The 143024-nt window shown below is 49.7% G+C and overlaps 2 protein-coding genes across 3 annotated transcripts; one reads left to right on the top strand and one right to left on the bottom strand.

The window, feature by feature from the left end:
- Nucleotides 1–26920: 26920 nt before the first annotated feature.
- LOC118623268 (translation machinery-associated protein 7-like) lies at nucleotides 26921–35454 on the top strand. The gene is made up of 2 exons (XM_036250766.1): nucleotides 26921–26953; nucleotides 35269–35454. Exons 1-2 carry the CDS (start codon nucleotides 26921–26923, stop codon nucleotides 35452–35454), a joined length of 219 nt encoding a protein of 72 aa, XP_036106659.1.
- A 25906-nt stretch (nucleotides 35455–61360) lies between these two features.
- SMAD6 (SMAD family member 6) lies at nucleotides 61361–139848 on the bottom strand. Of its 2 annotated transcripts, none has more exons than XM_036267422.1 (4): nucleotides 138122–139848; nucleotides 130279–130335; nucleotides 125793–125870; nucleotides 61361–62032 (listed from the first exon to the last, which is right to left on the bottom strand). In XM_036267422.1, exons 1-4 carry the CDS (start codon nucleotides 138933–138935, stop codon nucleotides 61491–61493), a joined length of 1491 nt encoding a protein of 496 aa, XP_036123315.1. In that variant the 5' UTR covers nucleotides 138936–139848; the 3' UTR covers nucleotides 61361–61490. The 2 variants fall into 2 exon arrangements, 1 of the variants encoding a protein (XP_036123315.1); XR_004960187.1 differs by lacking the exons at nucleotides 61361–62032; nucleotides 138122–139848 and adding exons at nucleotides 117566–117704; nucleotides 128149–128986 and having other exon boundaries at nucleotides 130279–130338.
- Between the last annotated feature and the right edge of the window lie 3176 nt (nucleotides 139849–143024).

The raw sequence follows: 143024 nt of genomic DNA, 5'->3' as shown, positions 1-143024 counted from the left end.
TGGGAGGCAACCAGTCGATGTGTCTCTCTCACATAGATCTCTCTCTCTCTCCCTCCCCCACTTTCACTCTATCTAAAAATCAATGGAAAAATATCCTTGGGTGAGGATTAATCAAAAAAAAGAAAATAATAATAATAATCAAGAAATGAAAAGAAAGTTGAATAAAGACACAACAAAATGGCCACAGTGGGTTATTTCTGTTTTCTTCTTTGTGCCTCTCTGTATTTTCCTCATTTTCTACAATAAGCAGACAGCCTTTTACTTTTTAATTTTTTTCCTTTCTTGATTTTAGAGAGAGAGGAAGGGAGAGGGAGAGAGAGATAGAAACATCGACGAGAGAGAACATCAACCGGCCGCCTCCTGCAGGCCCCCCACTGGGGATCCAGCCCACAACCTGGGCAAGTGTCCCAACCAGGAACCCAACCAGCGACCTCCCGGCGAATGGGTCAACGCTCAACCACTGAGCCACACCAGGCCGGACAGCAGACAGCCATTTAAACTGTGAAATAAAGACATCAAATATTGTCTGCAATCAATTTAAGAGGAGCAATTCTGACCCAGGTTAGGTCTAAAGAGAATGAGAGGGATAAAGAAACCTTGATCCCGAAGGTGCTTTTCCACACTCCCCTCTGACTTGCCTGCCCTGGCTAAGAGGCTGTGTTACCCCAACAAGATTCATTCATTCATTCATCCCTCACTCATTGGGTGCAAGGGAGGAAGATACAGAGATAACCAGACTTATTTCTGTCCTTCACTGCGCTGACACTGGGAGAAGGTCACTGCGTGGCAGGAGAGGGGTTAGGGGCAGAAAGGACAGCATGGGGCAGAGGGGGCGTGTCCATGATCTGTCCAAGGCAGTAGGAGCCTTGGGGCCACCCTGAGGGGCCACCTTGTTCATAGCTGTATCCCCAGCATCTGGCAGCTTGAGATGAATGAATGAATACATAAATGAACAAAGAAAGGAAGAAGGTAAATGATCAAGTGGGGGGAAATACCTGAAAGTTTATCATTGCGAAGGGGTTAATGCCCCTAATCTGTAAAGAGTTTCTAATAGTGGGGAAGGAAAAAAACCAACAACCTCCTAGAAAAATGGGCTAAAAATATTACCAGACAATTCACAGAAAAAGAAATGCAAATGGACCTTAACCATATGAAAGATGATCAACATTGCTCAAATAAAAGAAATGCAAATTGAAACTACCTGGGGATACCATTGCCCACCTATCAGATTGGCAAAAGTCCAAAAGTTGGGCAACAAGTTCTGCTGGGGATACTTTGGGGGAAACCAGTGCTCTTCTGTGTAGCTGATGGGAATGCAAAATAGTGCAATCCCTTTGCAGGAAAATTTGGGAAAAGCTAGCAAAATTGCTAGTATATTCAACCTGTGACTCAGGAATCCCATTACTGGAAGTCTACCCTAGCAGGGATACCAAAAGATGTAAGCACAGGATTTTTATTGCAACTCGATTTGTAATAGGAAAAGACTGAAAACAAGGAAAATGTCCATCCGCAGAGGAACTGTGGTTAGCAGCACAGTGGAGGATTCTGGCTGGAAAGGAGAACAAGGAAAAGTTTGATAGACTGCTGCTACAGGCAGAAATGTATCATGAATAAAGCAAGGTGGAGGAAAGCGAGATTGCGTGCTAACGTTTATCTAAGAAAAGGAGGGAGGATACGAATACGTATGCATATATGCAATGTCTGTAGTATATGTATATAAGTCAATAGAAGGATAAAGCATAATTTTTAAAAATAAAGTTATGGGGAGGGGGTTTGGGTGAGGGGTATGTGAATAAAAGTTAGATCTTTCTAAATATACTTTATTTTATGTAAGAGACTTTGAAACCATAAATAAAATTTACATGTTTAAATAAATTCATAAAACCCACATTATTTGCAAAATAAACGTTTGCATTAAGTTAATGCTAGAACCGCAAACAGAAGAACTGTTCCGAAAGACTGACTTCCAAGCAGTTACTGAAAGACACATAAACCAATCACAATGTGTGGACCTCAAACAAACAAGATGTAAAAAACAAAAAACAATGTTGTCATTCGTGAGACAATCAGGGAAATGTGAGCATTCTCTAGATACTTGATATTAGCTGTGATAATAGCATGAGTTTTAGGTGAGATAATATTGAATATTTATGAATGAAATGATATGACAGCCTGGATTTGCTTCCAAAAGAAAATCGGTCCTTGTTGGGGAGGAGCTAGTGAAACAAGATAAGCCACAGGGGGGTGGGCAGAGCCCAGAGCCACCTCTCAGCCCTCACTGCAGCAGGGCCTTGTCCTAGTGTGTGGAGACACAGTCCCTTTCCTGGAAGACCCTTAGTCTAATCTGATGGGGTAACATTGACCAGACCCCAAACATTCCCAGATTGGGGGAAACCAGACTCGTCCTTGTGGTGCTCAAGCTTGACAACCTGCCCAGTTTGTTGAGACTTAATAACATCAGTTTCGTGAAGATGACGTTACAGAAGTAAACGTGTTTTAACTATTCATAACTATGTGGAGCAAGAAGGGACAAAGTGGGTCCAGACTCATGAGGGGAAGGCCCAGAGGTGTCAACTGAGGGAGGTGTTAGAAGGGAAAGAACACTTTTCAAGAAAAACTTTCTCAATGACCCAGCAGAGTGATTCAATGTCGTTGAAGGGCTGTAGGGGGCACTAGAGGAACGTAAGTATAGGTGGGCCGCTCCAGAGAGGACTCAAGCCTTGGGGAAGTTTCAGGAAGTCTTCCCAGGGGCATGTGTGGCACCGCAGTTGTAAAGGGCTAAAGGATGTCACACCTGCGTCCCCTGGTTATTAGACAGATCAAGTGTTTCACCTGTTTCACATAGGTGAAGCAAGGCAGAAGAGTTATGTGCAAAAAAGGATGCTTGAAGCCAGGACAACCAAATGGCAGTGGGTTATTAGACATGTTACTGTCTAAGCCAATTTTTGCAGCGTAGTGAGAGGAGTACTTGGCATCAGAGGTCTCGGGTTTCAACCTCATTTTTCCCATCGCAGAGCTGTGTGGCATTAGGCAGGTCACTGCACCTCTCTGAGTGTAATTTTTCACATCTGTAAAATGGGCATAGCACTCTACTCAGCTGCTGTGATGATTAAATGAGAGAAATGCATTCGTGTGCTTGGTGCCCACTGAGCCCAGTCGCAGGAGGACCTCAATGAGTGAAAATGAACCAAATAGGAAGGTCAACCAGACCCCCCGAGCCGTGGGGAAGAGGCTGTGAGGAGCTCCAGACTTCGGGAGGCTCTGGGGGGCAGAGTGGCTGGAATCCAGCCTACATTGGCAGAACTGGGCCTGCTGAGGAGGCCTCTGCCCAGGAGCTGAGCCTCAAAACCCATGGAGACACCTGGGCACCAACACAGGATTTGGTCTTGCACTCAGGTCCTGCTTGCGCTGCCTACAAACTAGGGGACTCTAATGATGTGGCTTTACTTCTCTGTACCTTGCTTTCATCTTCTGTAACAGGGGGCTACTCTGGCAATCAGGGTGTTGGTGTAGCTGGGTCAGCACGTTCCCAGCAGCCTCTCCCCAGTCCAGCTTAGCCCCTCAGCTCCTCCCATCCCAGGATCTTTGGGGAGGCATATCTGAGAGGAGGGGGAGCAGGTAGAAGCCCTGCAGACCAGGCCCAGAGAGGGGAAGGGGCTTAGCCAAAGTCTCCCAGTAAGTCAGAGGCAAAGCCAGTCTGCTTCCCGAAGGAGATGGCCTTCTCGAAAGCAAAGACTCTGCCCGCACTTATTAGGGTTTTTATGTTTGAACCTGTGTCATTGCGCCTCAGTCTGACTTCCGGTGTGCTTCCCCCACATTCCCCAGGGTGCCTGCATTTTCTCAATGTGCAGGGAGCGGTGCTCTTCGAGGGGATAGGGAACCTCTGTGCCAGACACTGGGCAATCCTGTTATCAAGAGCCCAGAAAGAGGGGAGGTCGGGCTGCTGTGAGTTCTGGGGTGAAAGCAGGAGTGTCCAGCGGGGAGTCCACGCCAGCATCCCAAGGCCCAGCCTGAGGAGCATCACACTGGACGAAGATGCCCACAGAGGGGCGGGAGCGAGGAGGCCTCAGGAGGACACTAGAAAGCTTTAGGAGAGGTGGTCCTAAGACTGGGAAGCTAACAGCAATGGGTTTGGGAGCATGGTTCTTAATATCGCTTGAGGTCTTTGGGCAAAATCCTGGTGGCACCTGCTTCCACATTTTTTCCAGGCTTTATCTGTCAGTGACACATAGTGACATATTTATGGATGAAATAATACAATATCTGGATTCAAAATAATCCGGTTTCCAGGAGGGGTGAAAGGTTTCCATGAAACAATATTGGCTATGAGTGATGATGGTTGAAGTGGGTGTTGAGGACACGGGGGTTCCTTGTACATGTCTGACGTTTCCCATTATAAAAAGTTCGCATTCCAGAATCAGCTGTTTCTCTGCAGCTGCAGCTCCCTGCCCTGGATGGCTGCAGTAACTCCCAGGTCAGCCAGCTCGGGCCCTGACCTTCCAGCCTATTCTCAACACGGCCGCCAGAGGGAGCCTATTACAGCGTGAGTCCGGAGCTCCGACTCTCCAGAGGCCCCCACCCCACTGAAAGTACCTGGGCCTCCCAGTCCAGACTCCATCTTGCCCCTGTTACCTGTCAGGCTCCCCTCCGGCCACACTTCAGCTTTCCTCATCTCCTTCAAGTCCCTAGGGCCCTTTGTGCTGGGGGTGGCGGACAGCAAGGGGGTGGAAAGAGGTCTGATTTGACCAGACTTCATTGACCCCTCATGACATTAGGACACTGCAATATTACATGGGACATAATTATACATTTTTAATTGTCATTGTTGCCCTGGCCGGTTTGGCTCAGTGGTTAGAGCGTTGGCCTGTGGACCAAAGGGTCACAGGTTTGATTCCCAGTCAAGGGCATGTAACTGGATTGTAGGTTTGATCCCCGGCCCCAGTTGGGCTTGTGTGTGAGGCAACCAATGGATGTGTCTCTCACGTCGATGTTTCTCTCTCTCTCTCGCCCCCCCCCCCCCCTTCCACTTTCTCTAAAAATCAATGGGAAAATGTCCTTGGGTGAGGATTAACAACAACAAAAAAATTGTCATTGTTTATCTGATTCAAATCCAACCGGGCATCCTGTATTATATTTGGTGACCTACTCCAAACAGATTATGAGCATCTACCAAAATAATTTGTCATTTTAATGTCCCCAGTACCCACCACACAAAGATGTCCCTTCATAGCACACAGCTGCGAAAAACAACACCCTCTGGGTTGATGCAGCTCCTTGCCCAGTCACAAGGATTTCGGGCCCATTTGCTTCCATGGCAAGGTGCCTTTCATAGTGCCCAACCTGCCCGGCCATCCGTGGCAGCCCTGCAGGAAGCCAGAGAAGCAGGTGCTTCCCAAACGAGGCTGAGCCCGCCCTCCCAGCTCCTTCTCTCCCTGACAGTGGGCAGGGGCTGGGAGGGAGTGACCATGCCAAGGCCTTGGCTGGCAGTCCCGTCTGGGTGCTTTTGGACTTGTGCCCATCTGGGATGGGTCTGAATCCTTGCAGTGCCCCATGGTGGTGGGTAGAAAGGCCCCATGCCAGGCGCCAGCTGCCCCTGTGGCCTGAGGGTGCCCACTCAAACCATTCCAAGTAAACATTTGACCAGCCCAGCCCCAGCCCTCATCCCACACCAACACTTGGCCCTTGTTCCTGGACAGGCCCCTCTGTATCCGTCCTTTGTGGCTGACATTTCAGCGAGGCCCTGCAGGGGCTGCGGTGACCTGGTGCCCCATCCTCATTCTGCAGACAAGCCCCAGGGAGGTGGTCCCTGTGGCGGCGGGCACTCAGTGGGGGAGTCCCAGCAGACGGGCTGTCGCCAGGCTGGGCCAGTCACCCCCTGAACACCCCATGTGGGCCCTGAGGCTGCAGAGCCCACAGTCTGAACCATGGAACCATGGGGCTGCCAGCTGACTCGGCTGCTTTGTTCCAGGCCTGGAGTGGTCTGAGAGTGGTTGAGGACTGTGGCTCCTTCTTTGCTGAGAAGCCACAGATAACACTGGCGACAGGGCCTGATAAAGCGTCTGTTGGAGGCTCCCTCCCAGACACACCCTGCTGTTCTCACCAGCCCCAAGGGCCCAGCAGCCCAAGCCTGTCTCCAGAGGTCAGCTCCTCCCTGGGACCTCAGCCCTGCTCTCCCAGAGGCTGAGGAACAGGCTGGCAGACCCCTCTCAGACGTCTCTCAGGCCTCTGGGCCCAAGAGAAGAAACTAACACTCTGATTTAGTCCCAGGAAAAGAATGTCAAGGAATGTGCCTCTCGGTGGAATTCCGAACTGTGGCTCCTGGGGAAGGGGCGGCTGGAATCTCCTCCTAGAGCCCCTCACAGGACATCCCAAATCACCCCCTTCATGTCACAGAGACCATTGTATGCCAGGGTTCGGGTGGGCACAGGGAACACAGGAACAAAAAGACACGGTCTCTGACTGTAGGAACTTCCAAGAAGAGAGTGCTGACTTACCTGCCCTGACCTGACTCAGGCCTCCACCCCGGGTCCGCGGATAGCCTGGCCTGGCCTCGGTGCAGGAGGGAGCACCTAGCCACTGCGGGGGTCCTGGGGCTCAGTGCCAAAGGGAGGCGCCCACGAGCAGAGTCTCCAGTCTGATGGAGGAGGCACAGGCCCTGACCCAGGGAAGCTGGTGTCTGCTACGGGGGTCCGAAGACACCTTTGCCAAGGCCCAGAGCACAGGCACGATTACTGAAGTCAGGCCTCGCAGCGTTCTGAGCACAGTACGGGCTACGGGCCCTGCCAAGAGAAGATTCCCCCTGCGCTGAAGCAGCAGTCCTGCTCTCTGGGACTGCATGGGGACACTGGGCTCCCAGTGTAACCGCAGAGAGAGGGTGGGATCCAGGGTTAGGGCTGCCTTCCCTGTGCTGACCAACCTGAATAGGCCCTTACACAGGGTAGACTGCGGGAGGCGGGGGGGTGGGGTGGGGTGCGGTGCTGGAGGCCCAGGCCTGAAGTGAATCCCAGCCTGGACTGCATCTAGCTCTGCTTCTCCTTGCTGTGTGACCGAGGGCAGGCCTCTGGCCCTCTCTGAGGCCTCGGCCAGAGGCTCTCTCGGGCCTCCGGGGGATAGAAGCCACAGGGAGAGTCCCTGTCCCAGGGCCAGTGTGCCGGAGGGAGAAGGCCGGGGCTTCTCCCTCCCGCCCCAAGAGGAGGGATGTCTCTCCTGGCTCTGCTTGGAGAGCAGCGGGGACCCAGGTTTCCTTCATCTGTGGACTCAGGACCCCTTCACCAAAACAGGGACCCTACACAGGCAGGCCTCTAGCTCACAAAAAAACCTGAGTTTCCAGGGGTACAGGCTTCAAAAGAGTCCTCCTGCCCTCCACTGCCCTCCAGCCAGCAACCTCTGAAACCAATGCAAGCACACAGGCTCAGCCCAAGTGGTACACATACACACACGTACGTACGCACACACACGCACGCACGCACACACGCACGCACGCGTGCCAGAATTAACCCTTCCTGCCCTGGCACTCTTACCTGGTGTCTGCATCTCTGCCAGAGCAGTTCTCACTCATTCATTCTTCTCTCAAAGATCTACTATCCTTTGTGCCAGACACCAGGGGCCCATTGGTGAATAAAACAGACAGAGCTCCCATCCCCTGGAAGCTTACAGTCTTGTGGGAAAAGGCAGGCCGATAAGCAGACAAGTACAAGCGAGTGATGAGTGGTGGAGAAAGAACAGGCCATGCAGAGGATCTGGAGTGGGGTACATAAGGTTAGCCAGGGTAGGTCACATTGAAACTGACACCTGAAGGCAGGTGAAAAGGGAGAGATCAGTGTCTGTGCTGGTCCAGGGCTGGGTCCCATTCACCTCTGGAACCTCCCTCAGGCCCCTCCCATGTCACATCTAGCTCAGGCCAGGCGGGTACAAAGCCAGATCGCGCAGGCTGAAAGCAGAGACAGCCGTGATATTTCTGCAGAAGCAGGGGAAGGAGTGGCACTGAGGGGAGGTGGATCCCAGATTGTGACCCTGAGATAGGAGCTGAGGCGATGGGGTGCAGCCTGTACAGTTCCTGGCAGAGAAGCCCCGGCCTCCATGCCAAGTTAATAATAAAAGCGCCCCCCATTACTACCATGGATGCCCCCCTCTTCCGAGCAAGAGGGAACACACACCCTAGTCTTTGCTCGGGAGGGGTCTTGTCCCCCTGGGCATGTGGGGGAAGCTTGGCTGGCAGCCCGGGCCTGCAGCCTCTCACCCTGCCCTCTGCCCATGGTCTGGCCTGCTGCAGACTTCCCATGTGGCCTTTGGGAAGTCACTCCCCTCTGGACTTGGGACAGTGACTTCAGGACAGGGTGGAAAGGTGCAAGTGGTGCAGTTGTCGCCAGCCGGTTGATCCTGGGAGCATTTCGGATGTGGGCTAATGGGAGGTGGAGAGGTGGGGCTGTGCCGCTGGTTACTGAGGGAATCTGGGGTCCTCCAGCCTCCCTCTGGGGAATCTTGCCCATGTGCTAAGAGAGGTGTTGCTCCCAGTGCCATCTACTTAGGCCGCAGGCCAGGGAAGCTGAGCGCTCCCCGCTCCAGGGTCTTCACCACACTCCAGGCCTGGGGACCCGAGCACTGGCAAGTTGCCACATTTAATGATAAAAAACAATAACTTTCTCATCATAAAACAAAGCAACAGAAAAAATAAGCCTAAAACAAAAGGCGGGGGAAAAAAGACCCAGTCCTGTTTCACCCCTCAATTCCAACAGCTCAGCATCATCTGCCCCGGCTAATGTCTGGTCCACGGTTGTCCATGAAGGGACAGGCTAGGCAGGGGCCTGGGGGCCGGAGGGCCCTCCTTGTTCCTCAGAGCGGCTCTGGGGAAGCAGGGAATGTCCCCAAGCACCTATTCTGAGACAGACACAACTACAATCTCAATCTCACTCGTCACCAGCTGTGAAGGTAGTATACTTTTCCCCTTTTTACATTTTTATTGAAATATAACATACGTAGCACAACGCACACGACTCTCAAATTGTTCATGGAATTGAAGTTCAGCGAACTTTTACATGCAATATAAACCTGATCATGATATAAAATACTTCCAGCATGCTAGAAGGTTCCTTCGAGTCCCCTGCCAGCCAGCACCCCACAGGAGTAAACCCTTTCACCACAGATTAGCTTCACCTGAACTGCAAATGAATAGAATAATATACACCTAGGTTCTTTGTATACAGTGCTGAGTATCAGATCCCACCACATGCCAACGCCAGACCTAGCTTAGCCATTCTTCTGCTGATGGACATCAAAGATGATTCCATTTTAGGCCACTCTGACCAGCCCCCAGAAACACCTGGTCTGTGCCTTTGGACACGTGCATTTGATTTCCCTTGGTTACCTACCTAGGCACGCACCTGCTGGGGCAGAGGGTGGGCACACTCTGCTTTCAAAATTATTTAGGCAGTAAGTGTGTTTAGCCCTATTTTGCAGATAAGAAGGTGGAGGTTCAGAGAGTTTAAGTAGCTCATCCAAACTCCTGCAATTACTAAGCAGTGGAGCCCGGTCTGGAATCCAGAGACTTCTGACTCCAAATTCTTTTCGGGGGGTGGGGGGGGGCGGCTTCCTTGCCCTCTTTCTAATCCTGCTTTTGAGAACAGATGAAGGGTGCAAGGGTGGAGGGAGCCGAGGGGGGTGGCCGCCAGCCTGCTCTGTAATCACTTCTTCAGGATGCCCAGGCTCCTGCAGGAGGGCACAACTCCACCTGGGGCAGTCACAGAACAAGGGGGTGACTCAGAGCCATAAAGGGCTCTACAGTCCAGTCCCTCTACTCTCCGGTCCCATGTCCTCTCTCTCCCTCCCCACTCGCTCCAGCCACATTGTCTTCCCTGCTATCCCCTGAAAACGCCAACCACGCTCCTGCCTCATGGCCTCCCTACCTTCAGCCCCCTCTTTCAGAGCTCCCACAGACCCACATGGCACCCCTCCCACACCCCATGGCGGCCTTGCTCAATTACCCAATCTAAGAGAGCACCCCCGTCACACACAGTCCCCTCACCTTCCCACCTCCATCTGACCTGATATTTTGTGTATATTCGTGTACTGCCTGTCCCCCCTTCTTGAAGGTGAGCTCCAGAGGGCCAGGCCTCATCACCTTGTTTGCTCTCCACCTTCAACGTGTGAAGCAGCGCCTGGCACCTGCTCTCCAGACACTCTTGATGAGTGAGTGAGTGAGCGAAAAGCACCCCCTTGTTGCAAGCTGTGGCAATAAGGCCAGGAGGGGCTTTTTGGTGCCAGAATTGGTTGCTATGTTCAAATTCTGAGATAAATCTCCTGCCAGGGCATTGGTCTAGAGACCTTGGGCAGTGCGAGGTGGTGCCCAGCCTGACCACGGGGCCTCCAGGCACTGCTGCTACTCAGCCACCACAGCTGGCTCTCAATGGAGCCAGACGGACAAAGGGACCAATGTGCATCTGGGTACCTGCTGAGCTGGCCCTTGAGGATGGGAGAAATTTAGGGTTCTTGGAGTAAGAAGGGGGAGCCAAAGGCCACAGATCTCCCTAAATGACTTGCTCTTGAGGGTTCTCAGAGATCATCTTCAAAACAGATGGGCCTGGGAATGATTTGAGGAGTCCAGGAAAATTCCCGTCTCTCTTCACCCCTGCACAGAATACATTCTCCTTTCCCCGCTGCCACTTGGTAGCCTTTGCTGATTCACATTACTCCCCTGGGCTTCAGTTTCTTCTTTCGGTGAAATAGGTGGAACTTGGCCATGAAGTACAGTGAAGAAACAACCCTAGATCAAAGGTCTGCTGGCATTAATTATCATACCCTAGGACTGCTGTGTGTTCTCTGGAAAAGTTCTGCCTTCTCTGGGCTTCAGATTCCCCAATGTGTCAAATGAGGGAGTGTGGCAAAACTATCTCAAAGGATTGAAATTCTCCATCAGGTACGATTGAAGTGACCTCTAGTCCTTTGCCAAGGAAGGGCAAGTTTAACCAGGGAGGCAGGGAGAGAGAGTCCAGGGACAGGCATAGGGTGAGGACATGAAATATGGACTTAACCAATGTCAGAGCTTTGCCTGACCTGGGCTGGCTGGAGCTTTCGTCTCTGTGCCTGGCTGAGACTTGGACAGTCCAGGCGAATAGAGGGGGAGTGGAGGGAATTGTGTTCTACTTCTTCTGCCTACATAACCAGGGCTCTGAGTCCCAGAGGGTGACCAACACCAGATCACAACTGGGAACCATCTCCCAGAGGCTGTCCAAGCTGCTCAGAGCTCTGCCCCTTGTCTCTCTATCACCACCAAGATGGGGGAAGGGTAAATCCAATTTGCACTCCAAGTCATAGAAAGACCAATTTTCAGATGAGGAAAACCAAGGTCTTCCTAGGGATCCCACAGACCATTCATTGGAGCACACAAGTACACCCAAGTCGGGGCTTGCAACATGGCAGTGTCACCTTATCGAAGCCTCTCAGGAACCTATAAGGAACGTTCCACCATTCTCCTCACTTGACAGATGGAAGAACTACCATCAGAGGGATTAAGTGATTTGTGCAAGGTCACCCAGCTAATGAGTAGCAGGACCAGGATTTAAAACCACAGCTGACTCCAGATCTGCTCTTCCTGCTTCCTTCCTGTAGATTGGTGGAGAAAGGGGGTGATCTTATACTTCAGGAGCCCAGGACCTGAGAGATTAATTCTGCCAGCAGGGTGTAGGGAGGGAGAGCCAGGGTCTTTGCACCTGCCATTTGCTTTTTCCAAAAGGCCTTCCTTCCCCTAGAGAACTGCCTTGCTTACTGGTACTCTTCACTCGGGTCTCAGCTCAAAGGGCACTTCCCCGTGAAGACCTTCCTTCCCGGCCACTGAGACTAAAAGAGAACTTTTCCCGCTCCACAGGCCCTTCCCTAACCTTTTATTTTTCTCCCTAACAGCTATCACCATATGAAGCATTGTCTTCTCTGATGTGTGTATATATTGTATTTGTTTGCTGTTGGTCTCCCCTGACAATGTAGGGTTTTTGTTTGTTTGTTTGTTGTTGTTTATTCTCACCTGAGGACATCTTTCCATTTTTTGTTCAGACAGAGTGGAAGGGAGAGGAAGAGAGAGAGGGAGAGAGAGAGAGAAACATCGACGTGAAAGGGACACATCTACTGGCTGCCACCACAACCAGGGCCGGGGACAAACTGCAACCGAGGTACACGCCCTTAGTGGGAACCGAACCCGGGTCTGGACCGCAGGCCAACGCTCTAACCGCTGAGCCAAACTGGCCAGGGAGAGAATGTAGGATTTTATCTGTCTTATTCATCACTATAACCCAAGGCCTCACACAGTGCCTTGCAGTAGAAGGTATGCAACCAATATTTGTAGACAAACGGCATGAATGACGTAGTGCCCTTTTCCCTAGTAAGTGAAAGAACATGAGCACCTCTTACACGCTAAGCATGGAGAGGAGGGATGACCCGGGCACATCTCATTTCATCCATAGCTGCTGTTAACCCATGTCGCGGCTGGGGGCTGAGGCTCCCGCCAGCAGTAAGAGCCCGCGGATGGTGCAACTCCATCAGGGCTGGGGCAACTCAACCCCACGGCGGTCTGGCTCCCAGCCCAGTGCCCCTTCTAGCAGGGGGACAGGACCCGGAAAGGGGAAAGGGGTGCCGAAGGCCCCCAGCCCCGCGCAGCTCACGCTCCGCGGTGCTGCCGCGCCCTGGGCCGCGCTGGCTCCAAACGCCTCGGGCCCCACCCTGCGCCCGGCGCCGCCCGCCCCGCGGTCACACCCCCACCCCCCTCCCCTTCGAGCTCAGCCTCAGCAGCCAGGCTCATTCCCCGCAGGGCTGGCGGTGGTGATGACCAGCGAACTGGCCACGGGCCGCTCGTGACCCCCAGACTCAGGCGCCCGCAGGCCTCGCGGGTCAGCGGGAACCGGCAATTTCCCGGCCACCCGGCCGCGCCGCTCTGTACTTAGCCTGATGACGGGTTCGCGCGGCCCTAATGTTGGGGCGGGCGGCGGGCGAAGCCGGCCCAGCCGGTCCCGTGCTCGGCTCTCAGGCGGCCGCCGGGCCTGTGTCATCCACCAGGAATTTCTGTTTTCCCCTCCGCGGGGCTGGAAGAAAAAACAATAATTAGGTCACTGGGCAGGCGGCAGAGAGGGTGTGGGACAGCCCAGTGGCGCCCTGTTGGGCAGGGAAGGGGTCTGGGAGGATGATGGGGAAGGAAGGGCCCCTACCGTGCTCCCTGCCCCCTTCCTGCCCTCCCCACGATGCCAGCTAATGGAAACAAAAGCATCCCTGACCGTGCCCACCGTCCGCTCATGGGTCCATTCATTCCAAGCACTTACTGGGCCAAATTCTGTGCTGGGCGCTTGGGACTGAGCATTGAACAAAGGGAAGGAAGGACTTGGTAGAAAAGCTCACAGGCAGCCGTGCAATGATGTACAGTGGGGAACCCGCTGCGCGGGGCAGGGAGCTTCAGGGGAGCGGGTTGGGGACAGGAGTCAGGGAAGGCTTCCTCAAGGAAGTGCCACCTGCCTGAGGCCTGAAAACCAGTGAGGACTGGCCAGGCCAAGGGGAGGGGCGGTGAGTGCCCGGGCTACAGAAGGAGAAAGCAGCGTGCGCGAAGGCCTGTCGGAGGACAGCACATATTGTAAGAACTGAAACTGCAGTAGAGGAGCAGTCCATGAAGTTTTAATTCTGAATGTGGCTCCACTGATTAAAGACATGTTTTTGATCCCACGAGGCCCCTAAACACAAGCCAGCTACTTTATCTAGTGTTCAACTGAAGATACAGCCACCTGTTTCCACACTAGAGAAGAACTTGGACTTACTGAGAGGGCCTGGGTCTGGATACTGTACCTGTGGGCAGTTTAAGGAATTCTCAAGGTCCATTTGGACTTAGCCCGTTTCTCACCTTTCTTTTTCTAAAATAAACATTGCTTTTTTTTTTTTTTTATGTTTCTATTGATTTTCTAGAGAGAAAGGAAGGGAGAGAGAGAGATAAAAAACATCATGTGAGAGAAAAAACATTGATCAGCTGCCTCCTGCATGAGGAACCCACAACCCTGGCACGTGCCCTGACTGGGAATCAAACTGGGACCTCTTGGTCCATGGGACGATGCTCAATCCACTGAGCCACACTGGCTGGGCTACATTTCTCACCTTTCAGTCTGACCTTAGGACAACTCCTTGGGGAAGATGGGAAGCTGGAGAAACTCTATCTGGCTGTGTTGCTCAAGGTATGAGCTGTAAGACTAGGGAGGTGGGCAGGTTTGGAACATAAAGGATCTTTTGGGCCCTGGCATGGAGTTAAGACCTTATCTTAAGGGAATCAGGGAGCAGTGGTTTAAAGCTCCTATTATATGCCAGCACAGGGCTAAGTGTTTTACATACATCTCACTAAGCTTGATGACAATCTAATGAGAATGTTTCATAGTCCCATTTTATAGAAGAGGAAAAGGCCAGGGAAGTCATTTGCCCCAGGTCACCTGTTAATAAGGGGCAGAACCAGAACTGAACCATAGTAGGCCCTATTTGGGGAGCTGTAGTAAGAAAGAGGGAGGCTCTGTCCCTACTCTTAAGAAGTGTGTCTGCTGGGGACATATGTGTGTGTTGTATTGGTCAGGGTTTACTTCGTTGTCCTCTGACGACTCAGAAGTAGATTGCTCAGGACTGGAACAGTGATCCCACTTCACGAGGTTGTCCAGGCACCCAGGCCCCTTCCACCTCGTTGCTCTGCCATTTTTTTATGTCCAAATTTGCTCCCCTCTACAGCCACATTCTGGGCAGAAGAAAGGGAAGGGAGGGAACATGTTCATTCTCCTTAGGGAACATCACTTCTACATCTTTGTCAATATCTGTATCTCCAGCTGTACCTGTACCCAAATCCACATCCACATATGAATCTATGCCTATATAGCAGATCCACTAATCACCCAGGAGTTAAAGCATCAGCGTTAAGGATAGAAGCTTTAGTGCCCAAAGGGTAAAATACAATGCTTGATGAAACCAGACCCTACTGGTGCAGCCTGGAAACAGAAAACATGTGGCAGCCCTGGCCGGTTTGGCTCAGCGGTTAGAGCGTCGGCCTGCGGTCCAGAGAGACCCGGGTTCGGTTCCCGCTAAGGGCGCGTACCTCGGTTGCAGTTTGTCCCCGGCCCTGGTTGGTTGTGCGGGTGGCAGCCACTCGATGTGTCCTTTCACATCGATGTTTCTCTCTCTCTCTCTGTTCCTCTCTCTCCCTCCCACTCTTACCTGAACAAAAAATGGAAAAATGTCCTCAGGTGAGGATAAAAAAAAAACAAACAAAAAAAACCAGAAAACATGTGGCAGAGATAATCATTTCACTTCCTATTAACACCCTTTTGATAGTCTTCTTAACAAACCTAGTCCTGCATAGAATACTGAATTTACCCAAACAAAATAAAACACTTTCAGAATGGTTATGATAAAAAAAGAAATTAATTTTTTTCAAAAGTGTTTCCTTATAAAATTGAGGTGTGTCATTTATATTTGTGGGTTTTATGGGTCAGCAAATATGGGAGCTGCTGGGCAAATAGTTGCAAAGATGAACAAGACAGGGCACTGCCCTTCGTGGTTCTTTCAACCACGCCCCACTCCCTCAGCGGAGACCGTGCCTACACAGGCACTCGGGACACTACAAATTGCCCTCAGTCCATGCTTTGGGGACCATCAGGAGAGGGACTTGGGAGACAGATAATCCAGAGTATTGATTCTCAAACTGTGGTCCTACCCCTGCCACATCAGTATCACCTGGAGATTATTAGACATGCAAATCCTCGGGCCCCACCCAGGCCTGCAGAATCAGAAACTCCGGTGGTAGGGCCCAGCTACCTGGGTTTTCACAGCCCCCGAGATGGTTCCGATACAAGCTGCAGTCTAAGAAGTACTGGCCTAGAGCCCTGCACACTGGCAGAGAGTCGGAAAACCCCGGTTCTAATCCTGGATATGGCAATGCCAGGCTCTGTGACTTTGGGAAACTCAGGCCCCTTCCCTCCCTGGGCCTCTGAGTTTTTAGGTGGAAACTGGTGGGGTTGCCCCTGGGAGACCGAGCTCAGCCTCCATGGCTCAGTCTGTGATCTCTCGACTGACCAGCTAGGAGTGGGGTTTCCTTGAAACAGGAAACGGTGCCTTCTTTGGAAGGAGATGTTCTCACTCCAAAGGATTCCGGTGACAGAAATGTGAAATGTGGGATCACATCAGAGTCCCCTGGGTGTCCTGACCTGGGATGAGGCCCCAGTAGTCCTGCCCGTACATGGCCTCTCTGTAGTCTGAGAAGGATGAGGGTTCTCAGTGCACATCTGGACTAACCATGCACCTGAATCTAGATCAGGGGAGTGCTCTGTGACGTTGTTTATGTCACCCATCTTTCTGCCTGAGCCCAAGCCCCCAAAATCTGTTAGTCCCAGGTCCTAGCTAGAGGTGGAGACTGCTTAACCTCTGAGCTCAACTGGGAATGAATCTGTGTCCAAGCTCGCTTGCATGCTTGTTGGCAGGATTTGGTGCCTCGTGGATGCTGGACCACAGACGTGAGCATCTCACTAGCCTTGCTGGCCTCTCTGGCTATTGGCCAGAGGCCTCCCTCAGCTTCTTTCCACAGGGGCCTCTCCACTGGACAGTTTACAACATGGACGCTTGGCTTCACTCAGAGAGAGCAAAAGGGTACCCAAGATGAAATCCATTCTTTTTTTGTAACCTAATTTCAGAAGCGACATTCCATCATTTTTGCTGTATTCAATCTGTACGAAGTGGTCACTAGGCTAGCCCCACACTGAAGGAGAGGGGATTACACAAGGGCATTAATACCAGGAGGTAGGGATAACTGGGGGTCATCTTAGAAGCTCCCTACCTCACCTGCAAAGCCTAGATCCAAGCAAAGTCCCAAGGCAGAAGGAGTTCTAAACAGAGGGAGATCCCGAGAGAGGCCAGAAAAGTGTTGCCTTCTGGGGGAGCTCCTAAGATAGGGTCCCAGTGCCTGCCCACCCTGATTTTTATCTTTACTGCAGGGCCTGTGTGATGATGGGGGTTATTTGCAGCCAGCAGGAGCCGCATTCCAGGGCTAAGTACTTAACATTCCAGAGGAGCTCTCAGCTAATTATTGCCTTGCCCAGCCGGGCCTGGACCACCCGGCTCCCTGAGCTCCTTGGCTTGGCCAGAGGACGCTCACAGCTTTGCTCCTGGGTCACTTTGAAAGGCCCAGGTCACACAGCAAGGAGTCAGTGGCACCTGAGGGGCTGGAGCCCTCATCCCTTTACCCGAAGCTGTGGGCAAGGGGCAGATGTAGCAGGAAACTTGGGGCTGAGCCTCGGGGTGGTGGGGGTGAGGTGGACTAAAGCAGACCTCAAGCAAATCGCTATTTCTCTGAGCCTCCGTTTCCGCACCTGTAAAAAAGGGGGACTTTCTCAACATCCCGTAACATGTGGCATAGACTCTCTCCTTGGACAAACTTTACACAGGCTTCTCTGAGCCCAGTTTTGGGGCCTTGTCTTGGGCCTGCCTAGCTCTGTTTTAGCAAGAATCTTACATGAGCTTAGCGAGAATCCCCCTACCTTGGTATCTGATCACCCTGAACTGCCTTCAGTAAGAATCCTGTGAAGTTGGTGTAGTTAGAACCCCCCTTACCCTTCATGTCACGTCTTAGCAATTTTCCATCCACTGACCTCTCATTCTGCTTGTTGGCTATAAATCCCCAACTGTCTTTGCTGAACCCAGAGCCCAATCTCTACCCCTGTTGTGATACTCTTGACATCTATTGATGGCAATGAATTCTTCCTTATTTACTGTCTTAACAAGTGTCGGGATCATTTTTTTCTTTAACACATACGTCCTATTACATATGTTCCAGCCCCTTCCCCAGGCAAAGGAGTCGTAGGAGGGCGCAACGTCGCTCCGAATCCGTGGGAGGTGAAAGGGGAGTGGAGGCCTGGGGAAGCAGCCTTGTGTCCCAACACCAGGAACTGAGGCAGCAGGAGGCCTTGGCCTGAGAAAGGCCAGTGGGGCCCGAATTCTCTGGAAGTTCTTCCCGCCTTCTCCTACCCTCGTAGTTGGCCTGCTCAGCTCTGAGGTCTTTAGAGCAAGCCCTGAAGACTAAAGGAGCAAGATGGCCTGAGAGAGGCCTCTGAGGGGGCGGGGGAAGGGGAACACTGGGAAGAAGCAGGAATTGTCTGGGGCCTTGAAAGCCCAGCGGGACTCCGCATGTGAAAATGGAGGCAGGACATTTGCAGAGAAGGCCAAGCCTGGCAGAGGCAGGAAATGTGTGGCGTGAGGAGCTGCAGGACCCAGGGGATGGGACATCACATAAGTGGGAGACGCCTGTGGCGCTGAGGATTCTGGGAGGCTGCTGCACCCCTCTGCTGCCAGGGGCTCTTTGTCAGGGTCCTCCAGCAAGAACCATCGGCAGGCCAAGAACCATAGGTGTCTCCTCCACCCAGAAGCAATGCTCACCTGCTTCTCCCCTCTTTTCTCAGCACCCAACTCCTGGGGCTCCCTCAGCCTCCCCCAAACAGTAGGATTCTATTATAAATATAAATCATGTGCTTTATTAAAAAGCTTCACATACACATGGCACAAACTCAAAAACTCTCACTCCTTCCCCATGACCCTAGCACCCCCCTCCTGCCCCTACAGCAACATTTGCTGGTACAAGTATTCATGCTTTTTCTTCTTCCACAAATAGTAGCTATTGCATTCATGGTAGGACACCTTGCTTCTTTCACTTACTGTTATATCTTGGATTATCCCATACCAACCCATGTCATTCTTTTGACACCTGCATAGTATTTTATTATACCAACATTATTTAACTAATTTCCAAAATGGCAGCAGGCTCATATTGGCACCTAAGCTTTTGTTAATAATCTTATATAGAGTGTCAACTACAGCTCAGACGCTCAATACATCCTAGAGACACAGGAGTGGTTGTGTGAATTGGAGCTTCCAGACTCATGCAAGTAATAGCATGATTAGTGCATTGTTAAGAGCACAAGGGTCATTCCAGGGAAGGATGCTTCTTCCATGGGCTGGGAGAGAGGTAGGTCTTTGAGCACCGATGTGGGCTTTCTTTGAAGGATAAGTTGGCTTCATGACAGCAAAGAGAAGGATGGCATTCTAGGCCAACGAAACTACGTGAGCAAATTGGAGGAGAGGGACATGTGTGTTGTGTAATGAATGAGGGTCCAGGTGTGTTGTCGGAGGTAGGGATGAGGCTGTTTGGAGCATGAGTTTGGGGAAGTCTTGAATTTCAGGGAGGTGGTTATGGCTGATTCCTGCTGTTCTTCCAGAGCCTTCTCTGTGGCCACCTCCTCTGGGAAAGGGGGCTCAGGGGAAGGGTTGGAAGGAAAAGGGGTCCTCTAAGGAGGAGGCAGGGCAGAGACAGCTCTAGGCTGGATGGAGTAGTGGCTTGTGATTACTGAGGTCTGCCCTGTATTAGGCATTTAATTTTTATTACATTTACTTTATCCTGAACCATTGGAGAGTTCGTTGCAGACATCATAGTATTTCTCCCTACGTATTTCAGCAATTCTCTCTTAAGAATGAGGACATACCCTGGCCGGTTTGGCTCAGCGGTTAGGGCATCAGCCCTCAGACCAGAGAGTCCCGAGTTCAGTTCCTGCTAAGGGCATGTACCTCGGTTGCAGTTTGTCCCTGACGGGGTCGTGTGGGTAGCGACCACTTGATGTGTCTGCCTCACATCGATGTTTCTCTCTCTCTCTCTTCCTTCCTCTCTCCCTCCTGCTCTATCTGAAGATAAATGCAAAAATGTCTTTGGGTGAGGATAAAAAAATATATAAATAAATAAAGAAAGAATGAGGACATTTTCCCACAATCCCTGTACAGTGATGACAGCAGATTTAACATGGCCATACTATTATCTCATGTACTGACTATGCAAATTTGCCCAATTGTTTCAATAATATCCTTGGCAGCTTCCCCATCCTGCCCAGGATCCAGTCAAGAATCACCCTTTGCATCTCCTTTAATCTAGAATAGTTCTCCAAACTTGTTCTTTCTTTATTGCTTTCATACCATTGGCATTTTTTAAAAGTCCAGGCCAGATTCTTTGTATAACGTCACTGTTCGACCCGTTTCCTCGTGACTACATTCAGGTTCGGTGTTCTCAGCAGGAATCTTCATGCTGTGTGCTTCTCAGGTGGGTTTTCCCCATTATTAGTGACAATTAAATCGTGTGTGTAGGGAGGTCTACCATGGATTTCCATTGTAACGCATTAGGCTTTTAATGTTCACCTCCACTTCATTTTGCAGATGAATAGCCAGGTCCCCTGGTATTTTCCCTGGGACCCCATGGCTCCCATGGCTCAGCCAATGTGTTGGGTCTTCTCTCTCTATGTGACCCTCCAGTGACAAATGCCCACCCCCGGGAGGTGGGAGCCAAGCCTATCCCAGGTCTCCGCTTTGTCCTTCATGGTTATTCTGCAGGGAGTGTTAGGGAGAACAGAGAAAAGAAGGCCCCAGTCAGCTGGGCCCTAAAAGTCTCCTGGAAGGTGGCTTGGGTTTAGGATCTGGGGGAGAACTATTTCTGCCCCATGCTGTCTGGACTCATGATTCACAGGCAGGCTTCAAAGCTGTAGCAGGACATGGGGGCTCAGCCAGGCCCTGGCTGGGCTCCCCAAGGTCGCCACCTCCAGCACTTTAAAACCATAAAGTCAGACCAGCTTGGCTGTTTCTCACGATGTACAAACCTATTTAAGAATAGAGTCAAATAAGCCCGGAAAATCATGGACTCTGCACAAGGCCCAACAGAACCCCTAGACCATTGACTTTCAAAACAACCCCCACAGCAAGATGGGTAAGAGCACAGGAAGACTGCCACGTGGCCTCCAGAATCCACCAGCCCAGGCTCAATTTCCTGTCAGCTGTGTGACTCTAGGTGCATTGCTTCTCCTACCTGGGCCTCAGTTTCCTCATCTGTCAAATGGAAATACTAACGATACCTACCTCACAGAGTCATCATAAGGATTTAACGAAATAACGCTGGTGAAGCTGCTGACTCAAGGAGCAGCAGTCACACAAAACTAGATCTCACTAGGTTTTTCTTTATAGCAGGTGCCACTGTTTTAGTTGCAACAGAAACTCATCTAAACTGGCTATAGCAAATAAACGGAAATGGAGAGAAGGGCACTAGGAAGTCATAGAAAGGAGCCTGGGGTATCTCCTGGGATCCCAGACCAGACCCTGGCTGGCCTCAGGAGAGGGTGCGGCGAGGGCTGGCAGCCTGTGGGTGCCCCGCTGGGCTCCCTCCTTCTCTGCACCTGCCGCTCTCTGCTCTCCTCCTCCTCTCAGAGCCCGGGCTCTGTCCACCCCCGGCAGTGGTGGAAAGCATGGCTGGCACCAGCTCCTGAGTTGCATGGCCTATAGATGGGAAGACAGCCAGCCTTACCTGAAGTCTCTTGGTCCCCAGTTCAAATTCTCTGCAGAAGACACTGATTGGCTCGGCTTGGGTTAGGTGCTCACCATCTGGGGAGATTCAAGCTTACTGGAAGCCTGTGGCTGGGGATGGTGGGGAGCAGTTCCCACAAAGTGGGTAATGCTGGGCAAAGAAAACAATAGGCATCTCTGACATGCTTTGAATTCTACCCACCCAATCACACCTTGGGCACCCCACCCACCTTCCATCACAGAAGCAAAGCAGGCGGGCACTTCTCTCTTCCAGGCGGGCTGATTTTGTGGTTTGTAGAAAAACATATTCTCCCTCCCCCCAAAACATCCAGAGCAGACATTTGTGGTTAGGAAACCAAATCACAAAGCCTCCAAATTGCAGTCCTGCTTCTTAGACCGGGAGCTTTGAGTACAGTGTGTAAAAACACTTCATTTGAATCGGGCAGGCAGGCACTCGTGCAGAGGCTCCGCCCCCTTCGCCACTCTCCACGCTGGCTGCCTGCAAGGTCCCCGTGGGCACGTGGGGCCACGGGGCCAGAGGCTCTGAAAGGCTGGGAGGTGAGGGAAGGGGTTCACAAGTGGTCAAGAGCAGCTCCTTGAGAAACCAAGAGTCCAGCTGGGCCTCACGGGCCAGGCAGTCCTGCCTTGTCGAAAGCCCAGACCTGCGAGGATTCCGAAGAGATGCCGCCTGCGGAAGCCTTTCTTTCGGAGGTCTCAGAGTAACAGGCATGTGTGCACAGCCCCTGATCCTGCAGAGGCCTTTCCCATCCAGCGTCTGGAAGCCTCATCACACCCTTCGAGAAGCAGACCGCCACTTTGCAGATGGGAGACCTGAAACTTCGAGTCGCCCAGCGTTTCTAAGGCAGATCTGGAGTCTCCTGCTCTTCTGCCTCCACACCCAGAGTGGTGGCTCAGAGCGGAGCCTGTGCGTCCCATGCGCTCTCCAAGATCCCAGCCCCTGTGGTTCCCTTTCCTCTCCACCAGCATCGACTCCATGACGCCAGCCTGCCATAACCAGTCTAACTGTACGGTGCGGTCTGTAGGTGCGTGTGGGCCCACATCCCTTAAGCATCCGGCCCTGTCAGGCCTCTGGCCCCCAGAACTGACAGGACAGCTCTTCTCGAGGGTCCCCAAAGCACTCCATCTCCTGGCCTTTGTTACAGCATTGCCCTGGCCTGGGCCCCTCAGAGCCCTGCTCCAGCTGTCTAGACCTAGGTCAGAGTCCTGGCGAGAGCTCTGACTCTATCCTGTGGCCCCTCCGCCCCGCAGCCCCATCTCCTCTGGGACCGCCAGCTCCTCGCGGGTTCAACCAGCTGTGAGGACAGTGAGCTGCCCAGCATCTCCGTTTCTCCCCTGAGTGCCCAGGGTAGGAGGGAGCCTCCAGAGCAACAGGAGAGCTGGGAACGAGGGGAGTCTACCTGGCAAGAGGCTACTCTAAATGTAAGTCCACAGAAGTAGTCACGATGAACCTCAGGAGAGAAGAGGGAAGATCCTTGAAGGCTGTGTGGAGATGAACTGGCATCTTCAAATGCCTCAGTGCACAGGCTGTGCCTTCTACAAGGAATACCTTGCCTATCACCTGTCTTTAGTGTGCCAACTTGGCCTGTTGTGACCTCTTGTGTCTGCCCTTCAAATCTTCCCAGTTCTTAGCTAGCTGGTCATATGGCCACCAAAAATAAAGAATATATTTCTCAGTCTCCTTTGCCACAAATGAAGCCTTGACAATGGCTTATCAGTACTGTGTAAGTACTTACAAGCAACTTTCAGGAGTGTTCTTAAAGGGAGAGGGTTGCTGGAACTCTGGCACCTACCTTGCACCAGGAAGGAGCATGGGGTGGAGGCCATGCATCAAAATAGGAGGTCCCCCATCTCGGAGCAACAAGAGAGACCAGAAGGAGCCTGGGTGCCTGTCACTGCGGAGCATCCTGTGAGCTCTAGGCCTCCCACCACCAGATTTCTGCTTGAGTCAGAAATAAGCTTCTATCTTGTTTAAACTACTGTTATTTTTGTTTGTTGGTTTTGTGAGGATGGTGGTTGTTGCTTTTACTCAGAGTCAAATATAAACCTAACTGGAAAAGCCAGCAAACTCCTTGTCAGTCTAAAAAACCCAACTCAATTGTCACTTTTCTCAGGAAGCCTTCCTAATTCCCAGGTAAAATACACTTTTCCCAGACTTGATCATTCTGATTTTATTTTTGACCATACTTAGTCTTATTTATTTATTTTTTTATCCTCACCTGAGGACATTTTTGCATTTATCTTCAGATAGAGCAGGAGGGAGAGAGGGAGGAAGAGAGAGAGAAACATCGATGTGAGAGAGACACATCGGTGGTTGCCACCCACACGACCCCAACCAGGGCCGGAGACAAACCACAACCAAGGTACGTGCCCTTAGCAGGAACCGAACCCAGAACTCTCTGGTCCACAGGCCGACGCTCTAACCATTGAGCAAAACCGGCCAAGGCTCCTTAGTCTTATTTTTATCCCTCTGTATTATACTTTACCTATTTAGGTATCAGCTATACTGCTAGTTTGTGAAACTGTGAGCTCCTTCAGGTCAAGAAATAGCCATCTCAGAACTCCTGGGACACAGTGATAGTAGTGGTAGAGGGAGAGGAGGAGGGGAGAATTAGAACAATAAATAATATTTACTGAAGGCCTATGAGTTAGGCACTATTTTAAGAGTTTGCATATATTAACTCATTTAATCCTCATAAAAACTCTATGAGATAGGCATAAGCATTAATGTCATTTTACAGATAAGGAAACTAGGTACAGAAAGGTTAAGTAAATTGCCCAAGGTCACACAGCTAGAAATTGGCAGAACTGGAACTTAAATCCCAGGAATCTGACTCCAGAGTCTAAGCTTTTAGCTTGTCATTCTTTTTTTTTTTTTAAATCCGACATTTTTTTTTCATTTTTTGTTCAGATAGAGCAGGAGGGAGAGAGAGGAAGAGAGAGAAACATCGACGTGAAAGGGACACATCGACTGGCTGCCTCCTGCATGACCCAACCAGGGCCGGGGACAAACTGCCATCAAGGTACGTGCCCTTAGAGGGAACCGAACGCAGGTCTCTCTGGACCGCAGGCAGATGCTCTAACCGCTGAGCCAAACCAGCCAGGGCTAGCTTGTCATTCTTTTCATTGGGATTTTATTAGCTTGTCTTAGGAGTGCTTTCAAAATGGAATGTGGGGGAACCACGCAACTCCCTACTCCTTCCCCAGCAAGAATAAAATTGGAGCCCTGGCCGGTTTGGCTCAGCGGTTAGAGCGTCCGCCTGCGGTCCGGAGAGACCCGGGTTCGGTTCCCGCTAAGGGCATGTACCTCGGTTGCAGTTTGTCCCCGGCCCTGGTTGGTCGTGCGGGTGGCAGCCACTCGATGTGTCCCTTTCACATCGATGTTTCCCTCTCTCTCTCTTCCTGTCTCTCCCTCCTACTCTATCTGTACAAAAATGGAAAAATGTCCTCGGGTGAGGATAAAAAAAAAAAAAGAATAAAATTGGAGGAACATCTTTGCCAGTTGTCTGGCAACCATGGGCTCAGGGCCTGGCGGAGGTTAGAGGTCCCAGGGACTCAGAACCTAGGCATCTGCTAGGCCGCCTATTTGTTATCTGTGCTGTGTGACAAACGTGATTTACTACTTCTCACAGTTCTGTGGGTCCGCTGGGTGGAGCCTCTGCTCCATCTGGGATCAGGGTGCCTGGGTCCAGCCAGGAGCTCAGGGGGTGAACCATGGACAGAACCCCCACACGTGCCCGTGTGCGGCTCCTGAGCTCTCCCCGCCGGGCCAGTCCTCCATGTCCTCCTCAGCACTCTAGTCAGCTCCTCCTCCTTTCCTGGCAGTCGGCTTACAACAGAGAGAGAGGCAGCAGAAGGCCTGGGCCATGTAAGGTGAGACCTCGAACTGGCCGAGTCACTCCTGCCATATTCTCTTCATCAGAGGAAGTCCCAAGGCCAGTAGAGATTCAAGGGGAGGGAAACAGGTCCTCCTGCTGCATGATATAGGTTCAGGCAGGGAGAAATTGTTGGCAACCACCTTTGGAGAAAATGTGCCGTCCTACCTCACGGGGTTTTAGGAAGGAGTCCCCAAATGGCACCTGGACATATTGGTGCAGGACAAACAAGATTTCCTTGATTCAGACAGACTGGGTTCCGTCCTGCCTGGGCCACATTCTAGCTACGTGACCCTGGGAAGGTGGCCACCCCACCCTTGAACCTCTACGGCTCAGGGACACTGACGGACCTCTCACAGGTATCGTGAGGATTCGGGGGAGTGAGGATGGGACAGCTCTGGGAGGGGAAATGGCTCTCCCATCACACCCTCAGTACATGTTGACATGGTTTGGGAACCCCGGTAGTCAGGTTCCAAAGGTCATGACCCCGCAGAAGCTTCAGAAATGGGTTCCTGAGTGTAGTGCTAGGAATGGCTCTGGCACCCAAGTTCTAACTATCGTTACTCTGGGGAACACTGGTAAGGTAGGTCTGCGGGTCCACGTGAGGAGGAGCAAAAGCCCACTGAGCAGGTCAGAATAGGGCAGGGAGGTGGAGCTGGAGCACAGGGGATGGACTGAGCACGCAGGCTTGGCCCCTGAATAGATGGGCCAGATAAAAGAGTCAGGTTGACCTTCCCTGTCTCGGTTGGTCTGAGCTGCTATAAAAAAGTATCATAGACCGAGGAACTTAAAAACAACAGCAATTTATTTCTCACAGTTTTGGAGGCTGAAAGTCTGAGATCAGGGTACCAGCGTGGTGGGGCTCCGGTGAGGGCCTTCTTCTGGGCTGCAGACTGTCACCTTGTTGTATCCCCACGTGGCAGAAGGAGAGAGAGCTCTCTGGGCCTATTTCCGAAGGACACTAATCCCATTCATGGGCTCCACCTCCATGACACAATTACCCCCAAAGTCTCCGCCTCCTACTACTATCACAGTGTCACAGTGGGGGTGTGGGGGTGGATTTCAACCTATGAATTTTGAGGGGACGCGGACATTCAGCCCACTGCAATCCCTCACAGCTTTTCAAACATCAGTGGTCCCTGTTGCGCACTTAGAGGACCCAAGCTCTTGAGCCTGGCATTCAGGGTTTGCCACCATCAGACTCGATTCTCACACTGCTCTCCATGTACTGGCCACACTGGGTGACATTCCCCAAACACACTCTGTGGTAGTTCACCTCTGTGCCTGTGCCTGCTTCATCTGCCTGCGATGCCTTCTTACAGTCCTCAAGATTCAGCTCTGCATTACTCCGCTGTGATGCAGTCCCTGGCCTCTCAGCTCAAAATTCGTTTTCCTCCTCCACTTTGCGCAGACCTCCTGCAGAGCCCTTATCACCTACAATCTGCAGTCGATCAGCTGCATGCACGTCTGCACCTGCCATCAATTGCCACAATAATGCCACATATCAACCCGACCTCAGTGGCAAATTTTATTTAGCTTACAAGTTTGTGGGGTTCCGCTGATCGGGGCGGCAGCCTCTCACCAGGATGACAGGGGTGACTTGGCTCAGGCTCACATGCCTAGTCATTCAGCAAGCTGGCTGGCATGTTCTCATGACAATGGCAGAAGAAAAAGAGCAGAAAGGGAAACGTGTAAGTACTTTGTCAGGCTTCTGCTTGCTCGAGGTCTGCTAACATCCTATCAGCCAAAGTAAATCGTGGAGCTGAGCCCAGAGCCAAGGACTGGGCAGAACTTTCTACTCCAGGTAGGAGGGCATTACAGAGCTACTGAAAAAGAATGTGGATTCAGAAAGGGATGAAGAATGGTGGGGTCGTGATGCTGTTGATCTTCCACAACACGCATCTTCTTCACTAGGCCATGTGTTCATCCCTCAATGGCTGAATCATCTTCTCTGGGCTAAAAGTTCTGTCCCAGGATGGTTGGATTCGGGTAGGAGAAGAAGGGCCAGGGAACTCACCCAGTCCTATCTCTGTGACCTGGAGAAAAAAAACATGAATTTCCATCCAAAGTCTCAGTTTTCTAATTTGTGGAAAAAGGAAGAGGGAATCCTGCTCTCCTGTGATGCAGAACTAGGGGGAATAACGTATCTCTGAGCTCTGCCCAGTTTCCTTATCTGTAAGATGGAGACACTGTGGGTCCACCCTATAGGTCCCACAAGGATGGGGCAATGAGCCAGAGTCAACATCAAGGGCCTGAGGACACTGCTGAACACACAGCGAGTGCAGGCCTTCCGGAGGAGTCGGCCCCTGTTACGCACTCACAATGCCTCATTCTTTTCCTTGTGAGCACCTGTTGGTCGTTGTGATGCGATACTGCTGAGTGCGGCTGTTTGTTTAAGGTCTCTGTCCCTGCTGCGGGCTGGAAGCTCCAGGGGGCAGGCGCCGTGCTCAGCGCTGCGCCCCCAGTACTGGACACGAGGGTGCTCGTGAAGTATTTGTGACACAAGTGTTTGCATGAAAGGTCTGATGGATGAGAGGAAGGATGGGGGGCAGACACGGATGAGGCTCGGGTTGGAGTTTTGGCAGGGGTAAAAGAGGCTTCATTATCTTTGGCCAGCGCGGCCTATGTCAAGGCCCACTGCCAAGTCTAATTTTTTTCCATCCACAAATCCTAAATTGACAGGGAACCTGCTCCAGCCACTCCCAGATTCCGTTCCGGAATTGATCACGGAGGGCAGCAGCCCACTCTGCATTCCCAGTCCGTGGAGCCCTGAGGCCTCGGGTCTCCCCCAGTGGGAGTCGGTCGCCTAACCAAAACCACTGTACATTCCCCCTGCCTCTCACAATCGCCAGGGAGCTAACTTGGCTGCTATTCCCATTTCATAGAGGAGGAAATTGAGGTTGCTAAGTGACCAAGCAAATCAGTTCTGCACCCCACAGAAATAGCCAGTGAATAGACCGTGAGCAGAACCGAAGTGTGGAGACCCGCTGCCTCCTGAGCCTTCATTTCACGCTAGGAGGCCGGCAGAGATGGTCTCCGCCTCGGTATCTGCCCTTCAGAGTCATGTCAGCCACACAAAAATTAATTCAAAATGGATTAAAGACTTGAACATAATACCAGAAACCATAAAATAAGCAGCAAGCTCCTTGACATTGGTCTTAATGTTCCTGTGGATTTGACTCCAATGACAGTGGAAACAAAAGCAAAAATAAACAAATGGGACTACATCAAACTGAAAAGCTTCTGCACAGGCCCTGGCTGGTTTGGCTCAGTGGTTAGAGGGTCGGCCCGCAGACCTATGAGTCATGGGTTCGATTCCAGTCAAGGGCACGTACCTCGGTTGCAGTTCGTCCCCAGGCCTGGTCGTGCGAGAGGCAGCCAGTCGATGTGTCTCTCTCATATCAGTCTCTCTCTCTCTCTCTCTCTCTCTCTCCCCCCCTTCCCTCCCTCCTTCCCACACTATTTGAAGATAAATGGAAAAATATCCTCAGGTGAGGATAAAAATAAATAAATAATAAACAAATAAATAAAAAGCTTCTTCACAGAACAAGAAACCATCAGCAAAACAAGTATGTTCAATGCCCGGTTGGGGCATGTAGGAAAGCAACTGATCTGTGTTTCTCTCTCTCTAAAAATCAATAATCCTTGCATGAGGATTAAATTAATTAATTAATTAATTAATTAACGGCAAGCCACTGAATGAGAAAAGGTATTTGTAAATTATATATCTAATAAGGGGTTAATACCTAAAATATCTGAGAACTCATGCAACTCAACAACAACAAAACTACTGGATTAAAAAGTGGGCGGAGAATCCGAGCGGACATGTTTCCAGAGCAGACACGTTTCCAGAGCAGACCTGCAGATGGGCAACCGGCGCCTGAGAAGATGCTCAACATCACTAGTCATCTCGGAAATGCAAATAAAGCCACAGTGAGCTATCACCTCACACCTGTTAGAATGGCCATTATAAGAAAAACATGAAATAACAAGCATTGAAGAGTATGTGGAGAAAAGGGAAACCTGGTGGGAATGGAAATTGGTATAGTCATTATGGAAAATAGTATGGAGATTCCTCAGAAAATTAAGAATTGAACTACGATACGATCCAATAATTTCCCTTCTGGGTATGTATTTGAAGAAAATGAAAACACTTGAAAAGATACATGCACCCCTATGTTCACTGCAGCATTATTTACAATAGCCAAGATATGGAAACAACCAGGTGTCCATCAATATGGACAAAGAAAATGTGGTATATATACACAATGGAATATTACTCAGACATAAAAAAGATAAAATCTTGCCATTTGGGACAACATGGGTGGACCTTAAGGGAATTATGCTAAGTGAAATAAGTCAGATGGAGAAAGACAAGTACCATATGGCCTTACTCATGTGTGGACTCTAAAACAAAACAAAACAAAATGAAACTCATAGATGTAAACAACAGATTGATGGTTATCAGAAAGGAAGGAGTGTGGAGAGAGGGCAAAATGGGTAAAGGGGTCAATTATATGGCAATGAATGGAAACGATTTTTGGTGGTGAGCACAATGTAGTATATATTGTGGAATTAAAATGTTGTACACCTGAAACTTATATAATGTTATAAACCAATGTTACCTCAATTAAAAACAAAAAAGTCATGTAATCAACATTCAAAGTGCCTACCCCAGACCATCACTCAAGCCTAATGGTGCTATATTCATGAAGCTGGCTGACTAGTCATCCCCAGGGGGTACCTTGGGGTTTTTGGCCAACCACAGTGCTGATGGGCAGTTCTTATTTAGGTCTTGGATTATTTAGATATAGGATCGAGGATCTGATCAATGTCATTTGGGAATAACAATGGCTTGTCTCTGAGCCTCAGCCTGGCCCTTTTAGACATATCTTTGTCATCCCCACCCACCCACTTCCCGAGTGAGCCTCCTTGTTTCCATCAGGCAAGTGGGAATCCGAGGCTGGAGATATTAAATCGTTGGCTCAAAGTTACCCAGCGAGGCAGCGACAGAAGCTGGGGTATCTTAACTGGCAGTGACTTTGGGATCATTTTTCACCCATTTGTGCAAACTTAGTTGCTTGGTCTGCCCAAGAGAGGGGAAGGGCCCGTGGTCGTTCGAGTTCAATGGGATTATTCTTCTTCAAAGATTTGTCTGGCAGACATACAGTTTTCAAAGTCGTGGTCACATTAGGAGAAAGGTAGACTGGCTCCTTGGTGGACGGAAGTTCTCGTAGGAGCTCCAGTCTCCTCTCTAAAGGCCCCTGGCCTGTGCTCCCACGCTCTGAGGTCACTTTTCCATTCCGGCAGAGCGCACTGGACTTGGCCTCCCTGGGACCCCCAGACACTGTCCGGACCTGAGTGTTCTCCACAGAGCAGCGGCCTCCAACTTGCCTCTTGTTTTTTGAGGCCAGTTGCCTCTCTCCTCCCTGGGAGATCATATGTGTTCACGTAATGGAGCTGTGGTTTCCACTCGGGCTCTGAAGCCAAACTCCATTGAGTTTCAAATATCCCCAAGGCCTCCAAGGAGGAAGGCCATTGAGCATGTCTGGGGAAAGGGCTGCATCTGGTCTGCGTTAACCAGTAGCTGCCACTTGCCTCGAACCATGTCGAGGAGCAGGGCTGGATTGGGGGACCTCAAGGGAGGACCCTGTAGGAGAGGGCTCAGCTCCCTATAGCCTTCTTCCACCGGTCCCAGCCCTTCCCTTAGGAGCACAGGGTTGAGAAGGCCCTTCAGGATATTCAGGCCATATTTCTTATGGTGGAAGCTGAAGTGAGGTGGCACAGGCAGGACCAGGAGGCACCGGGGCCTCTGACTCCAGTCCAGACTTCTTTCCACTGCCCCGTGCCAGATGCTTAGAACCTGGCAAGTCCAGGGCAGGGCCTTCTCCCAGGAGGGGGACACTGTCCACGGCCTCCCTGTCTGTCCCTCATGCTGTCTCAAGATGGCACAGACAGACGGCTGCTGGCGGCCAGCCCAGGAGGAAGCAGACACTGGCACTAGAGGTTCACATGACTTCGAGATGAGGTGGGGAAAACACCAACATTGCAAGAAGAAATGATTCACAGAGGCACAAATTTCAAGCCAAGAACAGAAAGAGGGTTTCTCAAAACACATGCTTTTTGACCTGCAAAAGCTTCCTCCCACCACAGGCCCATCTTTGCACGTTGGGTTCAGCCCACACTGAGTGAGCTCCTGCCCCAAGCCTGGTCCTCCTCCCACCAGGCCTTGTGTCATGCCAGTGGACTCTCACCACAGTGCCAGTTCACAGAGGAGGGCACTGGGCCTGCCTTCTCTGAGCAAGGACCCTCTGCTGGGTTGGGGGGATCGAGCTACTTTTCTTCTCTTCTGAGCCTGAGCCAGGGCATCCGAGAGCCCCTCCTGGGGTGTGCTGGCCCTGCTGCCTATGCCCCTCCAGACCTGTGTCCTGGGGCTCCACCCGGGGTCCAGCTTGGTGAGGGACAGACAGCAGAACGGTTATGATCTGATTTTGTTTGTGTGCTTGTTCTTTGGCCCCGCAGAAGCCTTCACAGCAAAGTATTATATAAACAAGAAAGAAGGGGGGCATATTTTAAGAACAGAGTCTCCCATTTCCCCAAGTGCACCCCAAAAAGAAAGAAAGTGAGAGGAAGAAAGAAAGAGAAAGAGAGAATGAGAAAGGAAGAAAAGAAGGAAAGGAAGGGAGGAAAAGAATGAAGGAAGGAAAAATGAATGAAAACTTCCCCAAACTCGTGAAAAGCACAAAACAGAGACCAAGGGGATCAGTAAATCTTGACATTATGCAGTTTGCATGTTGGGAGTACAGAGTGAGTGAGCTCCCTGCTCCACCACGGGAAAGTTCTCAGGTCAGGTGACTCGTCCAACATTAGTTCTCTAAACTTTTGGGGTATGTATATGTTCCATTATGCTTCTAAAATTTTGAGAAAAGTGGGAAAGTAAATTGCCAATACTCTCACCATGATATTGCAATCAAATATGCACACACACACACATATACACACTCAGGCCTACACCACAATCATATATATGTACAGTATATTCCTTTTTCATTTGGCAACAGACCAACACACCAGTTATCGTTCTGTTATTGAATTCTAGTTTCATTTCTTTGTGATCTGAGAGCTTACTTTGTATGACTCCTATTCTTTCCAATGTGTTCAGGTAGTTTCTATGGCCCCGTATGTGGTCTAGGTTGGTGAATGTTCCATGTGAACTTGAGAAGAAAAGTGCATTTTGCTGTTGTTGGATGATGTATTCTATTGAAGTGTGTTTACTTCAGTTATGTTCTTACTGATTTCCTGCCTGGTGGATCTGTCAATTACGGGTAGAAGGGTATTGAAGTCTCCAAATAGTGGTTTTGTCTATTGCTCCCTGCAGTTCTATCAGAGTCTGGCCTTGGTGCTTGGCTGCTCTCTTGTTAACTGCACACACATTAAGGATTGATATAACTTCTTGGAGACTTCACCCCTTTATCATTATGTAATACCCCACTTCATCCCTGATAACTTCCCTTGTTTTGAAGTCTGCTTTTTCTTAAATTAGTGTAGCTTCTCCAGCTTTGTGATTAGTGTTAACATGGTTTATCTTTCTCCATCCCTTTAATCTATCTGTGTCTTTATTTTTACAGTAGGCTTCATATAGACAACAGATAGTTGAGTCTTGTTTTTTATTTCTCTGATAGTCTGTTTTTTAATTGGTGTATGTACACGATTCACATTTAAGGTGATTACTAATGTAGTTTGATTAATATCTATCATGTTTGTAACTATTTTTCATGTTACATTTTGTTCTGCCTTATCTGATTTTATGATCCCATTTTCTCCCCTCTGTTAGTATATCATTTACACTTCTTTTTAAAAAAATGTTAGTTGTTGCCCTGGAGTTTATAGTATATGTTTATAACTAATCTAAGTTTACTTTCAATAACACTATATTATTGTGGTACCTTATAGCAGAGTATTCCCAATGCCTCCTCCCCATGTCTTAAGACATTGCTGATATTCATTTCACTTATCCACATACTATAATCACCCAATACTTTATGTTATATTTTTGCTATAACTACTTTTAACAAACAGTTATCTATTAGATAAATTAAGAATAAGAAAAATTATTATTATTATTTTTTGTTAGTCCTCACCTAAAGATACCCTTTCTTTGATTTTTAGACAGAGTAAAAGGGAGGGAGGGAGATAGAAATATCAATGTGAGGAGAAACACATCAATTGGTTGCCTCCCACACAACCCCGACCAGGGCCAGGGATTGAACCTGCAACTCAGGCACATGCCCTTGACCAGAATTGAACCGCGACCCTTCAGTGCACAGACTGACACTAACTGCTGAGCCAAACCAGCCAGGGCAGAAAAATAAAATATTTTATTTTATCTTTATTATTCCTTCTCTGACACTTATCCTTTCTTTATATACATCCAAGTTCCTGACCTACATCATTTTCTTTCTCTCCAAAGAACTCCTTTTAACATTTCTTGGAAGGCAAGCCTACTGGTGACAAATTCTCTCAAATTTTGTCTGAGAAAGTCTTTATTTCTCTTTCACTTTTAAGTATGATTTTGCTGGACACAGAATTTTAGGTTGATGGTACTTTAATTTTAATACTTTAAAAATTTTATTCCAGCCCTAGCCAGTTTGCTCAGTGGTTAGAGCGTCGGCCCGCGGACCAGAGAGTCCCAGGTTCAGTTCCCGCTAAGGGCACATACCTCGGTTGTGGTTTGTCCCCAGCCCTGGTTGGGGTCATGTGGGTGGCAACCAGTTGATGTGTCTCTCTTACATCGATGTTTCTATCTCTCTCTTCCCCCCTCTCTTCCTCCCACTCTATCTGAAGATAAATACAAAAATGTTCTTGGGTGAAGATAAAAAAAAATTCATTTCACTCTCTTTGCATGGTTTCCGATGAGACATCTGATATAATTCTCAACCTTGTTGCTCGGTGGGTAAAATGTATTTTTCCTCTGGTTTCTTTCAAAATTTTCTTTGTCTTTGCTTTTCTGCAGTTTGAATATAATATGCGTAAGTATAGGTATTTTTCTATTTATTCTGCTCATTATTCTATGAGCTTCCTAGATCTATGGTTTGTCATCTGTCATTGATTTTGGAAAACTCCCAGCTGTTATTTCTTCTGCTTCTTTCTCTCTTTCTTCTTCCTCTAGTATTCCCACTAAACATGTGTTAAACTTTTTGTAATCGTCCCACACTTCTTGAATATTCTGTTCCTTTTTTTTTATTTTTCATTCTTTTTCTCTTTGTATTTCAGTTTAGGAAGTTTCTACTGATATATGTCTATGCTCGCTGATTCTTTACTTGGCCATGTCCAGTCTACTGATGAACCCATCAAAGGCATTCTTCATTTTTGTTACAGTGTTTTTTGTTTTGTTTTTATCCTCACCCGAGGACATTTTTTCCATTTTTTTGTTCAGGTAGAGTGAGAGGAAGAGAGAGAGAGAAACATCAACGTGAAAGGGACACATCGAGTGGCTGCCACCCACACGACCAACCAGGGCCAGGGACAAACTACAACCGAGGTACATGCCCTTAGCGGGAACCGAACCCGGGTCTCTCCGGACCGCAGGCCGACGCTCTAACCGCTGAGCCAAACCGGCCAGGGCTACAGTGTTTTTTGTTTTGTTTTTTATTTCTCACATTTTCTTTTGGTTGTTTCTTAGAGTTTCCATCTCTCTGTGTGTTTTTGCATGTTATCAATGGTGCCATAGGCTTCAGTTACCTAGAATTTCCCTGTTGGTTATTTTCCTCCCCTGTTATCTTTGGGTTTCCCTAAGAACTCGTTCTTAAAAAGGGTCTGTGTCTTGCAGCTCTTTTAGTTGTAATCCACTGTTATTATACTGAAGACCTGCTATTGGCGGTAAGATGTTGGGGAGGGGAGGTGTTCTACACTCAGCATTAAACCTCGGAGTTTTAGTTGGCCTGAGTCTCTGGAGTGTGACCTGAAGCACGTCTTAGCACTTTTATTCTTCCATCAAATGAGACAGGGAGGGGTGGCAGGCACCAGGTCCAGCTACGAAGGTGGCAAGAAGAAGCCCCTGAAGCAGGCCGAGCAGGTGGACGAGGAAGAGAAGACATTCGAGCAGAAGCAGAAGGAGGAGCCGAAGAAACCTGAGCCAAAAGCGAGGCGCCCCCGGGCCACAGGTGGAATGAAGAAATCTGGCAAAAAGTGAGCCATTCCTTATGCCTGGAGCGGTGGGGATCCTTAATTCCATTCCTGTTTTTAACATCTGGATTCCCTGGCGTAACATCTCTTGCCACCCATAGCTAGAATGAAGTGTTGTCTTGGAGCCTGTTGTACATTTAAGAATAAACTTTTGTAAAAAACTAATAGTAATAATAATAATCATGCAGTGGCTCATCTCTTCAGGTCTTCTCGCCCTGCCTTTCAACCTCAGCTGTGCGGCCGGAGCGCACCCAGCCCGCATCCTGCCCAGTGTGTCTTCTGTCCTTGTTCTATTCAGAATTCTGTACCACCTGGAATTAAACCAACTCATTTGAAATGGCAAAACAAACCAAAAAAAAGTGAGACAGGAAGCCTAGAGAGGGCTGGAGGTGCCTAATTGCACTGTCCCAGGTTGGACAAGTTTCCAAAGTAGTTTCTCCTGAAGGGTAGGCCGTGTCATGGAGAAAGCTCTGAGCATATTTCTAAATGCTTGAGTTTCCTCTCTTCCTACCAAAATAGAGGGGGTTTCTCTCCAATCTGCACCATGTGAACCTGGTGGGGTTCCTGGGGATAAAACACATGAAAGTATGGGGAGCTTGAGCCTGGGCCCCCAGAAGCTTTTAACTTTCAAGCTAGTCTACATTCAGCTTCCAGAAGTTTATCAAAATTGCCATGTTTATGGCATGGATCGTAATGATGGTTTCCCAGGTGTAAGCTTACATGCAACCTCATCAAGTTGTAAGCATTAAATATGTACAACTTTTTTGGTGTGTCAACCATACTTTAATAACGTAGTTTTTAAAAATCACCATTTCAGCCCTGGCTGATTTGGCTCAGCGGTTAGAGTGTCGGTCTGCGGATCAGAGAGACTGGGGTTCGGTTCCCGCTAAGGGCACGTACCTCGGTTGCAGTTTGTCCCCGGCCCCAGCTGGGGTTGTGTGGGTGGCAACCAGTCGATGTGTCTCTCTCACATCAATGTTTCTCTCTCTCTCTTCCTCCCTCTTTCCCTCCTGCTCTATCTGAAGATAAATGCAAAAACCTCCTTCGGTGAGGATAAAAATAAAAAATAAAAAATCGCCCTGGCCGGTTTGGCTCAGCGGTTAGAGCGTCGGCCTGCGGTCCTGAGAGACCCGGGTTCGGTTCCCGCTAAGGGCATGTACCTCGGTTGCAGTTTGTCCCCGACCCTGGTCGGTTGTGCGGGTGGCAGCCACTCGATGTGTCCCTTTCACGTCGATGTTTCTCTCCCTCTCTCTGTTCCTCTCTCTCCCTCCCACTCTACCTGAACAAAAAATGGAAAAATGTCCTCCGGTGAGGATAAAAAAAAAAAAATAAAAAATCACCCTTTATGTGTTCCTAACAATAGCTGATTCTGGAGGCTTCTGCTTCAGGTAAGATGATCTTGGCTATGATTCTCTGTATCTGCCCAATTCTCCAGATTTCAGAATGGATCTTTACCCTGTGACATTAATTGTCTGATGGATCTAACAAAAGGTATTGACTTTCAGTTTATTCAGTTTTTTCTTGTTGTTAGTGTGGGGTGACATCTTCCAAGATCTTTATGCACCAGAGCTGAAAACAGAGTCCTCCCTTATGGGTTTTTTGTTGTTGTTGTTGTTGTTGTTTTAATCCTCACTGGAGGATATTTTCACATTAATCTTCAGATAGAGATAGAGGGAGAGAAGGAGGAAGAGAGAGAGAGAGAGACACCGATGTGAGAGAGACACATCGACTGGCTGCCACCTGCACGACCCCACCAGGGCGTGGACGAACCATAACTGAGGTACGTGTCCTTGACCAAAATCGAACCCGGGACTCTTTGGTCCATGGGCGACACTCTTACCGCTGAGCCATACTGGCCAGGGCTCTTGCAGGGGGTTTTAACACATCTGACAAAGGCCTGCCTCCCAGTCATGTGACAGAGGGATGGGCAAACTTTGTTGGGGGATCAAGGCCAGGGGCAGCTAGACCCACTACAGCTCCACTCAGCAAACCTTCCCTCCAACCTGCAAGAAGGAAGCATCATCCAAAGGAAACCGAGGCCCTAGGGAAAGAGCCACGAACCATGTCCCTAGGAGCCTCCCCACGCCCCTGCCAGCTCTGGCCGTCTAGATCCCCCTGTCTCCTCAGGGACAGGGTTGGGTTGTAGCGGAGGCCAAAGCATGGGATCATGTGAAGTGGGTGTGGGACAGAGGTCAGGCTGGCCAGGCAGACCCACAAAAAACTTGCTCTACCCTTAAATAATTGTGTCCTTGGGCTGGTCAGAAAATACTAGTACTTTCTTGGCACACCTGTGGAGAGAAGGAAAATGCCTGGCACTGAGCCTGGCATGTCACAGGTATCATGCAGGTAACATTTCTTCTTTCCCCCACCGAAGCCCCCGTCACCTTGGGGATCCAATTCAGCCGCCCCGCCTTGACATCAAGGCTTCACAGGTCGAGACTACCTCTCTATCCTGCCCCGCCCCAGGGCTACCCGGAGGGGGAAAGAAGGGAGGCTAATGTGAATGAGTTATGTGCCAAACACTGTTTTAGGTACTTTATGTCTATTCACTGATTTAATCAGCCCCCCAAAATGTGTAATCTAGGACATATTACCTTATTTTACAGAAAAGGAAAATTGAGGCACCAAGAAGTTTACAAGAATCGGTCAATAAATGGCAGACCCTGAGTTTGAGCCCAGAGCCCACATTCTAGGAAGAGGGTGTAGAAAGCAATGATCCTTGAATCCTTGACCTTGGGGAAAGAGGACATGGCAAAGGGACAGTCCCTTCCACTCTATTAGTGTGGCTGTGAGTTTTAAGGACTAAAAGCTCCCTCCAGTGCCCTTGGGCTCCAGGGTTTACTGAGGGGATGTTTGTGCCAACGTGGGAGCCGGAGCCCCAGCCCCAAGGAAGCTGGGCTGAGGCTGGTGCAGATCTCAGATCTCATGACCTTCCCCTCGGGGGCAAGAAGAGGCTGGGGGATGTATGTGCTTGCGTGCCCCACCCCATGCTTCTCAAACTTGGAAGTGCACATGATCTTGTTAAAATCCATATTCGGTCTCAGTTGGCCTGGGTGGGGTCCACGATCCTGAATTTCTAATAGGCTCCTGAGTAATGTGGATGCTGCTGGTCCAGGGACTATGTTTGGAGAAACAAGTCTACAGGGCCCTGCATCTCTCAGGTCCAGCTTCTTTTGTTCTCTTCTTTTTTTTTTCTGACTCCAGCTGCCTGATTGCCTCTATACTCCCCACGTCTGGGGCGAGTCTTCCCCACCTCCACCTCTCAGCAGGCAGGGCAGCCTCTGAAGAGCATTTTTAAAAAGCTACCCAGGGAAAGGTCAGCTACGCACTCAGTAACCAGCGTGGGCCACATCTGAGTTGGGCCCACATTTCCCATCACCTCCAAGGTCTCGGAACGCTGGCTTCTGGCCAAAAAACAGCATTTACGTGACCTATGAAATGGAGAGATTATCACAGAACCTGCCCCCAGGGTGGGCGTGAGGATGTTAAGCAGAGAGCCTAGTACTCGGCACAGTAAGCACTACTCAAGCATTACCTCCCAGTTATTTCCGAATGGAGAACCAGCAGCTATGAGTTTGAAACTGACTTACAGATCTCTAAGTACAGGGGCCTCCAACTCGAATGTGCATCCAAATGGCCTGAGGGGCTTGTTAAAACACAGATCTCTGGACTCTTCCCCCAGGGTTTCTGATTTAGTAGGTCTGGGGTTGGAATCTGAGAATCTGCACTTATGACCAGTTCCCAGCTGATGCTAATGTTGATGCTACTGATCCAAGGACTGATTCTGAGAACTTCTGATGGAGGGAACTCTTCTTGCCTTTGCCCCACGCGGAGGAGCCTAGAGGTCAAGCGAGAGCCGCTAGTGCTAGGTCAGGGCACAGTGAGAGCCGGAGCCTTTCCAGCAGCCCAAGTTCCAAGGACACCAGAGAGGGGCCTCTGTAGGCCTCTCCTCCAGGCTTGCTCCCTCATGCCTGGCCCAGAGCCCCAGCCCTCAGAAGGCCCCTCCACCCAGCTTTGTTTGCATTCCTGGAGCCTGCGTCAGCCTGGGCAGCAGGCATGTCTATGCGGGCAGGCCTGGCGCGGTCCTGCTGGCGGGCCCTGCGCTCCAGGCCTCCTGGGCTCGGGGCCACAGTGGCCACGCAGAGCTCACTTAGCAGGCTGGTGACTCACACTTCCTCCAGGATTCCGGGAAATGCTTTCCTGCTGCTGTTGCTGCTGCTTTTTTCTTGTTTAATGAGAAGTTCTCTGCAGACTTCCATGGCAACCTCAGGATGAGGAGGCAGGAGGAGAAGGTGGACAAATCCATTCCCAAGAGGGGCCCCCTAAATTCCCATCTCTCACACATTCACACGCACACTTGCACACATACCTCCAACCTCTTGCCAGCCTCAGCCTGAGCCCCCAACCCACCACGGAGCTTTGGTCCAGGAGGGCCAGCCCCAGAAATGCTTGCTTTTATTAAAAAGGAATGGCCTCACAAAGGCACGACTGTAGGAAAGGTTGTAATTTGCCCAAATAAAACTTAATTTGATCCATGAAATAGCTGTGGTTTATTGTGTAATAGATGTGCTATGTGTTTCAATTTAATAGAAGCCAATATAATAGGGGGCCAGCTGGGGCCTCCAGAGGCCGGCCTCTTTCCCACCATGCATAGTAGGGCCACACAACCTGCCTTCTTGGTGGGACCCTCCGCCAGGACAGAACAGTGAAGGGCTGGCCACAGACTCCTGGCCCACACCATGGAGGCTCCTGGGAGAGAGAGCCCAGGCACAGACAAGTAAGAGTGCTTAAAGGGGGGAAAAGGAAAGAAATGAAAACCACCCTTTTTCCAAAGCAAGGCTGTGAGTGTGTGAGTCTGAGGAGGGGGCTGTGGGGGCTGAGTCACTTTCCTGTCCCCTGCTGGAGTGGGAGGGCCCCTACCAGGGGCTGTAGGAGAAAGAAGGATGGGTCTGTCACCTGAATGTGTTGGGAGGGACCCTCTGGAGAAGCCTTCAGGGACAATGCCTGGGGCAGTGGGCAGCGGCCTTGGCCCCCAGAGCTTCTGTGGGCAGGCTCAGGAGGAAGGGGTACAGTCTAAAAGAGAGAGAGAACTGGGGGTAGGGAGCTCAGCGGGGTACCGCAAAGCCCCAGAGATGGTCCAGTTGGCACCTCCTGCTCCCAGCCCACTCAGGCCGTCCAGACGGAGGCCTAGAAAAGGCAAGTGAGCTACACAAGGTCACATAGCCAGGGAGCAGATCAGCTGGCTCTCATTCCATAAACCCTATTGACACACCGGTGCTGGGTCAGTGAGGCACGGGAGGGCAACGGTGGAATGCCGGGCTGGTTCTACAACAGCCACCCCCCACCTCGAGTGCTGACTGACTGACAGAGACCAGTGGGAAAGGAACAGTCGGTGGGAGGAGAGGGACCTTGAGTTTGTCAGCCACCTCCTGTGAGCTCGGTATTGCTCTGAATATGTCGTGTGTGTCATCATGACAACCCTGAACAGTAGGTATTGGTTGCCCCATTTCTCAGATGAGGAAATTGAGGTTGAGATAGTGGCTTGTCCAAAATCATAGTTACGCCTGGACACTCTGCTGCTTCCTGTGGGTGGAGACAGTATCCACCCAGTCTCCGCCCCTTCCCTAGTCCTTTCTGGCTCTGGGGCTCAGATCCTGGGTCCAGGTTACTCCAGATTCATTCTCCCCATTAGTACTTCCCTAAAAAGGCCTTTATTTGGCTCAGTGTGACCTTGGACAAACCTCTGAGCCTCCATTTTCTCACTTGTAAAATGAGACTAATTATACATGCTCCACAAAGGCTGTTCTAAAAATTAAATGAGATACCATATATAGATCACCAAAGCCAGTACTTGGCATTCAGTATGTACTCATTAAATCCACCCATTTCACCCAGCCCGTGTGGCTCAGTGGTTGAGCATAAACCCATGCACCAAGAGGTCGCCAGTTCGATTCCCGGTCAGGGCACATACCCAGATTGTGGGCCAAATTCCCAGTGAGGGGCATATAGGAGGCAGCCAATTGATGTTCTCTCTCAGTGATGTTTCCATCTCTCTCTCTCCCTTCCTTTCTCTCTAAAATTAATAAAGAAAAAAAAATTTTTTTTTTATCCTCACCCGAGGACATTTCCATTTTTTGTTTAGATAGAGTGGGAGGGAGAGGGATCGAAAAAGAGAGAGAGAGAGAGAGAGAAACATCGATGTGAAAGGGACACATCGAGTGGCTGCCTCCCGCACGACCAACCAGGGCCGGGGACAAACTGCAACCGAGGTACATGCCCTTAGCAGGAACCGAACCTGGGTCTCTCTGGATCGCAGGCCGACGCTCTAACTGCTGAGCCAAACCGGCCAGGGCAAGAAAAAAAATTTTTTAGTAAATAAATCCATCCATTTCAAATACCTCCCACTGCCCCGCCGGTGTGGCTCAGTGGTTGGACATCAACCCATGCACCAAGAGGTTGTTGGTTCGATTCCCGGTCAGGGCACATGCCCAGGTTGTGGGTCTGATCCCCAGTGCGGGGCATGCAGGAGGCGGCCAATCGATGTTTTCTCTCATCGATGTTTCTCTCTCTGTCTCCCTCTCTGTTCCTCTCTCTCTGAAAATCAATAAAGAAAAGAAAAATAAAAATAAAAATAAAAAATAAAAAACCTCCCACTGAAAATGTTATATGCTGGCTAAGTTCTGGATATTTGTTTGGGAGGGAGAAACGTCCCTCCCATTTGAATTCCAACTCTGCCATTTACTTGCCAAGTATCTGGACAGGTGATTTCACCTCTTCGAGTCTCAGTTTCAAAATCTGTAAAATGGACATAACATTATCTACTTCACAGGAATGATGGGATAATTAAAGAAATAAGAGATGGCATATAATAGGTACTCAATAAATGATAGTTGTTATTTTATTACTGTTGATGTCGTTATTCTCTCTCTAAACTTTCTTCTATGGTCTGGCCTCTAGCGTGTATGACCAACATGTCCAGTGCAGTGCTGTCCCCATAATCTTACTTGTGCTGTCCCTGCTTTACCCAAGGATTAGTTGGTCTATCTGTGACCTGGGGTTTCTGCACTGAGGCTCAGAGAACGCTCTGTACCCCTAAACAAATCACACAAAAATCAATGACTGAAAGAACAGAAAGCAGTTAGCTTGGAAGCACCTGTAGAACATGGTTTTCTCTTTTGTTCTTCCAAGGAAAGATCACATCTTTGCCAAATTCACTTTTAGGATAAGAAGGGCAGATTAATGGAGTGGCAGGAACCTCACTAGTCAGTGTGGGGTCTTCCAGGGCCAGCTGCCAGGAAGCCTTTTCTGAAAGCCAAATGAGAGAGATGTGTACCCCATCACCTCTTGAGGACTGTGGAGATGCTCCTCTCTCCTCTCCTGTCCTCCTGCCCTGCCAACTCCCCCCTGTGCCTACCAGACCCTGGAGGGGCCAGGAAGCCCAGTTAGTCAGGAAGCCATGCTGTGTCCTGGTCACCTACATGTGAGATTGAAGCCCTTGAGGACTGTGACTTGCCCAAAGTCATAGCAGGTATGTGTGCTGGGTGTGTGTGTGTGTGTGTGTGTGTGTGTGTGTATACACTTTTCCATCATGTCTTGTTGAGTTCCATTATCTCAATACCTCACAGGGGTGATACAGGGGTCAAGGGAGGCAGCCAAATGCGGAAGTGCACTATTAAATGATACAAATGTGAGAATTCATTTATTGTCATTTAAAATAGTCAAATTTTAATTAACCAGAATCCTGGCAACTATAAATGTTTAATTGAGTTTCAATACCAAATCCCTTTTGGTTCAACATTTATTGTGGAGAATCTGGGTTTTTTAAAACTATAATATAATAAAGTTAATATAATAAGGATTTTACAGACTCATTGTAGAAAATTTTTTAAATGTGAGAAAGTTTTTTTTCCATTTTTTTTTTTTATCCTTACCCAAGGACATTTTTTTCATTTTTTGTTCGGACAGAGCAGGAGGGAGAGAGAGGAAGAGAGGGAGAGAAACATCGACATGAAAGGGACACATTGAGTGGCTGCCACCCACATGACCCAACCAGGGCCAGGGACAAACTGCAATCCAGGTACACGCCCTTAGCGGGAACCGAACCCAAGTGTCTCTGGACCTCAGGCCGATGCTCCAACTGCTAAGCCAAACTGGTCAGGGCGAGAAAGTTTTTTAAAAATGTGAAAATCATCCCTAACTCCACAACCCAGATATATTCACTGGTTATATTTTACATACATGTATATGCATTACTATCATAAAATAAATATGTATGTGTATATTCAGCACTTTATTTGTGCCAGGGACTGAATACACTGCTTACTCATTATCTATATACATGTAAATGAAGCATTATAGTATATATATGTAGGTTTATTACCTGCTTTTTCCCATGCAGCATTGTATCATAACTTTTCCATATGCATGTATCCCTTTGCTTTTCAAAAGTTTGTTTGACTTCCCTTCACTTTTCTGAAAGACATTACTACCTGTTTTTGCTAACCAAAAAAAATCTGGTCTGGCTGGTGTGGCTCAGTGGTTGAGCGCCGACCCATGCACCAAGAGGTCGCCAGTTCGATTCCCGGTCAGGGCACATGCCCAGGTTGTGGGCCCGATCCCCAGTGGGGGGCATGCAGGAGGCGGCCAGTCGGTGTTCTCTCTCATCAATGTTTCCATCTCTTTCTCTCTCTCTAAAATTAATAAAGGGAAAAAAAATAAAAAATAAAAAGACCTCTGAAGAAGATTTTCACTTTTATAAACAACAACAAAAAAAGCAAAAAGTGATCGGCACTGTTTTGCAGCGAGCATCACAGAAGCAGCGGCTTCCAGGGCAGGGCACATGGCCCGCCAGGCTCCTTCCCCGACGACACCCCGCATCTCAGCACACTCGAGAGGGTGTCACACTCCCAGTGAAACTGGATGTAATTAAGCATTTTGATCATGACGAACCAAATAAAGACATAGTGCGTGCCTTGAATTTTGGGCCTGGGAACACTCAAAAAATTTTCCATATAAATGAATGGTAATTGCTTCTTTGCTTTACGCCATTTTGGCGTATGCAAGGTTTCATAGGAACGCTCTACTTTCAGAAAGTGGGGGAAATCTGCAATTTAAAATATTCTAAAACATGGTATTTTTCTTTATAAAAATAGCACATGCTTATGGTAAGGTAAATAGTCCAGAAAAATAAAAAGTGAAAAAAAAACAACACAAAAACCCACACCCAATTGCCCCTTGATATCTTCTTCCATTCTCCAAGGACAATTATTATTAATAACGAAACATAATTTTTAAAGGCTGCATAATATTTTATTACACAGATGTGCCATCATTTCTGTAATTCCCTACTGTTGGATGTTTAGACTGTTTCAGAAGTTTGCTGTTATAAAAAAAATGAATATTTCTCAGAAAAGATTCCCCAGAGACAGAATTGTTGGTACAAAGGGCATAAGCATTTTTAAGGCCTTGGTCCATACTGAGAAACTGACTTCCTGAAAGTTGCCCTCGTTCATAGAGCCATCAGCATAGAAGGAGAACATAATCTTGCTCATTTCACTTTATCTCAGCCCCACTGAACATTACTTTTAAAAAAATAGATTGCTCAAAGTAGTAAGTGAGAAGTAACATCTCACTATTTTATTTTTTTAATCCTCACCCGAGGATATTTTCACATTTATCTTCAGACAGAGTGGGAGGGGGAGAGAAAGAGAGAGAGAGAGAAACATTGACATGAGAGAGACATATCGACTGGTTGCCACCTGCAAAACCTTAACCGGGGCCTGGGACAAACCGCAACCGAGGTACCTGCCCTTGGCCAGAATCGAACCTGGGACTCTTTGGTCCGCAGGCTGATGCTCTAACTGCTGAGCCAACCATCTCACTATTTTAATTAAACCTTTTGTTTCCTAATGAGGTTAAACATATTTTCATATACTTACAGTTTTATTAATTTTCTTTTCATGTCCACTGCCCATTTTTTTTCTATTGAGGTTTTGAGATATTTTTCTTTTTGATTTGAAAGTGCTCTTTACATATTTGTTTTATTGAAGTCTATTTATAGTATGTGTGTGTGTTTGTTTGTTTATTGTTAATCTTCACCCAAGGATATTTTTCCCATTGATTTTTACAGAGAGTGGAAGGGAAGGAGGGAACTGAGGAGAGAGAGGGAGAAACATCAATGCAAGAGAGACACACTGACTGGCTGCTTCCTGCACGTGCCCAGACCAGGGCTGGGAATTAAACCTGCAACTCAGGTACATGCCCTTGACCAGGAACCGAACTCGAGACCTTTCAGTGAATGGGCTGACGCTCTAGCCACTGAGCAACACCGACCAGAGCTATTTATGGTATGTTTGGATATACAGACGTTTCCACTTGTAAGTATACAAATACATACATCTTTCCTTTTATAATTTCTTTCATTACTGCTGTGCGTGGAGAGGCCCTTCCCATCCAGAGATCAAAAATCACGAACATTTTATTCTAGTTATTTCATGGTTTCATTGTTTTCACATTTTCAGTCTCATCCATCTGGAATTTATTCTGCTCTATAGTGTGAGGTGAAGATGTAGCTATTCGCTCCCCACCCCACCCCCACCCCCACCATCTCCTCGGTTTCCCCAGCACCACTCATTAAGCAAATCTTCCCTTCAAGGGAACTTTGTGACATGCAGCAGCCCCAGGTACTATACCATCACCACCTGAAGACCCCCCCAGTTCTCCAACAATACCTTTAATTTAAAAAAAAAATTTTTTATCCTCACCCAAGGATATTTTTGCATTCATCTTCAGATAGAGCAGGAGGGAGAGAGGGAGGGAGAGAGAGAGAGAGAAACATCAATGTGAGAGAGACACGTCAACTGGTTGCCACCCACACGACCCCAACCGGGGCCAGGGAGAAACTGTAACCAAGGTATGTGTCCTTAGCGGGAACCGAACCCGGGACTCTCTGGTCTGAGGGCCGACGTGGTAACCGTTGAGCCAAACCTGCCAGGGCTCTCCAGCAATATCTTTAACTTATTTTCACCATGCACTAGGGCCTTCTGTCTCCCAATGGCAACATAGAAATCAAGACAACAATGACCACCAAGCTAGACAGAAAATAGGCCAGTCAACAGACAATCCCAATAAATGTGCCAAAGGCTTGAACGTGGAGGGGCATCTGGTGCTATGAGAGACCCATCGGGCAGGGCTTATCTGGGCCAGATGAGAGGACAGCTGTTAGGGGATGGGTCCCAGAGAAAAGGACAGGTGAGCTAAAGCATTCAGAAGGGAACATATTAAAAGATACAAAAGCACCCAACACACAGGGAACCCAAGGAGGTCTGTGTGGCTGGGGCCTAGATGGGAGGAGACAATTGTCATTATAAGCCACTTTGGGCCCCATGCATATATCTTCTAATAAATACATTAAATATTTATAAGGATCACCACTTTAAATGAACAAAAGAAATTCGACAAGCAATGGAATGGGTGAAGGGCATCTAGAAAGAAGAAACAGCCTAAGTAAAGGCTTGGTGAAGTCACAAATAAGCTGGGCCCATTTAGGGAACATTGCTGGTCAGCCCAGGAGGACGAGGGGATGCAGGTTAAGGAGGCCTTACGTGTCCCATAGGGGCTGGGACTTGAGTGAGCAGCCAACCGGCTTACACGGGAATGGCTTGGCCAGGCTGCGGTTTAGGAACCGCATCTGGTTGCAGCCTAGAGAGAACAAAAGGAGCTCCTGAAAGCAGGTGGAGGGACCATTATGCGGCGGCCATGGCAATGTCACAGAAAGATTATTATGTACCCAGAGCCATGGTGGTCCGGGGCTGTCCCTTAGTCTAGAAGCCCCTCCTTGAGGAGGCTCAGCCTTTGGTCACTTTGAGATCCCACCCACGGGGAGGATTCTGGGGCCCCCCTGCCCAGGCCCCAGCTCCATCATGCTTGGCTTCTCTGGGGATAGAAAACCAAGGAGTCCAAAGGCAACTAGACCATGAAACAAGAGCAGTCCCAGTTGAAACCCTGGTTCTGCCCCTTGTCTCCCATGAGCCCCTAGGCGAATTGCTGAACTCCTCTGAGCCTCCTGTTTCCCTCTCTGTAAAGTGGGACCCAAAGGGTTAGCGTGAGTGTCCAGCATGAGTATTCTGTTGGATAAGGTGTGTAAGGTTCCTGGCACATGTGAGGGATGCAGTATAGGTGCAGTATAACACCACCACTCTAAAGAGGATAAGTGTTTTATTTTTTTATTCTCACCCGAGGACATTTTTACATTTATCTTTAGATAGAGCAGGAGGGAGAGGGGAGGAAGAGAGCGAGAGAAACTTCGATGTGAGAGAAACACATCAAGTGGTTACCACTCACATGACCCCAACCAGAGCCGGGGACAAACAGCAACCGAGGTACATGCCCTTAGCGGGAACTGAACCGGGCCTCTCTGATCTGCAGGCCAACGCTCTAACCACTTAGGAAACCGGCCAGGGCGAGTGTTTTATTTTTTATTTTATGTTTTTAAATATTTTTTCTTTATTGATTTTAGAGAAAGAAGAAGGGAGAGGAAGAGAGAGAGAGAAACATCAATGAAAGAGAACATCGACTGGCTGTCTCCTGCATGCCCCCCACGGGGAATTGTACCCACAACCTGGGCACGTGCCCTAACCAGGGATCGAACCAGTGACCTCATGGTGCATGGGTCAGTGCTCAACCAGTGAGCCACACTGGCCGGGCAAGCATGAGTGTTGCAAAAGGAGAGTCTAGAAAAGGCGCTGCTCAGCGGAAAGGAACGCACAGGATGGCATCACAGGAAGGCGACCAGCATTGCAGCTGACAAACAACTCATAAGGGAGCCCCGGCCCAGGCTCTGTGTTCGACTGGCCCTTTCTACTCGCTTGCTTTCCATCCCAGGCCCCCAGGAAGCCCTTCGTTCTCTCCTCGTAGGCCACGTCTCAGACCACATCACTGTTCACAGCAGTACCTCTAGTTTTCTAAAGCACTTTCCAGCTCCTCAGCTCACTTGTTCCTGCAGCCACTCTATTGAAGCAGGTCATCCCACTTCACAGATGAAGAAACCAAGACCTCCCAGAAGGTGGTAGGGAGCCCACTGGCTGCTTCATGCTCCTCCAGCCTTCTAAGCCGCCCAACCATCTGTCCAGAGCCAGGGCACAAGCTGAAAGGTGTGAAATGCTATGGGCGAGTCTCTGAGGCACAGGGAAGAACCTAGCACCTTAGGTGAAGGAAAGCTAGTGCGGTGGAACTGAGCACTGGAACAAGAGTCAGGCAAACCTGGTTGCCACTCAGCACCACCACTTGCCTGTGTGACCTTGGGCAAATGCTTGACTTCTCTGAACTTTTGCTGCCCATCTGTAAAGCAGGCAGCATCCCACTAATGCTGTAGCATGTGAGCATGAAACAAGAGAACTGATGATATATTAGTTTTCCATTGTTGTGCCACAGATTACCTGGTTTTTGGGGGGACGACCTTCAAAAACCAATCAGCTCGATCTGTCCTGTTTGCAGACCCTGCCATTCAGGTGGCATTCCTCAGCTCCCCAGGGCGCCTGAGCAACGGCAGCAGGCTGGGGTAGACATCCAGAGGTGCTGCTGACAGGTATTCTGCCTGGGAAATGTAGGAGTTGGGGTCATCTCATGCTGTTTCTCCTAAGTTCAGGTTTGTGGGGGAAGGTTAAGGAAAGTGACGGTCAAATCATGGTCAGAGCTGTCTGGCAGGGGATGACTAAGCCAGCAGACAGCTAAATATAAGGCACTTGCACCACTGTGGGAGGGCTGCCCAGGGCGCGGTCCCTAGTGAGGAAGGCCCTGACTTCTAAGGTGGTCCCTTCCCAGGTGTGGGTGCTTGTTCTCCCTAAACTGCCACAAAAGCAGTGTGCTCTGTTCCGGAGGCTGTAACTTTACCTTTCTCCCAATTAATCCCCACTCATACCCAGAACTTTCTCCCAGAATGGTTGGGTCCAAGAGTGATAGTATGTTTTTATAAAATGTAACCAGAATTCAGTTTGAATCCCCTTTGGGCCAGACTACCAAGCATAGTTTGCACGAACGAGGCTAGCCATTTGGGGAATGCCCAGGAATGTTAGGGAGGAATCTCAAAATTTCAAAATAGGTCGATATAAACCTCTAACCCTTTCATCCTGGTCATTGCATCCTTACAGGACATGGCCCAGAGTAGATGATCTCTTTCTGAGGACAGCCACAATCGATGACCAAACTGCCTCACTCAGGTGTTTGGACCAAGAGGGAGTGAGGGAGATGGAGCTGAGAACTTTGACTTGACAAGACCACCCCTGTCGATGGCAGGGAGCAAGGAAGGTCATCCAACACCTTGACTGTTAACCCACTGTGAAATGCCTTCTGCGATACATGGCACACCATGATCCGACTGTAAATGATCCAGAAAGCTGAAAACATGACCCACATGTCTCAAGGGCCACAATGTTGTGGCTTGAATTGGCTGAACAGACTGGAACAGCAACACCATAACCTGAAAATGTGTCAACAGCAGAGCGGCACCCACCCACAGCTACTCCGTGGAGAAGGGGTCGAAGGCAGTCGATCTGCTCCAAGCAGGCTGGGACCATGCCCACTGTGAGACAGCAGGTCAGCTTTTGGCAGGAGTCACAAGCAGTGTGGAAAGAGAGTCCTTTACTTTCACAGGCCTCCGAGGGTGGGGGTAGGGCTCTGTCTGTCAGGATGATAGGTCCAGGCAGCAATGCAGGGGTCAGTCTGGGCAGCACAGGCATGCCAGTTGGTCTCATCAGAGAATGAATTCCAACGATGAGTATCCACAGGAGTGACCCACCCAGTTCAGTCAGCAGCCTCAATTTATTCCCACAGTTTGTGACCCTAGAGAGGAGTGTTTTCAGTCTGCCAGCCTGTTTTCCAAATGGCAGACACGACAGCCCAGGCATTGGCCATACCCAACAAGCTGCGTCCAGGGGAGTGTTGGCTAGAGCTGTGTGAACAGTCTTGAGTTCTGTCCACTCAGAAAAATGACCATAACCACTTGCGGTTCTGCAGGACTGCCACTGAGGTGGAACAGTCACAGCAGCTCAGTGGACACCATCAGGACAGACCCAACCTGGAGCAGTAAGAGCCCAAACACTAGTCAATTTTCCACCTATGGTGTTTTCTGGGGTTTGTCGCAGGGAAATTTCTCCATGGTCAAAATCTCTGACAGCCGCCAGGACTCACAGTCCTTCCACCACCATCTCCAATGGATCGCAAGTTGGCATGATGGACTGCAAAAGGCGCTGAGTCATCATTCTTCCTGAATGATGTGCCCCACCCTCTTGTCTGCAAGTGAACCAGCCAAAAGTCTAGTGATCCCTCTGGTTCTGCCCACAGCAGTTGTAAAGTTCCCTTCTTTCACTCTCGGTGTGAATGTCCATCTTGGTAACTGCTGTCTGAAAAATAGCAGCATCTCTGCCTACTCAGGGCAAATCCTGGTTTGTTTCAGTGGTGAGGAATTGAGCCTGGCCACCACATTAGTGAGGAGGTCCTCCCACCCAGAGGTGAGTTAGCCACAACCAGGGTACCCTCTGGGCAGCTGTCCTTAAATGTACTTCCTAGTACTCAGCCTGTAACCACCTCTCCAATTCCTCCTCATGAAGAGACAATAGAACAGAGAGCCATTTACTGCCCACAATTGGCCATACAATTTGGTCAACATATTTGCTACTGATTTCCATGGACATCCTTCAAAATCTCATTATTTGGCCTGTGAGGTCCTCATTGTTCCTCTTGCAGAAAGCCATGTCTTCTCTGTCAGCATTTCATCTTCATCATTAAATCCGTCAAGAACTGTGAAGGACCCGAGATTTTACCCAATTGCAAGATAACAAGTTGGCTTGCCCTGTTTCCTGGGTGTTGGCAGAAGACACAGGACTCCTGGGTCAGAGACAACAGACTTCTATTACTCGGGCTACAGCAAGCAGCATGAGCAGCATGTTTGCATTTAGTGTCCTTGCAGTGCAAAGCGATGACACCTATACACTCAGTGGGATGCTTTATAGGAGAAGAAGCTTGAGTTTAGGGAACCCAAATCTTTTATAATAGGTAGTAAACACACCTGCCCTTTTACCAGAGGGAGACACTATCTCTGTCTTCTAAGGCTGTTGGCTATCATATTATCCTTGAAGAGGTAGCCCAGAACAAAGACAGTCAATATCTCTGCTTGCAAAACTTGCAGAGAGGCCCATGGAGAATTGTCTCGAAACACTATACGCTGTCTCATTTGGTTCCTCCACAGTACAGGATACCATCCCCATTTTACATCGGAGAACACCAAGGCCCAGAGGAAACACATAAAATGCACAAGTTCACACAGTGTGGAAAATAGTGGAGCCAGGATTCAATCTTTGTCCACAGGCTTTCACTTTTCTCCAGAGCCGATCCATTCCCCTTTGCCAGCAGCAGCTCAGGCATAAGGCTTGATGGGGGAGGTGGGAAAATGTCTGTTCAAAGATGGTTTTCAGTGGCTCTGTGGACTTTAGTTCCCCAGTGTCTCCTCTCTCCCCAACCACAGCAAATTCAAGAACAGACTCACCTCAATGGGCTTTGGCTTCTCATGGCCACTTGGGAGCCCACCCCTAAGGCCTAGAAATGATCACACAGGACTCTGCTGACATTACCCACTTGGGCTAAGGCCAGGCAGCCAGAACCCTCCACCCTTTGAGGAACACCCTGGGACTCTCCAGAGTCTGACTCAGAACAGGATCCCAAACACATGGACTGACACTCTCTCACTTTCAAACGCACGCGCTCAAGCTGGTTCTTCTTCCATGCAAACTGTGGAAGGAGCTCCCATGACCAGCTGGGGTGTGGCAGGGATCATGGCTGTGGGCCCAGATGGCACCAAGTGACCCCAGGGGTCGGCTGACAGCACCCCCACAGGACCCCCAGAGTGAAGAGCCCAGGAGCCAGCCAGTGCCTGGAAACGAGGCAGACCAGGTGCTGTTCGACTTTCTGGAGATCGAATGTGTTTTTTCTTATGTGGTTTTTGATGTTCGTTGATACTATATTTTGGGCAGCACAAAGCACGGGATTCTTAAAGAGTCAAAATAGTTGTTTTCAAGGCCAATAATAACAACCGTCCTAGCTCCATGGGTAGAGTAGGAAAGGAAAGGAGCGGGTGGGGTGGGGGTGGGGTGGGGGGGATAACAGTTTTCAAAGGGTCTGCTTCTAATACACATACTTAGAAAACATCAAAATGCTGCCCATTTTATACAACTTAAGGAATCTGGCCAACAGTGAATAGTTTATGAAGAGACTTTTTTTCTCACCTCTACAAAAATGTATTTTTTTGTTAAAATGTTAAGGAAAGCGCATCTTGGACTTGCCTGCGTGAATGTTGTTTATGTGCGTTTTTCTCTAGGCATTCCTGAAGCTCCATTGTGTTTATTGCTCAATGATAAGAAATAGAAAGCAAAAAAATTTTTTTTTTATCCTCACCCGAGGACATTTTTTGTGTGTTTATCTTCAGATAGAGCAGGAGGAAGAGAGGGAGAAAGAGAGAGAGAGAAACATCGATGTCAGAGAGACACATCAAGTGGTTGCCACCCACACGATCCCAACTTGGGCTGGGGACAAACTGCAACTGAGTTACGTGCCCTTAGAGGGAACAGAACCTGGGACTCTGGTCCACGGGCCAACGCTCTAATCGCTGAGCCAAACCGGCCAGGGCTTTAAAAAAAATTTCCAATTAATTTGCTGGTTCAAACAAAACTGACCAAAATAAAATAAAATCAAGCTGTTGACAAGGTAATATATTTTAAATTCAACAAATGCTAAATGTTACTACTAGCCAGGCCCTGTTCAAACTGCTTCATAAATATAAACTCATTTAATTTAATTTTCCTAACCACCTTATTCTTTTTTTTGTTTTGTTTAATCCTCACCCGAGGATATTTTTCCATTGATTTTTTACAGTGGAAGTGAGGGGGGTGGAGAGAGAGAAAGAAACATCAATGTGAGCGAGACACATGGATGGGTTTGCCTCCTCCACGTCGGGGATCGAACCTGCAACCCAGGTACATGCTCTTGACTGGGAATCGAACCCTCAACCCTTGGGTCTGCAGGCCGATGCTCTAACTGCTGAGCCAAGCAGGCCAGGGCTTAACCATCTTATTCTATGTTCATTCTAACAAATGAGGAAACTGAAGCTCAGACACTGAAAGGGTAACTTGCCCAGGGTCACTTAGCTGAAGGCAAAGCTGGGCCTAGAACACCTGGATTTGCCTCCAAACCCTGTGTGTTCAGTAGCCATGGAGAGTCAAGTTCAGAAGTGCTGCCATCAGCAGGGTGGAGGATAGGAAAACCAGCTCTGGAACCAGAGAGATCTGGGTGAGAATCCTAGTTCTGATACTTTGTAGCTGTGTGACCTTGGGCAACTTGCTTAACTTCTCTGAGCCTCATCTATTAAAAAGGGTGAGGATTAAATGAGATGATACAAAGTGCCTGGTACAGTAGTCCCCACTTATCCACAGCGATGAGACCCCCAATGAATGCCTGAAACTGCAGATAGTATGGAACCCTATATACGCAATATTTTTACCTATATAAACATACCTAAGATAAAGTTTAATTTATAAATTAGGCACAGTAAGAGGTTAACAACAATAATTAATAAGATAACAGACTAATTATAACAATATGTTATAAGAGTTAGGTGAATGTGGTCTCTCTGTCACACTGTACTCAGCCTTCATGGGATGATGGGAGATGATACAATGTCGCCCTGCGGAGATGAAGTGAGGTGAATGACACAGCCTTGTGACCTGACCTTAGGCCCTATCGAACTTCTGACAATACAAAATGAAACAAGCACTTTACAACTTCTCTTCGGCGCCTCCATATTGCCAACATCACTACCTTGCACTTTGGGGCCATTATTAAGTAAAATAAGGGTTACTTGAAGCCAAGCGCAGGGACACCGAGACAGTGAGCCGCTAACCAAGAGGGCAACTAAGCGCCTGACCAGCCGCCTGTGCAGCGTGGAGACACGGGACAAAGGGATGAGTCACGTCCCGGCGGGACAGAGCAGGACTCTGGAGATTTCAGCATGCTCCTCAAAACAGCTTGCATTTAAACCTATGAACTGTTTATTCTGGAATGTTCTATTTAGTATTTTCAGACCATGGTTGACCATGGGTAACTGAAACCAAAGTGAAACTGAATAAGGAGGGCTGCTGTATACAAGAAGTCCCTCTCTCAGTAAATAACTGTTATTATTTTTGCTAAACAAAGGAAGAGTTATATTACTAATGATTATCCCAGCTTCTCTCAGCAGGTCCAACATTAAAATCCACTCTAGCTGCGACTCTTGGTACAGATTTTTGGGTGAGGGGCAGGAGCTCCTAGGCTCCCCCAGAAGGCACTATCTAGACTTCTGGTGCCATTTAGACATTTTATTTTATTATTTTTTGAAATATGTTTTTATTGATTTTTTGTTTTGTTTTGTTTTTTAGAGAGAGAGAGAGAGAAACATCGATGTGAGAGGGAAGCATCGATCGGATCAGCTGCCTCTTGCACAGCCTACTGGGGATCAAGCCCACAATTCAGGCATGTACCCTGACCGGGAATCTAACTGGGACCTCTCAGTCCATGGGACCACACTCAATCCACTGAGCCACACTGGCCGGCTAGCCATCTGGTTTTAATCTTTCATTTTTCAGGGGAAATAGAGGCTCAGAGAGGAAGGGGCTTCCCATTTCACTCAGATCTCCCACGATGCCCCAGAGAGTCCAAGGAAGTCACATTAAAAACCATCTCTCTCCTGTGCTCAGCCCATGGCCTCCCTCCCAGTCTCACGTTCAGAAATGATGGGCATTTTATCTCGACTCCACTTGCCTCGCTGTGATCTGCTTTAAAAACAGTCAGCAAGGCTGCAAGGCTGTTTCAGCCTATATCTCTCGTGATGGTCAGCCTAAACGGACACCCCCTTCCTCAGCACCCTCTGCCAAACCCCCAACAGGGCCAAGATCACACACAGCTTACTCTGGGCTATCAGGGCTGCTGGAAGTCAGCAAAGGCCTCAAATTCCCAGGGTAAAGAATTTTCAAACTTTCTCTTCACGTGCCTTTTATTAAAAACCATAGGGAACACAACAATGAGAATGTGCTTAATGCCACGGAACTATACACTTAAAAATGGTTACAATGGCAAATTTTATATTGTGTATATTTTCATCACAATAACATAAAAAAGCACAGAGAAGATGAAAAGGTTCTGGATATGGATGGTGGCGATGGTTGCATAACAATGTGAACATACTTAGCACCGTTGAACTAGACACTTAAAATGGTTAAACCAGTCAATTTCATGTTATATGTATTTTACCAGAATTACAACGAAACACAACAAGGACCTGCACCCCTACCCTAATTGCCTCTCAGGTGCTCTGCTCAGGTCACTGCTGGCTTCACAGAAGCCTTTGCAGCATCACTGAGAGGCCAGCTCTGGAAGGAGCCAAGCCATGGGTTTGGCATCTGCCACCGCATTGCTGTGTGACCCTGGGTAGCACGCTGCCCTCTCCTAGGCCCTTGTTCTGTGAGTAGTGGAACTAGATACACTCTAAGAACCTTTCGCAGCTTAGATGTTCTCTGATTCTGTGTTCTAAACCATTGAAGGGACACCACCCCCAAACCAGGAATTCTTGTTACCACACTTTTGAGAGGGTAGAAGAAGGCTGAAGAACATGAGCCCCCAGAGCCCAGAGCCTGAGGCTAGGGGAGAGAGTGAGGGTTCTTAGGGCCAGTAAGGAGAAGCCAGCTGGGGATCGTCATGGAGACACAGGATACTAATAAACACACCCTGCTCTGGATGCCTGCTTAGTCCTTTAGCGTTTATAAAATACACACATCCATTACCTCCATGACCCTTTCATTCCACAGACATGCAGGGGCCGAGGACCACGAGGGGAAAATGGGTCATGAGACATCTCTGGCTTCCAGGAGCCACTCTGGGAGGAGAGGGGGCAGTGGTGTGGTCAGCGTCTGGCTTGTGTAGGTTGAGGCATGGTCTGGAGTAGGGGCAGCTTGGACAAAGACCTGGGAGAGAGAGAGACAGAGAGGTCTGGAGTGTGGTATTTGAAGGGGGTCGGCCAGGAAGAGATGGGGCAGGGCCAGATTCCCTTAGAACCTCACAGGCCACTCTAAGAGGTAGTTCCTATCCTGAAGGCACAAGGAGTCATCAGAGAGGACATGGTCCCATGGAAGAGGCACAGTGTCAGATTTGAGTGCAGATCATCTTTCTGGGTGGAGGAGAGTGAATTGGAGGAGGCAGGAGGGGGTCCAGAGGCCCAGTTAAGAAGCCACAGCAGCCGTTAGGTAGAGGCCCTGGTGTCCCAGACTGGAGACCTCCCAGTGGATCACAACTGTCCTTTCCCTGAGGAAACTGAGGTTTACACAGGTCAAGTGATTGTCCAAAGTCATCAGGGAGTTAAGGTATCTGGACTTGAGTCCTCATATTTGCTGAGTACCCAACCAAAGCTTTTTCCAGCTCCCTGAGCTGTCTTTCAGGCCCTGAAATAGTACTAGTGAGCACCTGCTGAATGCTTAATACATGCCAGTTCCGAGTAACATGCATTAATTCATGTAATCTTTCCAACCATCTTAGGAGGTAGATACCCTTATTATTATCCAGAGAGGAAACTGAGGCACAGAGAGATTAAGTAACTTGCCTAAGATCACATAGCTGGTAAGTGGCAGAGTCAGGATTATAATCAGGCAGCTGCACCCCGAGGCGGCTAGAACTTTTAAGCCCCCTGAAATGTGTGTGTGGGATGGGAGCTTTGAGGACAAGGAGAAGGGGAGCAGGGGAGCCCCCAGAGGTGAACAGAGGTACCATGTGCATGCCGTCCAGAGCACTGATGGAATCTGTGCCGACACAGAGGAAGCACCCAGATCAGAAGTCCTGAGACCTCAATTTTAGGTTCAGCTCTGCCCTAAACTTGCTGTGTGACCTTGGGCTACTCACACCCCTCTCTGGGCCTAGCGTTTTCTCACCTGAGGCATAAACACAAGATCTGCAGAGTCCCTCTCTCCCCCAGCCCTGCCTCTCTCACTCCTAGATTAACCCCTCCGCCCCCACGCCCCCCAGACTCTCCAGGAGACTAAGGCAGGAGGATGGGGCTGGAGATGGGGGTGGGCTGTGGAACCGAGAGGAGGAGGCAATGGACTAACCCTTCTCCAAAAACCTAGTCAGTCCCAGAGTATGCTGCCCCCACCCCCACCCCCACTCTAGGCCTGAGCTAGTGTTTGGGGGCAGTAAGCCCGGCCCGCCTCGCTTCCCAGAGCCTGCCGGTACCAGGCTCCCAGGACACTCTCCAGAGACCAGGCCTTGCTCAGAAAGTATCTCCCTTAGAGCCTGAGTCACTAGATCCCTGGGGGCTCTGGGGGAAACCGCAGTTACTGGGGCACCATGACTGGAAGAGGGGAAGGAGGGCAGTCCTGCCAACACTTATGACAGCCACTCAGCCTCTCCTGTCTGGGACTTGGTTTCCCCATCTGTAAACTGAGGGGCTGGAATTGGATTCTCAGATCCTCATGAAGAAAGGCAGCCACAGGCCTCTCCCTGACACTTGAGGCCACCCAAGGACCTCAGGGAGGTCCTCAGCCTCAAAACTGAGCAGGTCTAGGAGGCAAAATAGCTGTGAGGTTGATGGCCCTGAGACCCCAGAGTTCAGCCCTACAGGCTCACACTGTCCCCAAGGGACAGGCCACTCCAGCAGAGCCCATCACAGCTAGCACCAGGGAGCCCCCAGGGGCGTCTGAGACAGGGAGCTTGGGCAAATGACAGCATTTATGTGAACATCGGTCTCTCCATCTGAAAAGGGGGAACTGAGCACACTGCACAGAGGTTCGCGTGAAGACTAGATGCATAAAAGACACTTAGCACACAGGAAGGTTAGTGTTACTAGTTACCGACTTGGAAAGAGGAAAAATTCAGTGCCTTCCGGGCCATACTCACGTAGCACCCAGCTCTGCTCAGTGCTCCAGGACCAAGGCCTGGGAGGTGAACAGCAGAGGGAGTTGTGCCTCCCAGGGGGACCAGGCCCAAGGGTGGCCGAATGAAGGAGTGAAGGGAAGAGTCTGGGCTGGCAGAGAAACCAGGAGAGTTTTCCATGAAAAACAGTGTGGTCCGTGAGGCTTAGCTCTGGAGAGAATCAATGTCGTCGGCCTGAGCGCGCACCCTCTGAGAACTGGGAGATGGAAAGGAAGTCATGATCTAGTCCGCATGGAGTAGACCCTGTGGTGGGAGGCAGGAAACCTGGTCATATCCCGGCATCCATGATCACCTGGCTTGAGATAAGCACTTCCTTGCTCTAGGCCTCAGTTTCCTTGTCTATAAAATGGGAGCATCAATCTGTCCCTCTTGCTCCCTGAAGAAGGGGAATTATGATCTTCAATCACTTCCACACCCAGGCACAGTGGTGTGCCTGCCTGGCTGCTTCCTCTAAGGGCAAGGAGTTCCTGTCAGGAGACTGGCATTAGTGGACACTGCTCTAGGGAGCCTGGATGAGTTCAGGGCTCAGGTGACCCATTCCTGCCTGCAGCCTGGCCCTCCTCTGGGAAGCCCCTACAGGGAGCTTCTTAACTAGCTCTCATCAGCTCACGGGCCCACTCAGAAACCAGCCCAGCTCCTCGTCTAGGCATCTGAGGGCCCCCAGCCTCCCTTTCCAGCCCTGGCCCTCTATCAGTAACAGCTGATAGGGGCTGCTAATAAACCAGGTACTGTGTAAAATGCTGAATTCTCCCAATTCATAACTACTTCTCAGGTGAGAATAACTTATTCTCTTAACACTGAGGCACCCGAGGAAGTCTCTGAAGTCACTCTGTAAATGGCAGAGCTGAACCCAGGCATGACAAGTGTCTAAGGCCTCCCCTCTCCTGCCTCACCCACACAATGGAGGCCTCCTGGTTTCGGCATTCCTATGGCATTGCCCCTTTGCTCCTGCCCCTCTGCCACTCCTAGCCTGTCGACTTGCCACTCATTTCTCCTGTGAGGGTCAGAGTGGAAGCATGTCTCCCAGGGAGGCCTCCCCGTTCCTCTCCTCGGCACGCCCATGGTTGGCTTCTTATTCTGTCTTGTCTGGGGATCCTGCTGTTCGCCCCCGAGGCGCCCCCACACTCACCCCACACTGAGGAGACACCAGAGGCAGGGATCCCAGATGAGCCCCTTCAGGGTCGGGCTCAGTGGGAGGTGCCCTGGCATGTCCAGCAGTCAGCAGTGACCCCCGCCCAGAGGTACTAGTGTGCCTTGGAATGGGGACAGGATTAACAGGGGTGGGGTCTATTGGCAAATAACTTCAGGAAACAAAATAAATGATACATTTCTTGGACACGGTGGCTATGATCCTCACCTCCTGACAGTCACATTCTTGTGTCTTCCCTCCCGTGCTGTAGCAAGAATGGTTTGTGTGATCGACAGAATACGGCAGGAGCGATGGTATGTCACTTCGGAGGTAAGGTTATAAGAGGCGGCAGCTTCATTCTTGGTCTCTTTTGGAACATGTGCTCTGGGCGAAGCCATTTCATGAGTGGCCAAATGGAGAGGCTTCCATGGTGAGTAACTGAGGCCCCCAGGAGTGAGCTTGGAAATGAGTCCTGCAGCCCCCATGGTCTCAGATGACTGCAGTCAGTCCTGGCCGACAGCTTGACTGCAGCCTCATGAAACCCTGAACCAGAACCACCCAGCTAAGCTGCTCCTGCATTCCTGAAGGCAGAAACTGTGTGAGATGACAAATGTTAGCTGATTCAAGCTACTAAGTTTTAGGATAATTTATTATGCAGCAATAGATAATCCGCAGGACTTCCCAGAGCATTCACTATGCTGACAGAACTCTCCAAGAAAGACATACTATATACTGTAACATTCCCCTTCACTGTTTGGCCAAGGAGGCTTTCCTGTCTTCTTCAAGAGAGAAAACTGATTTAATATGGCTCTGGTCCTGCAATTAGATGTAACTTCTAACCTAGATCTGCCTCATGAGTTAGCCATTTACCCATCCAGATCTCAACTTTTCCCTTTTATGGAGTGAAAAGAAACCACCTGCCTTAGCCTAATTCATGAATGCAGCCTCAGATGCGCAGACTCAGTTATTTAGAGGTGGGTGGGAGGGTCGCTTGGTGATATCCTAAGAGGACCTTCACCCTGGCACTCAGGTGGGTTCTACATGGTGGTAAGTGAGCCTAAGGCTCACCACCTCCGATTTTCTTCCTCAGGCCATTTCCCCAGAGTGGTGAGATAGAGTGTTTTCTTCTAGCTTGTGCCCAGCTCAGAGACGGGAGGCATGGACCCGAGTCTCCACTATCAGACTGAGAGTTCCTCCAGGGCAGGGCATGGGCAGCCCCATCAGATGGGAGGGATGGCCCAGGCACCTCTCCCCCCCCCCCCCCCCCCCCGTCCTATGGACACACCACAGCCGTGGGCAAGAACAACAGAACCCCTGTGGCCTTGAGAGTAAATACATGTCCTTCCTCCCTTTTCAATCTATTCCCTCTACTTTTTATCTGGTAAAGAACTTTATCCAATTTCAGGATGTCTAATGGGTCAGAAACCCACTGAAGCCCTGCATGTCCCTCTTTGTTAAAAAGAAGACAGTTTAAAAAAAAACTATAATGCGAATACTTTATTATCAACGAGTGACTGGTATTAGCTTTTTGTCTGGGCATTAATATTTCAAAAACCATACACCAAACCCAGGCTTTTCCACCTAGCTCTGCTGTATTATTTTCTTAAAAAAAAAAAAAACATAAAGAAGAGGGAGGAGGAAAAGAAAGAAAATATATCTGTATTGAAAGAATTATAAGCCAAAGTGCGTCTTTCTTGTTTTGTCCATATACACACATTGCACCATACATAAATAATTACATTGTAAAAATGACTCCATAATTACAAGTATAATATATATTTCCATATAATATATAAAACTTTATATTAAATCTAGGTAGATGATATTTGGGGGGGTTGTCCATGGGGGCTGTGTCTCTCTGGGCACCGACCCTCCTGGTGGTGGGCAGATGGCGGGCCTTGCCTTGGCGGCCGCCGCTATCTGTGGTTGTTGAGCAGGATCTCCAGCCAGCAGGGACAGGAGGTGATGAACTGCCGGGAGTAGCAGGGCCCCCAGCCCTTGGCGAAGCTGATGCGGACGCTGTTGGGGTCGTAGGGGCCGTCGGCGGCGTCGGGCTCAGGCCCATGCTGGAGCAGGCCGGAGCGCTCGAAGTCGAACACCTTGATGGAGTAGCCAGGTGGCACCTTGCGCACGACGAGGGCACGGCCCCCGGGCGCATCCAGGGTCGGGGAGTTGACGAAGATGGGGTGCTCGCCCCGGTTGTAGGCCCACACGCCGTCAGGCTCCTTGCTGAGCACGATGCCGAAGCCAATCTTGCTGCGCGTCCGCCGCACCGACTCGCTGCGCTGTTCCAGGTTGAGCTGGCCCAGGCAGAAGCCGCTGCCCTGAGGTAGGTCGTAGAAGATGCTGACGGCCTGGTCATACACCGCGTAGAGGCGGCCCACACGCGTTCGGTGCTCCCAGTATGCCACGCTGCACCAGTGGCTCGGCTTGGTGGCATCCGGAGACATGCTGGCGTCTGCGGGGCAAGCAAAGGGCACAGGGTGTTATATTCAGGGTGGGGGTTGGATAGTGTTTCTAGAAGTCAACAGACATACCAGCACCTACTGTGTGCCAGGCTGTCCTCAGAGAATTTAATACCCAGCAGGACACCCCCCTCCCCCAGCACACGCGCGCACACACAAGGAAAAACAGAGGTTATGAATCTATAGAGAAGGCAAGGCACCTACTGTGTGCTGGGTGTTGCGGGAACATGAACCATACCTGGCTCCTGGCCATAGAATTTCTCCAGCGAGCAGGAGTTGGAAAAACACTTATGCACCCAAAGAAAGGACTGGACACGGAGTGCCTCCGGTGTGCCAGGTGCTGTACACTGCACTTCTTATTCTGCACATGACCTCACTGGTCCTCCCATCACTCTGTGAGGAGGCTGCATTCTCCTCCTTTTACAGGAGGATCCAAGACTTGGCACCAGCAGCCTGTCCAAGGCCACACAGGTATTGAGTGGCATGGCCAGGATTTGAACCTAGTCAGTCCAAGCCTCCACCGGAACAGAGCAGGCTAAGTATTACGGGGCATAATCACCACTCAAGGGGACTTAGGCATAGAAGGGTGGGAGAGTTGGTCTCCAGAATTGTCACTGCCCGACTGCTCCCGGCTTGGCCCTTGAGCATTATGCTGAGTTGCCTCAATGTCCCCTACACCCTGCCCCTGGAGTTGGCTCTCCTGGCAGAAAGTGCAGGTTTTCACCAGAACTGAAGTCAACTCTGTGAGACAGAGAAGTTGAAAGTCTCTGAAATGCTAAAGAAAATTGCTCCTTAAGGGTTTCAGAGTTTGCCAGCTCTCACAGTCGTGTGCTATGCCTCAGTTTCCCACAGACAACAAAGGGGTGCCCTGGAGGATGACTGTCATACTCTTCCACTCCAGCTTGGGACACTTCTGTGTGTCTGGATAAATTTAACAGTTTTCTGAAACCAGACCTAAGACCACGCACACAGGGTGTGGTCTGTCTATTGACTGTCCCATGGTTGCTGCTCTCCTGCATGAGCAGCTTCTTAGATTCTGAAGTCCTTTAACACCTGCTCTTTCCTTTGAGCTCACAGCTCGAGAAGCAGGTGGGGACCCATGACTTTGCAGAGGGAGAATTCTGCTGGAGGCCTGATGAGAACACGGCAAGGCACTGTACGGCTCCTATTCTCTAAGAGAAACTGATCAAAGTCCAACTAAACCCGAGGGGACAAAAACACTGCGAACAACTTCATTGAGGAGCCCGAGTGAGGTCAGCCCTGTCTGTCAGCTCAGCCCCACCTAGAAGCCCTTGAGCAGCAGGGTGACAAGGGCCCCTGACATCATCCTCTTATGTGCCAGGAGGCCTGCCTAGCTACCTGGCAGGAAACTGCCTGAGGGGTCTTCTGTAAGCCTGCCAGCTCGGCTGTGGGCTTGGGCTGGGCACAGCCCCAAAGGGTGTGCCCTTCACCCTATGTCTGGCTTCGGGTCCCAGTCATAGGTCCTCAGGCCAGCTCCTGAGGAGGTATTATTGTGCCTCACAATCTCCATCCAGGGCCCTCATGGTTCTAGCTGACTGTCAGGTGGGGAAAGAAGAGGCTCTACTCCCTGCCCTCACTGACCTGTCACTTAGTTAGGTCAGTGGTGGGTGACCAAGCACAAGCACTAGGTCAGTCCTAGCCACGGGGCAGCCAGAAACACCCTTTCCATCCACCCACCCACCCACCCACCCATCCGGCACTGGGATTCCTAAGCACCATCCCAGCCAGGTCATAAAAATCTAGCATCAACCTTCTCACCAAGCAAAGAGAATTCCCATGATGCTCTCGGCAGAGAGGGGAAGCAGCACAGACTCTATGCCTGGAGAACACTGGGGAACAGGACAGGCAGTAGGCATCCCTGAGTGCCTTCCGTGAGCTAGGCGCCTTCTCCATGCTGGCGAGTGCTGAGCCAGGCCACACTCCAGAACAGAGCACTTCACACTCCGGGCAAACTCCCCCTAAAGCCCACACACTGATCAGGTCCCTTCCCTTCCCCACGCCTCAGTTTCCCTATCTGCAACATGACTGCTCTCATGGTCTATGAGTCCTAGAGGTGCTTACCCACAAGCCTGTGAGTCACTCCCACCCCCTAAACAAAGGGTCTTCGTTCCCCAAGGACTCAATGCAGTGTCACCAAGTAACGGGTGTTAACTGCTGTCCCCCTTTCTTTCACAGATATAGCTCAGAAAAGGCCACCTAGTCAGAAATGGGAAGCCCTGTCCCAGGGTGTCCCCCCTCCCTTGTAAAAGGGAAAGACTCAGTTTCACAGTTAGAGTGTGGGGGAGGGAGGGGGGAGATAATGGGACTGGGAGGTGGGGATAATGTCTCTCTCCCAGCTCCCATAAGGTTTTCAATCCAAGACCAGATGGGACTTCCTGTCTCTCTCCTCCCACCAGCCAAGCCAAATGCCCCCTCATCATCTACCGCCCCCCCAATCAAGACCCGTGTCCCTGGCCTTACCCCGGTGCCCCTCATGGGGATAGTATCCTATGCTTGGGGACAAACATCACAGAGCTGCCCAGCCTGCCCCTGCCCCAACCTTCTGGCTCAGGGACACTGCCTGGGTCAGGCCTCACCTCCTGCAGCCTCTTTGGTTGAGCAGACTAACACCTCATCAGGCCTGGGCTCCTGGCCAAGTCTTCCAAATTCCAGGAGATGGACTGCAACCTCAGAAAAGCCCTCTCTGACCCCTCCCCTCTTGTGGATTACAGGCTTAAACGCAGCCCCTCCCTCGGCCTGAGCAGTGTCTGTGCTATTTATTGGTCAGTGCCCCTGGCTGGGCTAGACTCTCAAGTAGGAAGGGGTGGGTCTCAGTCCTCTCTGTGTCTGTCCCAAGGCTGCATGTATCCCTAGGGTGCTCTTGGAACACGCTAAAAGGAAAAGAGGAAGGAAATAAAATACATCTCAAGTGTTGGCACACTGTCATCACCCCACCCCCCATCAGAATCTGCTCAGCAAGTGGGCCCAAAGGCCTCAGGCAGAAGGGGATAGTGGGCAAGGACTTAGGTAGGTCTCAGGTCTGATCTGAGAGCAAGCCAACAGGTGTGCTAGTACCACGTTCTGGGGGCCTTCCTACCCCATCCTGCTCTTGGGGTCTCAGGGCTCCAGAGCTTAAGAGACCCCCTGACATTTCATCCAAGGAGCCCCAACACTTCGGGCTTTCACAAACCACTGTTTAACAGAAGGGTAGGAAAGTCACAGGGTTACCACTATTTTATTTTGTCATGACTTAAAATCCCCAAGACAACCTACTATCACTAGCACAAAGGAAAGTGCAATTTAATACTAACAAAATTACAAAAAAGTATAATTTGATATTAAAAGAAATCAGAAATTTTAAAGTTAATACATTTAGATCAGCAATTTTCAACAGGTGCGCTGTAAGAAATTTTAAAACATGCAGTTCCTGACTATTTAGTCAGGGGCACTCTGACCTCTTTTCCTTTAGATTGTCAAATACAAAAATGACAACAACTGTCCGACCAGTGCGGCTCAGTGGTTGACCCATGCACCACGAAGTCTCGGTTAGATTCCCGGTCAGGATACATGCCCAGGTTGTGGGCCCAATCCCCAGTGGGGGACATGCAGGAGGTGGCTAATCGATGTTCTCTCTCATCGATGTTTCTATCTCTCTCTCCCTCTAAAATCAATAGAGGAGAAAAAAATGACAACAGCCAACACATAGCCATCTAGTGTGAATGCCCTACCTTGAACCGTGTGCGCACACACACATACACATGTCTATATATATATGTCATATAATAGAACTGAATCTTATTGGTCATGTCACATAATAAGGTTGCGTCTGACTGGTTAATTCTTGGTACCAGAAATCCTTATATACAAGAATAGGCACCTGATTTTTTAAAAAAGTCACTTTGAAGCAAAAAGGATAGGTAATTAAATTACTATTGTTTTTTGTAAACCAATGAAAATTATACCTATTTTTTGATATGCCACAGAATTTTAGTAATTAAGTTTATGAGATGAAAAAGGTTGAAAATCACTGCATTTAGATTTTAAGAAATTTTCTTATTTCTTTCATTATGGACCAATGAAAACTAAGTCCCGAGACTGGCCTGTGTGAACCATGTGTTTAGTCTAATGTCCTTGTGCCCTAAAGGTGGTGCCCCTGGGTACAAGGTGACTCATCCAAGGACACACAGCAGTATGTGGCAGAATGGGAATCAGAACTGGGAACCCCAGAATTCTAATCTAATGCTTGTCACATGATCTAAACATTTCAGAATGGAGACAGACCAAGGCCCTCACTACTGACTAGATGTGTGGCTGTGGACAAGCTGCCGAATGTCTTACAAGCCTCAATCTCCCCATTTGGGAAACAGGCTTATTCATAAGTGACTGCCTCACTTACATAGAATATCTTTGGGTTTTCTGGAAACTCCCAGCAGCAGATCAACTGGGTACAGAGAGAAGCAGCTGTCTGTTTATTGGCCCCAGTGCTGGCCTGACCCGTCAGAGGCCAGGGCTCCCTAGGGGTGCCGGGGGTCATGACCCAGGGTCACCACCATGGGAGGTTACAACAGGACAGTGGACTGCAATACTCTTTGCAAACTGTAAAGCACTTTACAAATGTTAAGGTTTAGCTCCTAGCATGGTACCTGAGGCAAAAGACGTATTGAGAAGCGAAAGAATGAAGAATGAAGAATGAAGAATGAATAACTGAATGTTTAGGATGAAGACAGTACGGCTGTGGACTATCTCACTCCACACAAGTACATACATAAGTATGTGTACGAATCTCACGCAGTGTCTGACAGAAGCTGACAAGCTGTCTGTGAGAGAGAGGGCAGGCGCCCCCAAACCCTAGGTCCCCTCTGCACTTCCCACAGTGGCAGAGCCCCATTCCACCCGCCTCCCATCTGCAGCCGGCGCTGCCACTCAGGGTGCAGAGGGACAGTCAGTCTCTTGCAGAAGATCTTTTCCTCCTCATGGCTCCAAGGCTGTGTTCCCGACATCAGCCTAATTAGGAACCAGCTCCTTAATTGCAAATAAATGCTGGGGAGTCAGACCCAAGTGAACAACATCAAAGATGACCGCGCTCTGACCGAAACTCCTGCTCACTACCCACTGCTCAGGGCCTGGCCTAGTTCCCAGCCAGACTTTGGGGGCTGGCTGAAATGGTTCCGGAGGGAGGGGAGGAGAGGAGAGGGGCAATCTGGTGCCAGTCCTCCTGCAGGCAGGTGTTCTGCCTCGTCTCTGATCAGGCAGGTGGGCTCCCTTCTGCTGGCCTCAGTCTTCCCATCCAAACAATGAGCTCTGTGTTTCTGTGATTTAGTGAATGTTCCCAGTACTCATAATCACCCAAATCTTGGAAAACTGCCCAGATGTCCAACAGGAGAATGGATGCTATACACTGAATATTTGTGTCCCCTTCACATTCATATGTTGAAATCCTAGGCCCCGATGTGATGGCATTTGGAGAGGTAGGGCCTTTGGGAGGTCATGAGGGTAGAACCCTCATGAATGGGATTAATGCCCTTGCAGAGATGCCAGAGAGCTCTCTAACCCTTCCAGCATGTGAAGAACAGTAAGAAGACACCACCTATGACCTAGAAATGGGCTCTCACCAGACACCAAATCTGCTGGCACCATGACCTTGGCCTTCCCAGCCTCCAGAACTGTGAGAAATAAATGTGTCACGTAAGCCACCAGTCTATGATTTTTCATTATAGCAGCTCAAATGGACTAAGATAATGAATAAACAAAAATAAGGGAAATCTCTGGCATAAAAACAGACACATAGATCAATGCAACAGAATAGAGAGCCCAGAAATAAACCCACCCCTATATACAGGAGTGGGCAAAAGTAGGTCTAGTTACATACATAACAGTTTATTCTTGTATTTTTCCATATGAATAACTATAAACCTACTTTTGCCCACCCCTGTATATGGTCAATTAATATATGACAAAGGAGGCAAGAACACGCAATGGGGTAAAGACAGTCTATATTCAATAAATGGCGTTGGGAAAATTGGACAGATACATGCAAAAAATGAAACTTGACCACCTTCTTATATCTAATACAAGAAAAAACTCAAAATGGATTAGAGTTATATGTAAAAATAAGCAAATCGACTATATCAAACTAAAGAGTTTTTGCACAGCAAAGGAAACCATCAACAACATGAAAAGACAGTCTACTGAATGGAAGATATTTGCCAGTAACACATCAGATAAGGGGTTAATATTAAAAATTTGTAACGAACTCATACAAAACATTTAAAATCCATTTAAAATAAGCAGAGGCCCTGGCTAGTTTGGCTCAGGTTAAAGCATCGGCCGGCGGACTGGAGAGTCCCGGGTTCGATTCCTGCTAAGGGCATGTACCTTGGTTGCAGTTTGTCCCTGGCCCTGGTTGGAGTCGTGTAGGTGGCAACCACTCGATGTGTCTCTCTCACATCGATGTTTCTCTCTCTCTTCCTCCCTCTCTTCCTCCTGCTCTATCTGAAGATAAATGTAAAAATGTCCTCAGGTGAGGATTAAAAAAAATAATAGCCCTGGCCAGTTTTGGTCAGTGGTTGGAGCGTCAGTCTGAGGACCAGAGAGTCCTGAGTTCAGTTCCTGCTAGGGGCACGTACCAAAAAAAAAAAAAAAAAAGCAGAGGACCTGAACAGACACTTCTCTAAAGAAAATGTACAGGTGGCCAGTAGACATGTGAAAAGATACTCAATGTCACTAATCATCAGAGAAATGCAAATTAAAACCCAATGATATATCACCTCACACCTGTCAGAATGGCTATCATCAATGAATCAACAAACAACAAGTGTTGGAGAGAATGCAAAATGGTGCAGCCACTATGGAAAACAGTATGGAGGTTCCTCAAAAAATTAAAAATAGAGCTGCTGTATGACCCAGCAATTCTACTTCTGGGTATATATCTGAAGAAACCCAAAGCACTAATTCAAAAGAAGATATGCACCTATGCACCCCTATGTTCACTGCAGTGTTATTTATAATAGCCAAGATATGGAAGCAGCCCAAGTGCCCATCAATAGACAAGTGGATAAAAAAGTTGTGGTACATATATACAAATACAATATTGGTCATAAAAGAGAATGAAATCTGCCCAGCTGGAGTGGCTCAGTTGGCTGAGCATTGTCCTGTGAACCAAAAGGTTGCCAGTTCAATTCCCAGTCAGGGCATATCCCTGGGTTGCAGACTGCATGAATGGACCCAGAGTGTACTATGCTAAGTGAAATGAGTCAGAGAAGGACAAATACCACATGATTTCACTTATATATGGAATCTAAAGAACTAAATAAACAAAACAGAAACGGACTTAGATACAGAGATGAGATTAATGATTGTCAGAGAGAAGGATTGGTGGGCTGGGTGAAAAAGGTGAAGGAATTAAGAAGTACAAATAGGTAATTACAAAATAGTCATGGGGATGTATAGTACAGCATAGAAAAAATACAGTCAATAATATTGTAATAACTACCATGGTGCCAGGTGAGTACCTGAAATACCATGGGACCACTTTGTAAAGTATTTGATTGTGTAACCACTATTGCTGACACCTGAAACTAATACAAAATAATACTGACTATAAACTGTAATTGAAAAATGAAAGTTAAAAAGAAAAAAAAAAAAACAGTGAAATTAAAAAAAAGAAAAAAAAAAGATAACATCCATACAATGGGACACAACTCACCAATAAAAAGGAACAAACTAATGAAACATAACAACATGCGCTGGAAGCCCGGGCTGCCAAAAGGCTCACAGAAGTGCTGTTTGTTTCCATTTATATGAAATTCTCGAAGAGACAAACCTATGGGACGGAAATCAGAACAGGGATTCCCTCTGTGAGTGGGGATGGCCGAGAAGAAGCACAAGGGACCTGTGTGGGGTGACGGAAATGTCTGATATCCTGATTGGTACAATGGGAACTCGGGTGTACACACTGTCAAAAATCATGACCTATACACCTAGGAGCTGTGGATTTCATTCTAGGAATGAAGCCTTGAAAAAATTAAAATGAAAAAAGTAAAAATGTGCTGCCCAGGCCAGCTCCAGTTCTGGAGTGGCCTCAGCAGGACTCTGTGGTGGCCCAGGGGACAACCCCTGTGCTTCCAGGCCGGGCAGGGGTGGCCCAGCCTTCTGGTGGTGCCCACATTCCTGCCACCAGAGGGAGGTGAGCGCCTGCAGTGGGCTGGAGGAGACAGGCTCACAATAGGCCCTCTCCCCTAAACTGGAGCCAGCCCCTCCAATGGTTGGCATTCCTTCCTCTTGGCCTCTCTGCCCAGGGAGGGTGCTGCGAGCCCAACATGTAATTTTGTGGGGGTGCTGGAGCACCAAGGGGGCCAACTACAGTCTGGGGGAGGCGGGGAGAACTGAAATCCCAAGAAAAGCCTTTAGCTTCTTCGAATCAGCAGTTTTCTGTCAAAACAAAGGGCAGGAACGTTCCTGTGTGCTCCCCCGTGGGCTGCACGCTCCAAAAGCCTGAGCACACGCAATGCAGCTTGTTTTCCTCGTGATTCCCCTTTTCCATTTGGCCTGACTGCCTTGGACTCAGCCACCCAGTGAAGGGAACCTAAGATGTGCCCAGATTAAAAGTCTCTGACCCCTTTGACTCTAAGGGAGCTAGACATAAAGGCTCAGAGCATTTGAAGGAGGCCAGTCAGAATCCTCCTGGTCTCCAGGGTCTGGCCGTCCCCTTCACCCCATACTTCTCTGTGTTCAAAGCCTTTGCTGCTGCCTCTCAGCGACTGGGGGCTATCGCAGCCTCCCTGCCTCTCCCAGGGCTGGATGGAAAGGGTCAGCCCAGCCACTCCTCAATGAGCGGGAAGCACGGGCAAACAAACCCAGACCCCACTGAAAGCTGGGAAGGGAAACTCAGAGACAGAGGCCCAGAGAGGTTAAGTGGCTTGCCCTGAGTCACCCAGCAAGTTGGTGGCAGAGCAGGAGAGGAAACCAGGGCTGGCTTTTCCAATCTCCTTTTCACCAGCCACACTGGGGCCTCCAGCCCTCCTGGAAAACACCTTCTTCTGTCCCATGCCATGCCTGTGGCTTCAAGTTCCAGTCCAACCGGTAGCTTTTTCATCTGCGGCTCCTAGGCCTGGGAATAATTACGTGGCCCTGCATCTGGTTAACCTAACACCCCTTTAAAAGCCTTGTTTGCCCATTAGATAAGTAGTTTTTGTTATCAAACTTAAGGGGGAAAAAAAGGAGTTTCCACTTAACCTTCCTTTGTCATTTTAAGCTGCAGAAATGGCTTCAGGTTTTGCAGCAAGTCCAGAGATGCAACATTAATTAAAGGCTCTTTTTTTTTTTCTTTGTTAGGGAGGGGGCGACCAGCCCTTTATCCACTGGGCTCGGGCAGTAAAAGCAGAAAAGGAATGTGCATGGGCCCTGTTAATGGTCAACAGCTTAGACCAAGCCTCTCTGCTGAACTCTTTCCAAAAGCAGGGCCCAGCTGACAGGAGTTTCCTCTTATTCGCTCCCACCCACACCTCCCCACCCCCCACCCCAGCGCCAGCACCTTTGGCTCCTAGAGGAAGCCAGGCTTCCAAGAGGAAGTTCCTAATCGGTCATTACATCACGGGCGGTCTGGCCACCACAGCCGCCTGCACAGGGTCCACCATGGGGGCTCTTTCAGCCGCTGGTCACCTGGGGCCAAGGACTGTGCTTACCAGACAGATGAGACCAGCCGCAGATCTGGTTTACCGACAAGACAGAGTGTAAACAGAAATGCAAAAGGAGAATGACAGCAAGCAGAGGAGGGAGGCCCAGAATGGTGCCAACACTCACAATTTTGCAGATACAAAAACTGAGGCCCAAAGAGCAAAAGTGACTTCACAAAGTCACAGCAGAAATTAGCCACATAGCTAGGACTGGTCAGTTTTCTCCTGCACAGGGCTGGATTAAGAGCATGGGCCCAGGAATCAAACTGTCTGCATATGAGTCTCAGCTCCGCCACTCACCAGCTGTGAAATCATGGGCAAGTGACTTCACCCCCCTGAGCCTCAGTTTCCTAATCTGTAAAATGGGGACACAATCAGTGCTTACTTCACAGGGCTGTTGGGATTAATTTCAAGTGTGTCTAATAATGCGTGGTTCAAAATAAACACTCCATAAGTAAGTTACTATTATTATTTTTTTTTATCCTCACCTGAGGACATTTTTGCATTTATCTTCAGATAGAGCGGGAGGGAGAGAGGGAGGGAGAGAGAGAGAGAAACATCGACTGGTTACCACCCACATGACCCCAACCGGGGCTGGGGACAAACTGCAACTGAGGTCTGTGCCCATAGCAGAAACCAAACCTGGGACTCTCTGGTCCACGAGCCGATGCTCTAACCGCTGAGCAAACTGGCCAGGGTGTAACTTACTATTATTTTTACTAATGTTATTACCACTGTACAGTCTTACCTCTATATATTACTTCTATAAATTATTTACTAGATTGACTCAGCCAGTATAGTTTCATAGGGGTACTCATATCAGGTAACAATACCGGCGAAGATAAGATGTGCCAATAGAGCTAAGAACGAAGAGGAAATCATAATAGTAGTAGCTATAGTACTGATAATAATAAAACCAACCAGCCAATAATAATAATAATAATAATAACAACAAATCAGCTGACATTTAATAAACCTTTATCAAATACCAGGCAGAGTATGAAACACGTTAATGCACCATCTCGACATACTATGAATCCTCTCAGTCATTCCCATTTTAAGAAAGGAGCTGAGGCCTGAAAGTCGTGTAGCATGTCCACAATCCTCAGTGAGGAAGTTGCAAAGCTGGGATTCGAACTCATGCCTAGGCTCAGAGACAGGGGACTTTGCATGACTCCCGTGGGTTCAACCTGTGGGCTGCAAAACCCCTGAGCACTGCAGGGTAAGAGCACAGGGACTGTGCTATAATAAGCCAGTTATGCCCGCTCCACACTGGCACATGGAGGCTCTGTAAAAACTGCACTTTAAAAGGGGTCTTTGGATGTGGCAAGGTGGGGGCCACTGCCCCACCACATGCTGCCCACCTTCCCACGGGGGCAGTGGGGTTTTCAAATAGCATGGCTTATCACAGCTGTCTATGGCCCCCTATGCAGCCCTACAAACACTTCCCTTTTTGGTTTCTTAGTTTCTCCCATACACTCCACATTCCCACCACCCCTCCAAAACACACGATGAGCTGCAATAAAAATGGTGATCGTTGGACAGGGCTGCTAACCCTGGCTAAGTCGCTGGAGGGTGGGAGGTGCAGGATGCTCTGTGTTCATCGGTTCTCCCTTCTGAACTCCGCAAGCCCAGGAGGTGGATTCATCCGCATTCTGAGGACAGATCCCAAGTCCGAGGCCAGCGGCAGTGCAGCGTGGGAATCCCTACTGGCTGGCCTGACTCTGAGCCCCCCCTCCCCACTAGGCCCTTCATGCTGCCTCATCGGCTCCCTGTGCTATTTTGGGGAGTCCTCAGAGCCTCCGGGCCAGAGGAGTTTAGGAGGAATACAGGTATAAGGATGTCAGTGGCTACCCCAGCCTTGGTGCCCTGACTCCATCAGCTCCATGTCTCCAGTGGACAAAGTAGCAGCCTGAGCAGAGGTGGGTAAGGTTTCCATTCTTTTACCTTGTGCAGTATTCAAACAAATCTTGAAAACATGAACTCATCTTGCAACCTGACATAAAACAAGCTTTTTAGCCCAGGTCCTAATACACAAACCTGACTCAGCATCTTCTCCAGTTTCCTCAGGATCTACTGCTCTGGTGGGCAGGAGACCTGCAAGAGGAAGAAACCTGGGGCCCTGCTTCCATAACATCCATCTCACCCTGGTGCCCTGGCAAGATTGTTCCAGGTTCCCTGGGCCCAGGAAGTAGTGGCTTTTCTCCCCAGGCCTCGGTGCTTCTTTCTCAACACTCTGCAGGCAGCTATGGCTTCTGGAAGCCACACTGAGGCTGCCATCAGATGATCTCTCCCCTATCAGGGCTGATGGATCAGACTCCACACCAGAAGCACTGGGAAGAGCAGGGAAACCACTCAGATCTCTGGCAGGCTATGGAGTCAGGTGGAGAATTCTGGTCCCTGTGCCCTGGGAGGAACGGATGGTGACAAGTGTCTCTGAGGGAAGACACGGTGATAAACAGTGTATAAAATCAGCCCACATTTTTGAGAAAGAGCCAGTTTCAGCAACCAAAGGCTCTGAACTTTGCTCCCTCTCCAAGTTCTCTTCTGTTTTATCACAAAGTCAGACTCAGTATGTTTGTTTGTTTTCTTACCCAGAGACCCCCAGGACTGGGAAAGCCTGGCTTTTCATACTGGCCCTGGAAAGATTTAAAATAGCACACTTTGGCCCAGCCGGTATGGCTCAGTGGTTGAGCATTGACCCATGCACCAACAGGTCACCAGTTCAATCTCTGGTCAGGGCACATGCCCAGGTTGTGGGCCTGATCCCCAGAGGGGGGCATGCAGGAGGTGGCCAATTGATGTTCTCGCTCTAAAATCAATAAAGAAAAAATAATAATAAAATAGCACACTTTGTGCAAGATAATAAAGCTGGGTACCTTGGCCCCCAGATGTTTGCTACCCGTGGGTCTGCACTGCCGATGGCTGAATTCCTGAACTCACACACACACCAGGCTCCTTGCTGGTCTTCTGGGTTCTTAGCTGAGTCTGGGTTTTCATCTTTGGCTTTAAGTGCCAAAACTCACTGATTCAACCCAAGTTTGACTTCCCTGTTGACTCCAAGACCACAGAGAACAAAATCGGCCCTCTGGGGGGTTCAGATGGGGACAGCCGGGCATGTGTCAGAGGGGCAGGGATGCAGGTCTGTGGCAGACGGCAGTGCTGTGCTTCAAGGAACATTCCTGCCCTGCAGGTTCGTAGAGTTAGGAGAATTCGGGGCACCTCTATTTTTCTTTTATTTCCCAAATACAATTTGAGTTTTATTAGCAAACCTTCTGCCTCAGACTTCTACTAGAACCCAATATAAAGCCATAAAAGCAAAGTACCTCAAAGTTGCCCTCAACCAGCCTGTCTCAACTCTAAGGGAAAGGAACCCACCACACTAGTGCACAAACATCCCAGGGGATGACGAGATGAGGTCCCCACAGCCCGGGCCCCTCAAATCCCTGGCCTCACCATCTCTTGCTATAGGGGTCCCTTAGCAATCTGTGCCTTTAACACCCCACTCTGTGTGTACTTTGTCCTTCCCACCCTCTCTTGATCTGTAAGGCTCCCTGAGACCACAGGCAGCAGAGAGGTGAACTGGTGCAAATGCTAGCAGCTCTGTTCCTATGAACAGGCGACTGCATCTCTGAATGCCAGGACCAGCTACTAATTTGCAACAGGGCTCCTCGTTCAAAATCACCCAGAACTTCCATGGTGAAAGCAGGGCTTAAACTGAGCAGAGGCCCTCTGAGCACGGGCCTGAGTGAGCACGTGTTGCAGCCTGTGAAGCCGGCCTGCTCAGCTCTCACTTCGTACCTCACTCGGGGTGGAGGGGATTCATAAAGAGCCTCAAACAGTAACTGGCACTCGAGGAATATGAGCTTCCTTCCCTGCTCCACCAATGTTTTCAGAGTCTTGCTCAACCGGTAAGACTCTGATGTCACCTCCTTTGAAAAGCCTTCCCCAGTCCCTGGGTCCGAATCCCCTCTGTGATGCTTTCATGGATGCTGTTATCAAGAGAGCGTGTGCTCCACCCCACCCACTGTGAGCAGGCTGGCCAAGGAACAGGCTGCACTCATCGCTGCCCCTCCTCCCCTGGGACCTGGTGCTGTGCGCATGATAGGGTGCTCAACAGTGGGGTGCTGAGGGAATTTTACATTCGACAGCTGGGAGGGCAGTTGGGAAATCATCAAGTTTTCCCTGTGTTTGAAGAAGGCACAGCAGCAGTGCTGTTCCCATTCAATGGATGACACCTGTGATGCTCAGACGCCAACGCTGAGGCAGGGAGAGGCAACGTTCCTACTTGCTGGTCCTCAGGATGCGGCCCGGCCTGTGGAATACTAGAATAGCTCACTATGTGCAAGGTTTGTCTCAGTGGCTCAAAAAAAAATCACCTACAGTTTACTGTCACCATCTGGCAATGGCGGTGGATTTAATTTCTCTGGCTTGCTAAGTCTATGAGGGTGAAGGGCACAGGGAGCACGGCTCTGAATGGAAAAGTCAATGTGGGGGGCTGGCTTTCTTGTTTGCAAATCTCTCAAAAATACACCTCATCTACCATCAGCCTGCTGTTATTTACCAACAAGACAGTATCACATGACCTTTGCAAGTCAAATACATCTGCCTTATTTACATTAAAGATGTACTCTTGCCCTGGCCAGTTGCTCAGTGGTTAGAGCATCAGCCCAAGGACCAAAGAGTTCCGGGTTCGATTCTGGTCAAAGGCATGTACCTTGGTTTCGGTTCAGTCCCTGGGGTTGTGTGGGAGGCAACTGATCAATGAATGTGTCTCTCTCACATCAATGTTTCTTTCGCTCTCTCCTCCCCCTCCCTGTCCCTCTCCCCTTCCCACTCTATCTGAAGATAAATGGAAAAATATCCTCGGGTGAGGATTAAAAAAAAATGCACTCTGGGATAAACACCTCAAAATTAAAGTCTCAGAGGTAAGGGCATTCAATTTTAAAATAATCCTTGCTTTAATCATTTCCTTTAAAATATCCTTTTATAACACAAAGGTACATAATCCACACCTCTTTAGAGAATGCAGAGTCCTCCACACTGGATTCTCTTAAAAGAGAGGGCTGCCTAGATCATTCTTGTATATTTCTGAACACACAGGAGTGCTTTATAATAACCAAAAAGCTAATATTGACTGGAGAGATCATTAAGCCACAATTAAATACTAACATTTGCTGTAAAGAATGCAGTAACATAAGATTTAAATGTTCCATGCAAAACTGTTGCAAAATGACCCACGGGCTTGGCAGAAGCTCACCCCTGTGACCCGGTCTCCTGTTTGTGGCTGTGCTACTGTGCACAGTTGAAGCAGCTAATGCTGCTCAGGCCATCCTTGCCCAAGTTCCAAGATGCCTGAAAAGGGACAGCTTGTTTGATCTGGGGAGGGAAGTGCAGAGGAGGAAGGTAGCGAGCCGGTCTGTCAATTCCATGATGCTAGCAGGTAGACACAGCACTGCAGACCTGGGCCCCATACCTCAACCCCAAGTTTAAGACTGGTTTCCAAAGCAGAAGGAAGCCAAGCTTGGTTCCCACAGCCTCAATAGCCCAAGCCAAAAAGGTGGCCAAAATCTCATCTGACGGTGATGGTCAGATGCCGTTTTTAACTGTAGAGGATTTTCCAATTCTCCAAGTCCATTTGTAAAAGACTCCGTTTTAGGTTATAGTATATAAAGCCCAGAGAGGTTGGTTGACTGCCTTAAGGTCCACAAGGTTAATGAGAAAGCATGATCAGCCCTGGCCAGTTTTGCTCAGTGGTTAGAGCATTGGCATATGGACCAGAGTCATGGGTTCAATTCTGGTCAAGGGCACGTGCCTCGATTGTGGTTCGTCTCCGGCCCTGGTCATGTGGGAGGCAAACAGTCGATGTATCCCTCTCACGTCGATGTTGTTCTCTTGTTCTCTCTCTCCGTCCCTCCCACACTATCTGAAGAAAAATGGAAAAATATCCTCGGGTGAGGATTAAAAAATAAATAAAGCATGATCAAGGCTCATCCACATCTTCTGAGGTAGAAGGTACCCCTTCCACCGTCACTGCCTCCTGCCACGCATGCTGGGAAGGTGAGCCCGCACCTCAGTAACAGTTTCATGTTCTTCAAAGTCATTCTTTAGCCTGTGTCTGGATGCACTTGGGCACACACTGCATGACTCAAGTCAATGCAGCAATAAGGCAAGAGCGATGGTCACAATGTAAACTGTGCTTCTATTTGACCTTCTATTCCCATGGCCAGCTTTTTAGCATTATGTTCCAGTTTATAATCCTTGATTTTTTTCTAGACAAGGGGCCCCAGGAGACATCTGGCCTAAACCAACTGATGGTAGTGCCCATGTATCTTCTAGAACTGCCTCCCCCTCTGTAGGGCTTTGTAGTCACAGGGCCCTGTGTGATGGGGGAAAGGGACTTTCCTGACCTGGGGAAGTCTATGGGGGCTCTTGGGGACAGGGTTGAATAATCGAGTCTACCTAGAAAGCATTGTACACCTGGTACGCATGGGCCTAGCGAACATTAGCAGAGACTGGCTAAGTAATGCCCCCATTCAGAGTCGCTACAGGTGCCCTTTCCAGTCATCCTACGGAAATCTGGCTGCTACTGAGCACCAACCATTCATATACCCACATCACTGAACAATGAGGACAATCCTGGGAGGCAGATATAATCTTAAAGAGGAGGAAATGAAGGCTCAGGGAGATTAAGCCCCCTGCCCAAGGTCACACAGCTAATCAGGCAGAATTTGAACCCAGGGCAGCCAGACTCCACAGCCACTCTTCCTTCCATTCCTCCCTGCAGAGTGTGTCCGGGCAGGCACTCAACTTCTAGCCTATACTTAGTTCCAACAGGCAGTCAGTGCAACCCTCTCCCACGGGTGTGACTCGAACCTCCTCCACAGGCTGGCGCCTGCCATGCTGCCCCCAACCCCTCCCTCCTTCCCTCCTCCCTTCCCCGTGGGCACAAACAGCCCTGCAGGCCACCGGTCTGCATTCCTGGAGCACATGCCCAAGTTGGGCCCACTAAGGAGGATCCCAAGTAATTCAGCCCATAAATCATGGCCATTGTGAATTTCCCTTTTAGCCACAGGCAAAGTCAAACTTTTCCTTCCCCCACAGTAGTTAACCACTCTTTGTTCACTGTATCTCTCGCAGCTCAGCCTGGCTGGGGGCCAGCTCTCAATTATTAATTAATCTGGGAGGCACAGGTTGCATTCCTGGCCACCTAACCACTTCCTCCTTGGTGTGGAACTCATAGGCCAGGCCCTTTCAGTTATAACTAGCATCTCACAACATCCCAGCCCTATCTTGTGGCCATAGCTTCAACAAAGGACACTTAAAACCAGTTTAAAATAACAGCAGAAAATCCAAATACCCAGAAGCCTCCTTTCCTAAATCCATCCCACAAGGCCAATCCAACCTGCGTGCCATTACCATCATCAAACCACAACATGCCTCAGTTTCTGGAAGTCAGTGAAATGAGGATACATTCCCCGACCTGCAGGCTGCTTGCCGTGTGTGTGCACGCACGCGCGCAGAAAGGGGGCGCCTGGTATGCCCTCCCCTCTGATAATTCTCACTAGCCAGAAAGGGAGACACCAAGACTTAAAAAAAAAAAAAAAGCTAAGAGGAAAATCCAGAGTCCTGGCTGGGGAAGCTGACTTTATTTCATGGCTCACTTTATCCTCACTGGATGAAGAAACGACAGGTAGCTGGGTGAGCAGAGGTCAGAGAGACTACAGTTGAGTTCAGGTTTACTCAAGTTGTTTAGGGGTCTTCAGGGGTGGTAAGGAAAAGGATGGAAGTGCGAGCCCCTTTTTGTCTGGGTCAAGTCTTTGGGGGGCCTTTGCATGGACAAACACCCCTAAGGAATCTGGGGATCAACAGAACTGGGTGACCTACCTTGGTGTGAAATGTAGGCCCCCTCTCACTATCATGGGGCTACATTTATGAAGTCAGCACCGCACCTTTGGGCTAAGTAGGATCTTTCATTCCTAATTAGAAGTACTGCTGAAAGGCTGACGCCAGTGCTGGCTGGATGAATGTCAAAGGCAAGACATAACCCAGGGTAGGACAAAAATGACAGAAGGAATGTATCAGACCATGAAAGAGGGTACGCATTTGTTGTTGCTGGAAACTGCCCTCAAGTATCTTCCACCTCTTCTCCTTCTTTCCCTGGCTCCATGCACACCCTGCCCCATGGAAACCTCACCTGGAGGAGTGTCCACTGAGCCAGTTAAGCCCAGGGGATGCAAATAATTAGGGCTATAATCCAGGAAAGATCTTGGAAATCTATGCTTTATCCATTCCACAACACGTCTGCTTCTGATCTGATAAGACAAATGACTAGTCCCCCGAGATTTCATATAACATTGACACTCTGGGGAGGCAGGGACACTCCCGGCTTCGCCCACCCTAAGCACTGAGGATTTCGGATAAGGCACGCATGCTGCCAAGATAAATGACTGTACACATATAATAAAGTACCATTAATTAGGACTCATAAACCCAGAGTTTGTAATAATTCCGAAAGCAGCTGGGTTGAAGTTAAAAAAAAAAAGTTTTGATAAACAAATGCAAAATATAAATAAGGCTCAGGAGAACTGTTTATCCTACTAGCACTGTATAAACAACTGGCATACCAATTACAAATTGCTCATATCTGTTCACTAAAGCTGATCTCCAAATGACCTCTAACAGGAAACATTATCCAGTTAGCATCACAGTTTATGGTATTTGAAAATCACAAAACTTGGTTTATTAGACAGCATTCTTCCCAATCACCCACCCAGTTCGCCTGAATTGGTGAGGAATCACCGAGCTGTCCCTGGCTCCCTTTCAGCATCTCTGCAAAGGAAGCCACCTGGATGGCTGAACCTCCAGTGTCCCCAGGGCCTCCGGGCCCGTCAGTGGCTGCCCAGGAAAGAGTGGCAGCCCTTGGCTCCAGCACACCAACATGCCACCCAGTATCTCCATACCCACCTTAAAGAAGCAGCGTTTCCTAGGGCGTTTGGCCAGGGCACCCAGCCAGCTGGGGCACATCCACGTGAGAGGCCCCTCAGGCGTCAAATGCAGTAGATGAACCAAGAACATTTATGGCCCCCTTGGTGATTTACAAATTATCCAGGCCCCAGGTTTTCTCCCAGGGAGAAAGCCACACTTGCAACTCCATGGGGTCAATAATGCTTTGGGAGGAGCAGGCAAGGTGAGAGGCCCACAGATAAGCTGGGGTGGCAGGAAGAGGCCCCGGGCAAATTGGGATGCCAACCAGGGAAGCTGACCGTCAAGTTGAGAGGGTGTGCTGGTCCTGGCCTGTGAGGGACAGACTGCAAGGCCCCAGAGAGGTGGGCAGTGGGCCAAGCTGGAAATACCGAGGGCTGCTCCAGCTCGAGAAGGCCCTGCCAAGTCGGGGAGGCGGCACTGATGGGGGAATGGCAGGTTCCGGCTGGGCAGGTCCCCAAGGCCACCGAGTCAGGAGCAACCGCCTGAGTCTTTGGGCACGTGGGGGCTGGAGCCATGCCAGGGAGACCCAGAGCCGCCATCTCCCCGGGGTGCCTCCGTCCTGGCGCTGCCCTGAATCCCGCCAGCCTGAGGGCCCCTGAGGAAGGCAGAGAAGCGGCACTGGCCTTGGGCAGGGAGTCAGCCCAGCCTCCAGGCCAGAAGATTATTCTTCCTCCACCTTCCATCTCCTCGTTTTGGAGGGGCTCGGCAGAGCCCCTAAGGCCGCTGCCCACTCAGGGCCTGCTATTACTGCCCTCATGGGCATTTCGGGTATCTTCTGGATTGCCCAGATCCACTGGGAGATAGAAGCAGCCTCAGAAGTGCTCCCAAGGCGAGCAGAGGCCTCTCTGCTGTGTCCCCAAGGGAAGACACCTTGTGAGGCAGGGAAACCAGGTATCCTAGTGGATACTTCTCCCTCCCCTACTTTGGGCTTCAAAAATTGCTATCAGGGAAGACCAGCGAAGGCACCGAGGCTGGGGCTTGCCACATACACGCATCCTGCCACCAGCTGATGTTCTGCCACAGACACCATGGGTTGTAGTTGACCTACAGTTTGATCAAAAGAATCTTCTCTCTCCATACATAGGGAATCTGAGCATCCACTTGGTTCAGCCCTCTCCCTCCTCATGGCTTTTACTGTAAAACAGGCACATCGACTCACTTATTTATAAAGACCCACCAAGAACCACATCCAGCAGGTCATTCACGTCAGAGTCTGACCACCTCTACCTTCTTGAAGCGACCCCTCCTGACCACTGGGACCCAGCCACAGAGTGCCCTGCCCAGGCCTTGAACACATGGAGCTCCACCCTGAAACCCTGGGAGCAAATTCCCTGAGGGGAAAGAGTGGGTAGGATGTTTTCAAGAACCACTCATTGTGGGTTTGGGGTCCAGCCAATAGAAGTGCCACTGAGATGCGAGAGGGACATTTGCTTAGGAGGCACCTCCGGATCGAGGAGATGGAAGGTGGAAGGGGAATAATCTTCTGGCCTGGAGGCTGGGCCTGACTCCCTGCCCAAGGTCAGTGCCTCTGAGAGGGGCTCTGCCTTCCACAGGGGTCCTCAGGCTGGCGGGATTCAGGGCACACCAGGGCAGAGGCACCCCGGGGAGATGGCGGCTCTGGGTCTCCCTGGCATGGCTCCAGCCCCCACGTGCCCACAGGCTTCCTGGAGGAATTTAATCCTGTGGTGAGGGAAGTGCTGAAGGCTGAAGTCAAGAGAAACTAACGGAGATGTCAAAGGAAATCAGAGAGACTCTTGTTTTTGTAAACATCATTCCTTCTGGTCAGTTCCAAATTATTTAGTGGACTATACACACATTTTCTCCCTCAAACCAAAATCGCCCTCCCTGAGATTTCCAGTGTGAAAGGAATAAAAGAAACAGCCTAAGTACTCTTTGTAGCTGGCCTATAGGAAGGGAGCAGTAGCCTGGGCCGGCAGCTAACTGCAAGCCCGTGGAAAGCCCACTCCCTGTGAGTTCTGAGGGTCACATGTGAATGCCTTGGAGCTGAAGGAGAGAAGGGTAGGCCACTCTTGGATTGGTGGAAACTGAAAGTTATAAGGTGTCGTGGAACATACTACCAGCAACATCATGTTTATTTTCAAGAGAAACTTAGGGAAATCTAAAGGATCTTGGGGAATTGCTAAATGTCAGGGCTAGAGATCATTCAGCCCAACCTCCTCCCTTTACAGAAAGGGAAACTGAGGCTCAGGGAGCAGAAATCACTTGCCAGAGTGTTGGCAGCAGGGCCAGGCTTCACAGCTAGGGCTCCCATCTCTGAGGAATAACTTTGTCCTTAATGCCACTGGGCTCAAGGAACAAATAACCCTGGTGAGTCTGACTAACATGAATTATTTTTGCAAAAGGGTCTGTTTGTTGGCTCTTGTGGGTAGCAGGGAGAGAGTCCTTCCTCCGTTGCTGTCGGAACAACTCCCCGCCTCTGCCTGAGAAGTGACCCGCCCCAGCTGGCCGGCACCACCACAGACTCTCAGGCAAAGGATGTGCGTTGCAAAAATGGGGCAAAGTTTCCTATTCTGAAGATAACATTGTAAGACACAGGAAGTCTGCAAGCAGAGCCTGCATTTCCAGAAGGTCTCTGCACACCCATTCCACTTCCATTGTACAGGGTTTCAAGAGATTCGGGACTGGGGGATGGGGAGGGAGTGGTGGGGACATACTGGGAAGAGGCACCAACCACAGCCCAGGTGAGAGTCCAAAGAGGGCTCTCCAGTCCCCCAGGCTCACTGGGCCTCCGCCGCTGGGCTTCTTCAACAGAAAGATAAAAGGGTTAAAAGAGCCACTGATTGCCCTACTTTAGGCCCTTGAGTCCAGATTCCCAGGCCCCGCCCCTGGAGATTCTGATTCATGGGTCCTGGGTGGAGCCCAGGAATCTCTGTTTTTAACAAGATTTGAGAGGCCCCCTTTCTGGCTCTGATATGTCACCATACCACAAGTGGAGGGTTCAACAGCCTGGCATGTTAGCAAGAGAGCTGGCTTCCTCGAGGGAGGAATGACAGGAGCAGGAAGGAGACCAAACCAAATCGACTTCCTAGAATGAGATGGACGTGGCGGTCCCAGCGCCAGGCCGGGAGAACGGCAGGGAAGGCGACACTCTGGAGCCACCACGGATGGCCCTGACTCAGTGTGTCTGGCTATGTTTGAGGACAGGCTCTTGGGACAGTGTGCATCTCTTCTGTGTGGGATCTGGAATCAAGGATCTCAGTTCAAATCCCAATTTCGCCACTTTCTAGCTGTGTGTCTGGGAAGAAGGGCCTTAGCAACTCTTGCCCTCAGGTTCTCCATCTGTGGAATGGGATCAAAAATACCCATGACAAAAAATTGTTGGACGGGGACTACCATGCTAATAATAGCTGACATGTCCTGCAAGCTCACCATTTACCCGGTTCCCACAACAACCCTAGAGAGGCAGATGTTATTAACTGTCCCATTTTACAGATGAGGAAGAAAATTGAAGCCTCCTGACCAATCCAAGGTCACCACCGGTGAAGAGGGTGGTGTTGGGGTTCTTAAACATTCAGTCCGACCTTTTTGCAGCAGGCAGGGAGGCTCCCCACAGATGCTGCCTTCCTTCCACAGGCACTGCCCAGAGCCCATGCTGACACACCTTTGCCCTCAGAGCTCCAGGTCCAGGGGAAGAAAGAACAGAACTGCAGGAGAGCATTATCAGCAAGGGGCAGCAAGACCAGGAAAGGCAGGCCACCAAATCCATCTGGGGAGGACAGCTGAGTGCCATTCCAGAGGGGCGGAAGGAATGGGGAGGGAAAGTGGCCCTCGAAGAACTGCCTCGGCAAAGGCACAGGAACAAGAGAAGACAAGGAGAAAACTGTGCTGTGGCCTGATTAAAGAACGCAGAAGTACTCGTGGAGAAAGAAGAGTCTACAGAGGTTGGTAGGGCCAGGCCATGCAAGACCTTGGCTATCTGACTGGGGCTGAGCACCTGTGCTGTGTTGTAGGCACAGGAGGCCACAGAAAGGTGGTGGTTAAGGAGGGTCAGGGCCTGACCAGTTCTCTACTTTTTCATGGGTGCACATCCCAACTGACCATTAGCTTATTAAGAGTAATGACCCTGCCTACAACTGGGTAAAAGACAAGTGGATCTTAGAAGTGGGAACTCAAGCACAGTGCAAAGCACCCAACACTCAAGATGCAGAATTTTGTTTTGTTTTGCCCTTATCTTTATTTGTCAAGGCCATTTAGAGATAGATAGACTACTCAAGTTAAAAAAAACTCAAGGGGTGACCAAAGACTTCACATAATACAGTAAGACAAGCACCTGTAAATATACACTTATCAACAAGTTTACAGGGTTGTTCCTAATTCTCTATTGATCTGTCAACTTTTGAAAGCATTGTGTCCCATTCTTTGGGAGGTTTCTCAAGTTCTCTTTATTTCTATTCATCTTTGACTTAGATATTTCAAAGCCATGTTGTTAGGTATATAAAACTCCTTGATTATTATATCTTGCTGATCATTTTAGCTTTGATCTATGCCAGGAGTCAGCAAAAGCCAAATTTGGCCTGACACTTGTTCTTGTAGACAAAGTTTTATTGGAATACGATCGTGCTCATTGTTTTATGTGCTGTCTGTCTATGGATGCCACAATGGCAGCATTGTCCAGTTTGGAGAGAGGATGTACAGACTGCAAAGCTGAAAATGTTTACTACTTGGCCCTTTATAGAAAAGCCCGATAACCTTGATTTTTATATAAAATGTGCCTCTTTGTTCCTTTTTTTTTTTTATCCTCACCCGAGGACATTTTTCCATTTTTTGTTCAGGTAGAGTGGGGGGGGGGAGAGGAACAGAGAGAGAAAGAGAAACATCGATGTGAAAGGGACACATCAAGTGGCTGCCACCCGCACAACCAACCAGGGCCGGGGACAAACTGCAACCGAGGTACATGCCCTCAGCGGGAACCGAACCTGGGTCTCTCAGGACCGCAGGCCGACGCTCTAACCGCTGAGCCAAACCGGCCAGGGCTCTTTGTTCCTTTTAACAGTGCCTGGAATTATTTTACCTCCTATTAATATTACTGCACTTGCTTTCTTTTGTTTAGCATTGACTAGTAGATCTTTTTTTCCCCATTCTCTTTAGTTTCAACCTTCCTATGTAATTTTGTTTAGGAGTCTCTCTTCTGGAAATCTAGCATGTAGCTGAAGCTATAGAAACACAGTCTGAGAGCTTTGGTCACATTTATGGTCATCAGTGTTTGGACTTGCCATTTACGGATGGATGGACGGATGGATAGATAGATAGACAGATAGATAGACAGACAGACAGACACCATGTTGTGTTGTTTTTTCATCCTGTTGAGTTTTAGAGTAGTTAACTCTCTACTGACGGGTAAGAAGGAGACTTTTGCTTTATCAGTATATTCTGAATTTTATAGAAAGAAAATATAGCTATAGTATCTGTGTAAAGACATACTGCTTTATATTTAATAATAAAAGGGAGAGTTTTAAAGAACCAAGAGCCATGAATATACAAAGATCGGGATGATGAATTCTTCAGTCAAAAAAGTTCCAGTCACACTTTCCTTCCCATCATCTCCACCCGCAGACACACACAAAGACAACAACTTTATATAAATAGAGTTTATATAATGTGGAGTTTGCTTCAAGGAGTGTCCCTGACCTTCTCAGTCAGACTAACCAGAAACCAGCCCGTGGCCACGGGAAGCTGCTCCCCAGGTCAGCAAGCGCACCCCGCGGCCCTCCTGCCCGCTCCCTGCCCCCGCCGGCCAGCTCCACGTTTGCAAAGGGCCTGATCCCCAGTGCCCAGGCCCATCGCGTTCCACCGCGGCTCTGTTGTCCTGCCAGCACTTCCTTCGCAGCGCGGCGGACATTCCGGCATCCAGGGCGTGTGCGCGGAATGCAGCGCTCCGGCAGGCCCAGCCCGGGGCGCCCTCCAGCCCAGGCTGCTGCCCCCACTCTCCAGGCTGGCCCACCTCCAGAATTTCCTTTAGCCCTTTCCAGTTAAGTCGGAGCCAGGCAAGACCTCCAAGAGACTGGGGCAAAGCCCTGAAAGGGGCCGGGATTAAGATGGACCAGTCCCCAGCCTGGGGAGGAGACCCATCCTGAGGGGGTTGGAGTCCCCTCAGGAGCCATGACAGTAGTGATGCCTTGGGTGCAGGCTCTGCCCCTGGCAAGTCCCCTGCCACCTCTGGGCCTCTGCCCTGCTAAGCTAAACAATTAGTCCACTCTTTCCTGACTCCAGTCTCTGTCACTCTGGGTGACTCCTCCTTAAGGGAAGGGTAGCTGGAGGACTAGTTCCCTAACCAAAACCCAAGGGGCATTTCCCACTCTATCTGACATAGGTCCAGGGCCCCCAGACACCAGGATTCACTCTCCTCTCCAGCCCCACTCTGGGTGTCAGAGTGGGCAGACCGTGAGGCTCTTACAAAGCATTCCCTGGATACCTGCTGTGCTCCCTACTAGCCCTCTCATACCACCTTCCTCCATCAGATCCTTTCAACAGACAAGGACTATACCATCACCTGTGCTGCACAGGTGGGGAAACAGGCTCGGGAGACCACCCAATCTACCCAGGTCACAGAAGCTAGTCAGCGGCAGAAGCCCTTCCCTACAGCCCGGTCTCGGGACTCTGGGTTGGGGGTTTTTCCACTATGCCACGGCTGCCTCAGGTAGACATGAAGCAGAACTTCCCTTCCAACACGAGGGTCAAACCCTGGGAGGAGAAAGGTCTTTTCCTAGGGAGAAGCAACAGCCAAAATAGCCACAAGGCAAGAACCTCCTACCCCTGACTCTCACCTTGGTCCAGAGGACCCAGCTTATATACACTTCCCCACTCTGACCCTCCACTTCCAAAACAAGGGGTCAGAAGATAGGAAACTCCAGTGTCCCTCCCGGCTCCACCAGCCCAATTCCACCCATTAGTAAACCTAATTAACTCTCCATTGGGAGATTCTGCAGTGTATGGGACCCCTCCCCCTTGTGGGTATGTGGGATGGAGGGGAGGGCAGACAGAGCAATGGAAAACAAATATTTTCAAGGGATGGGAGTAAACACCGCTGTTGGCATGGCAGAGCCGGTGGAGTTGCTGAACTAGAATCCTGAAACCGTTAAAAATAGGAAAAGAAACGGTACAGTTCACATATTTTGCAAAGCTAAGTTAAATCAACATCTGCAAAAAATATCCCCGTTAAACGGAATAGCAGGATTTCATTAAGTAAATTGCAAGTTGGCAAAAATTCTGAAAGAAAGGGGAAAAGCCACGGGCTGGCCTGTAATTTAAACCTTATTTTAACTGTGACAGCATGACTGCAAAGAGCTCCGTTTCCAAACGAAAGGAAAAAAATAAAACCTAAAAAAATTTTTTTAAAAAGGGCCTCCTGCACTTGTGGGCACGCCCCTCCCCCTAGCTTCCACGGACCCACAATATTTTCAGTAATTATAACGTTACCTAGTTTTCCCATGGATATAACAAATGAGGGACAGAAAGAAGGGGGAGGTGTGGAGAAGAGGGAGGAAAAAGTGAACACATAGACAAAGTCACCATTGTCACCTCTAATTAGGTTTTTTTTTTTTACCAAAATGGCATGAAGCACAGAACTCTGGGAATCTTTTCCTTCCTCCAGGAGACATTTCGGTTTAACCCCACTTTGGGTTCCCCTTGCTTAAAGGCCCATTTGAAGGTGGGAGCCAAGCCCAGTCCTGCCCAGAGATGTGAGATTATTCCCAACCCCCCCAACTTCTTCACCCCACTGCACGGCCACTCCCCTAGTCCCTCACCTCCGCAGGGCTCTTCCTTTCCGGAGCCTCAGTTCCTCATCCCTAAAATGGGGTGATAACAGCGGCTTCCCTGACCAGGCAGTGCTGGAAAACCAGTTGTGAGCACCTTGTAAAATGCAGAGCACCCACAAAGTGCAGGGATGTGCTGTGGGCTCCTCCACCTGGAGCCTAGGTAAGCAGATGGCTGCAGTGGCGACTTCATGGACTGGTAAGCAACTGCAGACAGCCTTTAACACTTAGAACCCTGCTCTACATCCTCTGCCCAGCACCCCATCCTCCTTCTCTGGAGTTCCCTGGGGGACATCCAAGGATGACCTTAGCATAACAATGTCCTCATCATAAAAGAGACTTGAGTGGAGGGGATCATCTACCTGGTTCTTGAAATTTGTTCTCTTAGTTAACAGGTGGAACACCCACTCCCTTTTCTCCCCTACACAGAATCTTACTGTTAGTCCCAGGATCGAAGATAGGAAAAACACAGCTACCCCATTCTCATGCTTTGTAGCAGCACCTGAAAGAGTTGATAAACCACAGGCACAAGTTGTCTCCTATCCTCTCCTGCTACAAAAGGGGAAACTGAGGCGCAGGAACAGGGCGTAATCATGATTTGTTGGTTTCAGGGCAGGTGGGGTCTGGAAAGTGTGGCCCTGCACTCATGCCGATGGGGTCTACCTGGTGCCTTCGAGTGAGCAAACAGGAATTCATGTCATATCCCCAGCCTAGTGGTGATTGCTCAACGGGAAGGTGACCCTTAGAGCTGAGCCAAGAAGTTTTTGAAGAGTAAGGACAGTGCTGCAACTAATAAAGAGGGCTCCTTTCTGCACACAGCGGATCTGCTGCTGGAGTTTCCAGAATGTCCAAAGATGAACTTAATGTGTGCAGTCCTTATAGGCTCAGAGAGGGAAAGGGGTTTGCCTAAGGTGACACAGCAAGCATGCAACAGAGAGGGGACTAGGGACAAGAATAAAGCAGCCTACCCCTAGCCCCCAAATGAAGTCATACCTCCTTGATGAAGTGAGACTCACTGTGCCCCCAAACCACAGAGCCTCCCCCTGTGCCCCAGTTCCCCATGCTGCCTCTGCAGGGAGACATAAGGCCTCACCCTGTCCCTTGCACTATTGTCTTAAATGGACTTTTAAGCCCTGCACTGTTACCTTAAGTTGATATGTACCTTTTCTCTGAGCCTTAGTGAATCCACATGTAAAATAAGGACCATAATGAACTATACTCCCCTAATACTCTCTATGTTTTTAAAGATTATGAAAGACACTCTGTAAAATGCCCAACTCTGTGCTGAACAGCTAGTAGGCACTTCCTCTGCGCACCACCCTACAATGCCCAGCACAGAGGGGACCTACCTGGTAACATCACTGTAGAAGGACAGAAAATAAAATGGGCACATGCATTATTGAGCTCCTACCAAGAACTACCCATTGCCCTGCACAAGAGGCATGTGGGTGAACTGTATGTGTTCATGCACAAGCGGAAGGTGATCAGGGAGAAGTGGGAGTGACCCCTGCAAACTACAAACTGCAGCCAAGTCCTTTGCAGCCTAATGAGAGCCTGCTCACTCCCAAGCAGTGTCAACTGCAGCCTGGCAAACTCAGACCTTTCTGTGGTGAGTCTGAGCTCGACCCCTGCCTTTAATTTAAGGAGAGCACAAGCCAGTGGACAGCCCACTTAAGAGCAGTGGTGCTTGAGGGCATTCAGAGAACAGAGTCAGATGGAGAGAAAGGAGGGATGAGAAGTGCCCCTTTGTCTCTGAGGGCCAGTCATCACCCATTTATGGAACATATACTGTATGTGCGTTATTAACTCATTCCTCTGATAGGCCTACCATTATCCCTACGTTTACAGAGGAGGGCAAATGAGACTGTGACCACCGGTGGTGGCGAGGATGGCAGAGCTGACATTTGACCCCAGAGCTTCAGCCCCCAAACCCCAATATGCTGCCTTTCAGGGCCTCTGATGGTGAAGGCAGGCAGTGCCAGGAAGCTAGGCCAGGAAATGAAGCCTCAGCATCACCCAGCTAAGGCTCCTTCCCTGTCCCCACAAATCTCCAAAAGAGTGATGAAGCCCTTGCAGGAAGAGAAAAAATGTTTTTATAAATTCCCCAAGTTTGTGAGGATCTTTGGGGTGGGAGGGCCCAAGTTGTACGAGGCGGGGAGTAAGTATTGGATCCCGTTAACCATCCTATCATGGCAGAGGGCTAGTGGGTCCACCATGGTCACTCCTAGGCAGGATCACCAGGAGTTCTGACCCAGTGCCTAACACAGTGTGACTGTGAGCAAGGCAAGTCCCTTCTCAGAGCCTCGATCACCCCATCTATAAAGTGAAAACTTGAGCCGAGTGACCCATGATGCCTCAAATCCATGAAGCAGGACCCCTAGAAAAGCCGCCTAGAAAGGTGGGAGAGAAGCAGGCATGCCGAGGCCACCCTGGCCACACTGCCTGCCCTTGGTGCATATCAGAGGCCTCCCAAGGAAGCCGAGGCAGGACGAGGGGAGAGGGGGAGAGATGGCGCCCGAGGGGCAGTGCTGAGGTCTGGGATCAAGGAGCCTGAGAATCCTAAAGATGTCCAACTCACAGAAGGCCCAAGTCTACCCAGATCCCCCAGCTGGGATGAACAAGGGCAGGGTGGGGGACAAGGTTGCTGGCACTGAGATGGACACTGGGACTGCCCACTTCTACCCTGGGCACACCCTTTTATAGACTGCCCAGCCTCACCAGCTTTTGCAGATTTCAGATCTTAAAGTGCTGGGAAGACCTGCTCAGGCCTCGGGGCCTTTGTGGCTGTGGCATGGGAGGCTGCAGAGAGGTGGAAGGAAGACAAGGGGCTTTAAAACTCAATCCAGCCGGGCCGGTGTGGCTCAGTGCTTGAGCGTCAACCCATCATGCACCAAGAGGTTGCCAGTTCGATTCCCGGTCAGGGCACATGCCCAGGTTGTGGGCTCGATCCCCAGTTGGGGGTATGCAGGAGGTGGCCAATTGATGTTCTCGCTCATCAATGTTTCTATCTCTCTCTCCCTCTTCCTTCCTCTCTCTAAAATCAATAAAGAAAAGAAAAAAGGAAAAAAAATTTAAAACCCAATCCAGCTCTGGCTGGTTTGGCTCAGCAGTTAGAGTGTCAGCCTGAAGACCAAAGGCTCATGGGTTTGATTCCCGGTCAAGGGCATGTACCTGGGTTGCAGGTTTGATACCGGCCTGTCAGGGTTGTGTGGGAGGCCACCAATTGATGTGTCTTTCTCACATCAATGTCTCTGTCTCTGTCTCTCTCTCCTTCCCTCCCTTCCACTCTATCTAAAAATCAATGGAAAAATATCCTTAGGTGAAGGTTAACAAAAAGCAACAACAACAAAAAACCCAATCCAAACAAGCCATCTCCCTTCTCTAGGGCCCAATGACTTCTCTACAAAATGGCAACAATTAAAAAACCTTCCCAGGATTGTCTGCCTGCTGTAAGGCTGCTCAACAAGACAACACACGTAAAGCACAGCGCACATGGTATGTGTCTAGCAAATGTTACAGTCATCCCCCTGCATCTTCTTTCTGGAGTGTCCCTATTTAGGGCTAAAGGCCACCTCCTCCATGAGGCCTTCCCACACTTACGTAGGCAACCCCTGCTGTGATCCCACAGCAGTCTGTCCAGCTCTTTATTATAGATTCCTGCATGTAATTTTTCATTAAGTGTCTGTTTCCATTAAACCATGAGCATTCTGAGAAGAGGCTCGAGCTGTTGGGGTGATGTGAGACCATCTATCCTAGTGAAAGAACTCAAAGCACAGAGGTCATATGACTTCCAATAGTGACTAGCAAGCCAGAGGTGGCCTTAAATGACCTACTAGAATCCTTTGTATGGCAGAAAGATCACTGTTCTGTTAGTCCCAAGGCCCAGGCAAGCTTTCTGGGCCTCCAGCTTGAAAATGGGTGATACCCCCATTCCTCTCATGGTTTTCCTAAGGAACAAGTGAAAAGCTGGGTTATAAACAGCTTTTTAAAAAAGGAACCATTAAACATAAGGGATTTTTATTATGTTTATAAGTACTATAATAAAATGTACTCTACATAGCAGCCTCCTATGGAAGGAGAAGAAAGAAAAGCAAGCTGGCCATCAGGGGCCTGGGTGCAGTCTGGTTGTCAATAAGTCACTGTGTGAACTTAGGGAAGTCACTGGTGTCTCTGGGACCGTTTCCTCTTCTCAGCAAAACAAAGGTTTGGGCTGGCTGACCGCCAAAGCCCAAAGCACTGATATCTCGCTCCATGCCCAGCACCGTCTAGGCGCTAAGAATACAGAGGGAACAAATTAGGCCTGGCCGGTGTGGCTCAGTGGTTGGGCATTGACCAAGAGGTCACCGGTTTGATTCCCAGTCAGGGCACATGCCCAGGTTGTGGGCTTGATCCCCAGGTGGGGGCATGCAGGAGGCGGCCAATCAATGTTCTCTCATCGATGTTTCTATCTCTCTCTCCCTCTCCTTCCTCTCTCTCTAATATCAATACAGAAAAAAATTAAAAACAAACAAACAAACAAAAAACAGAGGGCACAAATCAGGAGCTTGAGTCCTGATGAGTCTAAACATCTTGATACAACAACTCGCTCAAAGCGAGTGAGTGCCAAATTCAGAAAATATGGTTGGTCCACCCCAACTTGGTAGGGCTTCCCTTCCTTCCACCCTAGGTGGGCTCTGCAATTTGCTTGACTTTTGACATACACCTGTCATATCAGGAAAGCAATTTTGGCCTTAGTTCCTATGGGCCTCAGTTTCCTATTGTGAAAGTGGCAGTGAGAGACCATGTCCCACCTGCCAGCGCAGAGCATATCGGGAGGTCTTTGGAAGGGTATGGTGTATGTGGTCAGCTTGTAAGGAATAGGAGTGGGAGTGACCATTTCTTGAGCATCTATGTGCCAGGTACCAGGCTAAGACCTGTACTTGAATATCGTTTGCTTTCAGGGTCACATAAGCCAGCAAGGTAGGTTCGGTGGCTTCCTCCAGGCCACAGACTACCCTACCCACTGGCCCTGACTTCTGATTCTAGAGTGAAGTGGTAAAAGCCTCCAGGTCTGAGCATCTCTGTGCAGGAGCTATGTCACCACCATTATCTTCCAAACAGAGAACAAAACTCAACAAGTGGCAAAGAACTTTGCCCCAGAGAACCTCAAACACAGGGCCTGTCTCACTTGTTCTGCAAAGGGCGGGAGCTTGTCAGGCTCCATTCGCTTAGAAGAAACTACTGCTCTGGGAGGCCAGTGGCAGGATCTCTGGGCCACTCGAGGCCAAGCTTGTGGAGGGCACTCAGTCCTCACCAATTCAGTGCATGACCCAGCTTCCAAATACCAACACCTGCTTTTGTCTGAGGACATGCCCACAAGGAACAAATGCCCCAGGAGTGGTGGATTACCACCCCAGCTCCCCTGTCCCTCAGATGGGGCAACTCTGAGGTGAGCTCTACATTGCTCCCCAAAGTTCCTAGCAGGCTCCAGCTCCATGTGCCTCCAGAGGCAACTGACTTCATAATGCTCCCTGCACTGCCCCCCCCCCTTCCCTGTTTCCTGGGTCAACACCCTGTCCCAATAAACTGTGCACCCAAATTTTTGTCTCAGGGTCTGCTTTTGGGAACACTCAGACTAAGACTACCTTGCTTTGTCACCAAACAAATCGTAGTTTACAGTAGCTGGTCCCGCACCCAAGCTCCTAGAGAGACAGGAGAGGCTATCAGAGCAGGGCGGGGTCTTCTCTGCCTGCACCAGGCACAGGCCAGCTCCCAGGAGGTGCCCGTACATGGGGCAGAATGAACTTAAGATGCCTCATTCACTGAGTGCTCACGCCACACGGAATACTCGTCCTGTCCTGAGGAGTCCCCAGTCTAGCTGGGAGATAAAACAAAACAGTTCATGAATGTACTCACAAAAAAGGAGGTATTTGGTACCAGGGGTTTTTCCTAGGCATGTAGATTAAAAGGTCATGAGTCTTACTGAGAGATGACTACCCAAGGTCACACAGCTCTTCTGTCTTGTGTCAAAACAGAGTACAAGCCCCTCAAGGGCAGGGTTGAGAGGCCCCCCTGAGTCTCCCACAGCAGCTCACAGCAGGCAATCAATCAGTAAGGGCCCCTGGTTAATCTTTAAGGATAGACTGGAGCCCTGGCTGTGGTGAACCTTCGAGGGAGGGCCTGTGTGTGCTTCCCGTGTATACACATTAACCTCGAAGAACAGCACCTGGCCAAGTTCGGAAACTGCGCTGCAGACCCATGATCTTCGCTTTCTCACAGATGCCAAGCCCAATCTGTCAGCAGGCCCTCGCCGGCTCCGCTGTCCGGGCAACTTGGAACCACTGTCTGCACACACAGACTCAACTCCAGGACATGGTGTGGGGCCAGGCCCCTTTCAGCAGGCATCAGCCCAGTCCACCTCCTAGGCTTACAATCGCAAAGTCCCTAGATCCTAGGGGATTTAATGAGGCAACCTGCTGTGAGCCCCACTGAGCACAGGGCCCAGCCCCAGGAGGTGCCCAGTGGTCACTGTGTCCCTACCCTCTGGATTCCTAGACCTGGAAGAGCCCTCGGGAACAGGGGCACCCACTCCAGTAATCTTTAACCAGGAAGGCACAACACTGGAAACTGCTGAATCAGATGTGGCACCATGTATTGTGACAAAGTTCTCCTGAGGCGCTCATCCCAGCCCCTAGTTTACCAGAGGAGAAACTGAGTCTCAGGGAGGGGCAGTGACTAACCCAGGGTTCCAAAGCTAACACCATATCCTGGCAAACACAGCAGTAGGAAAAGGCCATCGCATACAGGCCTCTCCCGATGGCTTTACAAGGAAACTCCAGTCCAGCTGCCTTTTCCTGACATCTCGGGCAAAAGTGAGTTAGGGCACAGCAGGGAAGGGGAAAAACCTGGGGAGGGGCAGGAACTCGACCCCTCCCCCAAGGAGCCCTGCCATCTAATGAAGCGGAGAGAACCCTTCAGGTGGCAGTTCAAACGCTCACGTTTTAAAGATGAAAGTATGCGATTCAATTAAATGTTTAAGTAGTGTTTTCTCATACTAAATCACTAAAACATTTGTGCATTCCTTGAATTTCTCAGGGCACTGTTCATTTTTATTTATTGTTGTAACCCAATGCCCTTAGCAGCGTGAATGGTGCTATTCGAAGGAAACTTGTTTTGCAACGGGGAAAGTTGTCCCAGGTCTCTTAAAAGGTTCATTATGTACGTGGTAACTCTGTTCTATTAATAATCCCGGACTATATAGGCAGGGCTTACTTTCCATTTAGCATTATATTTTCCACCATTCTGTAAACAGTTCCTCCACACAAACCCTTTTGATATTTAATTCCTCCCTGTTTTTTTCCTAACCACTCTCCTCTCCTCTCTGGGCCTACTCCTTTTTAAAAAAAAAAAAAAAAAAAAGGAAAGAAAGAAATCACCAAGCACACATTTTTTCAATTAAGCCATGTTTGGTGCCAAAATATATGGATCCCACTAATAGCCATAAGTAATCTTAAGGTCTTTTCCCCAAATATTTTGATTATTTTACAAATCCCCCAAGGAATGTGCTCTTAGGGTGATTTATGGAGTCTAGGCAGGATTCATCATTCAGGGAGGGGTCTGGCTGCCAGGGAGCAAATTAGGATATGGGGGTAGCTGTGTGTGCCCCCAAATTATGCTAGGCAAAAGGGAGGGGGACCCAAATGGCTTTCAGGAGAGTACTTTCAGCCATCCCTGTGGGGGGAGAAGGGTGAGTCAGTGGTTCCTGCCGTCAGTCCTCGGAGGAAGCGGTGGCTGGAGCAGGAGTCACTCCTGATGTCCAGTGACCCCAAACCACCCACTTTTGCCTTGTATCCTAAGGTTGGGTGTTTGTTCAACCCCATCAAATTTACACCGCTCACTTTTCAACTTCTAATAAGTGTATGTGACTAAAGGAGAAACCACGGCGGCAGAGGAAAGCTAACCTGGAATTAAGAACTACCCGCGAACCTTCTTCAGGTGCAGAAGCAATGCTGACGGACAGATAGGAAGGATGGCTCGGTGGCCTCTGTAAACAGCATCTCCATGAAGTCCGTGACCATGAAGTCCCTCAATCCCCCAGGGAACACTCAGGAAGGCTGGGCCAGCAGACTCTCAAAGAACAGTTGGGACTGTTTGGCTGGATTCTGAGGAGCTGACCAAGGGGCTCAATTCAAGGACAGGCTTCTTCGCAGGGGCAGATGAGGCTCTCAAGTGAAGGGAGGTGTGGCAGCCAGGGCCAGGCCTCTGCAGCCAGAGTCCCAAGGCCCATCCCCATCCCAGTGTCTCAACCTCAGCAAGCCTTGGTATCCCCACTTGCCAAGGGGAGCTAAGAATTTATGTCCTCCTGACTGGACCCTCTCATGGAAGATCAATTGGACTGTTCTTTGTAAATTGAAAATCAGGCCAGAAGGAGTTTTGTGTATTAGTACTGTTATACCAATAACTGACACACTAAATGTACAAATAGCATCTCTTGGAAAATAGCTTAAATATACCCTTCCCTTATTTATGCTTTAGAATAACATTAACCCTCAGAGCCACTGTCTTCAGAGTCCAGGATCCTCCTGCTTCCCCCCCCCCAAACACACACACACACACACACACACACACACACACACGCCTCTGGGGAACTCAGTTCTTCACACTTCACTGATTCAAATGTCCTGTGAATCCACACTGGGGGACTTTGTGACTCCCTAGGGGGGGTCATAACCATCCACATCAGAAGCCAGCCAGCCCTCTCTGCATCACCTCTGTCAGCTACTGTCAAACATCCTTGACTGGCCCCTTAATGAGTAGCTTAATGATCATGCCCACCAAGGGCATTAAATCAGCAGCAGCCAGAAGTGGTGGTCACTGGCTCAGCAAGGGTGTCCCAAAATGGCACTTTCTCTAAATGAACCAATGACTTTTCCTAAACAGGTATGCACAGATCCCAACCCTCCAGCCCTCCACAGCAAACACCAGGAACCCCACCCCCAACCCCACGCAAATCCAGAGAAGAACTGGGAGCCTGTGTCAGCTGCAGGAGCAGTAAGCTGAAGACAGGGTCCTTGAGGATGTGCAACAAAGAGCTGGCTCACCCAGAAGGGAGGCCTGTAACTTCCAGAAACTGCACACGTCCCATCCCACACATTGTCCCACAAACCAGGAGAGAGCCCCAGAGTCACGTGGCCTTTCTGAAGGTCCCAGGTTTGTCAGGCTTGCGAACACAGAACAGTGCAGGAGCCACCAGAGCCGCACAGCTGCTGCACCCCTTTCTCTCTACAAGTCCGGCATTTGTCAGGAAACCTTCTCGCACCTGCATGAGAAAGCTTGGGGAGGCCCCAGAGGGGGCGGACCCAAGCTGGTGAGACTGGTGCCAGCCTGCCCTATCTCCCCCTGCCCCCAGCACCTCCAGCTGATTCATGGGGAGCCTCAGCCTCTTATCAGGGCCCGCCAGCCAGGCACCAGCACACATCCCTGCTGGCCGCACCTTCCTCCCAGAGCAGGCCTTTGTCTCTGGCTCCAAACTGGCTGCAGGAAGTGGGGCACAAGGGAGGGGTGGGGGTGCCACTGGGCCCTGGAGGCATTACAAGGGGCCTCCCCACCTGATGCCACATGATCTTCACCTAGAGAGAGACAAGCAGAGGTGGAAAGGAACTTGACAGGCCATCCACCACCCACCCACCCACCCACTCTGTGGATGAACAAGCTGAGGCCCACAGAGGGAATGGGACTTGTCCAAGGTCACACAGCAAGCTGGAGGCAGAAGCTGGGCTGGAGTCTCAGTTTTCCTATGCTAGGCCGCTGTTGTACCATAGCAAGTAGCTGCACTTTTCTGGTGCTAGTGTCCTTACCAACAAAATGGATTCAGCACTCAGATCTTGAGGATACAAGTCAAAGATGGGAACGTGTTTTAACAAAGTAAAAGTGCCCTCCTTGAGTAGGAAGCCCTTCTCCTCTTAGCCTAAGTAGAGGGAAGTTTTGGGAAATGAGTGGAGGGGAACAGGACAGAGGAAGAAGGGAGAAGGGAGCCGTCAAGAGCTGTTTTATTATCAAGCCCAGGAAGTGGGTGGGGCTGGGGGAGTCAAGCTGAGGGGCAGAGGCATGCCAGCCCAGGGGCTGCAAAAGAGGGGCCTTCTGGGTTGGGGATGGGGAGTGGGGGCAGGGTGGACAGACTGAGGCTAGAACTCAGATTTTAAAAGCAGGATGTTTGGCTGGGGCCTCTCCTCTCAAATAAACAATCCACAACCTTATTCAAAACAGAGGGTCACTGCTGGGGAAGAGCCGATCACCTTATTTCCATATCCCCTCCCCAGAGAAGTGCCACCAGCCACCTCTGAGGGCCCTGCTGAGGGGTAAGAGGCAGCTGCAGGGACCAGCGTTGGGCAACAGTTGTCCTTGGCCCAGAGGTCACTGGGGGAGCCCCCACCTTGCTGGATATATGGGTACAAAAGTCGTGCCAACTGATACCCTCCCTGGCCCCATCCTGACCAGAGGCACCCAGATTCTTGGCCTGAGAGCCAGGAGAGGACCCTGAGAACAAAATCTAGTCCCTTAAGAAAATTGAGGCTCAGACAGTGAGGCAACCTCTCTGGCCACACAGGAGCAAGGGCATGAAATCGACACCCAGACTCACTGTCCAGTGCACTCTAGCATCTAACAAGAGGGGTGGGGGGTCTACACGAAGCAAGAAGGTTCACCCTAGTTTCCCGGGTGCTCGGGACCATGCCATCATCACTCCCTTGGATTCATTTGTCCCACAGAGCATTCACAGTCCCAGCCAGTATTTATGGAGAAAGGACACTGTTCTAGGCTCGGGGTGCAGCCAGCTGTGAACAAGACTCAGCCTCTACTTCAAAGAGCTCACGTAGGCTTCCACTGGTAACAAGCTGCTTTTTGTTAGTCGACAAATATTCACCACACTTCTAGTCCCTCGAGTACTGAACCAGATGCCAGGGACGGAGGTGGCTGAGGCAGCGGGGCCCTACCCATAGCCTGAACTCACAGGTCCCGGGCTCACACGCCTGATGCCTTTCAGGTGTCCAGCATCTTCCCAGTCCAGGAGGGTGGGAAGCCAGTGTCACGGATCAGGTCTCGGCTCTCCGGCATGTTCCCACATGGCCTGGCCCGAGGCAGGCCGAAGAGCATCCACTCAGAAACTGGGAGTGGACTATTTACCAAATGCCTCCCTTCCTCTGGCAGGAAGTCGCTCCCAGCACAGTGGTTTTTATTTTTTTCAACTCTTTCTGGGCTCGTGGTTTGGAAATAGCCAAGGGTTGTGAGTTACAAGATCCGGGCCCTCTCCTGCACCACTGCTGGGAGAGAAAACGGATACAGCCTTTCCGGAGGGCACTCTGATCTCAAGTGTGCATGGCCTTTGACCTAGCAGTTACACTTCTAGGAATTTATCCTAAGGAAGTAACCGGTGATGCGCGCAAAGGCATATGGATGAGGATGCTCACCAAGGGTTGTGAAGGTTAAAACTCAAATGTTCAGGCCTGGGGGGATTGGTAAGTAAATATGGCACATCCCTGAGATGGCATAACTAAGCAGCCATTAAAAAGCCACACAGAGTATTTGTTGAATTGAGGAAATGTTAAGAGAAAGAAAGGGAGCTACAAACAGTTATATGTACTTTTTATAGTGCCCTTTTCATTAGCCAATATATATGTATGTAGCAGATTTCTACCTCCCTTCTCACTTTTTTCTTAAGAAAGAGAGGACAACAATAAAATGAATATTCTAGGCTAAATAAAAAATGAAAACAATTTCATTTTCAGGGTGGTAGATTTAAGGGTGACTTGTTTTTCTTTTGTGCTTTTTTTTTTCTCTAAATGTTCTACATTAATCGCGTATTACTTTTTTTATTTTTATTTTTTTTATCCTCACCCGAGGATATTTTTCCATTTTTTGTACAGATAGAGTGGGAGGGAGAGAGAGGAAGGGAGAGAGAGAGAGAAACATCGACGTGAAGGGACACATCGAGTAGCTGCCACCCGCACGACCAACCAGGGCCGGGGACAAACTGCAACCGAAGTACGTGCCCTTAGTGGGAACCGAACCCGGGTCTCTCCAGACCGCAGGCCGACACTCTAACCGCTGAGCCAAACTGGCCAGGGTGCGTATTACTTTTTTTAAAAAAAGAAAGAGGAGCCCTCGCAGATTTGGCCCAGCGGTTAGAGAGTCGGCCCGCGGACCGGAGAGTCCCAGGTTCGGTTCCTGCTAAGGGCACGTACCTTGGTTGCAGTTTGTCCCCAGCCCCGGTTGGGATCGTGTGGGTGGCAGCCACTCGATTGTCTCTCTTACATTGATGTTTCTCTCTCTCTTCCTCCCTCTCTCCCTCCCACTCTATCTGAAGATAAATGCGAAAATGTCCTAGGGTGAGGATAAAAAAATAAAGAAAGAAGAAATGCTATTGGGGTGGGTCTTTGTAAGCCCCCTGTACTCATCTGTATGAGGACATCAGTGATACTGACAGCTGGGAAGATAATTTGTGCACAGGCATTAGTGGACATCATCTCATTTCAGTCACAAAAGCCCCTTCAGGTACATACTCATTTTACAGATGCAGAAACTGACTCCGTGCAGCCCAGAGGTTTCTGCTCAGCATCCAAGCCCCACCACCAGCCACCCCAAGGGAATGTAGCCCAAGTCAACATTGTGGGATTGGTTGGAAGCAAGGGGTTGAGTGGGACTCTGGGAGAAAACTGCCTCTCCAGAGTGCCCCCACCCCTTCTAAAAAGCAAACTCTCAGCTGCTACATTCTCACTGCAAACTGCAGGGGACTCTCAAAGTCCCATGGGAGTAAGGTACTGCAGGGTCTCTAGCTAGTAGGTGCATCCATCCATTCATTCATCCTTCCCTGGGCAGCTACCACATTCAGAGCAGGGGTGACTCAAGTACAGGGCTAGAAAGAACTAGTTATGACCTGGTGTGGAAACTGAGGCTCAAAGAGGGAAAGGTCACAGTCAGGGTGTGGCCCACCACATACTGACCATGGAGGGGTAGCCACTCTGAAATGCCAGACCTCCAAGTGGATGAATCCAAGGAAAAGACTTCCAGGACCAAGGATTCAGGCAAGAACGTAGTGAAAACACCCAAGCTCAGAAGCAAAGCCAGGTTTCAGGCCAGGAAGCCCAGTGAGTAGTCCAAAGCAAAGGCGATGTCCTCTGACCCACAGGGCTTTGTAAGGGGTGCTGATTGTGGCCAGGGTTAGAAATACCAGTGGAGACCCTGAGAGCCAAGAGCTGCACCAGGAGGGGGCAGAGCGCCAACCAGCCACCCCTTCCCTGTGGGAAGGGTCAACCAGCAAGAGCACTATGGCTGGGTGCCATTCCTGTGGCTACCAATTACTGTCCAGGAGGCTGGCTGTACAACCCTTGGAGCCCCACAGACATCAGAGCTGCAGAATCTTGTGCAGGGTCTCACTGCCTGGGGGGACCTGAGGTAGAATGGCCTGCCCAAGACCACCAGACACACCCTCCGCCAGGGCAGAGCCTCCTGTACTACCTGCAGGGAGCTGAGGAAACCCCCAGAAAGAACTTGTCCCTGTATTCACAAGGTGGGAACTATAGTAACTTGCCCCCGCCCAACTCTGTGACCCTTACAAAGGCCTTTCTGCTAGGGGGTAAAGTTTCCAGGTGCCCCAAGTGGCATGGAGGGGAAGTCTCGAAGGAGACGACACTGGTGGGATTATGAGGACTTCACCCCTAGTGCCTGGAGCAAAGACATTTAATCAGGGTCGCAAGAGGACGCTGACACCCTCCGGTGGCTGAGAAAGTGGAGCAGGGTGTCCCCGGGGGTGTGAGGAGCCCCTGGGCCATCACTGTGCATGCGTCCAGGCTGTGAGCTCTGAGCTGCTCAAGCTGCCCCCAGAATCCCAGACTGGGGGCTAAAGGGTCTCCAGATCTGAGTAAGTGACTGCTAACCCTGTCTGTCTGACTGCCCTGCACTGCACAAGGATGGGAGAGAGCCTCTGCTCCCCAGGAAAGCTGTGGGGAAACAGGACCATCTCTCCCCAAATCTGGCCCCCTCTTCTCTCAGAGACCCCTCATCTCAATTCACAGAGGTGCTGAACACCTGGTTCTCCCAGCAGGAAACTCAAGCAGGGAGCAGCCTCATGCCTAGTACCCACAGGTCCATCCCAATCAACACCTCAGGACACTCTCTTACAGAGGTCCCCAGAGGGACAGGAGGCACTGAAATCTCTTGGGGACATTTGTTCAAAATGTACATTCCTTCTGGAATTTCATAGTGGTGATGGGTGTATACCACTGAGAATACACCAAAAACCACCAAACTGTGCACTTTAAAATAGTGGATTTGATGTCATATGAATTTAACCTCAATTTTAAAAATTTCCCCCCAAAAGTATACTGCTAGGCCTTGCCCTGAAAATTCTGATTTAGTAGGCCTGAGCATCTGCATTTAACACACGGTTCCTGGCCGGGACTGGAAACCCACAACCCTGGATCCTGGTTTCCACACAGTGCTGAGCCTGAAAGTTACACATCCTCCCATCAATCTTCTCCCTCATTTTGCAGATGGGAAAACTGAGGTCCAGAGCAGGAAAAGGACCCAAAGTTCTTGCAGGATCCTATTTAAATCCCAATAATCCTTCCCTAAGAGAGTCCCTGTGAGGCGAAGCCCCTTGGTCATCATGGGGAGGTGTGAATGACCTTCTAGCAGACGAGGTGAGGCGGGGGGACCCTGTCTGTCTGACTGCCCTGCACAGAGTTCACAGGGCAAAGACATCCACCATCTTCCCACCTGAGCCCAAAGGAACCAGAAGGCCAAGGAAGACGAGATTTTTTTTATTATTGTTATTTTTTAAATACGAATTATTTCCAGCCGGAAGGCAGAGGGATGAGGGCCACTGGAGGCCTCCGGCCGCCGGCTCCCAGCCAGCCTCGTAAATGTCTGGCAGCTGGAGGGAGACTCAGCTCATTGCTATCGAAATGAGCTCGTTACTGCTAATTTCCTTGGCTCACCAACTGATGTATCCAGTGTGTTCCTGAATCTCCAAAGACATTTCCTACGCCACCCTCAAGGGATCTGCCAAGAGTCACCGAGCGTAGGCGGAACTTCAGGGTGGCCTCAGTTTCCCCAACCAAAGTGTGGGCAGAAGAAAAGGGAGCAAAGGTAGTTCATTCAACTGTAGCTGAGTCAATTGTACTTAGTTCGGGTCAACCTTTCCCCACTGGGCTGTTCATTTCTATGGGTGAAAGGGGAGATGGCAGGATAGTACAATCTCACCGCTGCCACTCAGAATAACCCCCACTACTTATCAAGCACCCCCCATGTCCCTGGACATTACTAGGCACTTGGCATACATTATCTCTTCTCATTTACACAACAAACCGGCAAACAGGACATTTTTATCACTAATTTTACAGAAACCAAGACTCAGAGAGTTCAAGGAACTTGCCCAAAGTCACACAGCTAGAATGGCAAGGCCTGCCTCTAAAGCCAGTACTCTACCAAGCAAACAAGAAAAAGAGGCCAAACATAGTAGGGACAATGCCCACCCTGTGAGCACCCACAAACAATCTAGGCAGCATGTGTGAAGGCTCGTCCTTACTGGGGGTTCAGAGAGGAGGGCAAATACCCACTTGCCACTCTAAGCTGGAGTGACCAGAGAAGGCTTCCCATTCATGCCCAGGGCTGCCAAAGCTCAAAGGAGGGAGTAGTTAACACAACCCATGATGGGTGTCCACCTCCTTGGGCCAGACTCAGGCAGGAAGCAACACAGCCCAGAGGAATGGTCAGGGAGGGGAGCCAGAGTCACTGCCTGCCCCGGGGCAGAGCCCTGCGCAGGGCTGGGGTTCATCTTCCCACCGGGGAGGCCAGGTGTCCAACTTATGAGCTAGTAAGTCAACCCTGGTCAATCCACAGGCCAGTAGAATGAAACCATCAAAAACAATGTTTATGAAGAGTGTTAATGACATGGGAAAATATTTACGTAACGCTGAGGGAGAAAGGCAGGATACAAAATTGTATTTTTTAACAGAAAAAAATTTTTTAAACAGAATAAGCCAAAATGTTAACAGTGGTTCTCTCTGGATAGTAAAATTATGGGAGTTCCCTCCTTGCATTTCTCTGCACTTTTCTTTGCTTTCCAAATTTTCCATAACAAGTCATATGCGTCTTTGAGAAACAAAGGCAAATAGGTGTGTTTTACTCAAACCAAAATGATGCCACTGCTGGCACCCTCTCTCTCCCCAAGGACCCTCAGCACTGCATGCCTGAGCAGCGCCCCTGGGAGCAAGATGGTCTGGGTAAGGCTCTCTCTCCAGGAGGCCCCAGGGAGTGGCAATCTGAGGCCCCAGGAAGAGGGACACAATTACCAAATGTTCACTGGCCACTTCTAGTGTCTGAAAGGCTGCTGGGTTAAGCAATCCACACCTAAGTTCTATTTGCAGCCAGGGGAGAGCTTTAGCTCCCCACAGGTGATAAAGGACCAAGAAAGAGATGCCAGTGAACGCAATGGACGAAAATATGCCACATAAATATTCCCAGCATCCATGACCTTGCTCAAAAATAGAGGTGCCCCTCAAGCTGCCAAAGTGTCTGGCCTCTCCTACATTTCGCCATCCATCTGAACCTGTTCTCTGCCCCCCACCCCCACCCCGCATAGCCAGTGCACTCCACACCCACCCCGCCCCTGGAGGGGATTAATGGTAGGAATGCTCCCTAGACAAAGCAGAGTTGTTTGTGAACATTGGGAAGCCTGGGGTGGAACATGGAAAAGTAGTTCTATAAGATGTTAGGTGAGGAGAGCAGAAAGAAAAACGTCATATTCTATGCCACTGCATTGCAACAACGTGGAAATACGAAAGAGACAAGATACTGAAGGACAGAGAGAAAACTGAGCATGGCAATCAGTGTGGAATGAGCAATTTTTTATATTTTCTGAACTTCCTGGATCATTGTGACACTCGTTTCATGCACTATTTTCAAGGGGATGATGTGAACAGGTAGATTTATAAAAGTGGCATGTAGGTACCATCACCCCATATCCCAGTCAGAGCCCAGCAATGTCCCCGCCACTACACATAGCCAGCTGTGTCTTCCCCGTTCACTGTGTCCAACTTTCCTTGGCTCCTTGGTCCCATCTGCCCCACGAGAATGAGCGTGCCCTAAGGGTAGGGGGCTGTTTTACTTATGTGTCCCCAGCCAATGTAAAATAGTCTCTCATTGTATATTTACAACAGAATTTAATACGAGGCTTTAAAAAACCATTCTCCTTTTGCAAGATGAATGAATGGTGGTGATGGTTGCACAACGATGTGAATGTACTTAATGCCAATGAGTTGTACAAACAGGGTTAAAGTGGTAAATTTTATGTTATGTGTATTTAACCACAATTAAAAAAAAACACAATTATTTTAATACCCAAAGAGCAAGTACCCAGGCTCCCCCTCTTTCTTCCCAGCCCCTTGGCCTCCTTCAGGGCCATGGCCCCTTTCAAAAGGCAGGAGGCTTTGCTCCTCACTTCCGTGTTTATCCAGTGGAGTTCTGGGAAGCAGAAAATCAGCCCAGGCTGGCTGGGGCCTGGCTCCAAGGCTCGGGGTTTGCCACAGGGGCCTTTTTCCACCTACCCAGGCCCAGAGCTGGCACTGCAAGACTTCCTGTCTCACTTGCTTTTTTCTTCCCTCAAGTCATTATAGACCTGTTTACCTTTGGGCTGCACAGAGCCTAGGCTCCAGGAAAACAAACTTAGATGCCAGCCCAGAAGAGGAGCAGCAGGAATGGGGGACTCTACTGGAGACAAGAGGGTAAGGACGAAAGATGAGACACCCCCCCTACACACACACACAAATTCCTTCCTTTTCCCTTCAATTCAATTCCCATTTTCCAAGTGCCTCAACCATGCCAGGCACCACCTTCAGACATGAAGAAATACCAAGGCAGCAGTGCAGGAGGCCAGCAGACCCCTCACTCATTCCTAATAAGTAAACTGCTATCACTGAGTCTATGCAGGAAGGCCAGCCCTGCTGTGAGGGTCGAAGCAGGCTCAGACAGGAGGTGGCAACAAGTTAGATCTCCAGAAGGAATAGGAGGAGTTGGCCAGGTGGACAAAACAGCTTGGTAGGCATTCCAAGTAGAGGAGACAGCAAAGACATAGGGGCTGTGAAAGAGCCTAGCATGTTGGCAATTTTGGACAGGGCCCAGTGCCAGGGGGAACCTGCTCCTGCCATGGGAGGATGATGAAGTGGAGAGGGTGACAAAAGGGCTCTCTGCTTCTACCTAGCATATGTCTGGGCCTGAGCCAGGGCAGGAGCTCTGGGTACTTTCCAAGTGCCAGAGGTTCCCTCTTGGTCGCTGGTGGACTCTTTCCCATAGTCATGAACAATGAGAGCTGGGAGTCTGGGCCAGTAATCCTTGGCCCTCGTTGCATGTTAGGTTCACCTGTGGAGCTTTAAAAGCTACTGAGAGAGCCCGGCCGGTGTGGCTCAGTGGTTGAGCATTGACCCATGCACCAAGAGGTCGCCAGTTCCATTCCTGGTCAGGGCACATGCCCAGGTTGTGGGCCCAGTCCCCAGTGGGGGGGGGGGGGGAGCATGCAGAAGGCAGCCAATCAATGCTCTCTCTCATTGATGTTTCTCTCTCTCTCTCCCCCCCTCTCCCTGTAAAAAAAATCAATAGAGAAAAAATAAATAAAAAATACTGAAGAGGAAGAGGGGGTTGTCCATTAGTCTGAGCTGGGGTACAGGCATCAGTATTTTTCAAAGCTGGCCAGATGATTCTAATGGACTCTGTTTTCAGGGCAAGACACTACCTCCAAAAACCTTTGGTAAGTGCTGTACCCATCAGGGTTGAAAAACATAAGCTTTGGTGTCAGCCCCAAACTGAGTATGAATCAGCCCTCACCACCTACAATGTAGTGCCCTAGGTAGGGTTGTCAGGTAAAATACAAGATTCCCAGTTAAAATCTGAATGTCAGATAAGTGGTGAAAAACTTTTCAGTATAAGTATTTCCCAAATACTGGCATGGGACGTACTTAGACTTAAATTTGTTGTCGTTTATCTCAAATTAAAATATAACTGGAATCCTGCATTTTTATTCACTAAATGTGGCAACTCTACACCTAGGACTAGTTACTTAACTTCTCTGAGTCTCCACTTCCCCCTACAGCTCAGGCAAATGACTCAGGTGAAAGAAGGCAGTGAGCTGCTTGGCATGCAGCCAACACTCAGTGCGTAGCAGTTACCTTCTCCTTCCTTCCTTTCAGAACCTCGTTTCAGTAGAGATTTTTCACTATGAAAAATTTCAAGCATATACCAAAAGTAAAAAGAATGGCAACAATAAACTCCTATATAGGTCCATGAAGTGGACACTGTTACATGCCCCACCCAGGTCCCCTTTCTCCCCAGCTACTAGGAGGTTGAGATGCCGCTGGTTCACAGATGCCCTTTGCTGGGAGAAATGTCCTGAATCAGACAATTATGTGTGTGCGCACGCTTCAGCAGTCAATGACTAACTGACATGGGAACAAAAGGCTGACCCTTGCCTCAAGGTGTGACCATCTCTGTGGTGCGGTTCCTGCCCCAGAGCTCCCTGTGGATCAGGTTGAGGCTGGACTCCAGCTGAGACCACATGCTTGCCGCCCCATCCTGCTTCCCTCACTCACTGGTCCTGAGAACAGCCCCCCCCCACACACACACACACATACTATATACCATGTGCATCCAAATCCACGTCTCAGGCTCGGCTTTGAAGAGCTCATCCTAACTATGGCTCCCTCCCTCGACAGTCACCAGGGCTGCTTCATGTAGCCCCTCTTCAGTTATTTGCTTGTTTGTTTTGGCTAAGGTACCTCATATCATTTCCCCCTACAGCCTTCATTATGCATCTCTTAAAAGATATGAGCAGTTAGTTAGGTTTTGACTTCCTTCCCTGATTTCCCTCCCAAAGGGGAAGGCTCTTGTGGGGGAAAAGAGTCACAACTCCCAGCAATGCCAAGGGACAGAGACCAAAGGCCAACCAGGCGGGCACCAGGCCATCCCAGGTCCCACCTCTTTTGTGTGGATAAGAGCTCTGGGACATTGTCCCAGCATCCTCTTGGGGATGCTGCCAAGGTCTAAGTTTCTCTCTATCCCTAAAGAGGGGGATGGCGTGGAAAGGCCAACCCAGCCGTGGCTATCCTCTGGCCAAAGACCATGCCGCCCTTCTGCCTGGACCCTGGGCAGTCCCAGCAACCAGGAGGCACAGCCACAAGGGCCCCATACTCTCCATGCCAAGGAGCCTGCTATGGCAGGAGGCACCACAGATGGGGGAAAAGGGCACATAAACTTTTTAATTATAGTGAAATACACATAATATAAAAATAACCATTTTTAAGAGTACAGCTTAGTGGCATTAAGCATACTCACAAGGTTGCACAGCCGTCACCACTATCTAGTTCCAGAACTTTCTCATCACCCCAGTGGAAACCCTGGGCTCATCAGCAATCCTCCCTCATCACTCCAGCTTTTGAGTTCAGAGGAAACTTGAGTTTGAATCACAGCTCCTTTACTGTGTGACTCTGGTAGATAAGTGAAATCTCTCTGAATCTCAGTTTCTTCATCTGTAGAATGGGTGATAACTCACAGAGGTGCCATGAAAATCAAAGCTAATGAACACTAAATGCCAAGAGCTGCTCCTGGCTCTATGAAGTAAAGGCCACTGGGGCTCTATAGCCAAGAAGGCTCTTCCCCTTCCTTCTCTTCTCCTCCCTACTCACACCCTGCAGGTTCCTGGGCCATCTGCACTGACATGGGGGAGAGGAGGCTGCTTCCCCCTCCCAGAGGCAGAGCAACGGGAATGAGCACTAATGGGTTCCAGTGTTTTCCCCTAGCCAACCCTGTTCCAAACCAGAGTTACAAAGGCCTTTAAACTCCACACTTGGGGTGAGGTTAGCCAAAACCAGAGCACAGTGCTTTTATACTCTGAAAACAGCCAAACGTGAACTGGCCACTCCTGAGGGTCACAGCGCCTGGCTGCCGTCTGGCAGCAGGCACCGATGGCCGCCTCTCTAGCCTCTCTCTCCCTCCTCCCCTCCCTCCCTCCTGGCTGTGGCAGTGGTGTCACCTCCCAGTCACCATGCTGTGCTGTCTTTCCCTGTCCAAATTAGGGGTCCTGTCCTCTCATCAGCTGCTGTGCAAGCCCTGGCAAGTGTAGCATACTCTCGGTTCTGTGATCGAGACTCGGCTCTCTTCTAAATCTCCCATCCTGTAGTTTAGGTGAACATCGGGCTCAGAGCTGGAAGGGATCCCACCAGGTCATCTGATCCACTTCTCTCCACTGCCTTCCATTGTACAGACAGGAAACTGACACCCAAAGCCTTAGGCAGCTCACCCAAGATGTCACATCTGTCTCAGTAGGATAAATTCACACTTGACTATCTTACAGAATGGCATGAGGCAGAAGTAATGTTTCTGAGAGTCCAGGAGAAAAAAATTTTCCACTTTGCAACTCTTCCTTTGAAACATGGCACCAATGCAAAGCATCAGAGCCATTACCATCCTATGCATCCAAGGTCAATATACAAAAATTAATCGTATTTCTATAGTCTAGTCATAAATAATTACAGTGTATTTTATAATTTACAGTAGTACTAGGAAACGTGAACTACACTGGTATAAATTTAATAATAATGTGCAAGATCTGTACTCTCTGATAACAGAAATCAAAGACCTCAATGCATAGAGCTATGTTATATTTGTTGACGGAGAAACTCAATACATATTGTCAAGATGTCAATTCTGCCAAAACTGATCTATAGAGTCAATGCAAACCCAATCAAACGATCTGCAGACCTTTTTGTAGAAATGAACAGCTGATTCTAAAATTAATATGGAAATGAAAATGCCTAGAATAACCAAGAAAACTTGGAAAAAGAGGACTTATGCTAACAGATGAATCTGTAGTAATCAAGAAAGTGCAGTACTGGTAAAAGGATGGACATACAAACAATAAAACAGAAAGAGAACACACACAATCAATTAATTTTTGACAAAGGGGTCAACATAACTCAAAAGGGTAGTCTTTCAACAAATGGTATTAGAACAATTGGACCTCCTTAAAAAAAAAAAAAAAAGAAAAGAACCTAGACCCTTATCTCATACAAAAATTAACTCAACATGATTATAAACCTTAATGTAAAACCTAAAATATAAAAGTTTGAGAAAATCTCTGTATCCCTTGGCTTGGCAACATTCTTCATATAACACAAAAATCATGAAAAGAAACAACTAATAAATTGGACTTCAGAAAAATTAAAAACTTACGTTCTTCAAAAGTCTCCATTATGAAACTAAGAAGACAAACCATGCACTGGGAGAAAATAGTTACAAAATATATCTTTAAAAGGAATGATAGCCAGAATATATAAAGAACTTTCAAAGTTCAATAAGAAGCAACCAACCCAATACAAAAAACGTGCAAAGATCTGAACAGACACTTCACCCAAGATGTATAGTATGGCTGGCAAATAAGTATATGAAAAGATGTTCACCTCATTAGTCATCAGGAAAATGTGAATTAAAACCACAATGAAATACCACTACACATCTATTAGAATAACCCAAATTAAAATAAGTTAGCCATACCAAATGCTGGTGAGGATGTGGAGTAATTAGAACTCCAGCAAAATGGTAGAGTTAGACTGCAAAATGGTAGAACCACTTTGGAAATCCACTCGGCAGCTATTTATAAAGTTAAGCATACCTTTAACCATACACCCAGAAATACTACTCCTAGGTATTTACTCAAGTGATTCAAAACTTATGTTCACACTAAAACCTGAACACAAATGTTTACAACCAAAAATACTGGAAATAACCCAAACATCCATCCATTCAACAACATGGATATATCTCAAACTATTATTCTGAGTTAAAGAAAAAGGTATAAAAGGTTACTTGCTGTATATTTGGTTACCTTTGTAGGATATTCTAGAAAAGGCAAAACCATAAAAATGGAAATCAGCTGGGTGGTTACCAGCAGCTGAAAGTTGGAGTAAGGGCTGACCACAAAGAGGCAACACAGAACTTCTGGGGGCAATGCAAATGTTCTATATCTTGACTGTGTGATAATGGTGACACAACTGTCAAAATTCATATAATAATACACTTTCAAAAAGTGTTACTGTATGTAGATTGTATCTTAATAAGCCAAAATGAACAACAAACCTTATGCAGCTTCATGAGGACTTGTTTTGTTTCTCCAACCAGTCTGTGAATTCACTGATAGAAAGTGAGGGTGATTCCGGCCCAGAGAGATAAAGTGACTTGTCTAAGGACACAAGTTCTGGAGTCAGGAGGATCTGGATTCAAACCCCACCTTTGCCACTTATTAGCTTGTTGCCCCTGGGAAAATTACTTCTCTTCTCTGAGCCTCAGTTTTCTCATCTGAAAAATGGGGATAATTAACAGAACCTACCTTACTGGGACTGAATCAGCTTAAGGAATAAGAACTACAGTGTCCACTGCAGGTTTTGCTCTCAAATTTTAGCCATTATTATTACTTCGATTGTTACTGTTTGCTATTACTGTGAAAGAGCCTGGACTGAGTTCCAGACTCCAATCCATGTCATCCTGCACTAGCTGGGCGATGCCAGGCACCAGGGACACCAGTTTCCCTGAAGGGCAGAGGCATATCCAAGCCCCAGCCAGAAGGTAGTCATTCAGTCTGGTTGGGGACAGTGGATAATTTCAATGCAGTCAACTCACTGCAAGGAAGTAGAATAAAGATCAAACATACTGAAAGTTCAGAAAAGAGAGAAGCCACTGTGGGCTGTGCAATCGCTGACAGCTTCCTGGAAAAGGAAGACTTTCAGTGAGCTCCAAAGGACAAATCAGGTGTAATTAAATCAAAGAAAAGGAGCTATCAGGAAGGCAGGGCATCAGAAAATATCTCTATCCCTAACTTCTCCCCCTTCCATCCCTGGCAAAAGGCAGTAGGCAGCCTGCAGCCTCAGCATTTCCTTCCAGGGAAGCCCTGGGCCAAGGGGAGAGCTAGGCGGCACAGCACAAAGTCAGGCACCATGCGTCAGCCAGGCACCCACATGTGTCCCCACATCTGGTCAGGAGGCTCCAGCAGAGGGCTGGCCCAGGGTGCTGGGCTTTCACTCCCCCCCCCCCCTTTTTCCCATGGACCTGAATTTGGGTTTGTCTGGGGAGTGTTTTCCTAAGCCCAAGTGTTTTTCCTGCAGCCCAGGCCGCCCCCTCCCTGCCCCTCCTGGCCTCGTCTGGAGTGCCAGGCCAGTGAACCGCTGCCTGGCTGGGCCGCAGGCCGCCTTTGATGCGCACCCCTCCCCAGACTTCAATGTTGCTGTGTGCATGGCCCCTTTAATAAGTTATTTCCGTGGAAAACCCTGGTAACTCCGTTGTGAATCAAGCCTATAAACACCTCAAACCCATCAAAGCACCCAAGAAAGGAAGGGGGTGGGCAAGTAAAGAAAATCTCTTACGGTAACTCACACACTGCTCCCTCATAAGGGCCTAGGCGGCTTGTTGTCAGAGGCCCCGCTGGGCCTAAGCCAGCCCGCTGAAAAAATGACATGCCACCCCAAAGTCCAGGGATCCAAAGCCCCGAAGGACACTGCTTGTCTGTGTGTCCCGGGACGATGCGAGAGGAGAGTCCTGACCCAACACCCAGCAAGATTTACAGCCCAGAGAGGCAAACCCGACTAGCTGCTCCCGGGGTCCAGGAATGTAATGTTTTGGCTACTAGTGAAAGGCCCGGTTTATTGGAAACACACTTCTTTTCTAATGTTTGGTTTCCTTTCACTCTTTTCTCCTTTTTGTTTTTCCCAGAGTGCACTGCCCAGGGCCTTCAAAAAGGATATGGAGCTAAAATCCTGCCTCAGGGTGAAGGACAGAGGCAGAGCAGAGAAACTGAATTCCTCTGAGTGGCGGGCTGGGCACCACCTCCATGTGGGCAGAGGCTCTGGACACTGGATGGGGAGACCCCAAGTCTAGACTGAGCTTTGCCACTTGGGAGCTGTGGGGCCAAGGGCAGGCATACCTCTCTCAAGGTCTCAGTAACATGGGTGGAGTGAACCAAACCCCCCTGGAAGTGTTTCTGACTGAACACTGCGGCCTCGGACAACAGTCTGTAGCAGAGCACGGAATAGAGCTGACCACACGATTAACGTGGAGCCCAACGATTCCGCTCCCAGGTGTACGCCCACGAGAAGTGTGTCCTTATGTCCACAGAAAGGCTTGCCCAAGAATATTTATTGTAACATCATGGATAGGAGCCAGAAAATGGGAACTACCCAAGTGCCCATTAGTAGTGGAATGCATACATTAGAGTAGGAAAGCCGCAGTCTGTGCCAGAGAATATTATCCTCAATGAATGAGCGATCACAGGTGTCACAACATGGATGAGCTTGGCAAACATTCTGTGGAGTTACAGAAGAGCCTACAGGGTTGGTGTTGCCAGAGGTGGTCAGAAGGTACAAACTCCCAGCTATGAGATAGAGAAGCTCTGGGGATGTAATGTACAGCACAGCGACTATAGTTAACACTGATGTATGGTATACAGAAACGTTTTTAAGAATAGGTCCTAAGCGTTCTCATCACAAGGAAAAAAACTATAACTGCATGGTGATGGCAGTTAACTAGACTTATTGTGGTAATCATTTTGCAATATGTAAAATATCCAATCATGATATTGTACATCTGAAACTAATATGTCAATTATATCTCAAGTAAAAGAAAGATTAAAACAAAACAAAAAAACCAGCCACAGCGTCTACTTCCATTTGTACCAGGTTCAAAAACAGAAAAACTAGTCTATGGGTGTTCCAAGTCAGAATAGAGCTTAGTTGCCTGTGGGGGTGGGGAGTGACTGGAAGGGAACCTGAGAGGGGGCTTCTGACTTAGTGTTCTATTTCTTGATCTGGGCAGTAGTCACACAAATACATTTGGTTTGAAAACACTGTTCACTTGTGGTGTTTGTCCTTTTCTGCATATTGTACATCAGTGAAAAGTTTACATTAAACAAACAGAACTCTACACTTTGGGCCATACACACCTATTCTCTAAGGCTGTGGTCAATCCATCTATCAATCAAAAGCACTTCTGGGACATGCAGCTGTGGCCCACCACAAAGGCAAGTCCAGCCCTCCCTGAGGCGGCATTCAAGGCCCTCCCTATGGGCCTCATGTCTTACTGCCCTGCCAGGGCCTCTCCCCTTCCTAGAACAACCATCTCCACATCGCTGTGCCTTTGCCCAGCAGTTCCCAGGGCTTGGGGTGCCCTTTCCCCTCAGCCTGGTGAAACACTCTTCCTCCTTCAATTCCAGCTCCGCTCCCTGTTGTCAGGAACCAGCATTCACCCTCACTCCCTCTAGGGTTACATCAGATTCCAAGGTATCTTCTCCTTCATGCCAATAAGTGGTTACCAATTCACTGAATTACCCTTTATTGAAAATGAAGTGTGTGCCAGGCACTATATTATCTACAGTGCATATGGTAACTCCAGGAGGTTGCCCAGCCCACTTGTCAGAAGCGGAGTGAAGGGAGGCTGCAAAAGGGAGGCGACATGATTTACCTACAGATCTGTCTGGCCCTAAAGCCTGTGCTTTTCACCCCTGACCTCTTGAGTCCCCAGCACCCCCATCATCCATACCCTTCACTACACACCCTGCTACTCCAAAGTCTAGAAGGAGACCTGGGCAGAGCTAAGTGGCTCATTTAATTTTTAATAAAGCTGGTCAGACCCAAGGAAGATGTCAGGACAACGAGGAGGGCACAAGGGCTCAGGTAGGGCTGGCCCCAGCTTCCTAGAACAATCACAGAGAATCCACCTTCCAGCGAAGATAGAAAACTACAATATCCCCACAGAGGAGCAGGTCAGCACTCACCTCTGCTGAGTGTCTGAGCAAATCACGTCACCACGTCCCAGACCCAGCTTTCTCACCTGGAAACTGGACGTTATAACCTACTTCACCAGACAGTGGTGAGAACCAAATATGCAGGTACTGGTGACCCTGAGAGGGACAGTCCAACACGACCTCACTGGTGCTCTCGTACCCTAACCCCCACAGCACACATCACAGCTGAAGGGACTGGCGCCGGGGCAGCTCGCAAACGAAGCAGGCTGCTTTCAGAGGCCATGTGTGCCTATCCTGAGAAGTAACCAAGTACAGGCTGGGGATCCAGAAACAGAAAAGACTCCTGCCTGGAGGGAAAGATGGCTGGATGCTCCAGGTCCCTTCTAGATCCATTGAAACCTGGGTTTTTAGCTTTAGCCACATATTAGAATCACCTAGGGAATTTTTTAAAACTCCTGAAGCCCAGTCCTCCACAACTACATCTGGAATGGGGTCTAAGCTATGTAACACATCTTCACGGGACTCTGTACAAAGAGGGTTGAGAACCAATAAGTTAAACAAAACAGCCCCTTTACAGGTGGAGAAGCTCAGAAGAAACAATTTGAGATCAGCAAGAGACATGAGACTGGCTGGGACCTGGGTCTCCTGGCCCCCAGGTGTGGCACTCCTTTAGACCCAGAGGAAGCCCCTGGAGCTCTCTCCAGCCTTTGCCCGTGAGGAAGAGGGCTGGCAGCTAAGACACAGCTGAGCAGCCAGGTAGGAGGAGATTGAGTCTGCGTGCCCAAGCGTCTGAGCCCTCTCTGCCCTCCTCAGCTCCTCTCTCAGGTCAAAAAGCACCAGAGGCTACAGAGGCAGGGCTCCTGCACCCCAAATCAGGGTCTCCTTAAGCCTGAGACAGACAACATGAGCTGAGAGTCAAGAGGTGTGGAGAAGCCGTGGCCTCTCTATGAATCACAAACACAATTCCAATATCCACTGCACACCAGAGCTACGTGGGAAGACCCTGGCCCTGCTCTCAGAGTCAAGCAACCCAAGCCCCATTCCCAACACCTGCCCTCTGAGAGCATCCTGGAGTCCTTGTTTTGGAAACAATGTCCCCTCTTCTCCTGCGACCCTGCTGGCAGGCCTGGGAGGGACCTAAAATCCAAGGCCCAGAGTAGACATGTGGTTGGCAGAAGACCACACAGCTACTGAGCGGAAGGCAAGGCCCCAACATGGGGGCTGGGGAGTGGACGTTCTCAGGACATAAAGCAGTGGACGGGAGGGCCAGGGAGGTGACTATATAGGCAGAAGGGTGGAGAGACTGTCTGAGGCTTCCTAGGGCACACAGCCTGATGGGCTGATGCAGACGGCCTGTCTACAATGGTGCTTTCTGGATGCCCTATTTCCTCCTCTTCAGCCCAACAGGCTGGAACCGGAGTATGAGCCAGAATAGTTGTACTCTGTCCTCGTCCCTCTCCCAACACACCCCACTGACCACAGGGCTGCCCCCCAGCCCAGCCCTGCCTGGGCCTCTTCCGAGTTCAGGCTGTGTGACTGTGTGACGGAACCTACCTCTACCTTCCCCCACTCTGTCCAGTGCTGGCACTACCCTGGACAGTCAGAGGTCGGAATGGTTTCCAGCCTCCTATCTCTGGGCTACCACCTCTCCTTTTCTTTTATCCACATCCAAGGACATTTTTGCAATTATCTTCAGATAGAGCAGGAGGGAGAAAGGGAGGAAGAGAGAGAAAGAAACATCAATGTGAGAGAGACACATCGAGTGGTTGCTACCCACATGACCTCAACTGGGGTCGGGACAAACTGCAACCGAGGTACGTGCCCCTAGTGGGAACTGAACCCGGGACTCTTTGGTCTGCGTGCTGACGCTCTAACCGCTCAGCGAACCTGGCCAGGGCCCACCGCTCCTTTTAAGTATCAGTTAAAGTCTCAGCAATGATTTACCCTGCAGTCTGAGACAGTGGCTTGGGTGTCTGCTCCAGACCTGAGACCTCTGCCTTTCCAAACCCAGAAACTTCTACCCCAAGGTGAAGGTAGCGTCCCTCCCTCAGGACAGGGAGGCCCCTACTTTGCAGAAGTGCCAGCCTCCAAGGCCTGACTCACTCTGGCTGGGGGTGCCAGGCCCTGACTTGGGGGTTGTGGGGAAAGGCCTGTGAACACCAGGAATTCTTTCCACAAGGGCAACTGGAAAAGCCATGCATCTCCGCTTCCCTTGGCAGCCAAGGGCCACGGAGGGAGAATGTTTAATATAAAAACATCTGACAAAGTACCTTCGGGATATATTTTTTGCATCAAAGAAGAAGCTCTTGGCAACGGCAGCGCTACCCTGACAAGGAAACTTTCGAGTGCAGCTCCCGACTGTTACAGATGCCTGGGGAAAGCGTGCCAGCAGGGACAGGAGGAGGGTGAGCCATGGAGCCTGGCAGACAGATGGTTGTGATTAGGCTGGATGCAACCAAGTGCATTTTCTGGAATTTCAAGTCTCCTGAGAACACCTGCCGGTTCCCCGTGATGCAGGCTGCCCAACGTATCGGGGCCATCTGCCTCCAGCTCAGGGTCAAGCAGCCCTAGACAGGTACAGCGCTCTCCTCAGCCCAAAAGCCTCTTCTCAGAAGCCCGCCCACCCACCCAACTGACTGGTCACTCATTTATTCATCCAGCAGCCATCCTAGGAGCAGAAGCTGACAATTATACATACTGAATGTGGAGTACTCAGGGACACAGAAGCCCCCATGGAACCAGAACTACGTGAGGCCTACATCTTCCAGGGGACAGAGAGGGTACCACACCAGACCAAGGGGAACCCAACAGGGGACAGATTGACTGGGTTCTGATCCTAGTTCTACTGCTTTCTAGCTGGGTGACCTTGGGCAAGTTATTTAACTTCTCTGGGCCTCAGTTACTTCTCCTTTAACATGGCTGATAGAGTGGCTACTCCACAAGAGTTGTGTGGAGGACTCCATGAATGGGTACGTGCATGGCATGCACTTAGAGAGTGCCTGGCACAGAGCTGTGTTAGCTATGATTCTTTAATATGTTCCTTCTCTCTCTGGATCTCTTTGTTCCAGGCGAAAAGTCATTTATTTACTCCACAATGATCTCTGTCTATGGGCTGGGCTTTGTGCTGGATGCCAGACAAGGTCCTGAACCCCTTCAGGACCAACAATATCCCAAAGTTCCCCTGGCTCCAGTGACCACAGTCCCTCTCGTCCAGCCCCTTCCTTCAAATTCAAGATACTCGCCCTGGTCGGTTTGGCTCAGCAAGTTAGAGCATCATCCTGTGGACCAGAGTCCCGGGTTTACCCATGTTCGGTTCCCACTAAGTGTACGTACCTCGTTGCAGTTTGTCCCCGGCCCTGGCTAGGTTGGTGGGTGGCAACCACTTGATGTGTCCCTTTCGTGTCGATGTTTCTCTCTCTTTCTCTCCCTCCCACTCTATCTGAACAAAAAATGGAAAAATGTCCTCAGGTGAGGATTTAAAAAAAAAATGTCCTCGGGTGAGGAAAAAAAACAAAAACAAATTCAAGATACTCCCTCTGTATTCATCTTTCCCTGTTCCCCCATCTCTCACATATTAACCTTCTGGCCACAAAGAACACAGTGGTATTGCACACCTCCCTGCTTCTGCATAAGCTGTTCCTTTTATCTGACAGGATGTCTATATCCTGTTGTCTTCTTGGTGAACTCTTAGTCATCCTACAAATCCCAACTCAGAATCACTTTATTCTTTAAGCTTTCCCTGAACACTCCATCCCCACCCTAACAGAGTCCCCTGCTCCCCTTTCTGTGCTGGGGCTAAACTGTGCCCACAGCTCCAAAACACTCAGCACACTCACTCACCATTTTCCGCTTGCTGTCTGCTTCCCCTCCTAGACCATAGCTTCTCAAGGGAGAGGTCCAGGCTTTCTTTACTTTGTATCACCTGATACTGGCATATAGTAGGTTCTTAATAAATGTTGAATACATTGACCAGTCAGGAAACATACCAGCCCTGGGGTCCTTTGTCAGAGACCCCGGATGATATAAAAGCTGATCACTGGCAAGTCTGTCTCCCTCTCTGGACCTTAGATTCTTCACCAGTCAAGGGCACCCCCCACTCCATTCCCTAAGCTTTAGTGCTTTAGAAAAGGGGGGAAAGGAAATCTAGGACACCAGTCCCTTCCCCTCCCCATGGTCTTGTCCCAGGCCTTAGCTTTGCTTTGGCACAATGATGAGCAGCTAAGATGCTACGGGCCAGAAGCCCCAGCTCTCCACACAACTCCTCAAGACTCTCCTAGGAGCTGGTATCCTCTGCCTATAGCATGTGAGCATCAAGGTATCAAGGTGCCCCTGAGATCAGCGACCCAATGGCCCCAATGTACAATTGAGCAAACTAAGACTAGAGAGTGAGGAGTCTGCCTGAGGTCACAGCAGGGTAAAGGGCAAAGCCAAGCCTAGAACCCCCTCTGGCTTTGTGGTGAACCCCATACTGCTTCATGGCCAATCAAGTTGCCCAGAACCCCTCCACCACTGCCTGTTCCTCCCAGGATGCTAAAGTCACCTTTGTCACTCCTTGCCCTTACACCTCACCACCTCTACTCCAACTTCAAACAACCAGCCCTGGAAGAACGGGTCCCTTTGTGAAATGCCTGGGAGGTTTCAAGGAGGGAAGAAGGCTCTTGTTTTCTTTGGTTGGTCAAAGCTAAAAAACACAATGCAGAGGCTTGATATATGCTCCAAATGCCACTTGTTTGGAACTGGAGTTGACTGCTCTTTCTCTCCCATTCCTGCCCCAAGAGGAGGCAAGGAATCTGAGGCCATTTCTGAATTAGAAGTAGCAAGCTGGTCCTGGCCCAGGAGCTCAGGGTCAGTCCTGAAACCTGTCTACTACCCCTAGGCTGAAGCCTGACTTGGGAGAGGTAGGCAGAGTGGGTGTGGGCCGCGCCCAAGGGCCAGCACTTAACCCATGGGGACCAATCTAGGTCCACATCTCATTGTATCAGGACACCAGATGGCCCAAACTCCAGGTAAAACTAGGCAATGAGCATTATCATGTTGTCAGGATTGAGCACTATCACATACAGCAATGATATCCAGGGTGTGATCAGTTTGTAGAAATTCACTGAGCTGGGCCTTTACCTGTGCACTCTGTTTATGTATTACAGTACAAAGTTTTTAATAAACATCACCCAGGCTCTGGCCTCTCCTTGCCGTATCTCCCACCAATACCTGGTGCTTTGCTTCCCAAGCCCTCTGACGTTTAGCTTCTCAATCTCAGGCTGTTTCCATACCTCGAGGCCTTTGCACCTATTTCTTGGACCTAGCACGTGTCTCCTACCCCAAATCTTGTCTGTTTGGTAGACTCCTATTGATCCTGTAAAACCCAACTTGGATATCATCTCTTCCATGGAGTCTTCCTGGACCACCTCCCACCACACTAAGAGTCGATCACTAATCCCTTCTTCCTCTGGACTGTCTCTTCTACTACTTACTATTTCTCATTGCTACTGTTTCTGTCTGTAAGTACCTTCTGGCAGAGATGAAATAATTTTTATCTCTGTGCCTCCAGACCTAAGCACAGGCCTGGCTGCCCCAAAGTCCTGTAACAAGGAAAAAGCACAGCTGGGACTTAAACCCAAGGCCCATGTCTTCAGCCCATCTTGCTACAGAGGCTCTGCACACACAGACTGAACTGAACTGAGTACTTTGGAGAACGAGGAGCTCAAGGGTCTACGTTAGGCAAGGGCATCTGAGGAGCATGCTTGGGCCCTAGAATCAGGAAGCAGCAGGAGACAATACTGCATCAACACACTCCTCTCCCAACTTCCGTAGGTGCTGAAGATTAACATCAGACAGCATTGACCCTAAAAGGTACCTATTTAAGGACCACTGGGAGGAGAGGTGGCAGGTGGGTGGGCAGCATGGAGCCACCTAGGTTGTGAACTGGCTCTACTTGCTTACGCTTACTGTGTGGCCCTCAGCCATTCTCCTAACCTCTCTGAGCCTCTGTTCCAAAACTCTGTCAATCTACAAAATACAAGGATACTAGAGAAGGATCTGTGCCCTCAAGGAACTTACAGTCTGACTGGTGAAGGAAATCTAGCTGAGACGACCCTCTTCACATGGTCCTATGTAATTCCCTTCCTTCCCCAGGCCTTCTCCTCTTTAAAATGAGGGGCTCGCCCCTGCTAATGTATCTCCGAAGAAGCCAGCATGCTCCAAGGACTGAGGTACCATTACATGTCCTGGGTCAGCAAAAGGGACAGCCCGGTCCCACGGCAGGCAGCTTATAACATGGTTTGCATACAGTGAGTGATTAATAAAGCACTTCCACTGTTATCCAGTAGGCACTAGAATAGGATACCAGAGAGGTCACTGGTTTCTGAAGAAGCCTGCTCAGTGCTGCACCCCCACCATGGAGTCAGGCAGGCCCAGCTGCTAAAGCAGCCCCGCCACTTCAGGCCCTCGTTAAAGGACCCAGAACTCACTCAGCACCCAGCACTAGGCCTGGCCTAGCTGCCTCCTGGCTCACAGAGCAGAGTCCCTTGTGTTCTGCTCATTCTGTTCTTCTAGCCTAGAGTACCTAAGAACTGAGAGAACCCTGCCTTCCTCCCTCAGCCCTCCTCAGAATGGCCATTCCCATGTGGCCCTTCGTCCTGCAATTCTTTGATTTACGACATACTCTGCCTTTAAATTGCCAAGGAGGGTTGCCTACCAGCCACTTACACCTTGGTATGAATTTAACTAGTCAATCTTGCTTTCCTCCCAGAACTAAACTGGAATCCAGGAAACGGTAAAGGGGTGATCTTTCAGCAAAGAAGAGGATGGCCTGAGGGGGCTTTAGTGGGGAAGCACTGCAGGCCTCGAGTTAGGCAAGGAACCCAGAGTGTCAAGGCTCTAGGATCTAAATTTGGACGTAATGTAGCTATCAGATCAGAGTATTGTGTCAACCATTCAGCAGAGAGCTGAAACAAGACAGTTTCCTGTCTGCCACCCCCTGCCCTGCCCACCCCCCACTGATGTGTTCTTGCCTGCCTAGCTGTGACTGAGCCTCAAAATTCCCACCATTCCTTCTAAAGTGGCCTCAATAACAGGACAGGAAAGTGAAGCAGAGACCTTGGGCTGGATAAAAATAGACAGCCCCAGACTGGGCGCTGGGACTGTCATTGTGCAAGACAAACAAGGGCAGTCTCCGCCGTGGGGCTGCAGACACCCTGCTCCCGCAAGACAACCATCCCAAGACACTGAGAAGGGGCAGGCGCTCAGGAAAATGGGAGACAGAGCAGGCTGGGGCAGCTGAGGGGGCTGAAGCAGCTGGCTGATATGCTCTCTGGGTGGTCTGCAAGGTTTGCCTGGTGGTGACAAGGAAGAGCAAAGAGCCTGGGGCCTCTAGCCAGCCCTCCCACCGCTATCCTTGGTACTTACTTTGAAACTGGCTGCCCCAGCCTCCTTTTAATCACTCTATATTGCCCCCCAGGGTGTGTGTCCCAATAGGGGATGGGAACCCTTGCTGTAGAATGCTAGGCAGGGCCTTCAGGATGGGACAGCTGGACAGTCACACTGCTCAGGCTCCTATCCCAAGCCTGCCACTTACAATTTGTGAATTTGGGCAGCTGGCCCAGCAATGAGCCTCAGTTTCCTCACCTATAAAATAGGGAGAATCACATCTGTGTCCCTGGGGTGTGATAAAGAGTCAATGAGATGGAGAATGACGAGCACTTAGCAAAATGCAAAGTAGTGAGTGTCAATAAAAGTCAACTGTTGCCCTGGCCAGTTTGGCTCAGCAGTTAGAGCGTCGGCCTGTGGTCCAGAGAGACCCAGGTTCGGTTCCTGCTAAAGGCACGTACCTCAGCTGCAGTTTGTCCCCAGCCCTGGTTGGGTCGTGTGGGTAGCCGCCACTTGATGCGTCCCTCTCACGTCGATGTTTCTCTCTCTCTCTCTCCCCCCCCCTCCCCCTCCCACTCTATCTGAACAAAAAGTGGAAAAATGTCCTCGGGTATGGGTTTAAAAAAAAGTCAACTATTGTCATCAACAACATAATTATCTGTCCTTGAACTTCAGACACCCTGGCTTGGCCCAACACATTCTGCCCCTCACTCTTCTGACCTCACCTCCCACCCTGCCCCTGAACACAACCCTGCATTCCATCTTTGCAGGATGACTCCTGCCTTCTTTTTTTTATTCAATGCCCTCCATAGGAAATCCCAAACTTCTTCCCCAATTCTGTTACCCCTTAGAATTTCAAAGCCACTAGATGCCAAATTTTCTCATGAGAACCATACAGTCCTGGTCCACAGGAGAGAGCCAGGACCAAAGACTACTCTAGGATAACTGGGTGGGGATTCCAAACAGGGGCCTACTGGACCCCAAAGGCAGCCAAACACAATGGCCCCAGGGTCTCCAAGGACCTCCCAGCCTCCACAGGGCGCCCTTTCCTGGGAACCAGATGGGGAAGCCGCCTCCAGCAGGTGCTCTAGAGTCTGCTCCTTCCTGCTGGAGCCACACACCAGGCCCACTCTGGGATGACAGAGATCAAGAGACCATGTCTGCAAACACAATGTGAAACTGTAAGGCCCTCCACACATTGGAGTTTCCACCATTTACAATGGGGGCTAAGGGAATGTCAAAAAATTATCCATGCATCCAACCAATGCCAATGCGACCCAGCTAAATTAAACAAACTCTGAGGGCTGGCAGGGACACAGAATCTTGCATTCAGACATGCTTTCTTTTTTTAATCCCCACTAGAGGATATTTTTCCATTTATCTTCAGATAGAGTGGAAGGGGGAGAGAGAGAAACATCAGTGTGAGAGAGACATATCAACTGGCTGCCTCCCGCATGACCTGGACCAGGGCTGAGGAACAAACCACAACCGAGGTACATGCCCTTGACTGGAATCGAACCCACGACTCATTGGTCCGCAGGCTGATGCTCTAATCACTGAGCCAAACCGACCAGGGCCAGACATATTTTTAATCCTCTTCTTCAAAAGTATATGTGGTTCCATCCCTGCAGTCACAGAGGGAAAAGAATGGATTTCTCTCCCCCCTCCTTCACATCCAAAAAGTTAACTCCTTATGTTAATCTGGTTAGGTATTTCAGGAAAAGGCACTATAACCAAGTAGGTCCGAAAGGCAGAGAAGAAAACAAAGTAGCCCAATTAGAGAGGCCACCAGAAGCCAGGAGGCAAGTAGGATCCAGAAGAGCTAGACCCCAATACCAGCTGTGCCATGAGCCCCACTAATGTGACGCTGTTTAAGTCCCTTCCTGCTCCAGCTTCTCGTTTCTCTATCTTCGAAACAGATGTAGTCTCGTGATCTGCCATGGTAGTGATGGAAAAGAGAATGGATGGGAAGAGCTCTGCGAAGGGGAAATGGCCAGGCAGCCATGGAAAGCCAGCTTCCTGTAGAGTCTGGGGAGAATACAGCAAGAATGACAGCCAAAACTGTGCAAAATAAGTTTATCGGAGGTACATTCAGCCACTGCAGAAAAGTGGGGGCAGAACTATGGTTAGGAGTACAGTTACAAATGGTTCTGCTACTATGTGCCCCTGGCCAAGTTCCTTTACTGCTGTTCTGAGATGATACATGTAAAGAGGACCAAGTACAGTAAGCCATGGCCCAAAGTAAACACTTACTAGCTCTGATCACTGTTGTTGCTATTATGACATGGGTGTGGGGAAGAGGTAAGATAGCTTAGACGCAGACAGAGGCCTTCAGGCCAAGATCCAGCCGTGCCCACTTTGAAAGCAACTCCAGCCCAAGGGGCTGTCATCCCAAGCAGCATAGGGCCAGGCCACAAGCTCCAACTGTCCTCATAACACACCACCTGCTATTTTCCCAAAGGGCCCCCCACAGACCTGGCACCCAAGTCCCTCCGGGCTCTCTATGCCCCCAGGTCACCACCAACCTCTTATTTCTTAAGGAAAGCTTGATTTAGGTATTCCTGGAATGTCCCTATGGCCAATACTTAATTTTAATTGCAAGGGGTGGCGGCTCCAAACCAGCATTCTCTCTGCAAGCTAGCCCAGCATCCACTGCTCAAGGGAAGACCGGGAAACCACTGGCCTTTAGCAAACTCCCTGCTTACCACCCATTCCATTTCCCTCTCTTCTGACCCCTCACATAGGTCCTCCCCCAGAGTGGGGACAGAAGGAGAATCCCACAAAAAGAAATGTATACAAACACATCCATTTGCTGCCTCTCAGCAGCTGAGAGAACAAGATCCTTTGCTAAGCAAATGAGAGATGAGTTGTGCAGGGCTTTACTCATTTCCATAAGACAAGGTAAAGGCAACTGGTTAAAATGTGGATCAACAAACATTTTAAGTTATCATCTTTAGGTCTCATCATGTAGGCTGTTCTTAACCCCAAGAACACCAGTGATGAAGAGACATGCAGTCTTCCCATCCAAGAGGTGGGAAGAAAAGGGAAAAAGAAAAGGAGTGGGGATATCAAGCACCACTCCCACCTGTCCCCCTCTATAAAGTTCAACACAACAGCAAAGTGCAAAGAAAAAAATGCCAACCTGAGAATTCACCCGGAGCAGTGATGAGGGAGTTGGTAGCCTCCGTTTCAGTGTAAGACAATGTGGAATCAGATAGATCTACGGGAAGAAAGAGAAAGAAAACTTAGTTGGCTGTGGGGTGTGCCTCCCATTTCTGCTTTCTCATGCATCTGTGTGCACGTGTGTACACGCAAGTGCTTACAAAGGGAAGCATGTCCCTCCCAATTTTCTGATGCCTCTCTGTAACCCTGCCCATGATCATAGGAGACCAGGCCAGCCAGCCCTGGAACTCTTCTAGAAAATGCTGACTGCGGCAGGCCTGGCACCTGAAAAAGTTGCAATCGCTCTGACCACAGAAATAACCCAAGTTCAGGGGACTAAGCAAGTAGCAACTTGGAGCCTCCTTGGGTAAGGTTAAATTAAGCCCCTAAACAATTCATAGTTGCTATACTTAATTACAACCATTAAAATTCTTGAAGTTGTTCCTTCTTGCTTCCTTCCTTCCTTCCTCCCTCCCGCTGGAGCTGAGGAAACTCTGTTTTAACAAGTTACCAGCCATCCTCCCTCTGTCCCGCTTACACCCCTCTAATTAAGGGCTCAAGCATTTGCTCCCAGACTGACACTTTTTTCTCTCTCCCCTCCTCCACTCCCTGACATCCAAACCTGCTCACAGAGCGACTTTCAATGCCTGCCTGGACTGTTTTTTTTCTAAGGCGTTCATTTTTTTGTAAGTAGTTTTAAGTACTTCATATGGCGTGCATTATTTGTTTTCCCGTCTGCAGTGCTATGAAAGGGGGAAAAGAAAATCTTTTGTACATTTTTTTCTCGAACACTGAGCTGCTGGCTTGACAAGCTGATGCCTTTTGGGGCAGGCAGACTTGGAAAATTTTTCCTGGGCCTAAGCCTCCTACCAGCGATGGGGTGTTGTCCCTGCTAAGGGACAGGCCTGTCCAGGAGTCGGAAGGCACGCTGCTCTGAGGCCTGCAGCACTTTCCTCCTCTTCTCACCCAGCACACCCAGGTCTGGCTCAGCTGGTCCCACCTGGCTCAGGAGAGGCACCTCAACCTGGGGATTCCCAGGGCAAAAACCGTTAGCCTAGGCCCTCGAGAGCTAGGATTCCATTCAATCCTGCAGGATTATTTTTTTCCTTTTACCACATGGCTTGGGGAGCAGGAAGATGAAACATTAACCAGTTTGGCCTCATTTTTTTTTTTTTTGTTTCCCATTTGCCAGATGCTGACTGGGTGTTCTGGGTTTTATTTTGTTTTTTGGTCTCATGTGATCACAGAGGCTTAGAAGTGAATGGACTTTTTGTTTATGAAAGAGCAACAATGCAAGGAAAAGAAAATAATACAAAAAAATAATTTGGACTATTTATCCGGGCATGAAAAAGTTATCTGCTGGTAAAATGTGTTCAGAGGAAAATAAAAGACAGATAGAAAATATCTTTAAAAAAAAATAGGGAGGGAAGAGATAAACCACAGAACTTATACGCATGTATGCGTAACCGTGGACATAGACAACAATGCTGGGGACAGGGTGAGGGGGATCGGGAGGAGGGTGTCGATGGGGGAAAGGAGAAACATCTGTAACAAAAATCAATTAATAAAAAATAATAATAATAAAAATAACCTCAACGCCTGTGGGACCTTCTTTTTGTTCTTTTATTATTATTATTTTTTTAATCCTCACCGAGGACATTTTTGCATTTATCTTCAGATAGAGTGGGAGGGAAAGAAGGAGGAAGAGAGAGAGAGAAACATCAATATGAGAGAGACACATCGACTGGTTGCCACCCACACAACCCCAACCAGGACCAGGGACAAACTGCAACCGAGGTACATGCCCTTAGCAGGAACCGAACCCGGGTCTCTTTGGTCCGCAGGCCAACGCTCCAACTGCTGAGCCAAACTGGGCAGGGCCTGTGGGACCTTCTTAAAAGAGTGTTGCTTTTTGCCCTGGCTGGTATAGGTCAGTGGTCAGAGTGTCGACCAGAGCACCAAAGGGTCACAGGTTTGATTCCTAGTCAAGGGCACATACCTGGGTTGCAAGTTCGAGCCCCTGTTCCAGTCTGGGTGTGTGGGGAGGCAACCAATCAATGTGTCTATTTCACATCACTGTTTCTCTCCACCGCCCACTACTCTCTCTCTCTAAAAAAAAATAAAAAAAATCCTCAGCTGATTAACAACAACAACAAAAGATTGTTGCTTTTAATACCGAATGTTCCCAAAGTGTTCAGCACCCCGAGTCTCACTGCCACTTCTCGTCTGAAGTAGCAACATCAGAGGCTGAACCCTACTTCTTAATGAACCACTGTGAAGCCAACACAGACAACTTTGAGAAGTTCCCAGGAATAAGAACAACAGGCAGTTTCTACCTTTCCCAGTTAGTAAGTCTCTACGGTGCGCTCTGCAGACCCTCACATCTGGTGCTTCTAGTGAGGGCCGAAGTCTGGAGTATCATCAGGCTGTTGTAGACGAAGAACACTCCCCACCTCGATCACGGTTCAAGCCCCAAAGACGGACCCTGCTGGAGCCCCAGATTTGAGTCCCACCTCCACTCTTATTTAGCAACATCAGGGGTCACCAACTTTTTCTACAGAGGGGCCAAGAGTAAGTATTTTCAGCCTTGTAAGCCATACAATCTCTGTTGCACCTATTCAACTCTGCCGCTGTAGTGTGGAAGCAGCCACAGACAACAAGGAAACGGGTGAGCATGGCTATGTTCCAGTAGAACTTTATTATAAACACTGAAATTGGAATTTCATATAATGTTCACGTCATGAAATAGTCGTCTTCTTTTGATGTTTTAACCATCTACGAAAGTAAACACCATTCTTAGCTTGTAAGCCATACAAAAACAGATGGTGAGCTGTCGTTTGAAGACCCCTAAGCTATACGACCACCAGCAAGTGTCACTTCCTCTGTCTAGGCCTCAGTTGTCCCATTTGTAAAATAACCAGGACACCTGTTGATTTCCAAATGGTCACTCTACAGGGCTAAGTGGTGTCCAGATTCTTGCTGCTTTATCACAGGACAACCAACAATTCCTCAGAGCAAAGATCCTTGACATTCAAACTGAGGTGCTACTTTAATGAGAGCATTTGAGGGTTGACTCTGTGTGTGTGTGCATGTGTGTGTGTTTTCTCTAATGGAACTAGAGATCTTCTAAGTGACTAGTGCAATTATGTTGACTTAGGAAATGCTGAGACAAGCCTGTAAAGGAAGGATGAGAAACAGGGGAGCTGAATAGGGGGTTGCTCTGGGTTTCCGCCTCAGCCCTGCTGCTCATTAGCTGGGGGCCCTCCTTATCCTTCAGTCTGATTCCCCATCTATGAAGTGACAGGGTCTAACCAGATGACCTCTCTCTCCAGTTCCCCAGAGAACTAAATAAAGATCCTCCATCCATGGGTTGACCATACGTCAGGAAAAACAATGAGGAAGTTGCTATCGTTAAGCCTCTGACTCACACACCATCATGGGACAGCCTGTCCTCCTAGACTGAGGAGGTCAAACTCCTGCAGGGACCTGGTGGGCACTTGTGACTCCACAGGAGGGCCTGGAAGGAAAACAGGACTGGATGCCTGAGAGTCGACGACACTTAGAAGGGACCTCCCAGATGATGCTGACACACGCTATTGAGAAGAGGCTTTTACCAAAAAACAAAACAAAACACACTTTTTGTGGTCACTTGGTGGGATGCGTTAGCATCACTGCCACGCCATCTGACTTTGAAAGCTTAAGTCCCACGGGAACTGCCTGGGTCACAAAGCTGTTCTCCTGTTAGGCCAAACTAACCCACCCCACCACTAGGATTCTCCAGTGGAGGAAACAGGAGGGCCAGGAAACAAGCCATGCCCACCTTTGAAACCACACAGTTACTACAGAATACAAGCTGCTCATCTGCCCCCAAAGTTTAAGATGAGTGGGACTTGTCTAAAATGATATAACCGCTTCCACTAAAGTGCACACAAGGGACTACTATGCCAGGAGCTTTGTGTACCAATACACATGCTTTCTAAATGTTCCAGCTGTTGTTCCTGCCCAGGTAAACTTCTTGGCCTAAAAAGGGGAAAAACCTACATCTCCTCTTAACAGTGATTCCTTGCTCAACCTATTTGCCAGAGTAACAATTAATACACACTAAAGTAGTACAATCTAAGACTAGGGGAGGGAGAGAAAGGAAGAGAGACAAATACCAACCCACCTCCAATAAGATGCTTAAGTCGAAACCCATTCATCTCCCACAGGCCCATGTTTAAAGGTCACAGAGAGGTTAATGATGAGCTGAGGAATTTCAAGACGTAAATAGCCCACTGGAGAGGCTAAGTCTGCTTTGGCCCAACTGAGGGTGTGTTTGTAAAACTTCATCCCATTTCAAAGACAATCAGGCTGGCTTCCCCCCCCCCCCCCCCCTCCAGCCCTTCAGCACTGACACTCAGTGCTGGAATGAAGGGAAACCTGGCATGGACACCCCTCCCCAACGGTCGGAAGGAGAACACACTTACCCAGTGGCTTGTACTCGTCGCGAGGAGACAGCCGAGAGTAGGGAGGGGGTGGTGATTCTGGAAGACAGGAGACAGCATGTCACTGCCAGGGTGGGAGAGTTCACACCTGTGGGTTTTTCTACAAGCTTTTGATTATTGATTTCTCCAATAATAAACCCAGCTCACAGAAAACCCTCCTTTTCTCCCATCACTTCTGCTGCCCAAATCTACTAGAACATCATTGCCCAACAGTAAGGCCACAGGTTTTGGGTCCAGACCTGGGATCAATCCCTGCTCTGCCACCTTTGGCTGTGTGACCTTGGGCAAGTTACTTCACTTCTCTGAGCCTGTTTCCATAGCTCTAAAATGGTGACAATAATCATATGGACCTGCCAAGTTTGCCAGGAGGGTAAAAGAAGATAATGTATATAAAATACTTAGTACAGATCTTGGTACCATGGAAAAATCAAACACTTAACTATTCTTATTGTAACAAGAGAAACTCAGGTGCGGGGGAAAGCCAGAGCCAGGGTTGCATGATAAAATACCAGATGCTCAGGTAAATTTGAATTTTGGATTTACATGGCATAAGCTTTTGGTATAAGTATGTCCCTCACAATTTGGGACATATTTATACTACAAAGGTATATGTTGTTTATCTGAAATTCAAACTTAATTGAGCATTCTGTATTTTTTCTTTTTTTATCCTCACCCAAAGACATTTTTCCAATTTTTGTTCAGGTAGAGTGGGAGGGAGAGAGAGGAAAGAGAGAGAGAGAGAGAAACATCAATGTGAAAGGGACACATTAAGTGGCTGCCTCCCACAAGACCCAACCAGGGCCGGCGACAAACTGCAACCGAGGTACATGCCCTTAGCAGGAACTGAACCTGGGTCTCTCTGGACTGCAGGTTGATGCTATAACCACTGAGCCAAACTGGCCAGGGTGCATTCTGTATTTTTATTTGCTAAATTTGGCAACTCTAATCAGAACTGAGTGTTAAGTGCAGAAACTCAGACATGGAGGCTGGTTTCCAAATAAGCTGCAGTAGAAGTAGCATTATTTGGGGCAAGGAGGGCAAAAATGGTTGGGACCCAAGAAGCCAAACCCAGCTACCCAGATTGGAGATCTTAAACCAGTCACTGCCAGCCCTCAGCCTCAGTCCCTAACCCACCCCACCCTACCCCTTTGTATAGAGAAGGGGTAGAACACAAGATCTCTACTGCCTTCCAGCTCAGACCCCGTGTGATTCCTTATTGTCTATGGTATTTTTCTTTTGGTTTCCTTTCATTTGCTTAAAATACTCCTCCTTAAAAACATATACTTTGTCTTCAGAAGAATTCCTTACCCTCTTGCTTTAGGGGAAGTAACAATTTGCTAAACTAAGTAACAATTTGCATGAATGAAATGACCCTTCATTTTCCCTAAATGAAACTAAACACCATCAAATCGCAAACTAAAACAAACTCTCAGTGGTAATAAAGTGGTAATAACTATTATTAGGCAGGTATCAGTAATGACACAAGGGGTAATAAGTGTTTTTCGTAATTATAATAAGGCACAATTAGCTGTAGGAGCATTTGTTTTGCTCCGTACACCCTATGCAGCTTCAGCTCTTCCCCACCCTGGCTTTTCCAGCCAGAAATTATTTCAACAAAGTGAAGGCTGAGGTCTAGAAACAGGGAATCTTTTGTGGACAGTGTTTAGGGAGAAGGAAAAGTGAATCATGGAGTAGCTACTGGGAGAGAAGCAAAACGTCTCTCTCTCTCCATGCCAGGCATTTTCAATTTCATTTACTTTATTTTATTCTTTGGGGCCTTATGTACAGAGTGGTTTATTATATTATGCTCATTGGGCACTTATTTTTATTTTATCCTTTCTCAGAGACAAAAACGGTCAATATTATTCCCATTTTACAAATGAGAAAACTGACTTGCCCAGCATCCCCCAGCCAATCATGGTAGAACTAGGATTTGAGCCCAGGCCTAACTCTTCTCTATACCCCAGCGAGATAGACAATCAAAAGGCACCCCATCTTCCACCCCTTCATCCCAGCTAAGTCACATCATCTTCACATTAAGTGCTCAGTAAGTATCTGTGGACAAAGATAACACTGATGAGGATAATAGTAAAGTTGGGGGCACCACTGGATAAAGGTATGAATAAAGAGGACCTAAGGGGCCACCGGGTGATCCATGGGAGATCTCAAACAGGACTCTAGGAGGGGAACTATTTGCCTTCAGTAGGAGTTACCTCTTCTACTGGTCCTCAGGACTTGGAGGGGCTAGAGAACAGACTTGAGTGAAAACCAGTCTCTCAGAATAAGAGTCAAAACACAGGTAGGGCTAGAGTTCCACAGGGAAGGAGATTTGAGGCCAGTGTTCCCACTGTACAAAGACTGAGGCCTGGACAGTGGAAGTGAGCCCCTCAGGGCCAGATAGGGAACTAGTTATGGAGCCAGGACCAGAAACCAGGACTACTGACCCCAGCCTCATGCCCTTTCCATTACTCCACTAACAGAAGGACCACAATTAGTGTATTAAGGTTCCTTTAGCAAAAATCTGATTGGCTGAGGCCCAGGCCACATAAGGTGGGAGGCCCAGAGATCTGTCCCCAAAAGGGAAACTTAGCAGCAATGGGCAGTGGTGGGAGTCAAGCCACTGGCATCAACCTCAGCGTCTCTCGCAGAGGCCACCTGAGATTTGGACTGTGACACCCACCACCCATGGCCACACCTGGGCTGGCAGGGTTCTAATGACATGAGTGAGACAGAAAGCAAATCAAGCAAACTTGAAATAGACAAACCAGCTAGCAGGGAACTGCAAAGCCCTAAGGACTTTCCCAGGCCCCCATTTGCATCAGCAAAATGGTTTGCACAGAACTGTTTAACAACTGTGAAGACTGGAAGCTAATCGTTAACTTCCATACTAGGCAAGTAAAAAAATATGAAGGCCTACAGACTTCACCCCCAGCAGGAGGATTTAGAATGCCAGAAGTTTGCCTAACAATGTCTTCGAGTTCACCCAACTCAACTTCTTTTAACTGATGGGGCAACTGAGGTCCAGCAAGGTAAAGGACCAGCCCAAAGCCACATAGGAAGGTAGAAAAAGTTACTCTGTGTCAACTAAACAAAAGAAGAGGCTAGTTGGGGACCAGTATCAAGTTACCTTTTCTTGAAAAACTGAGTTATCTATCGTTCACATAAAGATTCACTCTTTTGAAGTACAAGTTAGTGGTTTTTCATATATTCAGAGTTGTGAGACCAACACCACTAATTATAGAACACTTTCATCACCCCCAAAGAAACCCTGTCCCCATTAGCAGTCCATCCCTATTCCCCTAAACCCCAATGCTAGGTAATCACAAATCTACTTTCTCTCTTATGGATTTGCCTATACTGGACACTTCACATAAGTGGATTCATATATAACCTTTGTGTCTAGCTTATTTCAGTTAGCATAATATTTTTAAGGTTCATCCACATTGTAGCATGTACTGGCATGTCCTTTTTTATGAATGAATGATATTCCATAGTATGGATACTTTGTTTATCCATTCATCAGCTAATGAACATTTGTATTGTTTCTACTTTGGGGCTATTAGGAATAATGCTACTATGAACAATACTGGGTGACCTTTGACACCTCCATTCCCACACATCCAGGCCCCATGGATCCAGGAGAATGGAGTTCCAGGACATTAAATCAGGTGAGCAAAGTGGGCACTCAGGTGGGACACTTGGTGTGCAAGACAAAAGGTCAGATAAGAAAGTGTGAGCTGCCTCCAGGTCCTCTGTTCATTCCATTCTTAGAAGCTTAGTGCTTGCAAAAGTTGTGCTGACTTAAAAATATTAACTTCTAGAGTCCAGCAGACCCCTATCAAAGAAAAGAACATGAGGGAGGGAGGGAGAGAATGGGAAAGATAGAAAAGGAGAGAGGGAGAGAAAGAGGAGAGAGGAAAGGGGGAAAGAGGGAGGGGAAGGGGTGGGGGTGGAGAGGAGACCAGAAACTCCAGTCCCCTCAGACATCCAGCCTCAGGCATCAACTTCAGGAATCTCCTCCAACTTCCTCCAGAAGTGAGAGCAGTCAGCCAGGAGCCGAGTGTACCAAAAGACTAAGGCTCTGCTCAGCTCAGCCCAGACTGCCTCTGGTTAGCCCCCAGAGGGTACCTGGCCTTTTGGTATCTATCTAATTCTAAAGCCAAAAGAGTTCACAGCCTCTCTCAGTAGCTGGTAACATTCAGTTTGGGACACACTACCTTCCACCCCTATCCTTGCAGCTTAGCCTCTCTCAGTAGCTGGTAACATTCAGTTTGGGACACACTACCTTCCACCCCTATCCTTGCAGCTTAGCATCTTGCTTTAGGAAAGGCTCTACTGGCCTCCCTGGGCCTCCCAGTTTCCACCCTGCCAAGGAGTGGCTGTGGGTGGGGAGGTGGCCTCCTGGGTGCCCGTCCTCTCCTCCCCCAGAAGCCTCAGGCTCAACCCCAAGCCCCAGGGTGGGAGACACAAAAAAGGAGCTCCTGGCACTTTAAGACCGGCTGAGCCTAATTGCCCAGATTCCCCCGGCAGCCAGATAAACAGCGCGGCCGGCTGGCGCCAGCAAGAGGCAAACTGCACATTATCACCCCTTCCTCACCTCCAAGGAGGAGCTCTGAGGAGCTAGGAGGAGCAGGGCAGGCAGGCCAGAGGGGCGGGGCAGGGGCTTGGAAGCCCAACTTGAAACTGATCTCATTTCAAAGGGATAATGCCAGGCCAAATAAAAGGAAAACTTTCTAACCCATTCTAATTCCTATAGTCCTGGCCTGGGAACCCTGTGTTTTCCTAGGCGGCCTCCTACAGTCGTTTAGAAGTTCTCTCTCTCACTCTGTCTCTCTTTCCCTGGCGCAATTTGGATAATAGTAATTTACTGAATATAATTACAGAAAAAAAAAAAAGTGGTGCAGCAAAGAGCAGGAGATTTATTCCAAAGTTAATGGATACTTTCAGGAGAAAGGAGCTCTATAAACACAGGTTAGAACTGTGATTAAAGTATTTCTCCACATTTCCGTCCACATAGGCACCAAGCTCAGTGAACCGGCTTTTCCCTGGACGGAAAGACACACAAGAGGGAGGGGAGTGCTAGGGCCTGACTCCCACAGAGGTGAGGGGGGTGCATAGAGCAAGGGAGGTAGGCCCGTGTCACCTGAAATCTGCCCGGCAGACCTCAGGGATTCTGTCCACCCTTACCACTTTACAGATGGGAATTTGCCCAAAGAGAGGAACTGGCCCCAATACCCCAAAGCAAGTTATGGGTGGAATAGGGTTTGCCTGAGCATCAAAGGTCTCCACTCCCAGAAAGGGACATCCTGTCACTGGGGGTCAGGGGGCACTTAGGGGACTGGTGCCAGGTGGGTGTCCCTCACTTGGCCTGCTGGGTGTTCCAGTGTATCCTCTAGCTCTGTCTGCTCCAGTGCTCCAGCCCTCTCTCCCAGAGCCCTGGAAGGAGCAGTCTCCTTATCAGGACGCGCACGACTGAGCTCCAGCTATGCACCCGCCCAGCTCTGGGAGCCAGGCTGTCGGCCAGCCCGTGGGGGTGGGGTGGGCAGCAAAGGGCTCCCCAGTTCTCAGTCCCAGTCTCCTTGGCCCATGCCATTAAGCAGGGGAATGAAGCAGAGGGTCCAACTGTCGCATACTGGAAACTCTTTCCAGATGATCAGTCCTCTCGAAAGCCCCCAGGATGGCTTGAAAGGGGGGCCCCATTGCCTGGGAAACAAGAAAGAGACTAGACACAGCCCCTACAATAGTGCCTCCTTCCGGGAGCCGGGAGAGAGTCAAGTGCCAGTGCTTAGTCTAGAATTAGATGTGGAGAATGTTCCTGGAGCCATTGACCAGCCTACTGACTGGTAGAGACCAAGAGGGCAAGTTACTCCTTCAAGGTCAAGTCGTGTTACTAGCCAAGCGGAGCCTAGAACCAAGTCTGTGGTTAAGCACCAATCCCACTGTTGTTTGTCCCTCAACCTGTACCTGCCCAAGTCCACAAACTCAAATCAATACCCAAGATTACTTCTCATCCAAGGAGTAGGGACAACCCACCCATCCTTGGCAAGGGTGGGTCCTATATGTTGTCTCCAACTTTTCTGCTCCCCGCCTTCCCACCCACACACCTGAGCTTGCCTAGCACCTCGACTCTCGGCTGGCCCCTCTCCTCATCAACACCCACCTCCCCTTAACCACTCTACAAGGCCTGCTCCAGGTTAGAGCTATGGAGCTCCAGGAGGTGACCCTGTTACATACACACCCCACAGTGCTCTGATAGTTCACACCCCTGACCTGGCCCTTCTTCCCCCATCTCTACTCCATCTCCCCTGGAAGATTATATTTCTTGAGGGCAGGGATCCTACTCATATTTCCACTCTTCTCTGCTACTGCATCCAGCATGGTGCCTGGCATAGAATAAGTGCTCAACAAATATTTGCTGGCAGACTGACATGATGAGAGAGAAAATACCTTGCCAGGGCTTTCTAAAATAGCAGAGCAGGCCCCACCAATTATCTCCCACTAAACAATAATGACCAAGAATAGGGCAATCACAGATAGGCCCCCTTCCCAGAGGCAGAGAGAAGACTGGGTAGCAGAAGGGAGGAAGCCCCGTTCAGGGGATGCTGTCAGAAAGAGGAACAAGGGGCAAAGAAAGCCATGGGCCTATTAGGTCAGGAACTGCCAAAAGCTCCCAAATTAGGCCTGGAATGACCAACCATGTGGGGATCAATGCTGCCTTTCCCCACCAACCCTCACCAGTGAACCACCACTGAGTGAAGCACCTTCCTTTCCCTCCAGCCACTACCCCCATGCCCCCCCCTTCCCTTTCACAATGGGAGTCAGGAGACCTGTAATCTGACCCTCTGCAAATCCTCAGGCTGGGTGCTCACTCTCTCCAGAGGGACCAGACTGGAGAAACTCATAGCCCTCCAACACCCAATAACTCTGACAGTCACACCCCTGCAGAACCCCCTAAAATGCATACACCTCCAAGGTGCTACAGGCTAAAATGTGTGTTACAGCAAGCTTCTGGCCTATCAGGAATCTCCACTTGTCCTCACCTCTGCTCCAGCACCCAGGGCCTCCTCAGGTAAGCTGGGCTGGTGGTGGGGTGTGTGCAGAAGTCCCAGGAAGAGAACAAAGACAGGGAGCACTTCTCAGATCTAACAAAATACCTGGCTTCCTCACCTATTCATAGATGAATTGATGATGGAGAGCCCTGGCATTTGACGTTCAAGGGATGCTGGGAGCAATCAGGTCAAGAGGGTGGTATCCACTTTGAGAGGGGTTAGCCTGCAAAAGCTTTGCTCCAAAGTATATACAAAGGAACAAGTGGGACAATTTACAAACACGTTGACTCTAGCCAGGAACTGTCTACACCCGAGTTCACAACTTACATCTACACATGGATATAAAAAAATACTGCTTAGGTACAGGTGTATGCACACAAATGCTACAGGCCTGAGCACAGACTGGGTAAATTGGAGAGTGGGGGTAAACTGGGGGTGGAGGACACGAAATCTTCTCCTAGGCCTACCCTCTCTCTGTGAAGCTAGAGCCTACATTCTTGTCCCAGAAGCTGCACAGAGAAAACTCCACCATGTACCCTTTAAGTTTGCCCGTGCCTTGATAAAGTTGGCATTGGATGTGTATGCCCAGATTCCCACTCTCTGGCAGGACCAGGCTAGAGGCGCCTCCACTGGAGCTCCCAAGTTCCAGGGGCACCCGTAGGAGCACCGCAGCTCTACCTGCCCGAGGTGTCCTGGATAAAAAGGCCACGGAAGGGGACCAGAGGGGGACCCCGAGGCCGCCCTCCCACCCCAATCGCCCCGCATGGCGCGCTCACCTGGCCCGCAGAGCCGGCTGAAGTGGTAGGGGTTGCAGCACACAGTGGGGCCGTCAGCGGCGGCAGCAAAGCTGTGGCAACCGCACAGGGGCTTCAGCTCCACGGCGTGCTGCAGGTCAGGCCAGCGGAAGAGGCGGCCGAGCAGCAGCTGCGGCGGCGCAGGCTGGCCGCCCAGGCGAAGGTCGGCGCGCGGCACCAGCACGCAGCCGCCCGGCACGCCGCCGCGGGACTCCACCGCCTCCAGCAGCGTGTCTAGCGAGCGCTCCTTGAGCCGCTTCAGGAGCGAGTACGTGACCGTCTTGAGTTCCTGCTCCAGCAGCAGCAGCCGCGAGCGGGCTTCTCGACTCCGCCCGCTGCCCGCAGGCTCCAGGGCTGCCCCGGCCAGAGGGTCGCCGGCGTCCCGGGGCGCGCCCGCAGCGTCCCGCTCCGAGAAGAGACAGCAAGTCACTGTCTCGCAGTCACTTTCGGGCAGCCAGCCCGGGCCTCCCGGCTCCGCCACGTCCAGCGGGGAACCCCTAGCGCCGGCCCCCGGCTCCGACATGGGCCTCGGGGGGCCCCCTGCGCGCCGGCGCCTCACCGCACCCTGGGCGCCTCGCTGTCCCACCGCGTCCCGGGGCCGCCGCGGGGCTACCGGGCGGACTTCCGAGCGGCCGCAGCCTCCGCCTTCTCGTGCCCGCGGGGCCGGCTCAGCTTGGCTGCCCAAGCTCCCATCCTCGTCGCCGCCGCCGCCGCCGCCGCCGCCTTCCTCCCGGTCGGGGACCACACGACTTCGCCAAAGTCGCCGCACCAGCCCCGAACGTTTGGACCTGAACATACGATATCCTTTGGCGCCGGGGGTGGGGGGGAGGCGGTCTCCGGTTACCGGGGGTCCGTTCCCTCAGCGAGGCGCCGGCTGCGCGGGCCGCAGCCCCACATGAAGCACCGCCGCCGGGCGCCGTGCAGAACGCGCACAGCCTGTCGTCGAAGGGGCGCCGCAGGGCTGCAACATGAGGGAGCTCGCCGGGGTGGGCCGGCGAGGAGCACGCGCACGCCGAGCCGAAGTCTGCGCCCGGCCAGCGGCTACATGGACCCCGGTGGCCGGGCTGCTCAGCAATTCCAGCCCCGGCACTTGAGGGGAACCGTAGGCGGCGCGCCGCCAAAAAGTCCCCGCATGGGCCGGCGAGCCTTCAAAAGTTGCGCGGCTGGTCCATGAGCACAAAGCGCTCGCGCCGAACCCCCCAAATGTGCCTGGGAAGCCCTGCCTGTAAAACCCAAGCGCTTAACTACATGAGCTTTTCCTACAGGATCCGAAAGGCAGACTTGTTGATACTGTTTCCTTCTTTCTCCCTGCAAAAAGAAAAAGAAAAAAAAAAAGAAAGAAAAAGAAACCCCAAACAAAACCAAAATCCCAGGAATTGCATGCACGAAAGGCCAACTCCGGCTCAGGTCCCAGGCGCTAGATGCACTTAGAGCGAGTTTCTCCCAATCGCGGGTGTCAACACATGAGTGGAAACTGTAAAAATCCCAAAGAGCTGCTGGGAATCCTTAATTAAAAATGCAATCCACCGAGGCAGAGGTCGCAGCCCTCCCCACGCTGCGCTCGGACGCCCCGGGCGCCGCGGCTGCAGAGGTCGCACCCCCTCCCCCCTCCACAAAAAGTGCCTCCCGGTGGCCCCGCGGTCCCGGCGAAGTCTGGCGAAGCAGCGCCCGGCGGCTCTTTCTCTCGGCTCAGCTCCCTTGCTCGCTCCCCCGCTCGGCTCGCGCGCGCTCTCTCTCTCTCTCTCTCCCTCTCTCTCTTTTTTGTTCTCCTCAAACGCACACTGAGGGCCCCCGGAGGAGCGCCGCGGAGTCATTGGCTGCCTCCCATCATATGCCAGTCTAGACACTTTGGCGGCTCCGCGGCGCTGATTGTTGCGCAAACAAGGTTTCAAGTTTCTTAACTCTTAAAGGAGAACACGTCCCATTGCAGGGCCCGCGGCTCCGAGGGGCCGGCTCCCGGGGCGGGCCGAGCCCCGGCCCCCGCCCCGTGCTCGCCCCGGCACCCCCGCCCCGGGCCTGACTGCGCCCACAGCCCGCTCTCGGGCTCGCGTTGCGCCGCGGGCACAGATGCGAGCGAGCAAAGGCGCTCGCGCACACACACAACACACGGTTACACAAACCGTGGGAGGGTGGTGCGAGGGTTCCACGAACCTATTGAGTCTCGGACGCAAACGGGGCGCTTTGCCTTTCTCTGGCTGGGGAACAAACTTACAAAAACACACTGCACAAAAACTCCCATCCCAGGGAAGGCTAATAAAAATAGGTGTGCGTGTGAGCCTTACTGGCTTGCGTCTCTTGGGAACAGGGGTGCTGGTTTGTTGGGGGTAGCGGGATCTTCCGTGGTATGGCCTGAGGTCTCCACATCCCGAGCAGTCAGGGGTCGCTCTACTGGGCCAAACGGGGAACCATGGGATGCTTCGCACACAGGGGCCCCACGCTTGCCCCAGGTAGGGAGTTGCTGAGGGTGGGGAAGAAGCGAGTGTCTCCTTCTCTCAAGCTTGGTCCCCACAGGCCTCCCTTGGAGCCAGGCGGGCCGCCTGCAGTCCCGGGCCCCCTCAGGGCTGATGCTTCGTCCTCCCCCTTCCCCAATTTACTCTCTGCAATGGAGAGGGATATGAGCATAGGTCACACTTTCTCCAGCGGCGTTTCACCACTGAAATGGGAATGGCCTTAGGAACGGGGTCCCGCAAGGTCAGGGACGAGTTGGGGGGCGCGGCGGCAGCAGCAGGCCGCCCGGCGCGGGAAGGGTTAAGGCCGCTCCAGGCCCTGGAGCCGGCGCGGCGGGGTACCTCCTCGGGCGCGCTCGCTCGTCCGTGGGTGGCAAAAGTTCAAGCTTGTAAAGTCCGGATTGGTCCCGCGCGGAGGGAAAAAAGGCTTGTTCTCCCCTCCCCCCACGGGCGCGGCGCCGATTGGCCCGGCCGCGGGGCGGGCACCGCCCTCTCCCTGCGCACGGCGGCCCCGCCCCCGGCACGGCGCCCCGCCCCTTTCCGGGCAGGAGCCGGAGACCGGCCCCTCTCTGAATGAAAGAAATTCCGCTACTGCCATTGGCCCGGAGCTGGGCGCCATTCTACCGTGGGGGCTCCCGCCTGGGGGTTTCCCTTCCGGGTGCCCACGCGTAGAGCTGGTCTTGTGAGTATGCGGGTGCGAGTCCCCGGCCTGGCGTCTGTGTGTACACTGGGGGAAGGGCGGTATTTGCAGGAAGGGCTCAGAGCCATTTGGTGAGATTTACCCGGAGCCAGGTACTGTTCGTGCCGCGAATGGAGCACTGGACTCAAAGGTTCCCCCACCCTCATCCCCTACTGCTTTGACCAAATCAAAATAGTTGTCTGGGCCTCAGTTTCTTGTTTGAAAAATGGGGATGAAGCCTGCCTTGCATTCTTCACAGACCCATCTAGATCTTAGAAAGTGCATTTTAAATGTACAAGTCCCAAGTGATCAGTAGGATGAATTTTCACAAGTGAACACAATACCCGTGTAATCAGTACCCAGAAGACAACGTGACCCGCACCTCAGAAGCCCCTTCCAGTCGCTTCCCGTCCACAGGGAAAATAATGCATTTTAAAATAAAAGGAGAAACTCAATGTAATGTAAAGTATGTTCTTTTATAAGAGTATTTGCTGGTTTGGCTGTGTATTGCAATAATAATAGCTCATGGTATAGAGTCATTACTATGGGCAAGGCAATGTTGGAAGCATTACAAAGACTAGTTATTTAATTCTCACAACAACCCTGATTAGGTACTATTATCTCTATTTTACAGATGAGGAAACTGAGGCGCAGGAACTTGCCCTTTCAATTTGTTGTTGGAATGCAGATAGAGTTGAGTGTTAAAATGCTAAAACCAGAGGGGCATAATAAACCAGTATGAATGCTCACCCTCAACAGCTAGAAAATGGTGTGTAGGTCAGAGCACACCCTTCAGGTCAGTGGTTTTCAAAATGTGGTCCTTTGGGCCTACTGAATCGAAATGTTATGGGGTAAGGCCCCAGACTCCATACAACACAACTTTAAGAATAGGTATGGTTGTTACCACCAGTTTACAAATAAGGACACTGAGGCACAAAGACATTATGTAACTTGCACAAGCTTATAGTTAGTGGCAGAGGCTGAATTTGAACCCAGCCAGTTTGACTGGGGGAAGGGGTATGTGTGGAAAGCAAAAGAAATGGGACAGCAGGCAGGAGGAGTTGGGTGACCAGCTTCCACAACTGCTCAGCACCTACCCCTGGGGGCAAATATGTGAATTGTGGCTCCTTACCCTCCATCCCTCAGACCTCCCTGAGCTACTATGGCACCCCTCTCTTCAGAGTTCCTGGGGGACTGTTCTGATGGATATTGGGTGGAGTCTGAAGCCTTTCAGGGAAGGCTGTCTTCTTCCCTGGGCAGTAACTCGGACCAAGTATGGCTTTAGCTCTTGCTCACCCAGAGATGTGGTATTGGGGGTGGGTGCCATTAAGTGCCATTTGGATGATCCTGAAGAGTGCTGAATCCAGAGTCAGGCAGGCCTGAGTTCAGTACTGACTCTACTTAACCTTTCTCAGCTCTATAGGCCTGGGGCTTCTCATCTGTGAAATGGGAATAGGAATCATGCTCGAGGTGGTTACCAAAATTAGGACATAAGGACCCAGAGTCATCCCGCCTTACAGGAAGAATGCTTTTGAGGGGAGATAATATCAGGGAGGGAAGGGTATTGACAGTCAGTACCTTGGTCCTTGGATTCTCAGGGCCCATCCAGCCTAGAGCCTGCCTGCATTGTAACCACTAGAGGGTGTATGCGGCAGGGACCCAGAGCTGCAGCCTAAGAACACCCTCCTAGAGAACAAGCTCCAGTTCCCTGGGGGGTTAGGAAAGATGAAGGGGGGGACCCAGCTGCTGTCCTCAGGTA

Source organism: Molossus molossus, unplaced genomic scaffold, assembly GCF_014108415.1.
Source record: "Molossus molossus isolate mMolMol1 unplaced genomic scaffold, mMolMol1.p scaffold_m16_p_1, whole genome shotgun sequence".
In the NCBI taxonomy this organism is placed as follows: domain Eukaryota; kingdom Metazoa; phylum Chordata; class Mammalia; order Chiroptera; family Molossidae; genus Molossus; species Molossus molossus.
This window is presented reverse-complemented; position numbering and strand designations above follow the sequence as displayed.

Excerpts from the sequence above, each read along its gene's own strand:
- LOC118623268 (XM_036250766.1), top strand. The coding sequence starts at position 26,921 with ATGGCAGAAGAAAAAGAGCAGAAAGGGAAACGT. Across the intron at positions 26,954-35,268 it reads AAGAGCAGAAAGGGAAACGT|GGAGGGGTGGCAGGCACCAG; the intron begins GTAAGTACTTTG and ends CAAATGAGACAG.
- SMAD6 (XM_036267422.1), bottom strand. The coding sequence starts at position 138,935 with ATGTTCAGGTCCAAACGTTCGGGGCTGGTGCGGCGACTTTGGCGAAGT. Across the intron at positions 130,336-138,121 it reads CAGCCGGCTCTGCGGGCCAG|AATCACCACCCCCTCCCTAC; the intron begins GTGAGCGCGCCA and ends CCTGTCTTCCAG. Across the intron at positions 62,033-125,792 it reads TGCTCCGGGTGAATTCTCAG|ACGCCAGCATGTCTCCGGAT; the intron begins GTTGGCATTTTT and ends CTTGCCCCGCAG.